At 43.3% G+C, this 133,902-nt stretch overlaps 1 protein-coding gene across 4 annotated transcripts; it reads left to right on the forward strand.

Moving 5' to 3' along the window:
• The first annotated feature begins 3,439 nt into the window (after positions 1 to 3,439).
• On the forward strand, positions 3,440 to 110,969 carry LOC106585847 (semaphorin-6A). 4 transcript variants are annotated; one of them, XM_014172532.2, is made up of 20 exons: positions 3,440 to 3,834; positions 52,783 to 52,926; positions 53,365 to 53,482; positions 65,347 to 65,407; positions 65,971 to 66,033; positions 66,510 to 66,611; positions 76,361 to 76,451; positions 77,683 to 77,802; positions 78,166 to 78,254; positions 79,187 to 79,404; positions 80,117 to 80,248; positions 81,152 to 81,307; positions 82,696 to 82,869; positions 84,268 to 84,408; positions 84,562 to 84,639; positions 86,331 to 86,389; positions 89,207 to 89,227; positions 89,421 to 89,462; positions 91,570 to 91,725; positions 107,409 to 110,969. In XM_014172532.2, exons 2-20 carry the CDS (start codon positions 52,827 to 52,829, stop codon positions 108,524 to 108,526), a joined length of 3,039 nt encoding a protein of 1,012 aa, XP_014028007.1. In that variant the 5' UTR covers positions 3,440 to 3,834; positions 52,783 to 52,826; the 3' UTR covers positions 108,527 to 110,969. The 4 variants fall into 4 exon arrangements, with proteins under 4 accessions (XP_014028007.1, XP_014028009.1, XP_014028008.1 ...); XM_014172534.2 differs by lacking the exon at positions 91,570 to 91,725; XM_014172533.2 differs by lacking the exon at positions 89,421 to 89,462.
• The last annotated feature ends 22,933 nt before the right edge of the window (positions 110,970 to 133,902 follow it).

The following is a 133,902-nucleotide window of genomic DNA, read 5'->3' on the forward strand; positions in this document are numbered from 1 at the left end:
CGGTTAGTCGAGGTAATTGAGGCAATATGTACATGTAGGTAGAGTTATTAAAGCGACTATGCATAGATAATAACAGAGAGCAGCAGCAGCGTAAAAAGGGGGGGCAATAGTCTGGGTAGCCATTTGATTAGATGTACAGGAGTCTTATTGTCAGGGCTTTCAGAAGGATCGGACAAATACGCAGCGTGATCGTAGTTCCACATCTTTTATTCAATCGTAAACCTAATACAATATACAATAAACTTGAAATACAAAACAAGAAAGTCGTGACGCAGAGCAGGCATACACTACTCACAAAATGAACAACCCACGGCATACAATTGGAAAACCCCCTACATAAATATGATCTCCAATCAGAGGCAACAAGAAGCAGCTGCCTCCAATTGGAGATCAACCCAAACAAAACCCAACATAGAAACATAAAACCTAGAACTCAAAACATAGAAATAACAACCCAGACTGTCAACCAAACACCCCCTGTCACGCCCTGACCATCTACTATAGAAAATGACCTCTTACACTGGTCAGGAGGTGACACTTATGGCATGGGGGTAGAAGCTGTTTGGAAGCCTCTTGGACCTAGACTTGACGCTCCGGAACTGCTTGCCGTGCGGTAGCAGAGAGAACAGTCTATGAGTAGGGTGGCTGGAGTCTTTGACAATTTTTAGGGCCTTCCTCTGACACCGCCTGGTATAGAGGTCCTGGATGGCAGAAAGCTTGGCCCCAGTGATGTACTGGGCCATTCGCACTACCCTCTGTAGTGCCTTGCGTTCGGAGGCCGAGCAGTTGCCATACCAGGCAGTGATACAACCAGTCAGGATGCTCTCGATGGTGCAGCTGTAGAACCTTTTGAGGATCTGAGGACCCATGCCAAATCTTTTCAGTCTTCATGACTGTCTTGGTGTGCTTGGGCCATGTTAGTTTGTTCGTGATGTGGACACCAAGGAACTTGAAGCTCTCGACCTGCTCCACTACAGCCCCGTCGATGAGAATGGGGGCGTGCTTGATCCTCCTTTTCCTGCAATCAACAATCATCTCCTTTGTCTTGATCACGTTGAGGGAGAGGTTGTTGTCCTGGCACCACAGGTCTCTGACCTCCTGCCTATAGGCTGTCTCGTCGATCAGGCCTACCACTGTTGTGTCATCGGACGAGCGTCGGAGCCGGTGTAGTACGATCCAATGTTAGTCCTGTATTGACACTTTGCCTGTTTGATGGTTCGTCAGAGGGCATAGCGGGATTTCTTATAAGCTTCAAGGGTTAGAGTCCTGCTCCTTGAAGCAGCAGCTCTAGCCTTTAGCTCAGTGTGGATGTTGCCTGTAATCCATGGCTTCCGGTTGGGGTATGTACGTACAGTCACTGTGGGGATGACGTCATCGATGCACTTGTTGATGAAGCCAATGACTGATGTGGTGTACTCCTCAATGCCATAGGAAGAATCCCGGAACATATTCCAGTCTGTGCTTGCAAAACAGTCCTGTAGCTTAGTATCTGCTTCATCTAACCACTTTTTTATTGACCAAGTTACTGGTGCTTCCTGCTTACAGCAGGAATCAGGAGGATAGAATTATGGTCAGATTTGCCAAATGGAGGGTGAGGGAGAGCTTTGTACGCGTCTCTGTGTGTGGAGTAAAGGTGGTCTTGAGTTTTTTTCCCTCTGGTTGCACATTTAACATGCTGATAGAAATTTGGTAAAACAGATTTAAGTTTCCCTGCATTAAAGTCCCCGGCCACTAGGAGCGCCACCTCTGGATAAGTGTTTTGCTGTTTGCTTATGGCGGTGTACAGCTCATTGAGTGCGGTCTTAGTGCCAGCATCGGTCTATGGTGGTATGTAGACAGCAATGAAAAATACAGATGAAAACTCTCTAGGTAGATAGTGTGGTCTACAGCTTATCATGAGCTACTCTACCTCAGGTGAGCAAACCCTTGAGACTTCCTTAGATATCGTGCACCAACTGTTGTTTACATATATGCATAGTCCGACACCCCTTGTCTTACCAGACTCTGCTGTTCTATCCTGCCGATACAGCATATAACCAGCCAGCTGTATGTTGATAATGTCGTTGTTCAGCCACGACTTCATGAAGCATAAGATATTACAGTTTTTAATGTCCCGTTGTTAGTTTAATCTTCCTCATAGGTTGTCAATTTTATTTTCCAATGATTGCACCTTAGCTAGTAGAACGGCGGGCGGGGGGGTTTATTTGATAGAAGGCAGCCCGGCCTCCGTCCTCTTTTTCTCCGTCGTCTCTTCGCGCAAATGACGGGGATTTGGGCCTGTTCCCGGGAAAGCAGTATGTCCTTCACGTCAGGCTCGTCGGACTCGTTAAAGGAAAGAAAAACAGCTTCTGCCAGTTCGTGGTGAGTAATCACTGTTCTGATGTCCAGAAGTTATTTTCTGTCATAAGAGACGGTAGCAGCAACATTATGTACAAAATAGTTTACAAATATTGGCCATACCACAAACCCCTCAGGTGGCTTATTGCTATTGTAAACTGGTTACCGACGTAATTAAAACAGTAAAAACTGATGTTTTGTCATACGATATATCACGGCAGTCAGCATTCAGGGTTCAAAGCACCCAGTTTATGAATTATAATAGCACGCCTATAATACAATTTGTTGCAGCAAGCATCTGGACTAGTGGCTTTCTGGGACACAATTAACATTGCCATCACAGGTGGTCTGTTATTAGCCTACATAAAGCAAACACTCCCAAGCTGAGCATGAGCCATTATGAATCCTTGGCCTTCTTAGAGTGTAAGCCCCTGGTTACAGATTGTCAGCCTGATTTCAAAGTGCCTTGCTTCCATCCAGAGTATTACATGTTTTTTTTAGGTGTAGAAAACCACAAACAAAAGTAGCTGCAACTTCAGCAGGATTTGCTGTTATTCTGATAAGGGGCCAAAAAACTGATCGGCTTCTATGTTATGTGGAACCGACTGAAGGGCGATTATGAACACTGTGCAGTGGCTGGAGAGGATGGGACCACCGGAGTGGGGTCTCCCATTGATGAAGACAAGAGAGGCTTTGAACCTGGTTGCATTCATTCCCTTTCGCATTGGCTGGCCACAGAAATCTCAAAGCAATAGGGGTACCAATGCGTAACTGTGGGCATCATCATTGTCACCCCAATATTGTTTCTGACACTTTGTGTGCGAGCCAGAAAGGGTTCACTTTTCCATATGGAATAAATACAGTTTGTTGTAATATTGTTGTTTCTCTTTTAAACTAATAGTACAGCCCACACAATCATTATATTTTGTCATTTAGCCTATAGTGGTTTATTTTTTGAATTGTGTATTTTCGTTGAATACCAATGTAAATTCTAAAAATACAGTCGTCCATAAAGTGGCACCCATGAAACAAAAGATCCTGTTTCACTAGCACACTCCAGTCTAGGGCGTATAGCTCCTCCCTGTGTGTAGCGGGTGACAGCTGGGATCGCTGTGCACTAGTAAGAAGGCTTCATCTCGAAATAGGATGACCTGCAGCTTTTGTAGCGGGACTGAGTTCGCTTTCCACGAACGGTTCGGAATCCTCAATTGTTAGTTATTGGATGCCAGGTTGGTCCTGCTCAGTTTTCTCAAAGGAGTTTTTAAAACCGCTGGGTTTCAAGTGGATTTCCGATGGATATTCCGACTTGAAGAGTTGTGTAGGCTACAAGCGCGGCATGTAACAAAAAAAATCTCAAGAGGTTTAGAAAAGTAGCGTTTCGCATTGTTTTTTCGAAATGATCATTGTCTGAGCTGCTTTATGAACATTATTTTGAATGGATTAATAAAAGGACGAACGATACATTTACCTCAAGGCATTTCCATTCATGAGCTGAAGGTATTGTATTTTTATTCTCTAACTTTGTATGTGCATAATAGTAGCCTATTTATTTGGAACCTATGGCTATAATGTTTTCCCAATCACTACTAGGACAAGTGCACAACTAGGCGCCTGCAACAAGGTAACTAACTATACGTCACTTCAGTAACTTTATAATTCTTTATTTCTGTTGCAGTTAATGAATAACAATTCATTGGGGAAATGTATAATTATTTCGTAAAGATAATAGTTATTTTGCCAATTTAAATATGTGATGTTTGTGCGTAAATACGTATTTACGCGTATTTATCCAAGCTGTTTCAGGTCCATTCCATTGCATTTAGAATTACTGCGTGCTTGCAAAGCTTCAGAAAATAGCCTATATGTTATTATAGACAACTCTGCGACAATTTCCCCAGGTGATGAAAGCGTTTATAATTTCAACGCCTGTCATTTATGGGGACAAACTCTCCATTGCTTTTAGTGTGCTGTGAACTGATAGGCTACAGGACTCAGCATTATAAACTACTTGGATAATTTCTCTGCCCTTCGTTGTTGGCCCCTCCATGGTAGCGTAATGTAGAGATGCAATTCTCATGTGTGAGAAGACAGACAGGCATTTCAATGTTCAGTGTTGGCAAAACGAATATATCACCTGTGTCTTTCCGGTATAATACGGTATTTCAATGTATAGGCCTTTATCTGTCTTCAACACGAATCATACATTATTTATGGTTGTGGAGTTAATTGTAGCTATTTCATTAATTTCGTTTCATTTTTATCTACCCACAATTCAGACTGAAATGTCTTAACTGGTGTAATATGGTTGTAGTTACATCACTTCTCTCCCACACACACACACACACACACACACACACACACACACACACACACACACACACACACACACACACACACACACACACACAGAGAGAGGAGTGAAGCATTGTCCACACAGGGTTTGTTGAGTGACTCCAGGCTTTAAAGGCCATTTCAGGGCGGGTCACTGTTGTAATTGCTCCATTGGACACATGTGTTATCAAATATGTTTTACATGTAATGTATTTCCTTTAGAAAGGGATATGGCTGGTGCAACATATGTCACGGGTCACTACTTCAACGTAGTACATAACATAAATATAACAGAATATTTCATGTTCATATAACCATTTTTTGGTCATTTTGCTCCATGTTGAAATTTCTCTTTGACTTTTCCAAAATTCTTAAATTGGGTTACAAGCAAATAAATAAATTCCCTGTAAATCAAAAAAGTTTGTTCATTAACATTAAATACCTCCAAACACAATTTTTACAAAAAACATTCACATTTGTGACCCATTTCAGGAAACTAGGCATATGTCACGGGTCACTACTTCACATAAAATACAAGCTTAGTCATTTCAAATTTCGCTATATAAGACCAATTTGAGCCAGTCAGTCACATTTATTGACCACAATATTGTAACCAAATGACGATCATTGTATCAATGGAAACCTTAAGTTTAATCTTGTATAATGAATACAACAGAACACATTAACTGGAATGACATTCACTCTCACGGATGGCCAAAAAGAACAAACTGAAAGCCACGCCCCCAATAAGCTATGCCTCTAACTCTTCTGATTGCCCCCAATGTTACATTGCCCCAACCGCTATACAATGAGCATGCGCATGAGGTGTCGAAAGCAATTTAGAAGCATTCATTAAATTTAATGAACCAAAACATAACGTTAGAACACACCATTCAATTAAAGCACTTCAGATGAACAACAGCGCCATCTCACTTTTTACAGTGATATCCTGGAAGCTGTGTTTAGGTGCAGTACAGAGGCCCCATGCAACACCCAGGGCTGCTAACACCTCGGCTCTCTCAGCCATTTCTCCCTCTCCTCAACCAGTTTGAAGACGTCTGGCTTGCTGTATTTGCAAAGGGACTCTAGTCAAGGGATGTTTCTCAGTGTGTATAGATGCTTCATGGCCTGTGTGTTGATAACATCAAAACAATGAGGAATAGCCTGTGAACAAAAATATATATATATATATTTTTTTTACAGTAATATGTGATATTTGAGGGAATTACTTTTAAGATGAGAGGGTCTTGTAAAAACACATTGATAGGAAAAAAGTATATAATCCATTATTTCATGAAATCACAAAAAAATATTTGATGCGTTTCCATCCTCTTCACTAGCCCATGGAGATAAGGTCTAACAGTTAAGTTGAGATACTAGAGAAGATATGTACTGTAGGTAGGCTATCCGTGTGTGGAATACAATCCAGTATTGCTACAGTGGTGCGCAATAATCCTGGAGCCATTTTGAAACACCTGCCATAAATGCTAGACTGTTTACAAGATATACATGAAAAGCGGATCATGCTGCCATTGATGTATGTGTACATGTGTGCCTGTCACTGTGTGACTAACTACCTTTGGAGAAAGCATCGTTTTTTTTGTCACACAGAAAAAAGGGGAAACACAAAACATCAGCATGCATTGTGGGTAACCACTGTTTGGAGCAATGCTCTGTGGAGCATTTGATCTGCAGCTTCCTAACAATAGCAATGAGGTTGGCATTGTGTGTGACTGATGTGGATTTGTCACACTGGTGTGCTTGTATACGCTGTGCAGGGGTGTAAGTTGGTATTTACATTTGTCAGTCAAGGACAGATGGACGTGCTCGGTATTGAATAATTGATAAATGGCATGCCTATGTGAAATGAATTGCACTCAATTACGCAAAGCGAGGCCATGTTAATCATTGATTCAAATTCAGTGTCAATACGGTAGGTCGAGTAGAATTGTGTATTTATGCATTTTTTATGATTGCATGTTTAATTCATGTTCATCCAGTGTGATTTAGAATTTATTGTAATCAATTAGAGTGTATGAGAGCATTACAATCCTCACACTCATCAAAATGTGATTTATTTATGATATATATATATATATATATATATATATATATATTGTGTGTGTGTGTGTACACACAGTATATTAGAGCATTGAAAATTGTAGTTGTAAATTATGCTTCAATCATTTAAAAAAACAGCTTTCATTGCATTTTATTCGACCTCCATTAGTAGTCCACTGATAGCAGAATCATATACATTTTAATACCATAATCCTGTGGGGAAATTACATCTCAGATATGGGATATAGGCTATGTTTCAATGTGAACATTAACCGGTCTTCGCTCTAGCGCCTTTCACCTTTTTGCTAAATGGAAAATTCAAATTTTGTGTGTCTATGGGGATATTTTCTTCAAAAACTCATTTTCCATGAGCATCTCTCTGTGTGCCTCCTGCTGATAGAAAATGATAAACACCTAGCATCCTCCAACCACCCCCACAATAGAATGGTGTCATACTCAGGTGAAACCAATAGCGTGCTGGTGTTCAGAAGCTGCATGGCATTTAGAGAAGGTTTTCTTCCGCTCATCAGTCCCCTTATTGCAAATATCATGACATCATGTTTTGTGGGAATGCTCCACTCTAAGGTGAAATCGCATCCCGTTATATTAAAAACCTGACCATTGATCTGACAATAATGAATTAAATGAAATGTATTTGGTTGTGGGAGATATGGTTCATTCTGTTCTGTACATTACGCCTCATTTCAAGTGTACTGATTTGTTAACATCGTTGCTGTTGTAGCTTAGCCTCTGTTTCTCACCTTGCGTTAACTCCCCAGGCACTCAATACACTATATATTTTTTTTAATTAGTAGGCCTTGTGTAAAATTCCCTTCCCTTAGACTCATTAAATTAACATAATTGAGGGCATTTTTAGTGCCAGAAAAGCCAAAGGCATACAATATGAAGCTTTTGGACAGAACCTCTTAAGTCAATGGCTGAATTGGCAGACTGTCTGTTGGCATGTTCACTGTTGCTCTTTGGCAAGACTTTGTTTATGGAAATGTATTAAATGAAATTGTGATGAGAGGAGAGTTGACGTAGCCAAACTGCTTGTATCATAGACGTTATCAGAGATGATCCACCTGTCTCTGCAATGGGGTTTTATTGTCTGCAAACAAACTAGAAACTGTCGTAGATAGACAAGTGTTGATAAGGGTCTAATGTGATGCCAGACATCCCATAGCCTTTGGTATGTAAATAGTTAAATGTCCTGAATGTGTACTGTACTTATACAGGTATGTGGCCATGAGTCACAAACGCTGCTCGCTGTGAACACTCATTATGAACAACTGTGGCTTCCGGTTATGGTTAGCTCATTGGCTGCTTCCTGTTATGGTTAGCTCATTGGCTGCTTCCTGTTGTGGTTAGCTCATTGGCTGCTTCCGGTTGTGGTTAGCTCATTGGCTGCCCATGAAGTATGCATTGATGCTCATGTAGGACTACATGGTTCTACAGCAGCCTGTCCTGTGGGTGTTCAATGCCTCTTTGTTGAGGGGGTGTTCAATGCCTCTTTGTTGAGGGGGTGTTCAATGCCTCTTTGTTGAGGGGGTGTTCCATGACTCTTTGTTGAGGGGGTGTTCAATGCCTCTTTGTTGAGGGGGTGTTCCATGACTCTTTGTTGAGGGGGTGTTCCATGACTCTTTGTTGAGGGGGTGTTCCATGACTCTTTGTTGAGGGGGTGTTCCTTGATCCTGTGTTGAGGGGGTGTTCCATGACTCTTTGTTGAGGGGGTGTTCCTTGACTCTGTGTTGAGGGGGTGTTCCATGACTCTTTGTTGAGGGGGTGTTCCATGACTCTTTGTTGAGGGGGTGTTCCATGACTCTTTGTTGAGGGGGTGTTCCATGACTCTTTGTTGAGGGGGTGTTCCTTGATTCTGTGTTGAGGGGGTGTTCCATGACCCTGTGTTGAGGGGGTGTTCCATGACCCTGTGTTGCGGGGGTGTTCCATGACCCTGTGTTGAGGGGGTGTTCCATGACCCTGTGTTGCGGGGGTGCATGTTGCCTGCGTCGCAAGGCCCTCTTTCCTCCTTCCGTGCCGCGGTGTGTGGCGGTGAATCACAGAGAGGGGCGTACATCTGTCCCCCTCCCCAGGCCCACCGCGATTGGCACAGCATTTCTCATCTATTAATCATGGAGGCTGCTCTCTTGTTCGGTTGCCATAGTTTCAGGGTCTGAGATGGTGTTGGGGTGCCTGGAGAAGGCCAGGAGAGATTGCAGGGCAGCACTCGGAGCAGCCTCTCTACCTGGGTGTGTGCTTGAAGAGGCAAAATGGTTTACAATTTCATCTCAAAGCAGTATGCTCCCTCTATAGAAGGAGGAATAAAATGTAAGGAGGGTTTCACAGTAGAGCTCATACCTGGAATCATGTGTCCTTCACTGAAGAGGCTGAAGCTATGTCTACTGTAAACCAAACAAGCCTTATTGTCCTTTGTTTACGATGGGTGACTCAGAGATAGAATTGGCTTCCACTATTACACAGAATGTGTTCGGAGAGATTGTTGTTGTCTGGTTATTTTTTTTAAAGTGGATGTTGGGGAGTTTCGAGGAGACCACTTTCCAAAATAAAATGTATTTTTTCTATCAGTATGTTGAGATGATCAGTGTTGAACATTTATTTTTGAATTCCTCTAAGATGGTCTTTCTTGGTCATGTTGTACCTCCCAAAGGAGTCTGTAAACTCTGCTGCCTTGTAATGATTTAATGTGGCCATATTGTTGCTGTGCTTCATCACATTACACCTTGCCAGTGGGTATTTTCAGCGGAACTAGTGCCTAGTGGCAAAATCAGTCTCTAATCATGGGACTTTCTTCATGGCCTTTCATGTGGGCCACATTAAGAAGAAAGAACCTTGTCATTGTAAGTGCCATTGGGCTGAAATCCAAGCCTAGTGGGATTTAGACGCTGCAATTCTCTCATCTGAGTGACCTTTCTGGAGGGAGTCATACCATGGGTTTACAATGGAGAAATGGGCTGTTTGCTCAACTTACCCATTTAGATGTTTTATGGCTTTGAAGTGATATGATTGTAGACTCAGTGACATCATCTTGTTATCATTCCCCAGTGCAGGTGACTGGTGTGGGTGCAGGGCTGCTGGACTCTAGAAGGGTTAGCTGACAACATAATGAAAAGGATGTTCGCGCATCGATGGGGCAGAAGTGTGTTCTCATTCTGGACGATCACATAGGTACCAACAATGACAAGAAGCTGCCATGTTGGGAATCGCAGGTGGCTCATTTCAGCTCATTGGATCTTGTTATTGATATCATGTCTTGTTTTGAGGTGTTTTGACTGATGTCATGTCAGTGCTAATATTGCAAAACATTTGCTAGCTAGCTAACCAACAACTGTAACAATGTATTTAAGAGTCAACAAGTGCTCATTGTGCAAATGTATTTGTTTTCAATACAGTTTGGAAAGGAAATATAGTTTATATGTTGACATTAATCCTTTGATTCTAAGCCAAACCGCCAGTTCTGCTCCACGGTTAAATAACCCCACCCGTCTATTGTAGGTATTGATATTTGTGTGGAGAAATGCACCTTGTGTAAAGTGATATGTGATTGATGTTACTCCCAAAGGTCAGGTCTATCTCAAAAGCTTATCAAAGCACACCCGTGGTTAGTAAGTGTTATTTAATACATCAGATGTCATTTGTAATGCCCTCCCAAGTCATGTCAACTTTCAGACGATGACAGAGTATTTGCAATAGTGCTTTATGAGGTATTTCCACATTTCTAAGTTTACCCATATGAAAGCAATCTCAGCAATTTACCAGTTGTACAATTGGACTACATGGTTCTACAGCAGCCTGTCCTTATGTAAAGATACATTTGTAAACCTAATTGACAAATAGATTTTTCATTAACTCTAAAGAATGTTACTAAAGACATACAATAAAAAATATTCACCACAAAGAAATGTATTCACCATCCCTCAAATCTGGGGGAAAAACGGGTCTTACTACTAGGGCACAGTTGTTGGTAGACTACATTAAGAGAACCACCTGAACCCCCCTCCAATCAGGACAAAAAAGTGAACAGTAATACCTCTGTCTGTACATTTATGACATATCTAGTGAACAAATTGCAGCCATGTGGCGTGGTCATGTGACTGATAGTAGAAGCACACGACCACAAGGCCCCCAGTGTTTCAGCACTAGTTCCTGCCTGTCCGTCATCTCATGTGGAGCGGTGGGCTGGGAACACTTATCATCACTCTCACAGAGGCCACACAATGCCCTCGCTCACGTTTCACTCATCCAAGAGAGGAACAGCTAGGTTCCGTGGCCAGCCCTGATTAAATGTATGGCAGCGGATGCTGTATTGCTTCATACATAGTGATGTGTTCATTGTCTCAATTCTGATTTTATTAGTCGCGCTGCACGTTTCATTCATGTCTTTACAGCCTGTGTACAACTGACAAATCTGCTCTTTATTGATAATGCTGCTAAGACAATTCAACGCTAGCTGATTTAATTGGGTTTGGAGACAGTATTAAGATGCATGGCCCTGTGGGTAGTCTACTGATGTAGCAGTCAGAGGGAATATGGTTTGACTTCAGAAACAGTTGGATAATCTGGTAGACCGAGCATTCTGTCATTTGTTTTCTTCCCCATGCTGTTCATATAACAGTTCAAACACGTTCCTCAACGACAGTCCATTTTAAGTAGCTAGTGAATTAGGAAAAATTACCATCAGCAATTCATTAGTCACCCTCTCTTAGGTTACGGCGGGCTCCCCTGTCAGCTGATTATTGCATGTTGAGCTAATTCAAGGTAACCAGAGAGGAAGGGAGGAGATGATCTCCAGGCACCGCAGCACAGCTCCCGTTCATCATCTGACCTACATAAGAGAAGAATCCTCTTGTATTGTTGTTTCTGGAGAACAGTACCTCTCTCTACCACTCCCTTCAGGGTGCTGTGAGGGTTTATGTCCCTCTGAGGTGCAGCCTGCCTGCGTCCATACTGGGTTTGTGTCCCAGTGCCAGCTAGCTAGCTAGCTAAATTCCCCTGCATGGTTCATATAGGGAGATGTTATCTAAAGCAAACACCATTTCATGCAGCCTCTGCAGATAAGGTGGGTTGTTGCTGTTAAATAGTGGTGTCGTTGTGCAGTCACTAATTTCTCACGCTAACAGGTGAATGGCTTAATGTGGCCTTGTGTTCCACAGGCTGGCTGCTCATGACTGTGGCTGAGACATTGGTAAGTGAATGGTCAAAGATAACGGACACTGTATTTAAGGTGACGTGATGTTGAATCAAGGTTTTCACTTCCAAAATATTGTTTTGATCATTGAAGTAATTAGCCAATGATTGGTGTAAGAGTTGGCCATATTGTCACGCCATGTCATTCCATGAAAGTGGAGATTAATTGAGTTACTGATTTCCAATAGTTTGATGCTCCTTCTCATTATTTTCTGGAAGTCATCTGCTTTATAACTAGTATCATCCTAGAAGTCTCACCTAGATGTAGCTACTGTATCTCAGGAAAATCAGATACAGTATCTCTCAGGAAAATCAGATACAGTATCTCTCAGGAAAATCAGATACAGTATCTCTCAGGAAAATCAGATACAGTATCTCTCAGGAAAATCAGATACAGTATCTCTCAGGAAAATCAGATACAGTATCTCTTAGGAAAATCAGATACAGTATCTCTCAGGAAAATCAGATACAGTATCTCTCAGGAAAATCAGATACAGTATCTCTCAGGAAAATCAGATACAGTATCTCTTAGGAAAATCAGATACAGTATCTCTCAGGAAAATCAGATACAGTATCTCTCAGGAAAATCAGATACAGTATCTCTCAGGAAAATCAGATACAGTATCTCTCAGGAAAATCAGATACAGTATCTCTTAGGAAAATCAGATACAGTATCTCTTAGGAAAATCAGATACAGTATCTCTCAGGAAAATCAGATACAGTATCTCTTAGGAAAATCAGATACAGTATCTCTCAGGAAAATCAGATACAGTATCTCTCAGGAAAATCAGATACAGTATCTCTTAGGAAAATCAGATACAGTATCTCTCAGGAAAATCAGATACAGTATCTCTCAGGAAAATCAGATACAGTATCTCTCAGGAAAATCAGATACAGTATCTCTCAGGAAAATCAGATACAGTATCTCTCAGGAAAATCAGATACAGTATCTCTCAGGAAAATCAGATACAGTATCTCTTAGGAAAATCAGATACAGTATCTCTTAGGAAAATCAGATACAGTATCTCTCAGGAAAATCAGATACAGTATCTCTCAGGAAAATCAGATACAGTATCTCTCAGGAAAATCAGATACAGTATCTCTCAGGAAAATCAGATACAGTATCTCTCAGGAAAATCAGATACAGTATCTCTCAGGAAAATCAGATACAGTATCTCTTAGGAAAATCAGATACAGTATCTCTCAGGAAAATCAGATACAGTATCTCTCAGGAAAATCAGATACAGTATCTCTCAGGAAAATCAGATACAGTATCTCTCAGGAAAATCAGATACAGTATCTCTCAGGAAAATCAGATACAGTATCTCTTAGGAATGGTTGTGTTTGTTGGAGAGTAACAACCAGTCTAATTACAGGACCCCATATGTCTCACCTCCACCATGAGTATAATAAGACGTGACTTTCTATTTGAGTGCTCATTGCTTTCCCCTAAGGCAGTGTAGACAGTTATTACTGCATCACGGTAATTTCCATGGCTGTAATGCTGGACTAATTGCTAGAGTAAATACTACCTCTGCATCGGTCTACAATATTTCCTGAATGGAAGTGTGAACGACGCGTGCCTCTAGTATTTCCACACAGTTTTAGTCTCTAACTCTCCTTGCCACTATATTGAAATTGAAAAGAGCTTGTTTAAGTTTCATTTAGTTTTGTTTAGTTACATTTATTTGCACCAAAGAAAACAAGTGATAAACAACAATACAGATTTAAAAAAATGAGGTTGTAAGCCCAAGGGCTGGCTTTACAATCAGTACAAAAATAAAAAAGGTTTGTTAAAACAGATAACAAAACCTACAAATTATAAATGTATAAATGAATTGATCAGTAATCACAAAGTATTTGTTTTGTTTAAATGTTTGTGTGCATATGTGTGTGGGAGAGTTAGTCTCCATGGAGGAGATTATTGACAGTCTGACCCTCAGTCTTCGCTTGAAGTTATTTAGGGATGATGAAGTTTTGGCAATGTGAAGATAAGAATTCCAGAGTATGGTACCTCTGTATCTGATAGAGACTATGTGAGATGCAGCAGTGGGGAGGGTGAAGGTTATCACAGTGTCTTGTGTTATTGTAATGAGGTCTGTGTGTAGCTTGTGTAGAGGAGTCAGGCGCAGGACAGCAGATATGAATAAATAAACGTAATTTACTCAAAATAGACAAATATAATACAATAAAGCGTCCCACATAACGGACCGTCTTACATACAAACAATTACTCACAAACAAACATGGGGAACAGAGGGTTAAATAATGAACAAGTAATTGGGGAATTGAAACCAGGTGTGTAAGACAAAGACAAAACAAATGGAAAATGAAAAGTGGATCGGCGATGGCTAGAAGGCCGGTGACGTCGATCGCCGCCCGAACAAGGAGAGGAACCGACTTCGGCGGAAGTCGTGACAGTTATATACACTACCGGTGAAAAGGTTTAGAACACCTACTCATTCCAGGGTTTTTCTTTATTTTTACTATTTTATACATTGTAGAAAAATAGTGAAGACATCAAAACGATAAAATAACACATATGGAATCATGTAGTAACCAAAAAAAGTGTTAAACAAATCAAAATATATTTGAGATTCTTCAAAGTAGCCACCCTTTGCCTTGATGACAGCTTTGCACACTCTTGGCATTCTCTCAACCAGCTTCATGAGGTAGTCACCTGAATTGCATTTCAATTAACAGGTGTGCCTTCTTAAAAGTTAATTTGTGGAATTTCTTTCCTTAATGCGTTTGAGCCAATCAGTTGTGTTGTGACAAGGTAGGGGTGGTATACAGAAGATAGCCCTATTTGGTAAAAGACCAAGTCCATATTATGGCAAGAACAGCTCAAATAAGCAAAGAGAAACGACAGTCCATCATTACTTTAAGACATGAAGGTCAGTCAATACGGAAAATTCCAATAACTTTTTAAGTTTCTTCAAGTGCAGTCGCAAAAACCATCAAGCGCTATGATGAAACTGGCTCTCATGAGGACCGCCACAGGAATGGAAGACCCAGAGTTACCTCTGCTGCAGAAGATAAGTTCATTAGAGTTACCAGCCTCAAAAATTGCAGCCCAAATAAATGCTTCACAGAGTTCAAGTAACAGACATATCTCAACATCAACTGTTCAGAGGAGACTGTGTGAATCAGGCCTTCATGGTCAAATTGCTGCAAAGAAACCACTAATAAAGGACACCAATAAGAAGAAGAGTGCATGAAATGAAATGAAATGTATGCATTCACTACTGTAAGTCGCTCTGGATAAGAGTGTCTGCTAAATTACTAAAATGTAAATGTAAATGTAAGAGACCTGCTTAGGCCAAGAAACACGAGCAATTAACATTAGACCGGTGGAAATTTGTTCTTTAGTCTGGAGTCCAAATTGGAGATTTTTGGTTCCAACCGGCGTGTCTTTGTGAGACGCCGTATGGGTGCACGGATGTCCGCATGTGTATTTCCCATTGTAAAGCATGGAGGAGGAGGTGTGATGGTGTGGGGGTGCTTTGCTGGTGATACTGTCTGTGATTTATTTAGAATTCAAGACACACTTAACCAGCATGGCTACTGTACCACAGCATTCTGCAGCCATACGCCGTGGAACTATAATTTGTTTTTCAACAGGACAATTACCCAACACACCTCCAGGCTGTGTAAGGGCTATTTTACCAAGAAGGAGAGTGATGGAGTGTTGTATCAGGGGTCCTGGCCTCCACAATCCCCCGACCTCAACCAAATTGAGATGGTTTGGGATGAGTTGGACCGCAGAGTGAAGGAAAAGAAGCCAACAAGTGCTCAGCATATGTGGGAACTCCTTCAAGATGGTCGGAAAAGCATTCCAGGTGAAGCTGGTTGAGAGAATGTCAAGAGTGTTCTAAGCTGTCCTTAAGGCAAAGGGTGGAAAGCCAGGAAGAATCTCAAATATAAAATATATTTAACACTTTTTTGGTTACTACATGATTCCATATGTGATATTTCATAGTTTTGATGTTTCTCTAATATCCTTCAATGTAGAAAATAAAGAAAAACCCTTGAGTGAGTAGGTGTTCTAAAACTTTTGACCAGTAGTGTAGATGGATTTCAGAATTAAGCTGGAAGAATCCATTGAAGGGTTTAAGTAAACCATCTGGGAGGAAGGAGTATTTGTAGATGAAAATGCATAATTGCTGTACATTAACGTCGTAAATAGACAAGATATTGAGTTTCTTAAACAAAGGTGCAGATGGAGCCAGGTAATTAGAGGAGGTGGCTAGTCTTGCACATTTCTTTTGTATGATGAGTAATTTGTGTAGGTAGGAGGCATATGTACTGCGGTTGGAGGAATATTGATTGTTCCCAATAGAATGTTAGTAGAATCCAGGGTGCTTTTTATAGCCATTAGTAATGATTATTTATTCACTTGGATGCATTGTATTACATCTGGGAGGTTATTGAGCCGACACTGAGACACTAATCAATGAAAGCATTAATAGCCCTGTTTGTCCTGTGCCTTCTCACTCTCCCAGAGCCAAAAGCTTTGACCTAGGAACTCATGAGTTGTTCAAATGGACAATTATGTTTTTTTCATCGTCGTGTGGGTTGTCATGAGAACGGCCTTGCCCAAGAAGACTATAACATTGAAATAGGCCCAAGAGCAGATCATTATACAGAAGACTTGAGTTAGGAAAAGAAAGCCTAACATACAATTGAAAAGCAACCTCAAGTTTTACTTGAAAATACTAATCAAAAAATAAATGTACCTGTATCTTTGTATTGGATTACATGGATATAGAACTCCATCCTTAGTTTCTAGAGTTGGGCTCTCAAGTTCAACTAGATGCCAAATAAAGCCAGTGACAACACAAGGCTTTTATGGCATTGTGATGGTTGAAACTTAAGATAACGAACCCAGTTATAAAACAGTTGTTGCTGTTGTGTTAAAGTGCCCTCTGGGTGGTGTAGGGCATGGGCTGGGTTTGTGAGCCAGGGCTCTGGTATCTAATGGGTAGGGTATGGGCTGGGTTTGTGATCCAGGGCTCTGGTATCTAATGGGTAGGGTATGGGCTGGGTTTGTGAGCCAGGGTTCTGGTATCTAATGTGTAGGGTATGGGCTGGGTTTGTGAGCCAGGGCTCTGGTATCTAATGGGTAGGGTATGGGCTGGGTTTGTGAGCCAGGGCTCTGGTATCTAATGGGTAGGGTATGGGCTGGGTTTGTGAGCCAGGGCTCTGGTATCTAATGGGTAGGGTATGGGCTGGGTTTGTGAGCCAGGGTTCTGGTATCTAATGGGTAGGGTATGGGCTGGGTTTGTGAGCCAGGGCTCTGGTATCTAATGGGTAGGGTATGGGCTGGGTTTGTGATCCAGGGCTCTGGTATCTAATGGGTAGGGTATGGGCTGGGTTTGTGAGCCAGGGTTCTGGTATCTAATGGGTAGGGTATGGGCTGGGTTTGTGAGCCAGGGCTCTGGTATCTAATGGGTAGGGTATGGGCTGGGTTTGTGATCCAGGGCTCTGGTATCTAATGGGTAGGGCATGGGCTGGGTTTGTGAGCCAGGGCTCTGGTATCTAATGGGTAGGGTATAGGCTGGGTTTGTGAGCCAGGGCTCTGGTATCTAATGGGTAGGGTATGGGCTGGGTTTGTGATCCAGGGTTCTGGTATCTAATGGGTAGGGTATGGGCTGGGTTTGTGAGCCAGGGCTCTGGTATCTAATGGGTAGGGTATGGGCTGGGTTTGTGAGCCAGGGTTCTGGTATCTAATGGGTAGGGTATGGGCTGGGCTGGGTTTGTGAGCCAGGGCTCTGGTATCTAATGGGTAGGGTATGGGCTGGGTTTGTGAGCCAGGGTTCTGGTATCTAATGGGTAGGGTATGGGCTGGGTTTGTGATCCAGGGTTCTGGTATCTAATGTGTAGGGTATGGGCTGGGTTTGTGATCCAGGGCTCTGGTATCTAATGGGTAGGGTATGGGCTGGGTTTGTGAGCCAGGGCTCTGGTATCTAATGGGTAGGGTATGGGCTGGGTTTGTGATCCAGGGCTCTGGTATCTAATGGGTAGGGCATGGGCTGGGTTTGTGAGCCAGGGCTCTGGTATCTAATGGGTAGGGTATGGGCTGGGTTTGTGAGCCAGGGCTCTGGTATCTAATGGGTAGGGTATGGGCTGGGTTTGTGAGCCAGGGCTCTGGTATCTAATGGGTAGGGCATGGGCTGGGTTTGTGATCCAGGGCTCTGGTATCTAATGTGTAGGGTATGGGCTGGGTTTGTGAGCCAGGGTTCTGGTATCTAATGGGTAGGGTATGGGCTGGGCTGGGTTTGTGAGCCAGGGCTCTGGTATCTAATGGGTAGGGTATGGGCTGGGCTGGGTTTGTGAGCCAGGGCTCTGGTATCTAATGGGTAGGGTATGGGCTGGGTTTGTGATCCAGGGCTCTGGTATCTAATGGGTAGGGTATGGGCTGGGTTTGTGATCCAGGGCTCTGGTATCTAATGGGTAGGGTATGGGCTGGGTTTGTGATCCAGGGCTCTGGTATCTAATGGGTAGGGCATGGGCTGGGTTTGTGAGCCAGGGCTCTGGTATCTAATGGGTAGGGTATGGGCTGGGTTTGTGATCCAGGGTTCTGGTATCTAATGGGTAGGGTATGGGCTGGGTTTGTGATCCAGGGCTCTGGTATCTAATGGGTAGGGTATGGGCTGGGTTTGTGAGCCAGGGCTCTGGTATCTAATGGGTATGGGCTGGGCTGGGTTTGTGAGCCAGGGCTCTGGTATCTAATGGGTAGGGTATGGGCTGGGTTTGTGATCCAGGGCTCTGGTATCTAATGGGTATGGGCTGGGCTGGGTTTGTGAGCCAGGGCTCTGGTATCTAATGGGTAGGGCATGGGCTGGGTTTGTGAGCCAGGGCTCTGGTATCTAATGGGTAGGGCATGGGCTGGGTTTGTGAGCCAGGGCTCTGGTATCTAATGGGTAGGGTATGGGCTGGGTTTGTGAGCAAGGGCTCTGGTATCTAATGGGTAGGGAATGGGGTATAAATTATCTGCTGGGACATGTGCTGGGGGCCAGATATCCTAGTGGTCAGAAAAGTGTCTGATCCTGTGGAAGACAGTGGTCATGTTTCCTTTGTGTTGTTGGAGTCATATGTCTGCTAGACCTCAGGCCTCATGACGTCCATAAACGCTGCTGGACTATCACATGCATGCAGTATTGGAAATGGTGTATCCATATATGGGACATGATGAACATGTTTTTGCCAATGGGACTAGAACTGATTACAGTTGTCAACAGATTGTGTTTCCACCTGCCCCATAGGGTTAGGGTTAGAGTTAGGGTTAGAGTTAGGGTTAGAGTTAGGGTTAGGGTTAGAGTTAGGGTTTCATAGGCCGGGATGTAAACTAGAAGTTGATCACAATAACCTTCAGCAAACTTCTGCCCAAAACAGATGAAATGAATAGATAAGACAAATAGACCTGTGTTATGTATAGGGCCAACCACATGATATTTCCTGTGTTCAGTTTCAGTCAATATGGATGCTGTTTGGTGTAATGTGGTGGATCATTGTGTCAGAGAACTGATATGATAGAGAATCTGAACTAGGTCGTGGTATTGCATTCACCTGTATGTCTTCTAGTGAGGAAAAGGAATGGCATTGTTACATAAAGAGACATTTATCTCTTTGCTGTTGCCTGGCCTCTCAGTGTGCTGTATGGTAGGTAGTTAATTCTGTGTGTGTGTGTGTGTATGAGGCTCCTGAGTGTACGTATGCGCGTGTGCATATCTCTGTGTGTGTGTCTGTGTGTGTGCCCCCTGTGAAGTAATTGTGCTTGCATCCTGCTCATACAGAGGCAGGGCACTCATTGTACACTTCAAATAACAGGGCTTGAGTACTGACAGTTTTGGCCCAGTGGAGATTTGTCAAGGTTATACATTATTCTGCAGTTTTCATATGGTAATCGTTTCCGAACTTGTTTCTCAAACAGAGTTGTTTTAATGAATAAAGTAGTCATTCATTGTATGCTTCTGGATGGAATGTGACAGCCTGTACTGTTTACGGATGTAGGATCTTAATTTGAGCCAGTTTGCTTCAGCAGGAAAATAATAATTAATGGACATTTTGTAGGGGTTGATACATTTTTCATAAGGGAAAATCAAGTCTGAAAATTTCAAATTGGAAATTACAAACTTCAGAAGCATTTTTTAAACTTTCAAATACACTACAAGTTTTAAATGTCCTGCATTGCAGGAAAGTTATCCTGCAACAGGGTGGTCAAATTAAGATCCTACATCTGTAGGTGGCTTAATTGACCATAGAGGTTGAAGGGTAGAGAGGAGAAAGGACGAGGATACTTCATTATAGCCCACGCTTCACTGACATTTCTAGTTCATATAAAACCCATTATTTTATTGGTAAACACAGAACAAGAGATGGCTTCCACTGAACTTCCCTCTTTTAATGAGGAACGTGTCAAGAATTATCATCATTATAATTACATTTCTGTTGAGTTCCTATTTACTGTACACAGTAGCCATTACAATGACGGGATTGAGGAACATTTGAGAATGCCTTTTTTTGTGCCTTTATAAAAGCGTTGTAAATGAGTGTGTGTTCCTCATCAAGGGAGACATCAGCTGTTTATGTGAGATTTCCTAATCAATGTTATTAAGTCATATTTTCCTGAAACCGAGAACACTGAGTAACCCCATTAGGTTTTGTTTATAACACTGAGTCCAAAGTGGATGGTTGTCGTAGTTGTATATGTCTATGGGAGATGTCTATGTCAGATTAAAGCTATTCTGTAATGGCTGCAGAGACCAACTAAAATGCAAGGTGGAAGGCCACAGGAAGACTGGCAGTCCTCCTCCTTCCATCTGTCTCAACCAGGAGGTGGCCTGTAATCAAAGATGGCGACCGGTGATACCAGGTTTTCCATTATTTGGTTTAGCGGCACCCAATCTCTGTAGCTATTTTAAGGCACCCATGAACTTCCTATGTTGTGGGAACATTGAGTCATTGATGTATGGCAGCCAGCTCTGACTGTGGGGACCCACAAAGTAGCGGTTTCACCTTCATATTACATGTGAATCATGGCCAAAACGTTTAAATTACACCCTCAACTTCATGTGGCCTTCTCAACTTTTTTACTCAAGAACTCTGTTGAGTTTGATCATTTGATAATGTTGAATTGTATGCACTCTGAATCTGCATAACTCTCTCTCTTTATATTCTGGATGGTATTTCTCTGGCGTGTTGACTAAAACTAGGATAAAATGCTCACTGACTGACCAATGGTGCATTAAATAGCCTGCCTGAGCACTGTTGATTATGAATAACTAAACCGTATGTGCATCACTTACCGTGAAGAAAACACTTTCTCACCGAGTGTTTTTACTTGTTAGTGATTTGGAAGGGAGAGGAGAATGTTTCTGTAATGACTTTTACAGAGGTTTATTTCCCTCAGAGTGGTACACAAAGGCCTGGAGTGTGGCATCGTTTTAGGTGATTCCACTGGCAGGAGAGTTAGCCTAGCGACAGTACCAGCGACATTTCCACAGTGCGAAGCCAGCTCTGGTGGAAGAGACCTCATGTCCAGATTTGGCCTGCATTCCAGACCCTAGTTTAAGCCAATGGTCAGTCTGAACTATCTGGCCAGAGGTTAAAGAAGCGAGGGAAAGAATCGGCAAACACTCGTGACGTCGGGAAACACTCGTGACTTGAATGAGGCAATTCATGTTCCACATTTAAATAATAAAATAAGCATGACACTGAAATGAACAAATTCCCCCTGTCCTTTTACAAGATAGAAGCCTCAGTAACAGTTAAACATTTAATTTGGGAGGTATTCCATTTGTTACATGTGTCCAACCTCAAAATCAGACATGCACGTGTCATATAATTAGGCACACCTCCCCATTCTTTTTCTATTAAATTGCGCAAACTCCAAACATATCACGGTGCGTGTTGTGATAGCACTTCTCCCTGGAGCCTGCAGCCTTGATGGCCTGGTCGAAGTGGCTATCAGAGGGTCTAGGTTTGACGTCAAATGGCCATAAAAGCTGTTGATGAAAGACCACATCAGTTTTACTGACTCTACACATCACATTATTTGTCTCGTCCATGTTGTCCATCTGCAGGTTACGTCCACCAACACTTGTGGCTTTGCTTATTCAGATCATGATTTTAAGACAGTGTTGTTGTTGTTAGTGTGACTTGGTGATTGGTGGGGAAATCCTCTTTAACGGACCTGGAAAGCCAACATCCTGTGAGACATGGCAGCACAAACAAGGTATAGCATTTCATAACCAAGTGTAACTATGGTAACCAGACATGCTGACCATGTCGTAGACTAGAAAACCTCAGGATGGACTGTTTGATATCACTAGCAGATGACAGTTAGGCTCCATAGGCATGACGGAGGTTATATGCGTGGACTGTTTGGGGGTCCCTCTATTCATTGGCCATGTCACCCCATGGGGGTTGGCTAATTGGTCGCCCCGGCTAGCTCTTTTTTGTTCACAAAGGCGTCGGGCCCCATCCGTGGCGGTGGAGGGAGTTAGAGAAGGGCCACATGGGGGAAGAGGGAAGCAGGTTTCCCATACAAAGCTCTGCTGGGAATAGCCCGAGCCGAAGTGGGTCTTGCCGGTTTGGGGGAACAGATCCTGACAGTTGTTGGCCTCCACAAGTTATCCCTGACCCACATAGCCACCCATGTGTGAGCCGTTTCTTTACAGAGCTCCTCTCTCTTGAAACATTGAATTATGGGTGTTCCTGAATCTCCCTCCTTGTTTCTCCACTGGGAGCCAGAGGAGGCCCCATGTAGGCTGACATTGTTCCCCCCGACCCATGGACAATGAACTAGTTGGCTCCGCCAAGCAGAAGAGTGCTTCACTCAGGGAGAGAGTATTGATTATTCTATACGCTGAATGTCTTCAGCTGCACTAGGATACAGGGAGAAGTCGTTATTGCTCCTGAATCATGGAATCATAGACGTTAGTGGGTCTTTAACATACTCTATATTGATTACGCTGGGAGAAGAATGGCATGTTGTCTGAGGATAATGTGTTAATTAGCCCCTGGTGTCTGAAAGCACAGTTAGAGACATTGCGCTGCTGGGTATTGCAATGCTAGCAGCTCCAAGAAGGGAAAGAAACATTGAATGAGAAAAAGGTTAATGTTACTACTGCTGATTTTATGCCTTATGCTTTTTCATCCGTTTAGGAGTCATTGCTTTTTTTGTGTGAAGAAGCTGATGACCTAGTCTTGATACTTTATCTTAAAGGCATATAGACTATGAATGAGTGAAATGTGAGCAATGAGTAGGTCATGGATCATTTAGAATTTCCCTCTTCTCCATTTGGCCATGATTAGTGTTCAATCTGAACGGTCTGAAAACATTTCATTTGTGAACGACTCTAGTAAATCAAGTGTCAACACATACCCCCTCAACCGCCTCAGCACACGCAAACGCACACGCACACGCACGCACTGGACAACGCTGCAAGAAAATGTACGGGTTCCACTCTGGCTGTACATCTGTGGACTGACTCCTTGAAGAAGTCAGTCACTCTTTTGATGTTGCAAAACATTGACAGACAGATAAAAGTGTAAATTGAATGATAAAAGCTGTTTGATTTCTACAATAGTCTAAATGTTTTTTGGGGGGTTATGTTTTGGGGGGTTATGTTTTGGGGGGTTATGTTTTGGGGGGTTATGTTTTGGGGGTTATGTTTTTGGGGTTATGTTTTGGGCGTTATGTTTTTGGGGGTTATGTTTTTGGGCGTTATGTTTTTGGGGGTTATGTTTTGGGGGTTATGTTTTGGGGGTTATGTTTTGGGGGGTTATGTTTTTGGGCGTTATGTTTTGGGGGGTTATGTTTTTGGGGGGTTATGTTTTTGGGCGTTATGTTTTGGGGGGTTATGTTTTTGGGGGGTTATGTTTTTGGAGGTGATGGGAAGATACAATCTCTTTACTGTCCTTTATAAATGATTTTATCACTCTTATCAAAAAGAAGCATAGAAGGGCCTTTTTGCTTTTTAAAAGACATTTGTTTTCAGTGAAAATAGGAGGTATAACAAAAAACTGGCAATCATCACAAACACTTTTTCACCTAGGAGGATCTGGCCCTACTGTTCCTTTCCCAGAATACACTCACATACAGCGCACACATATTCAAACACTCGCCTGTGCAGTCACGCACGCACGCACGCACACACACACACACACACACACACACACACACACACAGTAGCATGTCATCAAAGGCTTAGAATTAAGCTGTGTGTATGCTGCTTCCCCTTCACTGGAGCCCATTTTAGGGGAGGAAACCACATGAAACAGCCTGAGCCCTCCCACTCCTACTCGGCAGCCATTATAAGATTAGACAACTTTACTGGATCTTATAATCAGTGATGTCAGGCCCAGATGAAATGCCCAACAAAATGCTTTTTGATATCGCACAAGAAGCCAGAGCCATATGCAGGTCATTACAGACCCTCAAAACCAGCTGCCGTTTCCAGACCTGACTGAAACTCAAGCATAAATTACCATATCATTACCATATCAGAGATCAAGACTGGTCTGACATCACTTTTTCAAATTACTCCGAAAGGTTGTTAAAATGCTAATTCAACAAAATGGCTAAACCCTCCGAGAGGGATACAGTTTCTAACATTTGCTAACAATTCCTTACCTCGTCTTCAGGGTGAGGGATGTAAACTAGAGGAATTGACTGTGCTATTCCTCTTTACCCTGTACGAAAAGCTGGCTAAGCTTCATAATCTTGTAATTACAAGGTTGCTACTGGAAATAAGCCATTGAAGGTTCATGTCCTTCCTAACACAATTAAGTGAATATTCTGAAGTCTGTCCTTTTTGTGGAGAAGGAGCTTATAGATGAATGTTGTGTTTTTATCATCAATTACCTTCTTCATGGCGAGCTAACTGAGCTGTTTGTTCACTCAAAAGTTTGTTTTCCGTGTTCTAATATTTGATTTATTCTGATGATGTTTTGTAATGTCTATGAATTATGCAACATTCTCTATATCGCTTGGCAAATTCATATTATGTCATTTTGTTATTGCCTTGAGCACTTGCTATACAAGTTAGTCAGTTCTATACTGAACAGTGTAAGGGAAAAAATATAGTATTTCTCAAGCTCTGACACTCAGACGTTGCCGCTAAAGTGTCACCACAGTGGCAAGCGTTAGAATGACATCATCAGAAGTGGACAGATCCTGGGAAGGTCCACTGGCAGGGCTGTTCAGAGCTACTGTATATCGTGGCAGGATAAAGGCAAGTGGGAATCCAGCAGGGAGGCGGGGGAGGGAGGCGGCGCTGACTGGAGCAGGGAGTGCTCTGAGGTCATGCCATAGGGGCCAACCCGTGGGGCCCACCCTGAATGCACTGGCAGCCGTCCTCACCACTGTGGGGGGAATGCCAGATAGCTGGGTCCTGGAGACGCCGCAAGCCTTGTCCAATGAATGGCTGCATGTTAATTATTTCCACTCTCTCTCCACAGCCTGATTTTGAACAGGTTGACGGGGGTAGTGGAGCTCTCAGGGAGTTCCTGTGAAGTGTGGTAGAGGGTAGCAGGATGTAAGGAATGTGTCCTCTCAATAGGGCATTTAGAAGGGTTGTCTTTACAGGTTAGGGTAACACTTTCTATGAGCCTCCTGTGTGAGATGCATTGTGAATGCGTTTATAATGTATTCTATTACAGACATTAAACCAAGATATTGAACCAAATCTGGATTGGAATATGATTCTCCTTTCCTCTGAGTAGATGACAGTAATATGCACAGCGTTGTACGTAGTTGTGTTAATTGAACTCAGACTTTTCTGGTATTTATTTATTTGCACTTCCACGCTTTCATGTTTCAGTGTGTCTCTTTGTTTGGCATTAAGTAAACATGAGTGTATAGACTGTATGTCCCATGTGTCCCGTGCCCCTCCTTCTCCCAGTGATAGAAACACATTCCCAGTGATCTCGGTCGTTCATGCCATTGGAGCAGTGTAATGAGTTGTAAACAGCAGCAGCCCCGCTGGCTGTATTTCATTACACTTTTGGCATGGTTGTGCGGGCGTTTTGATTGGAGCTGCTCTCAATGAGCTTATGTCAGACCTTGATTAGATGGCGAGCTTGCCGGGCAGCTAAAATAGTTAATCTGTTTCCCGCCCACCCTTCCGCAGTAGCTTACTGCTGAGGCCCGCCCGCTAGATTAGTTTCTGTTGTCCACTCCTTGCTGCCTCTCATCACAGTGGCTACTGTTTCCATTTCCTTTGATATAGCCATCTAATAGGGCCATAAGACATAACCATATGTTGCAAATCCACTCCTAGACTGGAGGACTTCTCCACTGTAGTTATTTTCTCTGAGTCGCTACACCACGCCATTAGAATGCATCACGTCAGTGTGCCACGACAGACTTTACAGAGGCATCATTTCGAAAGCCTTTCTTCATGAAGGTAGGAAATGTTCGAGAATGCCGCTGTGAATGAGTTTGTATAAAACTCACAATTATCACCTAGAGAGTGGCAGAGTGTTAGTTCTAAATGGGAAATGTTAATTAATTCTGACTTTACGGAGGTGACCTAATCTTGTATAGTTGAATAAAGAGCAGCTGCTTTGATTTTCAGTGCTGGCTAGAGGGGGGGTTCTGTTCCCACCAGATAGAGACACATCTAGAGTAAAGCTTTCACTAATCCCCTCAATGAGCCACTCCAAGGAGGATTCACCTGAAATGCTCAATACTGAACTGTGGTCCTGCATTGCTTAACATTTTCATGCAGTGACTTCTTATTGGAAATAGTTTTCACTGTGTCCCAAATTGTTGTCTGCCTCCCTTTCTTTCAACATCACCCTCTTCAATAGGAAAGTAATTCCCGTCAGTCAAAGTGGAGTAGGATATGTCCTACATTAAATCAAATGAAGTGTATTTAGTTTGGCCTTAAAGCAGTCATAATATTTGGATAGTAAAGGAATAATGTGTTTCTAAAGCTGACAAGTAAAATAAGTCATGTTGACAAAAGATATGCATTGCTATGCAAATACCCCTTGACTATTGCTCAGTATGTTCAAAGCCCCAGAAAGAAAGTAGCCTGATAACTTCAGAGGGGTACTCAAAGCCAGCGTGAGTAAAAGACTTGGGCAGGGTATTAGGCCTTAGTATTGTCTGCCATGGGGGCTGATTGTCTCCAGTATTAAATGCAGAAACAGTTAAATGGTTTAAGGCAGAGGATGAGCAGGCTTATGGTCTTAAGTCTTAGTGCCTGACACCGCCAGTAAAGCAGACAGATGTCATTGTTAATGCAAGTAATTGCTATCTGAACTCCTGGATACGAGACTTGTCCTTGGAATAAGCATGATGGTGGTATGGTGGGGGTGGTGGTTGTGTAGGTGGTGGTTGTGTAGGTGGTGGTTGTAAAGTTGGTGGTTGTAAAGTTGGTGGTTGTATAGTGTAGGTAGTGGTTATATAGGTGGTGGTTGTATAGGTGGTGGTTGTATAGGTTGTTGTTGTATACAGTAGGTGGTGGTTGTGTAGGTGGTTGTATAGGTTGTTGTTGTATACTGTAGGTAGTGGTTGTATAGGTGGTGGTTGTATACAGTAGGTGATGGTTGTATACAGTAGGTGATGGTTGTATAGGAGGTGTCTGTATAAGTGGTGGTTGTGTAAGTGGTGGTTGTATAGGTGGTGTTTATATAGGTGGTGGTTGTATAGGTTGTTGTTGTATACAGTAGGTGGTGGTTGTATAGGTGGTGGTTGTATACAGTAGGTGGTGGTTGTATACAGTAGGTGGTGGTTGTATACAGTAGGTGGTGGTTGTATACAGTAGGTGGTGGTTGTATAGGTGGTGGTTGTATACAGTAGGTGGTGGTTGTATAGGTGGTGGTTGTATAGGTGGTGGTTGTATACAGTAGGTGGTGGTTGTATACAGTAGGTGGTGGTTGTATAGGTGGTGGTTGTATACAGTAGGTAGTGGTTGTATACAGTAGGTGGTGGTTGTATACAGTAGGTGGTGGTTGTATACAGTAGGTGGTGGTTGTATACAGTAGGTGGTGGTTGTATACAGTAGGTGGTGGTTGTATAGGTGGTGGTTGTATACAGTAGGTGGTGGTTGTATAGGTGGTGGTTGTATAGGTGGTGGTTGTATACAGTAGGTAGTGGTTGTATACAGTAGGTGGTGGTTGTATAGGTGGTGGTTGTATACAGTAGGTGGTGGTTGTATAGGTGGTGTCTGTACAACACAATTCTGTTACGATGGGAAAACATTCTGACATTGTTGACAGAGGGCATCCAACTGCAATACTTGTATAGTATGTTTATCCTGTCATCTGTACTGTGAGGATTATGACACTGAAGCACCAATTTATTGACAAGCTGTATAGTAGGTAATGGTTGTATAGGTGGTGGTTGTATACAGTAGGTAGTGGTTGTATAGGTGGTTGAATAGGTGGTGGTTGTGTAGGTAGTGGTTGTATACTGTAGGTGGTTGTATAGGTAGTAATTGTATAGGTGGTGGTTATATCGGTCATGGCTGTATAGGTGGTGGCTGTGTAGGTGGTGGTTGTATAGGATCTGGTTGTATAGGTGGTTGTATAGGTAGTAATTGTATAGGTGGTGGTTGTATCGGTCGTGGCTGTATAGGTAATGGTTGTATAGGTTGTTGTTGTGTAGGTAGTGGTTGCATAGGTGGTTGTATAGGTAGTGGTTGTATACTGTAGGTGGTTATATAGGTGGAGGTTGTGTAGGTAGTGGTTGTATAGGTAGTCATTTTATAGGTGGTGTTTGTATCGGTAGTGGCTGTATAGGTGGTGGCTTTGTAGGTGATGGTTGTATAGGTAGTGGTTGTATACTGTAGGTGGTTGTGTCGGTAGTGGTTGTATACTGTAGATGGTTGTATAGGTGGTGGTTGTATCGGTGGTGGCTGTGTAGGTGGTGGCTGTATAGGTGGTTGTTATATAGGTGGTTGTTATATAGGTGGTTGTTATATAGGTGGTTGTTATATAGGTGGTTGTATAGGTGGTTGTTATATAGGTGGTTGTTATATAGGTGGTTGTTATATAGGTGGTTGTATAGGTGGTTGTTATATAGGTGGTTGTTATATAGGTGGTTGTTATATAGGTGGTTGTTATATAGGTGGTTGTTATATAGGTGGTTGTTATATAGGTGGTTGTTATATAGGTGGTTGTATTGGTGGTTGTATAGGTGGTTGTTATATAGGTGGTTGTTATATAGGTGGTTATATAGGTGGTTGTTATATAGGTGGTTGTTATATAGGTGGTTGTTATATAGGTGGTTGTATTGGTGGTTGTATAGGTGGTTGTTATATAGGTGGTTGTTATATAGGTGGTTATATAGGTGGTTGTTATATAGGTGGTTGTTATATAGGTGGTTGTTATATAGGTGGTTGTTATATAGGTGGTTGTTATATAGGTGGTTGTATTGGTGGTTGTTGTATAGGTGGTTGTTGTATAGGTGGTTGTTATATAGGTGGTTGTATAGGTGGTTGTATTGGTGGTTGTTATATAGGTGGTTGTTATATAGGTGGTTGTTATATAGGTGGTTGTATTGGTGGTTGTTGTATAGGTGGTTGTTATATAGGTGGTTGTTATATAGGTGGTTGTTATATTGGTGGTTGTTATATAGGTGGTTGTATTGGTGGTTGTATTGGTGGTTGTTGTATAGGTGGTTGTTATATAGGTGGTTGTTATATAGGTGGTTGTTATATTGGTGGTTGTTATATAGGTGGTTGTTATATAGGTGGTTGTTATATAGGTGGTTGTATAGGTGGTTGTATAGGTGGTTGTTATATAGGTGGTTGTATAGGTGGTTATATTGGTGGTTGTTATATAGGTGGTTGTATTGGTGGTTGTTATATAGGTGGTTGTTATATAGGTGGTTGTTATATAGGTGGTTGTTATATAGGTGGTTGTATAGGTGGTTGTATTGGTGGTTGTTATATAGGTGGTTATATAGGTGGTTGTTATATAGGTGGTTGTTATATAGGTGGTTGTATAGGTGGTTGTTATATAGGTGGTTGTATAGGTGGTTGTTATATAGGTGGTTGTTATATTGGTGGTTGTTATATAGGTGGTTGTATAGGTGGTTGTATTGGTGGTTGTTATATAGGTGGTTGTTATATAGGTGGTTGTATTGGTGGTTGTTATATAGGTGGTTTTATTGGTGGTTGTTATATAGGTGGTTGTTATATAGGTGGTTGTTATATAGGTGGTTGTTATATAGGTGGTTGTTATATAGGTGGTTGTTATATAGGTGGTTGTTATATTGGTGGTTGTATAGGTGGTTGTTATATAGGTGGTTGTTATATAGGTGGTTGTTATATAGGTGGTTGTTATATAGGTGGTTGTTATATAGGTGGTTGTATTGGTGGTTGTTATATTGGTGGTTGTTATATAGGTGGTTGTTATATAGGTGGTTGTATTGGTGGTTGTTATATAGGTGGTTGTATAGGTGGTTGTTGTATAGGTGGTTGTTATATAGGTGGTTGTTATATAGGTGGTTGTTATATAGGTGGTTGTATTGGTGGTTGTTGTATAGGTGGTTGTTATATAGGTGGTTGTTATATAGGTGGTTGTTATATAGGTGGTTGTTATATAGGTGGTTGTTATATAGGTGGTTGTATAGGTGGTTGTATAGGTGGTTGTATTGGTGGTTGTTATATAGGTGGTTGTATAGGTGGTTGTTATATAGGTGGTTGTTATATAGGTGGTTGTTATATAGGTGGTTGTTATATAGGTGGTTGTTATATAGGTGGTTGTTATATAGGTGGTTGTATTGGTGGTTATATAGGTGGTTGTTATATAGGTGGTTGTTATATAGGTGGTTGTTATATAGGTGGCTGTATAGGTGGTTGTTATATAGGTGGTTGTTATATAGGTGGTTGTTATATAGGTGGTTGTTATATAGGTGGTTGTATAGGTGGTTGTATTGGTGGTTGTTATATAGGTGGTTGTTATATAGGTGGTTGTATTGGTGGTTGTATAGGTGGTTGTTATATAGGTGGTTGTTATATAGGTGGTTGTTATATAGGTGGTTGTTATATAGGTGGTTGTATTGGTGGTTGTATAGGTGGTTGTTATATAGGTGGTTGTATTGGTGGTTGTATAGGTGGTTGTTATATAGGTGGTTGTTATATAGGTGGTTGTTATATAGGTGGTTGTATTGGTGGTTGTTATATAGGTGGTTGTATATGTGGTTGTATAGGTGGTTGTTATATAGGTGGTTATATAGGTGGTTGTATAGGTGGTTGTTATATAGGTGGTTGTATTGGTGGTTGTTATATAGGTGGTTGTATAGGTGGTTGTTATATAGGTGGTTGTTATATAGGTGGTTGTATCGGTGGTTGTTATATAGGTGGTTGTATTGGTGGTGGCTGTTTAGGTGGTGTCACGTGTGTGTGTAGGTGGCAGGGAAGTCAGGCGCAGGAGAAACAAACTTGGTGTAACTGGAGTAGTTTAATAAAGTTAAAAACAAACTCCAAAATCAAAGTACATAATAAAATAAACATGGGTATAATAACCCGTCGCGCACCAATCCAACAACACGAGCACATAACATCAAACAATCTCTGACAAGGACATGAGGGGAAACAGAGGGTTAAATACACAACATGTAATTGATGGGATTGGAACCAGGTGTGTAGGAAGACAAGACAAAACCAATGGAAAATGAAAAATGGATCAATGATGGCTAGAAGACCGGTGACGTCGACCGTCGAGCACCGCCCGAACAAGGAGAGGCATCGACTTCGGCAGAAGTCGTGACAGGTGATGGCTGTTTAGGTGGTGGCTGTAAGGTGGTGGTTATGTAGGTGGTGATTGTATAGGTGGTGGTTGTATAGGTGGTTGTTGTATAGGTGGTTGTTGTATAGGTGGTGGTTGTATAGGTGGTTGTTGTATAGGTGGTGGCTGTATAGGTGGTGGCTGTATAGGTGGTGGCTGTATAGGTGGTGGCTGTATAGGTGGTGGCTGTATAGGTGGTGGCTGTATAGGTGGTGGTTGTATAGGTGGTGGCTGTATAGGTGGTTGTTATATAGGTGATGGTTGTATACTGTAGGTGGTGATTGTATAGTTGGTGGCTGTAAAAGTAGTGGTTTTATAGGTGGTGGTTGTATAGGTGGTTGTATAGGTGGTGGTTATATTGGTGGTGGTTGTATAGGTAGTGGTTGTATAAGTGGTGGCTATATAGGTGGTGGTTGTATATGTGGTGGTTTTGTAGGTGGTGGTTGTATAGGTGGTTGTATAGGTGGTGGTTATATTGGTGGTGGTTGTATAGGTAGTGGTTGTATAAGTGGTGGCTATATAGGTGGTGGTTGTATATGTGGTGGTTTTGTAGGTGGTGGTTGTATAGGTGGTGGCCATTTTCTGTTATAATCTCCACCCGGCACAGCCAGAAGAGGACTTGCCACCCCTCATAGCCTGGTTCCTTTCTAGGTTTCTTCCTAGGTTCTGGCCTTTCTGGGGAGTTTTTCCTAGCCACTGTGCTTCTACACCTGCAATTTTTTTTAGGCTGGGTTTCTGTACAGCACTTTGTGATATCGGCTGATGTAAGAAGGGATTTATAAATGAATTTGATTGATTGATTGATTGATTGATTGATTGATTGATTGATTGATTGGTTATATAGGTGGTGGTTGAATAAGTAGTGGTTGTGTAGGTGGTGGCTGTTTTACCCACAGACTCATTGGGGGAAAGAAAGGATGTCATCTTTCCAAAGCCAGCATTGCAGCAGATAGCAGCAGATATCAATGATAGCAGGGGCATGGTTGGTATTGCCATTAGTTGAGTGGATATTTGAACCTAATCAGTCTCAAAGGGATATGCACTGTGTGTCTTCAATTCCATTAAGTTGATTTACATTATTCAGCTAACTCATTAATCAACATTTCCCCTGGATTTAAGCTGCCCGTCAACCTGAAACATGCAAAAAGAAAGGGAGAGAGAGAGAGAGAGAGAGACAGATGGAAACTCTTCCGTCAGAGAGCCTTAGACAAAATAGCTGGGCCGGGTGTAGTTTACTCAGATTGTGCTCATCTTTGTGGATATTTTATCTGCATGAACAAACCCAGGGCCCAAGCCAGTGTGTTTATCTCAAGGCCCAGATAGGTTAGCCAGCAGTCAGCCAGTGATGATGAATCACATTGACAGAAGGAATCAGGATTAAATGTTAATGGAAGTCTGCTAGTGGATTTAGCTCCCTATGGAATAAGATGAGGATGCATTCCACAGGGAAAACAATTTATACAGAAATTGGAATTTGCATTTTGTTTGTTGGCTGTCGGTTCATGGTGGAGATTTATCGGTTAATGATATACACTGAGTATACACTGAGTATACACTGAGTATACACTGAGTATACACTGAGGATACACTGAGTATACACTGAGTATACACTGAGGATACACTGAGGATACACTGAGGATACACTGAGGATACACTGAGTATACACTGAGTATACACTGAGGATACACTGAGGATACACTGAGGATACACTGAGGATACACTGAGGATACACTGAGTATACACTGAGTATACACTGAGGATACACTGAGGATACACTGAGTATACACTGAGTATACACTGAGGATACACTGAGTATACACTGAGTATACACTGAGGATACACTGAGGATACACTGAGGATACACTGAGTATACACTGAGTATACACTGAGGATACACTGAGTATACACTGAGGATACACTGAGTATACACTGAGGATACACTGAGTATACACTGAGGATACACTGAGGATACACTGAGTATACACTGAGTATACACTGAGGATACACTGAGGATACACTGAGGATACACTGAGGATACACTGAGTATACACTGAGTATACACTGAGTATTTACAATGCTTCCCACAGTTGTCAAGATGGCTGGATGTCCTTTGGGTGGTGGACGGTTCTTGATACACACAGGAAACTGTTGAGCATGAAATACCCAGCAGCGTTGCAGTTCTTGACATAAACCGGTGCACCTGGCACCTACTACCATACCCCGTTCAAAGGCACTTAAATATTTTGTCTTGCCAATTCACCGTCTGAATGGCACACATACACAATCCATGTCTCAATTGTCTCAAGGCATTAAAATCCTTCTTTAATTAACCTGTCTCCCCCCCTTCATCTATACTGATTGAAGTGGATTTAACAAGTCACATCAATAAGGAATCATACTGTAGCTTTCACCTGGATTCACCTGGTCAGTCTATGTCATGGAAAGAGCAGGTGTTCTTAAGGTTTTATACACTCAGTGTACACCAGTGAGGTGTGAAGTGTAATATACTGTACCTGTTACCAAGGAAACAGCTATTTGTTAACACCTATTTACAACATTATTGACATGATACTACACAGCAGTTCCATTGTCTGTATCCTTGAGCTGAATGAGCTGAATGCTGGTATGATTACCTACACAGGGCAACATCATATTCATTCACCACTGAGGTCATTTAATCACTGAGCTTTCCCGTATGTGTCTAATGATTGAACAAACTCTTGAGAAAATTGCTGGACCACAGTATCTGTCTATATCTACTAAGTAAGCATGTTTGATGTCCAGTATGTGTCTGGTTTCCATAGGGGAATACTTTTGAAGCTTCTCTCCCTCTTTCTCTGTTTACGATCTCAGAGTACAGTTTACAGAAGTTGGTTTAAGCTGCTCCATGCCTGGTGTTTATTTGCTAGCAGGCTGGGTTTCCGGCTGAAAGGAGCGCTAATCCTGGTATTAGGCAAACATCATAGAGTGGGGCTGACAGGTTCAGAGTCTCCTCCGCGTCTTCAGACTTAAGGCTGGAAGCTGCAGGTAGAACGCTGACAATCCCCACCTGCAGGAATAGTCTCTTTATCCAAGGAGGATCTCCATCTTTCATCCTCACTCACGTAGACTGGTGTGAACCCACAGCACAGAACCTCTCTCTCTCTCTCTCTCTCTCTCTCTCTCTCTCTCTCTCTCTCTCTCTCTCTCTCTCTCTCTCTTTCTCTCTCTGTCTCTCTGTCTCTCTCTCTCTTCTCTCTTTTCTCTCTCTCCCTTCACTCCCTACCATACAGTCTGAGCAGGCAGGAACTCGTAAAAGGGATGTTTAGATCTATCGGGAGAGGGAGGGAATGGTAAAGGTTAAAAAGTCAACCTGAAAGCATCAGGAAGCTGTTGAATTTAGAGTGGGAGCCTGTAGGTTTAATCATGCAGGATATTGGCAGTTAAAATACGTTGTTTTTAAAAAATATATAAATAATCAGGTTTTTAATAAACGTAACTGTAAAAAGTGATGCTGTTCCTGTAAAACTTCTCACATGAAGGCAATATGTTAAATGATACGACGAGAGCAAAAAGTGTTGCGTATGGTGTTATGAAGATGTCGTGACTGCCAATTATACGGAGTGATTGTAAACTACAACCAATCGTTTTTCTGTCAGTTTACCGATCTTCCCCCCATGCACATTATTTCTGTACTGTTCCAGTCATTACTTGCTCCCTTGTGTGTTCCTTGAATGTAAAGCCATCAGACACACCCTTTTCAGCCCCTGTAGGTGGGATACTGTATATAGCCATGATCTATTGTTGTGGTGACTGAATTAATGAAACATTTCCATTGGAAAAATTGCATGACACAGCTGATATAGGAAGTTAGCAATCAAAAATGTCCTGTGACACAGCAAGGAAAATTACTTATTGAAGAAATGTCATCCGTCCTTTGGTTGAATCTGTGATGGGAGGGAGATATAGTGTATTGGTTCATCCCACTAAACCATCCGTGTGATTGAGATGATGTGAGGGGAGCTCGTATGCCTTGCAGTATTCACTGGTCCAAACCACTGCTTTCTCTGGTTGCTCGGTGCTGTTTAGTTCATGTGATGAAACGGTTCACATCTTAAGAATTGAGATTCAAGCCAGAGGCTGATGTCCGATATGGGCTGCTGAAGTGTCATGTCAGTCAACAACATGTATTATTAGTGTCACACACTGTTAACTTTACAACTAGCTGGTGTAGTTAGTAGTGGGCTACCAAGCATGCAATTAGGCTATGTGCCTGTGGACTTGCACTTGCGTTGCATCAGTTTGTCTACAATCCTGTAGAATGTCTGAACGGTTTTCTGTTTTTGAAATCTTTACGTTGTCTGCTTTTCTCCTCTGGCTGTTTTGCAGTGTAGCATACACTTTGCCAGCAGCATACCACCCTGGGGCGGCAGGTAGCCTAGTGGTTAGAGCGTTGGGCCTGTAACCGAAAGGTTGCTAGATTGAATCCCCGAGCTGACGAGGTAAAAATCTGTTGTTCTGCCCTGAACAAGGCAGTTAACCCACTGTTCCTAGGCCGTCATTGTAAATAAGAATTTGTTCTTAACTGACTTGCCTAGTTAAATACATTTTTTTTTAAATCCACTGCTGTCTTGCCTCTGAACCTAAGCAGGGTTGGTCCCTGGATGGGAAACCAGATGGTGTTGGAAGGCCAGTAGGTGGCACTCTTTCCCTCTGGTCTAAAAAAATATCCCAATTCCCCATGGCAGTGATTGGGGACATTGCCCTGTGTAAGGGTGCTGTCTTTCGGATGGAATATTAAACGGGTATCCTGACTCTCTGTAGTCACTGATGATCCCATGGCACTTATTGTAAGAGTAGCGGTGTTAACCCTGGTGTCATGGCTAAATTCCCAATCTGATCTTCATAACATCATGGCCACCTAATCATCCCTTAGTTCCAATTGGCTCAATCGGTGGAGCATGCTCTCGCATGCCATGGGCTCTCCAACCTTGTTCATGGAACTACCCAGTGCTTACGTTGGGAAACCAAGTGAAATATGTTCGGGAACATTGATAGTAACATGTTTTCGTAAACAAAACATATTTCACTAAACTGCTGACAGCCCCTCTGCCGCTGTAAAAATGAATAAAGGAAAGAGGAGGAGATGGAAACGCACGGTGGTGAGATATTCTGTATCACTAAAGGTAATGTGTCACCCAATTCATTATGAACATATAAAAACATGCCCTCTTACTAGGTTATTCAAACTCAAATACAAATTAAATATAATTGTAGGCTAACTCTGTAAACCGCCCTGCACAATCATGAACCAACAGCATTGCCTAGGGCTATACTTTCTCTCCCAGACAAATTGTGGAGCATAGCACAAGGTAACCAGTCCATTCAGTATGAATAATAATGCAGACCACACTCAAAGGTGGTTACTGGAATTTGTTTCATTTTGGAGTATAGGCTAGACCAATCATGTACCAAATATATCTTCAATCAGTTTTGTTTTATGTTTTTCTGCCAATGCTTAATATGCGGTAGACTATGTATTGTATAATGACACAATCATAATATAGACTATGTATATAGACTATGTATTGTATAATGGGGGGGGTTTCGGGCTTGGGCTCATAAACTCTATGGGTGTTTTGAATTAATCGTCACGCTGTCCATTTTGTTGTGTTAGGCTTTGAAACAACATCCACAACAACCATGTTTTACTTTGTTTCAAACTACTGTTGAACTTCTTTCTTCAAGTTGATCAAAACAGTGAGGTGAGTTTTAAAAGTACTACTGTTTTGATGATAAGTGTTTTTGATGTGATTTGATTGCATTTGCATTGATGTTAGAGTGGTTAGAGGGACAATGGAGACCTGAGTACCAGGCCATTAGGACCTGATGGAGTGACAATAGAGCACTGAGTACCAGGCCAATAGGACCCTATGGAGGGACAATAGAGCCCTGAGTACCAGACCATTAGGATCTGATGGAGGAACAATAGAGCCCTGAGTACCAGGCCGTTAGGACCTGACGGAGGGACAATAGAGCCCTGAGTACCAGACCATTAGGACCTGATGGAGGAACAATAGAGCCCTGAGTACCAGACCATTATGACCTGATGGAGGGACAATAGAGCCCTGAGTACCAGACCATTAGGACCTGATGGAGGGACAATAGAGCCCTGAGTACCAGGCCATTAGGACCTGATGGAGGGTTAATAGAGCCCTGAGTACCAGGCCATTAGGACCTGATGGAGGGACAATAGAGCCCTGAGTACCAGGCCATTAGGACCTGATGGAGGGACAATAGAGCCCTGAGTACCAGGCCATCAGGACCTGATGGAGGGACAATAGAGCCCTGAGCACCAGGCCATCAGGACCTGATGGAGGGACAATAGAGCTCTGAGTACCAGGCCATCAGGGCCTGATGGAGGGACAATAGAGCCCTGAGTACCAGGCCATTAGGACCTGATGGAGGAACAATAGAGCCCTGAGTACCAGGCCATCAGGACCTGATGGAGGGACAATAGAGCCCTGAGTACCAGGCCATTAGGATCTAATGGTAGTTAGTGAGTTGGGTACTAACAAAGCATGTCCAGAGTGTATAAAAGGACCTTAACTTGACTCAAGCGTCACGTGGAATTTTACTGTGATCATGACGCATGACTGTCGGTGTAGCGGTAATATGGTCGCTGCAACAGCCCTAACTGTAACCTTCAAATGGTCTTAACCAATAGGAACCAATAAGTTCAGCCCCATATACGGAATCTTAAATGGCTTTTCGCTGTATTGCTAATGGCTAATGGTACACTACGGTTGCGTCTGAGGATGTTGACATGACCAGTGAGCTCTGTGCTGTGATTGGCTTGGCTTGGGTCTAATCAGTTCTAAAGGTGTCTAAAGTATGATATCCAATTAGGTGGAGCATGGCTAAGTCACAGAGCAGGTGAGGATCAGGGCAACCTGAACCAGTACAACAGGCTCGGCTGCACAATTCCCTCTGTACTGTAGGGTTTTCTCAGATATAGACACACCAATATTTAACTTTGCACAAGGGTCGGGCAACCCTGATTCTCTATGAAACCATTTTGGTGGTGATGACTGGACAGGGCATGTTGGCATTCAACATGTTACCTGTTGCCTTATGTAGTAAATTATGATTCATAATGGAATTGGATAAAGGCACGTAGGTAACAGACAACAGAATTCCATTAGGTTCTGTTGTTTTTATTGTGAGGATTGGATGTCCAGTAGTCCAGAGTGACTTTTAGCCGCCATGCTATCTCATTTCCCCTGGCCAGCCTGTTAGCTTGAGGAGATTAGCATCATGCTTGTTCAGATCAGATTGGCGCTGCGTGAGCAAGCCAGCCATTTACCCTGGTCTGTGGGAGTGCTCATGTAGAAAGGGAATAATCCAAGGTTGAGAATCACAGACAAAAGCCAATATAACACCTATTATAAACAAGAGGGAGTGTGCTAAATGTGTGGTCTCCAGTTTCTCCTCACACACAGATGGATGGAACAACTGCTCCCTCACACATCCATACTGTGTAGTGTAGCAACCAGTTTGTTAGCAAGACAAGTGAATGGAACCTTGTGCACAAAATGACATTGAGCATGTGGATGTGGAAGTGTACTTGTAAACATGGTCATATGACAGGGTTAAGGACAGGTGAAGGGTTAAGGACACGTAGAGGGTTAAGGACACGTAGAGGGTTAAGGACAGGTAAAAAGGGTTAAGGACATCTGGAAGGGTTAAGGACATGTTGAAGGGGTTAAGGACATGTGGAAGGGTTAAGGGCATGTGGAAGGGTTAAGGACATGTTGAAGGGGTTAACCTCTTGGGGCTAGGTGGGACGCTAGCGTGCCACCCGTGGTGCACTCCATCAACAGCAGGTGCATTTCAAGAGCGGCAAATTTGAATCCAAATAAATGTCAAAATTCAAATTTTTCAAAAATACAACTATGTTACACCATTTGAAAGATAAACATCTCCTTAATCTAACCACGTTTTACGATTTCAAAAAGGTTTTACGGCGAAAGCATAAATTTAGAGTATGTTAGGACAGTACATTTACAAGAGTTGTGTGTAATGTTTTGTCAAGTCAAAGACAGGGTCACCAAAACCATAAAACCAGCTAAAATGATACACTAACCTTTTACAATCTCCATCAGATGACACTCCTAGGACATTATGTTAGACAATGCATGCATTTTTAGTTCTATCAAGTTCATATTTATATACAAAAACAGCGTTTTACTATGGCATTGATGTTGAGGAAATCGTTTCCCTCCAATAACCGGCAGTCAAGTCAGCGTCACAAATTAAATAATTAAAATTAGAAAACATTGGTAAAATATTATATTGTCATTTAAAGAATTATAGATTTACATCTTTTGAACGCAATCAACTTGCCAGATTTAAAAATAACCTTACTGGGAAATCACACTTTGCAATAATCTGAGCACTGTGCCCAGAAAAATACGCGTTGCGATACAGACTAGACGTCATGTTGGGGAGATCTAAAATCGAAAATACTATGTAAATAATCCATTACCTTTGATTCTCTTCATCAGATGTCACTTCCAGGTATCACAGGTCCATAACGAATGTAGTTTTGTTCAAAAAAGCTCATCATTTATGTCCAAAAATCTCCGTCTCGTTAGCACATGATGTAAGCCAGCCGGACTTCTCGTCATGAACGAGGGGAAAAAATATATTTCCGTTCGTTCAAACATGTCAAACGTTGTATAGCATAAATCATTAGGGCCTTTTTTAACCAGAACATGAATAATATTCAAGGTGGACGAATGCATAGCCTTTTATAACGTATTGGAACGAGGGTACCCAACATGAAGTAGCGCGCCAGGTGTCTAATGGGACATCACCGTTCCATGGCTCTTGTTCGGTCAGATCTCCCTCCAGAAGACTCAAAACACTTTGTAAAGGCTGGTGACATCTAGTGGAAGCAATAGGAAGTGCCAAAATATTCCTAAACCCCTGTGTTTTTCAATGGGATAGGTTTAAAGTCAATACAACACATCAGGTATCCACTTCCTGTCAGAAAATGTCTCAGGGTTTTGCCTGCCAAATGAGTTCTGTTATACTCACAGACACCATTCAAACAGTTTTGGAAACTTTAGAGTGTTTTCTATCCATATATAATAAGTATATGCATATTCTAGTTACTGGGTAGGATTAGTAACCAGATTAAATCGGGTACATTTTTTTTATCCAGACGTGCAAATGCTGCCCCCTAGACCCAACAGGTTAAGGACATGTGGAAGGGTTAAGGGCATGTGGAAGGGTTAAGGGCATGTGGAAGGGTTAAGGGCATGTGGAAGGGTTAAGGACATGTGGAAGGGTTAACCTGTTAGGGCTAGGGGGCAGCATTGACACGGCTGGATAAAAAACATACCCGATTTAATCTGGTTACCACTCCTACTCAGTAACTAGAATATGCATATACTTATTACATATGGATAGAAAACACCCTAAATTTTCTAAAACTGTTTGAATGGTGTCTGTGAGTATAACAGAACTCAAATGGCAGGTCAAAACCTGAGAGATTCCTTTACAGGAAGTGGCCTGTCTGACCATTTCTGGAACTTCTTTGCCATCTCTATCATTTACTAAGGATCTCTGCTCTAACGTGACACTTCCCACGTCGTCCATAGGCGCTCAGAGCCCGGGAAAAAACAGAATGTCGTCATTCCAGCCCCAGGCTGAAACACATTATCGCCTTTCTCAAGTGGCCCATCAAGAGACACTAGCTTATGCGCGTGACCCCGACCGCCCCCGCCTTTGGGATTTTTTCCTCTGTTTGCCGAAAAGGAGATTCCCTGTCGGAATTTTACCGCTTTTCTACGAGAAAAATGACGTAAAAATTGATTTTAAACAGCGGTTGACATGCTTCGACGTACGGCAATTGAATACTTTGAATTTTATTGTCAGGAATTGCGCCAAGCGCGCGACACTTCTTTAGTATTTCGGATAGTGTCTGGAACGCACGAACAAAACGCCGCTATTCGGATATAACGATGGATTATTTTGGACCAAACCAACATTTGTTATTGAAGTAGACGTCCTGGGTGTGCATTCTGACGAAGACAACAAAAGGTAATGACATTTTTATAATAGTAAATATGATTATGGTGAGTGCTAAACTTGCCGGATGTCTAAATAGCGAGCCCGTGATGCCTGGGCTATATACTTAGAATATTGCAAAATGTGCTTTCACCAAAAAGCTATTTTAAAATCGGACATATCGAGTGCATAGAGGAGGTCTGTATCTATAATTCTTAAAATAATTGTTATGCTTTTTGTGAACGTTTATCGTGAGTAATTTAGTAAAATGTTAGCGAATTCCCCGTAAGTTTGCGGGGGTATGCTAGTTCTGAACGTCACATGCTAATGTAAAAAGCTGGTTTTTGATATAAATATGAACTTGATTGAACAAAACATGCATGTATTGTATAACATAATGTCCTAGGGTTGTCATCTGATGAAGATCATCAAAGGTGAGTGCTGCATTTAGCTGTCTTCTGGGTTTTGGTGACATTATATGCTGGCTTGAAAAATGGGTGTCTGATTATTTCTGGCTTGGTACTCTGCTGACATAATCTAATGTTTTGCTTTCGTTGTAAAGCCTTTTTGAAATCGGACAGTGTGGTTAGATTAACGAGAGTCTTATCTTTAAATGGCTGTAAAATAGTCATATGTTTGAGAAATTGAAGTAATAGGATTTTGAAGATTTTGAAAATCGCGCCACAGGCTGGCAGTGGATGTTACGTAGGTGGGACGAATTCGTCCCGCCGGTCCCATAGAGGTTAAGGGCATGTGGAAGGGTTAAGGGCATGTGGAAGGGTTAAGGACACGTGGAAGGGTTAAGGGCATGTGGAAGGGTTAAGGACATGTGGAAGGGTTAAGGGCATGTGAAGGGTTAAGGACATGTTGAAGGGGTTAAGGGCATGTGGAAGGGTTAAGGGCATGTGGAAGGGTTAAGGGCATGTGGAAGGGTTAAGGGCATGTGGAAGGGTTAAGGACAGGCTGGAGGGTTAAGGACATGTGGAAGGGTTAAGGACATGTGGAGGGGTTAAGGACACGTGGAAGTGGTTAAGGACACGTGGAAGGGTTAAGGGCACGTGGAGGGGTTAAGGGCACGTGGAAGGGTTAAGGGCACGTGGAAGGGTTAAGGACACGTGGAAGGGTTAAGGACACGTGGAAGGGTTAAGGACACGTGGAAGGGTTAAGGACACGTGGAAGGGTTAAGGGCATGTGGAAGGGTTAAGGGCATGTGGAAGGGTTAAGGGCATGTGGAAGGGTTAAGGACATGTGGAAGGGTTAAGGACACGTGGAAGGGTTAAGGGCACGTGGAGGGGTTAAGGGCACGTGGAAGGGTTAAGGGCACGTGGAAGGGTTAAGGGCACGTGGAAGGGTTAAGGACACGTGGAAGGGTTAAGGACACGTGGAAGGGTTAAGGGCATGTGGAAGGGTTAAGGGCACGTGGAAGGGTTAAGGGCACGTGGAAGGGTTAAGGACATGTGGAAGGGTTAAGGACATGTGGAAGGGTTAAGGACATGTGGAAGGGTTAAGGACATGTAGAAGGGTTAAGGACATGTGGAGGTGGTTAAGGACATGTGGAAGGGTTAAGGGCATGTGGAAGGGTTAAGGGCATGTGGAAGGGTTAAGGGCATGTGGAAGGGTTAAGGGCATGTGGAAGGGTTAAGGACATGTGTAAGGGTTAAGGGCATGTGGAAGGGTTAAGGACATGTGGAAGGGTTAAGGACATGTGGAAGGGTTAAGGACATGTGGAAGGGTTAAGGGCATGTGGAAGGGTTAAGGGCATGTGGAAGGGTTAAGGACATGTGGAAGTGGTTAAGGGCATGTGGAAGGGTTAAGGGCATGTGGAAGGGTTAAGGGCATGTGGAAGGGTTAAGGGCATGTGGAAGGGTTAAGGGCATGTGGAAGGGTTAAGGGCATGTGGAAGGGTTAAGGGCATGTGGAAGGGTTAAGGGCATGTGGAAGGGTTAAGGGCATGTGGAAGGGTTAAGGGCACGTGGAAGGGTTAAGGGCACGTGGAAGGGTTAAGGGCACGTGGAGGTGGTTAAGGACATGTGGAAGGGTTAAGGGCATGTGGAAGGGTTAAGGGCATGTGGAAGGGTTAAGGGCATGTGGAAGGGTTAAGGGCATGTGGAAGGGTTAAGGGCATGTGGAAGGGTTAAGGACATATGGAAGTGGTTAAGGGCATGTGGAAGGGTTAAGGGCACGTGGAAGGGTTAAGGACACGTGGAAGGGTTAAGGACACGTGGAAGTGGTTAAGGGCACGTGGAAGGGTTAAGGGCACGTGGAAGGGTTAAGGGCACGTGGAAGGGTTAAGGACACGTGGAAGTGGTTAAGGGCATGTGGAAGGGTTAAGGGCATGTGGAAGGGTTAAGGACATCTGGAAGGGTTAAGGGCATGTGGAAGGGTTAAGGGCACGTGGAAGGGTTAAGGACACGTGGAAGGGTTAAGGGCACGTGGAAGGGTTAAGGGCACGTGGAAGGGTTAAGGGCATGTGGAAGGGTTAAGGACATGTGGCGGTGGTTAAGGGCATGTGGAAGGGTTAAGGACACGTGGAAGGGTTAAGGACACGTGGAAGTGGTTAAGGACACGTGGAAGGGTTAAGGGCACGTGGAAGGGTTAAGGGCACGTGGAAGGGTTAAGGGCACGTGGAAGTGGTTAAGGACACGTGGAAGGGTTAAGGACACGTGGAAGTGGTTAAGGACACGTGGAAGGGTTAAGGGCACGTGGAAGGGTTAAGGGCACGTGGAAGGGTTGAGGACAGGCGGGAGGGTTGAGGGCAGGCGGGAGGGTTAAGGGCATGTGGAAGGGTTAAGGTCATTTGCTTGAATCACTCTGAAGATTTTTTGTCATCAAGGTTTTTCTTGCAGGAGTTGTACATGTAGATGAAGAGGTATTTCCTCTCTAACTGTATTACTTTGTGGTCGAGGGCTGAAGGGGATGGCATAAAATCACTCCTTTCGACTCTACAAATCCTTCATGCATTTATACCAGTCAAATGGATACATGTGATCCTGCAACTTTATTGATGTGAACACTTTTCTCATTTAGACTTTTGCCTTTGAGGAAAAAAAGGCCTGTGAATATCTAATTCCCACTGAAAATGCCATTGTTTTATTGATTACTCATTACAATGTATCTACTGCGAGAGCTCCCTACAGCACTATTCCATCCCTCAGATACTCTCCATACCTAAACTCGTTTTGGATTTCATACTTCGTAGACCCAACACTTTCAATGAGACCCACAGCAGTGCTTATTTAATTTGCACTCAACCAAATAGCTTGTCTGAACCAAATAGCTTGTCTCAACCACACAGCTTGTCTCGACCACACAGCTTGTCTCGACCACACAGCTTGTCTCAACCACACAGCTTGTCTCAACCACACAGCTTGTCTCAACCACACAGATTGTCTCAACCTCACAGATCGTCTCAACCTCACAGTTTGTCTGAACAACACACCTTGTCTAAACTACACAGCTTGTCTCAACCACACAGCTTGTCTCAGTTGCTCTATTGATTCCTGTTGCATGTTTACTCCGATGAAAGCTTTCAAAAGCAGCCGTTCAAATGATGTGCTGTGCTTGATATTTTTGAGTGATGTCTTAGCCTATTTTGATATAGTTGAGTGATGTCGTAACCTACAGTGATTTGATATTGTTGAGTGATGTCGTAACCTAGTTTGATATTGTTGAGTGATGTCGTAACATAGTTTGATATTGTTGAGTGATGTTGTAACCTAGTTTGATATTGTTGAGTGATGTCGTAACATAGTTTGATATTGTTGAGTGATGTCGTAACCTAGTTTGATATTGCTGAGTGATGTCGTAACATAGTTTGATATTGTTGAGTGATGTCGTAACCTACAGTGATTTGATATTGTTGAGTGATGTCGTAACCTAGTTTGATATTGTTGAGTGATGTCGTAACCTAGTTTGATATTGTTGAGTGATGTCGTAACATAGTTTGATATTGTTGAGTGATGTCGTAACCTAGTTTGATATTGTTGAGTGATGTCGTAACATAGTTTGATATTATTGAGTGATGTCGTAACCTAGTTTGATATTGTTGAGTGATGTCGTAACATAGTTTGATATAGTTGAGTGATGTCGTAACCTAGTTTGATATTGTTGAGTGATGTCGTAACATAGTTTGATATTGTTGAGTGATGTCGTAACCTAGTTTGATATTGTTGAGTGATGTCGTAACATAGTTTGATATTATTGAGTGATGTCGTAACCTAGTTTGATATTGTTGAGTGATGTCGTAACATAGTTTGATATAGTTGAGTGATGTCGTAACCTAGTTTGATATTGTTGAGTGATGTCGTAACCTAGTTTGATATTGTTGAGTGATGTCGTAGCCTAGTTTGATATTGTTGAGTGATGTCGTAACATAGTTTGATATTGTTGAGTGATGTCGTAACCTAGTTTGATATTGTTGAGTGATGTCGTAACCTAGTTTGATATTGTTGAGTGATGTCGTAACCTAGTTTGATATTGTTGAGTGATGTCGTAGCCTAGTTTGATATTGTTGAGCGATGTCGTAACCTAGTTTGATATTGTTGAGCGATGTCGTAACATAGTTTGATATTGTTGAGTGATGTCGTAACCTAGTTTGATATTGTTGAGTGATTTCGTAGCCTAGTTTGTTCCCGGGCCATTGTATTGTTTTTGGACGTACGTTTGAGTGTGATGTGAAAAACTCACAGAAGTGCTCAGGTTTAGCCACAGGCACACAGCAGTAATAGTTAGCAGCAAATAGTTTACCAGCAAATCGTCATTATACAATGTGACAATTCAGAGCCCTATCGCATTTACACACTATGTGCAATCCTGTCATGGTGGCATCTTGTTTTCCTCAGGTAATTTGACATTTAGCTTTTGTGACATTTTGCCGTTGTGTTGCGGCTCAGTAGGGGGCTATATTTTCACCCTGCCCTTCTGACTGGTGCATTCGTTCAGATCCTTCGGTTAAACGAAATATCAGAGAGGGCTGATGATCCTGGTTGTGCCAACACACTCACTGTCCAGTGCCGTAAAAAGACAGATTGGAAATAAATGGGTAAACAGCACGGTTTCAAGAATGGAATGCAGAAGAAGACAGAGCTCCATCAGAGGAGGGTATAGTAGATAATACTGTCTCAAAAGGGACAAGGCATCTAAAGCCAAGCCTGCCTTATCTGTAATAATATTCCCTTCTGCCAGCCGTCTCAGCCTGCTCCAGATTGATTAAGTTGCATGGCCTGTATCATCTTGCATGATTGGCAGCACTGGGAAAGGTTCTGATATTTAAATGTGTAACCTCATTCTTTTTGGGGTCAACCTGTTAAGCACCAGTCGGGGGCCTTCATAAATGGTTTTCCAGACAAAACGAAGAAGCAGCTTGCACCACAGACTTTCTGCCGCTCAGCATGGGGAGATGAAGAGAGCAGGAGACACGAGAGTAGTGGGTTATATGGCACATGGCATTTAATGATGTTTGCTGTGCTGCTGTGGAGGGCAGTGCTGAAGCCGTCTCAGCCTCTCAGCCTCCGTCTCAGCCTCCTTGGACTCTAGCTGTCCCTGTGTTGTCAGTGATCGTCTTGGCTCTGTTTACTTAGGTGATGCTCCTGTGGAAGACACCCAGCCTGCTTTGTTCAGTTCAAGACATCCACGCCAGGATGTGTTGAAAGGCCTCATTGGTACAACTGTCAGATCAGGAAAATTTGTTTCAGTTTGCACACAGTAGGCTGTCTCTAAATTCTCCTCATCTGTAAATATTCAGATAAGTGCTATTGGACATGAAAGAGAGCCTACAAAGTGTTTACTCAGCAAAGGATTGCATAATTGTTGTTTTTGATCATCTTCAGAGTTAATTTACCCTCTGTGGGCAACAGTAAGCAGCTGTCGAGGCAAACCGCGCTCTGCTACTTACTCAGGTTTGTATCACCAGTTTTTCCTTTCATCTGTGGCGCTCCATTCCTGTGGTGCTAGTCTACAAGTGCTGTGCTATATATGGGCTGCTTAATTAGCCATATATACTGTAAGCCAAACATCTGTACAGATTTCCTATCTTTTCATTCAAAATCTCAGTTCTGATTAGACCGCGCGTACACGAACCCATAGAGATGTATAGAGTGAACACTTGCCACTAGATGGAAGTGCAAACCCTCTATGGGCTTTGCTATCAAAGAAGCGATCAATGGCAAAGATCAGAAGTACGCCCTCTATACATTTTTATGGACAGCAGCTGTCATGACATTTCTCCAAACAGCCTTTCTCCTCTTGATCAAGAACTAAATGAGGAAACAAGTCGAGATTGGATCATGGAAACATGCCCCGGCAGAGATTCTCGCCTTACTTGACAAAGTAACTAAATAACCGACGCGTTACATTACTAGTTACTCATAAAAAGTAATCCGATTACGTAATGCGTTTCTCCTGGTCTGATCTTCTTCAGAAACAGGCCTCTCCTTCTCCTATCAGGCTCCGTGGGTTCAACCAAACATCTCATTTATTCTTCACTGATCTATCTGTGTGCTTTGATATGTGAAAACAAGTGATGTGGCAGCCATCCTGTGAAGTTTTCTTGCATGGGAAATCAGAACACAGACCTATTATTTCAAATCAATGGGTTCTCACCCGGAGTGGAGCTGTTCAGTCTTTTTTTCTTTTTCTCTCTCTTGCTCTCTCTCTCTCTCTCTCTCTCTCTCTCTCTCGCTCTCTCGCTCTCTCGCTCTCTCGCTCTCTCGCTCTCTCGCTCGTCCTACTTAGGCCAGGGTGTTGTTAGTGTGGTTTGTTCCTGTGTTCACACCCCTGTGAAAGGGGTCCATGTCTGATCCTGCCAGGCTGATGTCAGAGCTATTCCCACACTGCGGGAGCTGCAGAGGCTTGTGTAAATGAACTAACTGTCAGTCAGTCAGTCAGTCACCGCTGAGCTGTTTATCTGTTGGACTCTCATGGGAGCTTCAAATACCCCCATAAAGACTACTGCACATATGGACCTATTTCATTAAATCCCAGCCCATTACACAACTTAATGGGTAACATAGGGTATGTTGATGGGTAGCGTAAGGTATGCTGATGGGTAGTTTAGGGTATGCTGATGGGTAGGGTGTGCTGATGGGTAGCGAAGGGTATGCTGATTGGTAGCGTAGGGTATGCTGATTGGTAGCGCAGGGTATGCTGATTGGTAGCGTAGGGTATGCTGATTGGTAGCGTAGGGTATGCTGATTGGTAGCGTAGGGTATGCTGATTGGTAGCGTAGGATATGCTGATGGGTAGCGTAGGGTATGCTGATTGGTAGCGTAGGGTATGCTGATTGGTTGCATAGGACATGCTGATGGGCAGCGTAGGGTATGCTGATTGGTAGTGTAGGATATGATGATAGTAAGGGTAGGGTATGCTGATTGGTAGTGTAGGGTATGCTGATGGGTAGAGTAGGGTATGCTGATTGGTAGCGTAGGGTATGCTGATTGGTAGCGTAGGGTATACTGATGGGTAGCGTAGGGTATGTTGATTGGTAGCGTAGGATATGCTGATGGGTAGCGTAGGGTATGCTGATTGGTAGCGTAGGGTATGCTGATTGGTTGCGTAGGATATGCTGATGGGTAGCGTAGGGTATGCTGATTGGTAGCGTAGGGTATGCTGATTGGTTGCGTAGGATATGCTGATGGGTAGCGTAGGGTATGCTGATTGGTAGCGTAGGGTATGCTGATTGGTTGCGTAGGATATGCTGATGGGTAGCGTAGGGTATGCTGATGATGACTGGGTAGACGTCTAATGACACTGATCAAGATGAACATCGACACAGGAGTTGTGTTGTATTTTCATGGTATCCCTTCTGAACTAGCCCACTGGGCTTCACCTTGTGAATGAAATATGTCTTAAAGTGTGTGGTGGCCACATGTCCCCTAGATAACAGAATGAAATATGTACATTTGTGTGTGTTGTGGCCACATGTCCTCAGATTACAGAATGAAATATGTCTTATAGTGTGTGGTGGCCACATGTCCTCAGATTACAGAATGAAATATGTCTTATAGTGTGTGGTGGCCACATGTCCTCAGATTACAGAATTAAATATATCTTATAGTGTGTGGTGGCCACATGTCCTCAGATTACAGAATGAAATATGTACATTACTGTGTGTGGTGGCCACATGTCCTCAGATTACAGAATGAAATATGTCTTATAGTGTGTGGTGGCCACATGTCCTCAGATTACAGAATGAAATATGTACATTACTGTGTGTGGTGGCCACATGTCCTCAGATTACAGAATGAAATATGTCTTATAGTGTGTGGTGGCCACATGTCCTCAGATTACAGAATGAAATATGTACATTACTTTGTGTGGTGGCCACATGTCCTCAGATTACAGAATGAAATATGTACATTACTGTGTGTGGTGGCCACATGTCCTCAGATTACAGAATGAAAGATGTACATTACTGTGTGTGGTGGCCACATGTCCTCAGATTACAGAATGAAAGATGTACATTACTGTGTGTGGTGGCCATATGTCCTCAGATTACAGAATGAAATATGTCTTATTGTGTGTGGTGGCCACATGTCCTCAGATTACAGAATGAAATATGTACATTACTGTGTGTGGTGGCCACATGTCCTCAGATTACAGAATGAAATATGTTTTATAGTGTGTGGTGGCCACATGCCCTCAGATTACATGTTGATGCAACAGCAAAGATAATATTGTTAGGCTGGTAATGTGTTTATGAATAAAGTTAATGGGGTTTAGGACTGTGGGAGCTGCAGTGATTCCCACTGGGCAAAAACTGGTTGAATCAATGTTGTCTCTTCTCCATTTCAACCCAAAAAATTCAAGGTGATGACATTGAATCAATGTGGAAAACTGATTGGATTCGCAAAAAGTCATCAACGTAAAGGAATTTAGAATTTTTTTCACCCAACTTTTAACCTAAATCCAATGACATGGTGACATTTTCTGTTGATTTCGCGTTGATTTGGAAATGATGAAGAGATCAATTGTGAATTGAGTTCCTCTGTACTGTTGCATGAGTTTTGAAAACTGAGGTTAACTATTAAACATACATTTGTTAAAAATAACTGTCTGCAGTTAGAAGGTACAATAATGCTGCATTGTGGCCTGTAGTGTCTAAATTAGAAATTATAAAGCTATATTTTGGATCATCATTATCGATTCCGCTCCCATGGATAATTTTGTGATACAGTATTGAGTTAGCAATTCTGTGTTACTTTTCTGTGTTTGTTGCCTCTCTCCCTAGCTCCATTTGTCATTTACAATAGACAGTCCCACATGAACACTGGTATGTCTCCGCCCCATCCTGCTCATCAATCCATCAATTACTGCATGACTTCCTGGTCAAGGTTCATGAATCAAAACAGCCCCCATAGTGGTGTATATGCAGAATCTTATTTTGGCTTGGAAAATGAAAATGCACAGGGCTAACAGAGATTCTGAGGACCTATACCCAGGTCTCCTGTCTGTTATTGTGCCAGTATGTGTATAAAACAGGTGAAGTGAGGGAGAAAATAACCCCCGCGAGGAGGAAATTCAACGACCAAGGTCGTTCCCCAGTTTTATTTCTATTCTCCTCACTGTTAAAGTGAATCTCCCAGTGAATAGTGTTTTCATTCTCTTTCTGAATAAGATTCATGGGAGCATGGAGAGAGACCCCCTTCTATCTCCCTCTCTCGCATTCCACCCTCTCTCTTTCTCTCTCTCTCTTTCTCGCTCTCTCTTTCTCGCTCTCTCTTTCTCTCTCTTTCTCGCTCTCTCTTTCTCGCTCTCTCTTTCTCGCTCTCTCTTTCTCTCTCTTTCTCGCTCTCTCTTTCTCGCTCTCTCTTTCTCTCTCTTTCTCGCTCTCTCTTTCTCGCTCTCTCGCTCTCTCCCTCTCTCTTTCTCGCTCTCGCTCTCTCGCTCTCTCCCTCTCTCTTTCTTGCTCTCTCTCTCTCTCTCTCTCTCTCTTTCTCTCTCTCTCGTTCTTCTCCGAGACACAATACAGAGCCAGTGAACAAAAGTGCTGGGTTTAAACAACTGTTAACATACCATAGAAATGTAATTCACCCCCCCCAAACTGTCTACCCATTGGGCACACATTGGTTGAATCAAATCAAATTGTATTTGTCACGTGCCGAATACAAGTGTCGACCTTACCATGAAATGCTTACTTACAAGGCCTTAAACAACAATGCAGAGTAAAACATTTGTAAAATATAAAAGAGCAACAATAAAATAACAATAACGAGGCTATGTACATCAACGTTGTTTCCACGTCATTTTAATGAAATGACTCCGTACCAACATGGAATAGACGGTGAATTGACGTCTGTGCCCAGTGGTTACCGTTTGGCCCAGGATAAAAGGTCTGTGAATTAAATGCTAATACTTGATTAGATTATGGCTGCAATGATTGTCTGGATGATTTATAGAAGTAATTTGTTTCCACAACGCACAAGAAGGAGAATAGAAACATCAGCATGGTCACGGGCTGCTGTAAATCCAGTCAGCAATCAGGCGCCAACTCTTAGATGTTGATTATTATGTACAGAGAAAAGTGCTGGCCTATTAACTCTGCCCAGACACCAGGATCATATCATGGAAGCTCTCCTATTAATTCAACTGATTGGCCAGGATGCAGTCCAGTAGACCTCCCACTCCTGATGCTGCCCGGTTAATCACAACATGCCTACTTCAACAAGACCTGGCCTGCCATCGATCTATGACTCATATTACCTCGCTAACCCAATTCATTTGTTTTGCTTGCAATACAGCTATTGAGTCATCACAATATATATATATATATATATATATATTGTAATCTGTCAGATATGTATGCATGCATGCATGCATACATACATACATACATACATACATACATACATACATACATACATACATACATACATACATACATACATGCATGCATGCATGCATGCATGCATGCATGCATGCATACATGCATGCATACATGCATATCTGACAGATTGCATCGGCTATGAAAAACAGAAACAGCTAATTCAGATGGACTTTATTTGTTTAATACATGTTTTTCTTCTTGGTCTTCTCCTCACAGGCTAAAGTAAATAAGTAACCGAGGAAGGAACCAGCAGAGCTACAATGAGGTCTGAGGCCTTGTTGCTGTATTTCACGCTACTGCAGATTGCCGGGGCTGGCTTCCCAGAAGACTCGGAGCCAATCAGTATTTCACATGGCAACTGTGAGTACACCCAGCTATTTCCTACTCCCCCAACACCCTGTTCTCCAACCACCACCTCCCACTACCTTCTCCTCATCTCTCCCCTCTCCCCTCTGAGTGCTTTTGGAAGGTAGAATGTAATTTGGTGCCCAGGGAAACATAAAAAATGGAGGAGTTAAAGCTGCATTTGAAATGGAGCCCACCCTACATCAAAGGGTAATCCTGTATTTTCCTGTTGGGCTTTAATGCAGTGTGTGATAGTGTAAATACCACGTGAGGCTCATTGTTCCTTCTCTCTGTATGGGTAGACCCTATATTCCTCCCAGCCATATAGTGTTGGCGCATCCTCCAGCAACCTCAGAGACCTTTCTCTCTGTCAGGCTTTTAAAAAAACACATTGCCTTGCTAGAGGGGGGATTGCTTCCTATATTTATTGTTTTTGTTCCCCCCTCTCCACAGATACAAAGCAGTATCCGGCTTTTGTTGGACACAAACCTGGAAGAAACAATACACAACGGCACAAACTGGACATCCAGCTGGTCATGATTATGAACCGAACGTTGTATATCGCTGCCAGGTCAGTTCCCACCCCTTTTCTCTCAGGTCACTAGCTCTCATATCAGTTCCAGTTTTGGATAGTCCACATAGTCATGTCAGATGATACCCCACAGAGTCATGTCAGATGATACCCCATAGAGTCATGTCAGATGATACCCCATAGAGTCATGTCAGATGATACCCCACAGAGTCATGTCAGATGATACCCAACAGAGTCATGTCAGATGATACCCCACAGAGTCATGTCAGATGATACCCCATAGAGTCATGTCAGATGATACCCCACAGAGTCATGTCAGATGATACCCAACAGAGTCATGTCAGGTGATACCCAATAGAGTCATGTCAGATGATACCCAATAGAGTCATGTCAGATGATACCCCATAGAGTCATGTCAGATGATACCCAATAGAGTCATGTCAGATGATACCCAATAGAGTCATGTCAGGTGATACCCAATAGAGTCATGTCAGATGATACCCCATAGTCATGTCAGATGATACCCCATAGAGTCATGTCAGATGATACCCCATAGAGTCATGTCAGATGATACCCCACAGAGTCATGTCAGATGATACCCCACAGAGTCATGTCAGATGATACCCCACAGAGTCATGTCAGATGATACCCCACAGAGTCATGTCAGATGATACCCCACAGAGTCATGTCAGATGATACCCCACAGAGTCATGTCAGATGATACCCCACAGAGTCATGTCAGATGATACCCCATAGAGTCATGTCAGATGATACCCCATAGAGTCATGTCAGATGATACCCCATAGAGTCATGTCAGATGATACCCCATAGAGTCATGTCAGATGATACCCCACAGAGTCATGTCAGATGATACCCCACAGAGTCATGTCAGATGATACCCCACAGAGTCATGTCAGATGATACCCCCTAGAGTCATGTCAGGTGATACCCCACAGAGTCATGTCAGATGATACCCCACAGAGTCATGTCAGGTGATACCCCACAGAGTCATGTCAGGTGATACCCCACAGAGTCATGTCAGATGATACCCCACAGAGTCATGTCAGATGATACCCCACAGAGTCATGTCAGATGATACCCCACAGAGTCATGTCAGATGATACCCCACAGAGTCATGTCAGGTGATACCCCACAGAGTCATGTCAGGTGATACCCCACAGAGTCATGTCAGGTGATACCCCACAGAGTCATGTCAGGTGATACCCCACAGAATCATGTCAGGTGATACCCCACAGAGTCATGTCAGGTGATACCCCACAGAGTCATGTCAGATGATACCCCACAGAGTCATGTCAGATGATACCCCACAGAGTCATGTCAGATGATACCCCACAGAGTCATGTCAGATGATACCCCACAGAGTCATGTCAGATGATACCCCACAGAGTCATGTCAGGTGATACCCCACAGAGTCATGTCAGGTGATACCCCATAGAGTCCTGTCAGATACTTATAACTTTTTTTGTATATCTCACGTTTCAGTTCAAAGTTCATATACACAAACACACTCGCAAAGAATAAAAACAGGACAATATCAACATTTACAATAGACGCTAGAGAAGCAGACAGTAAAACTACCAATGGTGAAAGATTAAACCAAACCAGGTAATCAATCAGTTCAGTTCAATTAAAATCAATTCAGAAAAGAAGGCTCTTCTCCTTCAGGGTAGCTCACTGCCCAAGCAAAGCGTCAATATCGATATATAAAATGACCAACAAGTAGTGAGCGCGGTATGCTGTACCAATCCCCCATCAGTAACGCAGAACCTAACAGGTGGAGGTGGGGTGGTGGTGGGAGCAATAGAAGAAACGCAGACTAGCGATAGCAGCAAGCGGCAGCAGGATGTGTGAGCAGAACCGGTCAGTTTAAATGGACCGCCAAATAATGTAGGCGTGATTGTTGCTAGCATCTAATTGGTGCAATCTCAGCTGATGCGTCAGCTGATGCAGGTACTCGGGTTTCCTTTCTGAACTGGCTTCCCTTTATCTAGATTCAAATCCACTGAATACATGTATAAATCAAATACAATCAATAAATTATAACTAATAAAAAAAAACATATTAAGAGACTTAAAAGAAGACATTGGATGTGTCTGAATATCCATACTAGTGTACTAAATAATATGCGAAAAAATGTAGTATGTGAAAGAATGAAAATAGTACTCTGAATGCGTCATCGAATGCGCTATTGTTGACGCCCACCATTCGTTCATTTTGGTACAACGCATCAATTTATCTGATTATCAGCCGTTGTCAAACACATGAGTTGGAAAAGAGGAGTGAATTCTACTAGATCAAATGCCGTAAGGAGTATGGGGTTTAAGTATGTAGAACGCTAGAATGGGTATTCGGACACAACCGCTGACTTGGACAGACTAATATCTCAGAGCAGACACTGTATAAACTAGATGCTTGGTTCTGGACTGGAACTGAGGCTGTCTAACGGAAACGGGGGAGTCTGCATCAATAGTTTTCTCCATGGGGAAGCATATTGATTTCATTTCATTTTCTATCATCGTTTTTTTTACTTACCTAGCTTGCTTGAAAAAATAGAGGTTACAAATTTAACAAAGCCACAGCATGGGGAATTCAGATCAAATGGCTCTGTATCTGTGTCGGCTTCTGTATTGGCCTAATTACATAGTAGGTTGATTGGATGCTGTTGAAAGTGGCCATTGAAGCCTGGTTCCTAAGTAGCAGGCCTGTTTAACACATCTGTGGTCATTAAGGAGGTGTTGGGAGCTTTGGAGTCCCAGCCTTTGGTCTGACTGCTACCTGCTCCTGGTCGGGCCTGGGGGAAATGGGAAAGGGAGGGATTTATTAGTGGGGTGTGGTGTAAAGACAACACGGTGTGTTTCACTCCAGCATATTTAAAGCAGACGCGAATGCCGACGGACAGATGGTGAGGAGGGAATGTGACGCAGGAATTGTTGGAATTGCGAAGAGTAGAATGATTTTAACTGGATAGAAATGTTTGAATAGATGGAATGCTGCCACCAAAGCCAAGCGGACACCGAGATTTCTGAATACAAATAGATACATACAACTAGATGACTAACAGTATAACGCAAATAGTTGAATGGTCATTTAGACTAAGTAAAATCAAATCATAATCAAATCAAATCACATTTTATTTGTCACATGCACCGAATACTGGTGTAGACTTTACCGTGAAAGGCTTGCATTCGAGCCCTTTCCAACGATGCAGTTTAATAATAATAAAATAGTAACACAAGAGGAATAAAATAAAATACACAAGAATGGAGCGATATACAGGTCAATGTGCAGAGGTACCAGGTATTTGAGGTAGATATGTACATGAAGGCAGGGTAAAGTGACTAGGCATCAGGATATATAATAATAAGATATTTGAGGTAGATATGAACATGAAGGCAGGGTAAAGTGACTAGGCATCAGGATATATAATAATAAGATATTTGAGGTAGATATGTACATGAAGGCAGGGTAAAGTGACTAGGCATCAGGATATATAATAATAAGATATTTGAGGTAGATATGAACATGAAGGCAGGGTAAAGTGACTAGGCATCAGGATATATAATAATAAGATATTTGAGGTAGATATGAACATGAAGGCAGGGTAAAGTGACTAGGCATCAGGATATATAATAATAAGGTATTTGAGGTAGATATGTACATGAAGGCAGGGTAAAGTGACTAGGCATCAGGATATATAATAATAAGATATTTGAGGTAGATATGTACATGAAGGCAGGGTAAAGTGACTAGGCATCAGGATATATAATAATAAGATATTTGAGGTAGATATGTACATGAAGGCAGGGTAAAGTGACTAGGCATCAAGATATATAATAATAAGATATTTGAGGTAGATATGAACATGAAGGCAGGGTAAAGTGACTAGGCATCAGGATATATAATAATAAGGTATTTGAGGTAGATATGTACATGAAGGCAGGGTAAAGTGACTAGGCATCAGGATATATAATAATAAGATATTTGAGGTAGATATGAACATGAAGGCAGGGTAAAGTGACTAGGCATCAGGATAGATAATAATAAGGTATTTGAGGTAGATATGTACATGAAGGCAGGGTAAAGTGACTAGACATCAGGATAGATAATAAGGTATTTGAGGTAGATATGTACATGAAGGCAGGGTAAAGTGACTAGGCATCAGGATAGATAATAATAAGGTATTTGAGGTAGATATGTACATGAAGGCAGGGTAAAGTGACTAGACATCAGGATAGATAATAAGGTATTTGAGGTAGATATGTACATGAAGGCAGGGTAAAGTGACTAGGCATCAGGATATATAATAATAAGATATTTGAGGTAGATATGAACATGAAGGCAGGGTAAAGTGACTAGGCATCAGGATAGATAATAATAAGGTATTTGAGGTAGATATGTACATGAAGACAGGGTAAAGTGACTAGGCATCAGGATAGATAATAATAAGGTATTTGAGGTAGATATGTACATGAAGGCAGGGTAAAGTGACTAGGCATCAGGATAGATAATAATAAGATATTTGAGGTAGATATGTACATGAAGGCAGGGTAAAGTGACTAGGCATCAGGATAGATAATAATAAGGTATTTGAGGTAGATATGTACATGAAGGCAGGGTAAAGTGACTAGGCATCAGGATATATAATAATAAGATATTTGAGGTAGATATGAACATGAAGGCAGGGTAAAGTGACTAGGCATCAGGATAGATAATAATAAGGTATTTGAGGTAGATATGTACCTGAAGGCAGGGTAAAGTGACTAGGCATCAGGATATATAATAATAAGGTATTTGAGGTAGATATGTACATGAAGGCAGGGTAAAGTGACTAGGCATCAGGATAGATAATAATAAGGTATTTGAGGTAGATATGTACATGAAGACAGGGTAAAGTGACTAGGCATCAGGATAGATAATAATAAGGTATTTGAGGTAGATATGTACATGAAGGCAGGGTAAAGTGACTAGGCATCAGGATAGATAATAATAAGGTATTTGAGGTAGATATGTACATGAAGGCAGGGTAAAGTGACTAGGCATCAGGATAGATAATAATAAGGTATTTGAGGTAGATATGTACATGAAGACAGGGTAAAGTGACTAGGCATCAGGATAGATAATGATAAGGTATTTTAGGTAGATATGTACATGAAGACAGGGTAAAGTGACTAGGCATCAGGATAGATAATAATACGAGTAAAAACAGTCCATGGGCCAACAGCTCAATACACACAATATAATTCAATATTGGGCTGAATATTGTCCAATCAGACCTCCACAGAGCATCTTAAAGTCAAAACCCAATGAAATGTGTTGTCAGTGTTGTGGTGCCAGTGTTGAGGGCCCAGTGTTTTGGGGCCAGTCGTAGGTAGGGTCATGATTCCATGCCTGATGACCAATCATCTCCAAGTGTGCTGCCTGCAGATGGTCAGTAGAAATTGTTTCCAAAATCAAATGCCATTTTGTGAATGGTATAAATCATTTTGGCTCCTGTTTTACACTGGCAATAACACCACACAATCTTTTAGCAGCAGGACAAAGAAACATATTGTCACGGTTGTCGTAGGATGAAGGAGTGGACCAAAGCGCAGCGTGTGTATCGTTCCAGATTTTCTTTAATAAACTGTGAAACTATGCAATACATACAAATAAACTGAATGACCAAAAACAACAAACCGTGACGAAGCGTAACAAACATGCACTGACTGAAAATCAATCTCCCACAAACCCAGGTGGGAAAAACACCTACTTAAGTATGATCTCCAATTAGAGACAACGATGACCAGCTGCCTCTAATTGGAGATCATCCCAAACAAAAACCCAACATAGAAATACAAAACTAGAACATAACAACATAGAAAATCTAAACTAGAAAAAAAAAACTGTCACGCCCTGACCTACTATACCATAGAAAATAACAGCTTTCTATGGTCAGGACGTGACACATATTCACTGACAAAATTGTAAATAAGTGGCTTAATACATTTTTTTAAACGTAATCTTTGGCAATGGTGGCGCTTCAGCAGATGCCGTAAATGCCGTTACTTGTGGGAGTAAAACAGTTACCTTGATTAAGTAATTCTCTTCTGTTATTTGCGGCTTCTAACATATTAATTCTTCCACAAAGATTTCATATTTAATTTTAATTATGCATTCAGTTCATGTCTGTTGTGGATTGTTTTAATATTCTGTACATTGTTCTCTGCTCTTTTTTTTATTAAGGACATTATTCATATGCCAGGATATTACACTTTCATCTCCTAAGAGTCAGTGATTTTCTTTGACTAGCTGTTGAGCAATTCTTAATCTAATCCCACATGAAAAAATACTACAGGTTTACTATAGAACAGTGGTGTATAAATACTTCAAAGTACTACTTAAGTATCTGTATGATGTACTTTTTACTCCATACATTTTCCCTGACACCGAAAAGTACTCATTACATTTTTAATGCTTAGCAGGAAAGGAAAATGGTCCAATGCATGCACTTACCAAGAGAATATCCGTGGCACACTCACTAAATGCAAATGCTTCATTTGTAAATTATGTCGGAGTGTTGGAGTGTGCCCCTGGCTATCCGTAAATTTAAAAAAGAAATTTGCTTAATTTTGCCTAATATAGACAATTTTGAAATGATTTATGCTTTTACTTTTGATACTTAAGTATATTTTTGTAATTACATTTACTTTTGATATTTAAGTATATTTAAAACCAAATACTTTTAGACTTTTACTCAAGTAGTATTTTACTGGGTTACTTTAACTTGAGTCATTTTCTGTTGAGGTATCTTTACTTTTACTCAAGTATGACAATTGGGTACTTTTTCCACCACTGCTATAGAATACTACAGTACTTACTATGGGATACTACAGTACTTACTATAGAATTCTGTAGTAAACTGTAGTATACTGTAGAATTCTATACTACACACTGTAGTATCCCGCTAACTTAGTACTTAGTATAGAATGGTGTAGTATACTGTATAATACTATAGTACTACATTATTATCTACACAAAAAAACACTGTAATAAATACTACAGTAATGCCTGCAAAAACACTACAGTCCACAAAAACATGAAACTTTTTAAACTATAGTATATACTGCAGTATTGAATTTGCATATACTCTGACCATTCCCCTCCCCCATATCCCAATTTGTGCCATCCATAAGTGAGAAACCTACATGCCAAGTATACACCATATATTGTGTGCCCTTCAGGTGATAAGAAAGATCAGAAGCTCTGAACTGTCTGTTCAGACCCCAGTCCTACCTGCCTACAGATCATAGAAGGAGAAAGACCATACTAAATACTACAGTAATGTCTGCGTAAATATTACAGTATACAACAATCCACAAAAACACTACATTAATTACTATAGTATTTACTACTGTTTTCTTTTACTATGGTATTTATACTATAATTAACTGTAAATACTACAGTATACTACAGTAAACTGTAGTGTTTTTGCGGAATATAAATATGCTATAGTATTTTTTCATGTGGGATAAGAAAATCTAATCGTTTTCTATTAAGTAATATATGGTCTATGGTTATGAACAATGAGATTATGAGATGGCTGTAATATTCTGTAGGTTTGTCTGCTGTACCATATTTCTGACTTAATGTTGGAATACAACAATAGTGTCATGAATTCTAATGGGAATCAGTGTCAACACCCAGTGAGCACAAGACATTGAAAATATGTAGTTTTAATCCAAACGTCTTTTCAACTTATTTTCAACGTATTTGCAACATCTTGTGCTCATAGGGCAGTCAGGCCCCTTCTGTGCCCTGCCCATACTCAGCCTGGCAGGGGTTGTCAGAGGCCTACTCCCTGCTGTATGTTGAGTGTGTTCTTGCAGTGCTGCTGTGTGTGGGAGTGTGTTTGCTCGGCCTGTCCAGGGCCGACTCTGTGATCAGATGTAGAGCAGACACTGAGGCTTAGCCCGTACTTAAGCTCTGTCCTGGTGTCTGCCCGCTGGGATAATCAGCCGACCACTGCCAGCCTGCCAATAGGTAGCAGCCATCGGGTAGTGGGTAGTGGATACCCCCAGGTCACTCCGCATGCAGGGCATTGTCGCCATTCCCTGTCCTCAACTCCGGCTAACCATGACAACGGCACCCACCCACTGCTTACACCCCTCAATAAGGGTGGGAATGGGAAAGTCTGCCATTAGGAGAGTAGCCCACGTGCACGTGAACACGCCTCCCCGGTCTTCCTGAAAACCTTGTGTCTCTTTGGGCCGCGCCACTGGAGGTCACGTTGGTCTAAATTATTCTAGTCGCCATTAAATCCTGTTAAAGACATCTAATGACGTGGATTACACTTCCTCTGCCTCTCAAAACCAGGCGGTCATTTTTGTCCTCTGCAGTGTTTCGCCTGTACAAAAAAGTCAATGAGACTCGGCCAAAAGGACAGTCAGAGAACAGTCAGCGAGGCTCCTCTTTGATCCACTCCTCAGTGTAATGGTGGCCATTTTGCCTATCTACCCTCCCATTCACTTGTGTGGGGATGTGAGTGAAACAATATACAATGCCCCCCTACCACAGATGATCTAGTTATGAAGAGGGTGGAATATGGGGATGGTGGTGTCCCATTTCTGAGACGATAGGTGTGGGATGCATACTAATCATGGCCCCCTTTCTGCCATCCGAGCGCGAGATTGTTTGACAAAGGGCCACCAGATGTCCCCCACTGGCCCGCAGTTCCCCCAGAAGAAATGGGGTGTTATGAAAACGACATTCCCCAGCACAAAGGCCCACTGTTCTCATGGTTGGATGTCCAAGGGCTCTATTCAGTGTGTATCGCTGAAGCGTTACAGATTGTGTGATGGAAATGTAAAGGTAATTTCTGATTGAACCGACATATGCAGCGTTTACCGTGAATGTAGTCTCCTCTGGCGCGGGAACATTGCCTTTAAATTTCAATCACGTTGCAACGCTGAACTTCCGCCATACAGATTGAATAGAGCCCATAGTCTTCCTCTTTCCCCTTGACCCACCAAAGCACACTTTCAACGCCCATGTTTAGAGCCATACCTTCCATCCCACTCATATTCTTAACCAGTTGTTTTCAACGTGGATAGAGGTTGAATTGACGTCTGTAGCCCAGTGGGTCAGGCCCACAGTACTGAACCACTGGGCACAAACTGGTTGAATCAGCGTTGTTTCAAAGTAATTGGACAACGTATTGTGATGTGCAATCTACATGTAAAATACATTTCATTTTTTAAAAAGTCATCAATGTAAACTGTTGTTTTGAGGTGAAATTTCAACCACAGGATTATGCCATCATGGTAACCAAATTTCAACATAGACAAACCTTGTATAAAATATGTTGAATTTGTACCTTTAAAACAACGTCAGATTTTCAATGTTATATCCACTATCAGAAAACAAAACTTTAGGCTGGGCAGCACCTCCTACTGGAGAATTGATCTATCTACAGCTACCCCTTTGTTTTAACCAAGCCCAGCCCTGCTCAGCTATGATATTTGTAATTGACTATTACCAGTGTGCTATCTTGTGAGAATGATTGGTGAGAGATTTACACTTAAAAACGAAATAGATTCACTGTTGCTATCGAAAACATTCCAAGGGTAGGTTTAACAGAGCAAAGGAAATGTGACCATACTTTATCAATCATCAATAATGCTATTTAGGCCTATATAGCATTTGCAAAGTCATCAACAGAAATTGTTTGAATTCAATCCAGATGTCAACTATAAATAGGCAATACAATAGGCCTAGGGTTTCAAGCTCTAGTTGATTTCAAATGTAATGATATTTAGTGATATTGAATTAGGGTTGGTTGTCAACGCAACCAAATATCAACATTTGAAGGAGATGTATCTTCTGCTTGGATAGTTCCATCTGTGCCACTGAGTTGGTCTGGCTTTAATTCCAGTTTGTCTACCAATAAAAACATAATATGTTGGATTCACTTCTCCATCTCAACCAAAAATCTAAGTTAAAGAATAAGACTAAATCAAACTTTATTAGTACCATTCACATTCAATATAATGTTATCCAGGTCATTTGGTTCTGCTATTAGACGAAGCACAGTGATATCACATTAATCTGTTGTTTAAATAAATAAAATATCTGACACTGTATTCCCATTTCAACTGTGCTGTTTTAAATGGTTGAAAGCGCAGTGATAGACATTTGGGTGACAACTAAACCAAAATTCAGACATTGTTTTTCCATTGGAATTTGGTTGTGCTTTTAGATGGTTGAAAGCATAGTGATAACACATTGGAAATGTAACTAACTTTTGGCTGTCTTTTGGAGTGTGTGAATATAGGATGTAATCGCATTGATCAACATCTCAACCAAATATTACCAATTATCCACGTTGAAATGACATGGTGTGCCCAGTGGGGAGTGTGTTTGCTCTCACCTTGGACTCCATGTTTGTTCATGGCAGTGTGAGGGTTCTCTCTGTGGGGAGTTTCAATATGTTTTTTAGAAGTTGCAGTGCCAGATAGAGTGCAGTGAAGATGAGAGTCGGCCTGCTGTATATTTAAGAGCTCTCCCACATCTGATGGGACTAGTGTGGCTCTCTTTTAATGGGGAAATGGAGGTAGGCCAGCAGGAAACTAATGGGGACTTGCTCTGACATGAGCCCAGGTGCAGACAGTGTTTGACTGCTGGTGTTGACACAGAGACAGCTCCAGCATTGTCCTGCCAGGATGTCTGCATGACGCATGGCTTGGCTCTGTCTTATCTCAGCTGGAGCTCTTCTGGCTCTGCTGGCACTCTGCTGGAATCACTTCCCAGTTAGCACATAATGTTCTGAGAACCATGTTTCTTCGAACTTGGTGAGAGCGTGGTTGTCCTATGGTTATTTTTGCGTACAACCTCCCCACAACATTCTGGGAATGGTGCTTTGGAATGTTCTCAGCACATTTAAGGAACTTGAGAAAAAACATTGTTTTATCTGTATTTCATTACTTTAACAGAATGTTTCCTAAAAGTTCAAACATGGTTACATTTAATTTCAATTTTGGTCACGTTCTAGGAAAGTTCAACTGGTTTGACATTGGGAATGTTCTCGGAGAAAAGGAGATTAGCACCGAGAGAGGGTGGAGCTTCTCCAAATGTTACGCTCTCTAGATGAATTATTCAATTTAGGCTGCAGCACTGATAACATAACTTAGGTTTCCTCCTCTAGGAGATGTGCGGAGCCCCAGGAAACCTATATAAGTGGATTCATTTCTGAAATTCTGTTCCTTCAGACTTTATTCAGTTTCGTTAATGAGAGAGGAAGCTACTGTGCAGGTTGGTAGTTATAATTAAATCCAGACAGCGGCTGTTGTTTCACACTGTGATTAAAACCACATTCACACAGTCATCTCTAACAAATGAATGCCAAAAGTGGTTACAGTGTTGAGCACGGTCACCTTTCCCTTCTCAAACGAGCGTGTCAGTCTCTCAGAGCCACGGTCAGTCAAACACAGTCTGGCTGAAAGGCAGTTAACCCTTGAGTTTATGGGTTCCATATGTGAGAAGGAAAGCCTCTTTTCCCACATAGGTCTTGTCTGTGCTTTAATGAGTGTTAGTATAGATTTCCTGTGGCTGAACACTATGCTTAATTGACCTGAACAGCAGAGTAACTTTGCACTCCCTTTCCCAGGAACAAAAAGGTTTTTGTCTGGGCGGCAGAAGCAGCACTCTCAACCATTGTTGACTGTTTCTGTCTGACAGAGCAAATAGCCCCTTTGTATATTGTTATATTCTTCCAGTTTGAACAAAGTTTAGACAAAGACGCCTGCGGTTTCAGATTCGCTGGGGGGTGTGCGGGGTGGGGCTGGGGGTGAAGGGGTGGGGCGGTTGAATGGTTGTTGATGAGAGCCTGTCTATCTCGTCTGTTTCAGGGATCACATATACACGGTGGATACAGACACCGCCAACTCTGAGGAGATCTTTTTCAGCAAGGTGAGTGTTCTTTTTGAGGATGTGTTGTTCTGCACCGTTCTGCGGGTGGCTGTCCCGTACGCTGGCATAATCACCTGCCAGGTCATCCTGTCCAGCCCCAATCCAGCGGCCGTCTAGCGTGAGACACTGCAGCGCCATGACCCCACTAAGCACATTATCCCATCAGGCATCAAACCGCATGCGTCATCTCTGCTCAGAGGGATGGGGCCAAGGGAGAAACCGGAGATTTATGTACATATGTAACAACCCCCAACCCCCGCCTCCACCTCCTCCGCAGTATCTGTTTGTTCCACCTAGTGTAATCAGAGCAAGCTGGATCAAAGAGACTGAGACAGAGAGATTGATCACTGAGACCCTGTTTAGTCTTTAATCACTGGCCAGGCGCCAAACATGCTGTAGTGTAGTATAGAGGCTGACCTATAGGACAGAGGCAGAGTTGAGCCAATCAAGCGAGCTAACTGGTGCTCCAGGCTCTCTCTCTCTCTCTCTCTCTCTCTTGAGGAATGATCGCCAGGGTAACTAAACAGATCTCCATTGATTCCCCATCAATTTCCTCTCCACAGAAACTGACATGGAAGTCCAGACAGGCAGACGTGGACACCTGCCGAATGAAGGGGAAGCACAAGGTAGAGAGACTATTCTTTCCTCCTCCTCACCGTACGTACCGCAGGTCATACCACACATAATAATAAACTGAAGCTAGGAGGTTTTCCTGACCACGGGGACCTCACCAGTTAAGTGTATGTCCATATTCATATTACTTGAAATATTGTCATCTTTGAATGCCTTGCTGTCTCACATTCTTCTGAATGAATATGTGAAATTAATATTTCAATGTATTTTATTTTATAATGGATTGGGAAAAAATACACCAGTTGTCTTTATTGTATAATTAATGTTATTGTGCGTGTTTTTGTTTTCTGTGCATTCGACATTCTGTTCAAAGAAAACACTGTACAGGTAGTAGCATTCCAGGAACATGGACTAGTCAGTCGCCATCATTCATTCCTTTGTACGTGGCTGTCCATGTGGTTTTGCTCTAGTTCCAGCACAACAATGAATCATTCACAATATACATTTCCCCCCCTCTTCTCTTCCTAAGGATGAATGTCACAATTTCATCAAGGTCCTCCTGCAGCAAAACGATGACTCCTTGTTTGTGTGTGGAACAAATGCTTTCAACCCCTCCTGTCGAACTTACAAGGTACAGCTCACATTGCTCTCTATCCATGCTCTGACTTCACCTGCTAAGAATTTGCTGCAAACACAGTGCTGTATTTCAACCATATGGGGACGACATAAGGAAGAAGAGGTGTGGAGAGATGAACATTGATGGATTACTTTCAAAAGCCCATGGTCAGATGTGTCCTTTTTTCCAGGTGTAGTTTGACACATTTCATTTTAAATCAGGGAAATCTACACTGACAGAGAGTGTAGGCACAGCAGTTCTGTTGAAATAGGATCAAGGCAGACGGCCGCCTCGGTTGCCAAGGCATTTTTGGAATAGATTCAAGATATCCTGGCTTTGGCAGAGTTATTAAGCGTCTTTAAACATGAACACCATCTTATTAAGATATCTACTGTCATCCTTAGGAAAGAAAACTCTAGAAGGCTGGCTTTGTTGACATGTTAGGAAATGAATTGACGCCACAGTGAACTTGATTTGAAGGTGCTGTTGTGAGACATCAGGGGGTTGTTGTTTATCGCGAGGTATGTTTACTGCCGAACAAGAGTCTTTGCTTCATTGACTTTTTGGTTCAGCGAAGCACAGAAAAGGGCTTGTGTTCTCACTCAAGTATTCTTTAAAGAAAACAGAATTTATGCCCACATTTTGTAGGCATGGTTAGTTTTACAGTTTCTCTGCTCCCATTTCAGGTGCTTCTCATTGTTATTAGTGTTATACTGTCTGCGGAAAGCTGACATCCTCACTGACATACCGTAACACGTAACGAGAGGTGCTGTAAAATGTGTAAACGTTATGGCGAAGAGGTGAAATAAACAGGCTGTTGGCCATTGGCAGGCTCTCCCAAACAACCGATTTCAGGCTTTTGAGGTGCCCGCTGGGTGCATCCAGTCAGCCTGGTTCTGGTCGAGGGGGAGGGAGTATGTGTGCGCATGCATCCACCTTGGCCACAGTTTGCCTTTCCATCTCGCCGGCCTGACAGGCCTGAAAAGAGCTTCTGTTTTTGGGCCAAACTCATCCCACATTAATCAGAGCCATGAGGAGGGGGGAAGATATACAAATGTTACTGTCAACAGCAGCTACACAACCCCCCCCCCCACTCCCTCGCTTCTCTCCCCTCCCAAGGGTCCATCTGCAAGCCAGCTCCTCTGTCGGCGCCGACACTTGTGTACCCGGACCGTTCAGACAGACACCTTGGCAGCCGTGGGCCGCTCCCCAGAGCCGAAGCACAGCTCGCTTTGTGTAATAAAGCCTCCCTCCCCAGCTGCCTGATGTACGACTTGTGTCCATTACATCACCTGTTGCCGGGCGGAGCAGGGGAGTGCTGCTGAGAGGCCCTGTTGATATTGATCAGCCGTGGTGTATAGCCCCCCCACCTCCTGTATAGCCCCAGCCCCAGTCCCTGCCTCAGCTCCTGCCTCATCCCCTGCCTCAGCCTGACCCCTGCCTCACCCCTGCATCAGCCCCTGCATCAGCCCCTGCCTCAGCCTCACCCCCGCCTCAGCTCCTGCCTCTGCATTAGCTTCGCCTTAGCCTCACCCCTTGCCTCAGCCCCTGCCTCAGCCCCTGCCTCAATCTCACCCCCTGCCTCACCCCTAGCCTCAGCCCCTGCCTCAGCCCCTGCCTCAATCTCACCCCCTGCCTCACCCCCTGACTCAGTCTCATCCCCTGCCTCAGTCCCAACCCCTGCCCCAGCCTGAGCCTGACAGGTAGCTGAGAGATGGAGCATGGCTGTCTCAGTGGGAGAGTCAGTGCACTGAATATGTGCACACTCTGATTTACCATAGCAGTGATAAACCCTGTACGATAACAACATAGACATGCAATGACAAGGCCCCTTTCCAGTGTGGAAGCAACCAATTAAAATGCATTTGAGGGCCATGCTAGAGATATGTTTATTTTCTATTTGTATTATTAATTTGCACACAGGGCCTTAATCCTTGAGTTAATTAATTCATTTACATCCTCAAGGATAGGTCTAGCTTCCCATGTGTTTAATTGTTTATGGAAAAATACAATTGTTTTTTCAGGAGCGACAACATAACTGCGTATCCCTTTCCTCTTTGCTGCTTGATAGAGGATTGACTACAAAAAAATCTCACGATTGCCTGGGAGTCTCTTCCTTCTGTTCAAATGGCAGGAATAGATCACTGACAGAGAGCCAAGCACACAGTAGACAGAGGTCATTGCCATGGTGAAATTAAACAGGCAAGAGTGGGGCCTCCCTCCCTCCCCCTCCCTCCCTCCACCCCCCCCCTCAGTGATAGTGCTTCAACCCCCACAGTGATAGCATAGTGCCTCAACCCCCACAGTGATAGCATAGTGCCTCAACAACCACAGTGATAGCATAGTGCCTCAACCCCCCACAGTGATAGCATAGTGCCTCAACAACCACAGTGATAGCATAGTGCCTCAACCCCCCACAGTGATAGCATAGTGCCTCAACAACCACAGTGATAGCATAATGCCTCAACAACCACAGTGATAGCATAGTGCCTCAACAACCACAGTGATAGCATAGTGCCTCAACCCCCCACAGTGATAGCATAGTGCCTAAACCCCCCCACAGTGATAGCATAGTGCCTCAACAACCACAGTGATAGCATAGTGCCTCAACAACCACAGTGATAGCATAATGCCTCAACCCCCCCACAATGATAGCATAGTGCCTCAACAACCACAGTGATAGCATAGTGCCTCAACAACCATAGTGATAGCATAGTGCCTCAACAACCACAGTGATAGCATAGTGCCTCAACCCCCACAGTGATAGCATAGTGCCTCAACCCCCCACAATGATAGCATAGTGCCTCAACCCCCCCACAGTGATAGCATAGTGCCTCAACAACCACAGTGATAGCATAGTGCCTCAACCCCCCACAGTGATAGCATAGTGCCTCAACAACCACAGTGATAGCATAATGCCTCAACAACCACAGTGATAGCATAGTGCCTCAACAACCACAGTGATAGCATAGTGCCTCAACCCCCCCACAGTGATAGCATAGTGCCTAAACCCCCCCACAGTGATAGCATAGTGCCTCAACAACCACAGTGATAGCATAGTGCCTCAACAACCACAGTGATAGCATAATGCCTCAACCCCCCCACAATGATAGCATAGTGCCTCAACAACCACAGTGATAGCATAGTGCCTCAACAACCATAGTGATAGCATAGTGCCTCAACAACCACAGTGATAGCATAGTGCCTCAACCCCCACAGTGATAGCATAGTGCCTCAACCCCCCACAATGATAGCATAGTGCCTCAACCCCCCACAGTGATAGCATAGTGCCTCAACAACCACAGTGATAGCATAGTGCCTCAACAACCACAGTGATAGCATAGTGCCTCAACAACCACAGTGATAGCATAGTGCCTCAACAACCACAGTGATAGCATAGTGCCTCAACAACCACAGTGATAGCATAGTGCCTCAACCCCCCACAGTGATAGCATAGTGCCTCAACCCCCCACAGTGATAGCATAGTGCCTCAACCCCCACAGTGATAGCATAGTGCCTCAACCCCCCCACAGTGATAGCATAGTGCCTCAACAACCACAGTGATAGCATAGTGCCTCAACAACCACAGTGATAGCGTAGTGCCTCAACCCCCACAGTGATAGCATAGTGCTTCAACAACCACAGTGATAGCATAGTGCCTCAACCCCCCTACAGTGATAGCATAGTGCCTCAACCCCCCACAGTGATAGCATAGTGCCTCAACAACCACAGTGATAGCATAATGCCTCAACCCCCCCACAGTGATAGCATAGTGCCTCAATCCCCCACAATGATAGCATAGTGCCTCAACAACCACAGTGATAGCATAGTGCCTCAACAACCACAGTGATAGCGTAGTGCCTCAACAACCACAGTGATAGCATAGTGCCTCAACAACCACAGTGATAGCGTAGTGCCTCAACCCCCACAGTGATAGCATAGTGCTTCAACAACCACAGTGATAGCATAGTGCCTCAACCCCCCCACAGTGATAGCATAGTGCCTCAACCCCCCACAGTGATAGCATAGTGCCTCAACAACCACAGTGATAGCATAATGCCTCAACCCCCCCACAGTGATAGCATAGTGCCTCAATCCCCCACAATGATAGCATAGTGCCTCAACAACCACAGTGATAGCATAGTGCCTCAACAACCACAGTGATAGCGTAGTGCCTCAACCCCCACAGTGATAGCATAGTGCTTCAACAACCACAGTGATAGCATAGTGCCTCAACCCCCCCACAGTGATAGCATAGTGCCTCAACCCCCCACAGTGATAGCATAGTGCCTCAACAACCACAGTGATAGCATAATGCCTCAACCCCCCCACAGTGATAGCATAGTGCCTCAATCCCCCACAATGATAGCATAGTGCCTCAACAACCACAGTGATAGCATAGTGCCTCAACCCCCCACAGTGATAGCATAGTGCCTCAACCCCCCACAGTGATAGCATAGTGCCTCAACCCCCACAGTGATAGCATAGTGCCTCAACCCCCCCACAGTGATAGCATAGTGCCTCAACAACCACAGTGATAGCATAGTGCCTCAACAACCACAGTGATAGCGTAGTGCCTCAACCCCCACAGTGATAGCATAGTGCTTCAACAACCACAGTGATAGCATAGTGCCTCAACCCCCCACAGTGATAGCATAGTGCCTCAACCCCCCACAGTGATAGCATAGTGCCTCAACAACCACAGTGATAGCATAATGCCTCAACCCCCCACAGTGATAGCATAGTGCCTCAATCCCCCACAATGATAGCATAGTGCCTCAACAACCACAGTGATAGCATAGTGCCTCAACAACCACAGTGATAGCGTAGTGCCTCAACAACCACAGTGATAGCATAGTGCCTCAACCCCCACAGTGATAGCATAGTGCCTCTACCCCCACAGTGATAGCATAGTGCCTCAACCCCCCACAATGATAGCATAGTGCCTCAACCCCCCACAGTGATGGCATAATGCCTCAACAACCACAGTGATAGCATAATGCCTCAACAACCACAGTGATAGCATAGTGCCTCAACCCCCCACAGTGATAGCATAGTGCCTCAACAACCACAGTGATAGCATAGTGCCTCAACAACCACAGTGATAGCATAGTGCCTCAACAACCACAGTGATAGCATAGTGCCTCAACAACCACAGTGATAGCATAGTGCCTCAACCCCCCTCAGTGATAGCATAGTGCCTCAACAACCACAGTGATAGCATAGTGCCTCAACAACCACAGTGATAGCATAGTGCCTCAACAACCACAGTGATAGCATAGTGCCTCAACAACCACAGTGATAGCATAGTGCCTCAACAACCACAGTGATAGCATAGTGCCTCAACCCCCCACAGTGATAGCATAGTGCCTCAACCCCCACAGTCATAGCATAGTGCCTCAACCCCCCACAGTGATAGCATAGTGCCTCAACAACCACAGTGATAGCATAGTGCCTCAACAACCACAGTGATAGCATAGTGCCTCAACAACCACAGTGATAGCATAGTGCCTCAACAACCACAGTGATAGCATAGTGATAGCATAGTGCCTCAACCCCCCACAGTGATAGCATAGTGATAGCATAGTGCCTCAACCCCCCACAGTGATAGCATAGTGCCTCAACAACCACAGTGATAGCATAGTGCCTCAACCCCCACAGTGATAGCATAGTGCCTCAACCCCCACAGTGATAGCATAGTGCCTCAACCCCCCACAGTGATAGCATAGTGCCTCAACAACCACAGTGATAGCATAGTGGCTCAACCCCCCACAGTGATAACATAGTGCCTCAACAACCACAGTGATAGCATAGTGCCTCAACAACCACAGTGATAGCATAGTGCCTCAACCCCCCACAGTGATAGCATAGTGCCTCAACCACCCATACTGATAGCATAGTGCCTCAACAACCACAGTGATAGCGTAGTGCCTCAACAACCACAGTGATAGCATAGTGCCTCAACAACCACAGTGATAGCATAGTGCCTCAACAACCACAGTGATAGCATAGTGCCTCAACAACCACAGTGATAGCATAGTGCCTCAACAACCACAGTGATAGCATAGTGCCTCAACCCCCCACAGTGATAGCATAGTGCCTCCACAACCACAGTGATAGCATAGTGATAGCATAGTGCCTCAACCCCCCACAGTGATAGCATAGTGCCTCAACAACCACAGTGATAGCATAGTGCCTCAACAACCACAGTGATAGCATAGTGCCTCAACAACCACAGTGATAGCGTAGTGCCTCAACAACCACAGTGATAGCGTAGTGCCTCAACCCCCCACAGTGATAGCATAGTGCCTCAACAACCACAGTGATAGCATAGTGCCTCAACAACCACAGTGATAGCATAGTGCCTCAACAACCACAGTGATAGCATAGTGCCTCAACAACCACAGTGATAGCATAGTGCCTCAACCCCCCACAGTGATAGCATAGTGCCTCAACAACCACAGTGATAGCATAGTGATAGCATAGTGCCTCAACAACCACAGTGATAGCATAGTGCCTCAACCCCCACAGTGATAGCATAGTGCCTCAACCCCCACAGTGATAGCATAGTGCCTCAACCCCCACAGTGATAGCATAGTGCCTCAACCCCCCACAGTGATAGCATAGTGCCTCAACAACCACAGTGATAGCATAGTGCCTCAACCCCCCCACAGTGATAGCATAGTGCCTCAACCCCCCCACAGTGATAGCATAGTGCCTCAACCCCCCCACAGTGATAGCATAGTGCCTCAACAACCACAGTGATAGCATAGTGCCTCAACAACCACAGTGATAGCATAGTGCCTCAACCCCCCACAGTGATAGCATAGTGCCTCAACCCCCCACAGTGATAGCATAGTGCCTCAACAACCCACAGTGATAGCATAGTGCCTCAACAACCACAGTGATAGCGTAGTGCCTCAACAACCACAGTGATAACATAGTGCCTCAACAACCACAGTGATAGCATAGTGCCTCAACAACCACAGTGATAGCATAGTGCCTCAACAACCACAGTGATAGCATAGTGCCTCAACCCCCCACAGTGATAGCATAGTGCCTCCACAACCACAGTGATAGCATAGTGATAGCATAGTGCCTCAACCCCCCACAGTGATAGCATAGTGATAGCATAGTGCCTCAACCCCCCACAGTGATAGCATAGTGCCTCAACAACCACAGTGATAGCATAGTGCCTCAACAACCACAGTGATAGCATAGTGCCTCAACAACCACAGTGATAGCGTAGTGCCTCAACAACCACAGTGATAGCATAGTGCCTCAACCCCCCACAGTGATAGCATAGTGCCTCAACCCCCCCACAGTGATAGCATAGTGCCTCAACAACCACAGTGATAGCATAGTGCCTCAACAACCACAGTGATAGCATAGTGCCTCAACAACCACAGTGATAGCATAGTGCCTCAACAACCACAGTGATAGCATAGTGCCTCAACAACCACAGTGATAGCATAGTGCTTCAACAACCCACAGTGATAGCATAGTGCCTCAACAACCCACAGTGATAGCATAGTGCCTCAACCCCCACAGTGATAGCATAGTGCCTCAACCCCCCACAGTGATAGCATAGTGCCTCAACAACCACAGTGATAGCATAGTGCCTCAACAACCACAGTGATAGCATAGTGCTTCAACAACCACAGTGATAGCGTAGTGCCTCAACAACCCACAGTGATAGCATAGTGCCTCAACCCCCACAGTGATAGCATAGTGCCTCAACCCCCCACAGTGATAGCATAGTGCCTCAACAACCACAGTGATAGCATAGTGCCTCAACAACCACAGTGATAGCATAGTGCCTCAACCCCCCACAGTGATAGCATAGTGCCTCAACCCCCACAGTGATAGCATAGTGCCTCAACCCCCCACAGTGATAGCATAGTGCCTCAACCCCCCACAGTGATAGCATAGTGCCTCAACCCCCCACAGTGATAGCATAGTGCCTCAACCCCCCACAGTGATAGCATAGTGCCTCAACCCCCCACAGTGATAGCATAATGCCTCAACCCCCCCACAGTGATAGCATAGTGCCTCAACCCCCCACAGTGATAGCATAGTGCCTCAACCCCCCACAGTGATAGCATAGTGCCTCAACAACCACAGTGATAGCATAGTGCCTCAACCCCCCACAGTGATAGCATAGTGCCTCAACAACCACATTGATAGCATAGTGCCTCAACAACCACAGTGATAGCATAGTGCCTCAACAACCACAGTGATAGCATAGTGCCTCAACAACCACAGTGATAGCATAGTGCCTCAACAACCACAGTGATAGCATAGTGCCTCAACAACCACAGTGATAGCATAGTGCCTCAACAACCACAGTGAAACAGTTGAAATTACTGCCCTCAGACTAGTGACATCATATCAGTAATAGAACAACTTTCCCTGTCTCGAAAATGTGTATCTTTTAAAAGGGCCTCTGTTTATACAATTACTCATATCTTGATAGCTGAGAGAAAAATCCAATGCTGGTGCTGGTTGTCGTAATGTAAGGTCAAAAGTAATTTTCCCTGCCACATCAGCTTCAACTATTTCTCTGGCAGCGCTCTCAGCACTCAGTGAGAGTGTGTGACCGTTTTAGTGGGCAGATGATAGGTGTTTCCACAGAGACAGGAATAGAAAACAAAATGGCCTCTTTAGAGACCAAAAAGTGCGGTGTAAGCGCGTCACCTTTCTTAGAAAACTGCAGTCTTTGTGAGAGAAAACGCCTCTTTGTAACTCTGTTAGTGACCTTGACTTCAGCCCAGTGACCTTGACTTCAGCCCAGTGACCTTGACCTCAGCGCAGTGATCTTGACCTCAGCGCAGTGACCTTGACCTCAGACCAGTGACCTTGACCTCATCCCAGTGATCTTGACCTCAGCCCGTACTTTGTATGAAAGACTGTAGTCGTGCCCACTGGGGATGACACGGCACCCATGGGGGAGGTAACTGACCTTTCACCCGGATATGATCCTCAGCCACTACCACTCCACTGTTGTGTTAAATATGATGCCATGGAAAATGCTTTATTTTCAATGAGGATAGGGTTGGGTTGGGATTTCAATGGTTTGGGTTGGGATTTCAATGGGTTTGGTTGGGATTTCAATGGGTTGGTTTGGGATTTCAATGGGTAGGTTTGGGATTTCAATGGATTGGGTTGGGATTTCAATGGGTTGGGTTGGGATTTCTCTGGGTTGGGTTGGGATTTCTTTGGGGTTGGGTTGGGATCTCAATGGATTGGTTTGGGATTTCAATGGATTGGTTTGTGATTTCAATGGGTTGTGGGATGGGGTGGGGTGGGATGGGGTGGGGTGGGGATGGGGTGGGGTGGGGGTGGGATGGGGTGGGGTGGGGTGGGGGTGGGATGGGGATGGGGTGGGGATGGGATGGGGTGGGGTGGGGGTGGGATGGGGTGGGGTGGGGTTGGGATGGGGTGGGGTGGGGGTGGGATGGGGATGGGGATGGGGTGGGGATGGGGTGGGGTGGGATGGGGTGGGGTGGGGTTGGGATGGGGTGGGGTTGTGGATGGGGTGGGGTTGGGAGGGGGTGGGATGGGGTGGGGTGGGGTTGGGATGGGGTGGGGTGGGGTGGGATGGGGTGGGGTGGGGTGGGGTGGGGTGGGATGGGGTGGGGTGGGGTTGGGATGGGGTGGGGTGGGGTGGGATGGGGTGGGATGGGGTGGGGTGGGGTTGGGATGGGGTGACTGCTAGCTTTTGGGTGGATTTTCCTCTGACCCTTTTTCTCTCTCCACTGTAGATGGACACCATGGATGCTGTAGGGGAGGACATCAGTGGGATGGCGCGGTGCCCATATGATGCCAAGCACTCCAACGTCGCCCTGTTCGCTGGTGAGAGACCTTAACTAATGTGTTACTGGAATGTGGATGTGGTCTGGGAAAATGTAGGTTACCTTTTTAGTCTAAAGAAGTAACCTAAAGAATCTTGCATTACCACATCAACATGAGTGAAATGTATGCATTACGTTAAGTGTTTAATGTACAGTGTCTATTTTATGTACAGCAGTACTGTGTGTCTAAGACAATATCTCCCTCTGGGAAATGACAGTTAATCTTATCATATTCAACCAAGGACATTAAACTAGTTGTATGAATGATATGTCAAGATCATTTTAAATTCCACTGTATCTCTCAGTAATCATGTCATTATACAAGGCATATCACTTCAAAGATGAGCCTTTTCCTTTAGTCATTAAACATTAGCTGGATAGGGAAGTCTTTCTCTTTTTGAGCGTAACGTTGCATTAGAAACACTAGGGTGCATTTAATACTCTGTGGCCTATTTTAATAGTAATACACTAGCAGTAGGTCAGTAATAAGGGGCAGTCTGTTACATGCTGTTGAACAAATTGTTGAACTCTGGGCCAATTTGTTCTGTGTTTCTGGGAGGAATCTGCTGCTTGGCAGATGTAAGTTTGTGGGCAGCTTGGAAACACATGAAGCTATTGTGGTTTTACACCCCCCCCAAAAAACTGGAATATTCTCCCGAATCTGGGGATTAAAAATCAATAGAAAAGCCGAAACCCCGAATGAGTCAGCTTTCCGTTCGTGGGTTACAGCTCCTCCAGCCGAGGAGCCATAATAGTGATTCACTCTTACTGATATTCAGTGTGAACTGATTTATGGGATGTGAGTTTCTCTGTGTAAAGCCAACGCAGAGTAAATGCCTTTAGATGACCAGTTAATTTGTAGCAGCGGAATTGGAATGGGAATCTCTGAGTAATCAAGAGGGTTCTTTGCTATCCTTTCAATTATGTAGTTAAAGTTTCCAATGCAGCCATCCAATTGAAGCTGAGGGGCTGAGGTCATTCTCATTGTAGATACTGTTTGCATTGAGGTGTGTGTGTGTGTGTGTGTGTGTGTGTGTGTGTGTGTGTGTGTGTGTGTGTGTGTGTGTGTGTGTGTGTGTGTGTGTGTGTGTGTGTGTGTGTGTGTGTGTGTGTGTTAAATGAGGATAGTTTTTGTGCGTTGCCATTCCTCTTGTCGTGTTTGTGTTTGTTCTGCCCATGACTGGTACAGTGGCCGACTTCTTATCCCTTATCCCTCTCTCTTCTCTCTCCAGATGGAAAGCTCTACTCCGCAACAGTAACAGATTTCCTAGCGATCGATGCAGTCATTTATCGTAGCCTTGGAGACAGCCCAACTTTGCGCACTGTCAAACACGACTCCAAATGTCTCAAAGGTGAGGAGAGTCATCGGATACAAAGGCCTGATGGTTGAAAGACAGAGACACAGACTCACCACAATGAGTGACGGGTTGGAAAACAAATCAGAGTTGATGCTGTCACTCTCATAACCAGTCCCATAGCAGTTATGTACTAAGTAAATAGGCCTCCTCTAGGAATGCCAACATGACCAGGTTGTCAAAGCTGAATGAATAGATCCCACATGTAAATAGCCCCTTAATAGAGATGATGGATTGAGCTACTGCCAGTGCTGTGCTTGGGCTGGGCCTCACTGTATGCTGTGATTGATACTTCAGGTATTGGATGTAAAATGGGTGTTGATCTGTTTTGTGATGATATGTCTGCTTTTTGTTTTTCAGAGCCGTATTTCGTACAGGCAGTTAACTACGGTGACTTCATCTACTTCTTCTATCGAGAAATTGGCATGGAGTACAACACAATGGGAAAGGTAAGCTGTCTGGGGCTGAGGGCTACATCCTCCTGAACAGGAGAGACAGGATGTGCTTTGTGAAGTAAACAGGAAGTGGGTGTATCAAGTATCTGGAAAGGCGGTCAGTATGACCAAAATGGTGAAACCTTTTTGATTTGCAGGATGTAGGCCTAAAAATAGTTGCAAATGCATGTCAGTGATGCCTGGAAAGCCATTTTGAAGTCTAAATATATTCTCTGACTCGCACTGCGTGCTACTGGTTAACCTGTTGCTTACTCTGGCTGTTTCCTCAAAGGATTTTGAAGTTTTTCTCCAAAATGAGACAGACAGGAATGGGAGGAAAGGAAAATGAGCTGATTCTTCATTCAAGGTTTTAGACTAAAGGGATATGAGACGTTTTGATTCATCCTTTCATTTCAGTTTGCATGGAGAAGGTTACATTGTATCCTATAAGGAAAATACGACATGGAAATGAATTACATAAACATTATATTATTTAGAATAATCGTGGAGCGGGGGAAAAAATATTTACACCCAATTCCGTCTGACGTGTTATACTGCACATGAATACAAAGTGAAATTCTCTGGTTATTTTGAAAGGAATATCACTATATAAGAAAGAATGCAGAGTGGTGTGACGTATGGTTTGGTGGGTGATGTGGGGTAGAGGAATGGTACTCCCTGATTCATTTATTTGACAATCTGAAACATAAGTTCCACAGTCATTAATAATGTGGGCTGTTGTATATTTATGCATGGTGAATATTTTTAAGACCATGGCTCTGGTCTGCGAGACCTGCTTAGTTACAGAGACCTAATAATCATAAGCTTTACCTTCTGTGAGTGTGCTGGTTGGCGCATAAGGAAACCAGCCAGACAACAGGTGTGTGTGTGTGTGTGTGTGTGTGTGTGTGTGTGTGTGTGTGTGTGTGTGTGTGTGTGTTGTCCAGGTGGTGTTCCCCCGGGTGGCCAGGGTGTGTAAGAATGACAAGGGCGGCTCCCAGAGAGTTCTGGAGAAACAGTGGACCTCCTTCCTGAAGACCCGTCTCAACTGCTCCATCCCGGGAGACTCCCACTTCTATTTCAACATCCTGCAGGCCGTCACCGACGTCATCCACATCAACGGTCGCGATGTCGTCATGGCAACCTTCTCCACACCTCACAACAGGTACGATTGTCCGGCGGCCACGCAAAAGGAAATCAATTTCCCAGGGTACCGCAGCGCGTAATTCACTGTCACAAGAGTTTTGGCACTTTTGTCAGGTGCATAATGTTATTCCTGCATAATGCATATTGAGAATGGAGAATCATTTAAGCAGGGAGTTTATATCTAAATATAAATTATAAAGGAGCTGTAGTACTGCAACATATTGTAAATCCCATTTTATGGCGTTTCTTAGGCAATAAGACAATTGCTTGTGACAATGCAATTGAGCATGGTTAATGGGCATTAAAAGTCAATGAAGCGGCTTGGAATTCCTATAAGCGCATTTGATCCGGGCATGAATTGCAGTTAGTGAGTGAAATGAGAGGGAACACATTTTGACTGGAGGTAGCATTCTGAATTTATTAGCTATTAATTTAACCAAGTGCTTTGGCAGCATGGCGTGCCTCTCGCTCTGAACATAGCCAACGCTGGCTGATTACTGAGATTTACAGTCTGGGCCACAAGGTTAGCAGAATAACAGCTCTGTAACCGTCACAATCCTGCCCTTGTACATGATGTCTTTCAATGCCAAGGCAGCTGAAATGCCCCTTTCGAAACGTCCAGGAAATAGACAAGTGATTCAGAGCTATGCTATGCACAGTTTGCACACAGTGGAATCATATCAATTGGACTGAGAAAAGTTCTTTTTTTGTGGGGGGTGATGTTTCTACAGCATTCCTGGGTCAGCTGTCTGTGCCTATGACATGGCTGATGTGGCCAACGCGTTCACGGGACGTTTTAAAGAGCAGAAGTCCCCGGATTCAACCTGGACACCTGTTCCTGAGGAGAAGGTTCCAAAACCAAGGTATGCCCCCCCAACCCCACCCCCACCCACCCACCCACCCAACCACACGCACGCACGCACGCACACACACACACACACCAGCAACAAACACACATTCAAAAACACACACACACCGGCAGCATGAAAGAAGTTCGATATCAGCAAATGAAGCATGAGATCATTTTCCAGATGGCTGCCTACTTCTACAAATGCACCAGCCTGATCAATCTCCATCTCTGCGTTCCTAATTACCCGGCAAAGAGCAGCTCCTTTTCTCTTGTGAAATGTACGTTTAAAAACCGTGATCTGTGGAGGGGGATGGTACTGTAATTGGTGTCTCTCCCCATATGGCTGGCGATAATGTGGAGCGCAACAGGATACCACCCCTGGTGATTAGCATAACATTATGTGTTTGTGTGAAACAAGGTCAGGTGTTAATGTGATCTGAAATCTACGTCTCGTTTATTCAATTTATTTTCTGTCGACGTTATCAGCAGACAAACAGAAGGGAGTTTTCACAACGTTGCCCAGGTTTTTATCCCCCACCCTCTTCTGCAGCAGCAGACATGTGATGTGTCTTCATCTCTGATCTGTCTCTGTTGCTTTTCATGTACTGTAGACCTTACTACATTGTGCACTGTCTACCATGGAAAATAATTGAATCACGGCCGGTTTCCATGCCAGGCCACAGAATCCACCCAAGTTATCCATCAAGAAAAGAAAGGTACCGCTCTACCGTAACAGTGCAGCAAAACCTTTTCAATAAAGCTATCAAGAGGTGAGATGTCTTCGAACGGATCTCCTATCAAAGGCAGCTTCACTTTTACAGGGCCTCCTCCTCTGCTACTCTGTCCTTGTAAAGAGATCAAATGGCTGCTCTCTGACTCCCACTGTCTGATTCCCTGATACTTTCATCCACTTCAGGCCCGGGTGTTGTGCTGGCACTCCGTCCGTAGAGAAGTACAAGGTGTCCAACGAGTTCCCTGATGACACCCTCAACTTCATCAAGCAGCACCCTCTCATGGATGAAGCTGTGCCCTCTATCACTAACAGGCCCTGGTTTCTCAAGACCATGGTGCGGTGAGTAAAGCCTCAATAGCTAGGATGTTACTGTAGTTAGCGCGCTAGCTAGGTCTGGGTTATAGGTGGTGTTTATCAAGGTTATACGTGCATTATGCATTACTATATTTGTAATTACCAGTGGTATCATTAAATACATAAATCTTAGCTACAATTTCTATAAAAATGTCATGGCACATAGCAAAGCGTTACGTTACATGTTGTTAAGAGGGTTATATACGTCAAAAGCAGGTACTTTTATAAGGCCATATGGTGGAAGGTGGTTTTATTATCTATGTCACAGCCTCTGTGTGTAGTACGACTCTAACACAGGAAGTCAGCTGCAAACTGAATCTGTAATAGGACCTTATCTCATATATACCCCAAAGGGACATTATAGAATTGTAGCTTTTGTTACAAATTTGACTATCAAAATCCTAGCAACTATGAAAACCTATTCCATTATATGTTCTAGTGGCTAGCCAGGCACAATCTGTATGGAGGTAGACTGGATTCAAGGATATCCCTCTTGAGATTTCCTATTATTCTGGACATTGTCCTTGAGGTTCTTGTTATTCTTAACGGGACAGAATCATCGACATACTGTAATACTTGAGATTACTGTTATTGTTGAAAAACCATGGGCTTAGTGAATAAAGACATTCAATGTCATTTCAAACCAGACAGTCTGAGTGGGAGAGAAGAAGGCCTTATCTTACTGATTTGATTGTGATGTGAGCATTTACTCAGATAATGTAAACGATTAAGTCGGTGCTTTCATTCCAGCGAAGGCATACACATGTTTTATATCTCATGACCTTGTGTGAAGAGATCTAGTCTTTCAATGGCAGAATGGAAAAGGATGTGTGGTCCACTAAATTGCTGAAAAATATATTTGTAATATATTTGTCTTTAATCCTTTCCATCTCACTGAATTAATAGCCGTGCAAATGTATTTGCATACGGATCTGCAGATTATACATGGTTTTGATAACAGTAGGAGCTCCATGATACAAATCTAATTGGAGATACTTAAGCAATAAGGCCCGAGGGGGTGTGGTATATGGCCAATATACAACGGCTAAGGGCTGTTCTTAAGCACGGCGCAACGCGGAGTGGCTGGATACAGTCCTTAGCCATGGTATATTGGCCATATACCACAAACCCCCGAGAAGCCTTATTGCTATTATAAACTGGTTACCAACGTCATTAGAGCAGTACAAATAAATGTTTTGTCATACCCGTGGTATACGGTATGATATAGCATGGCTGTTAGCCAATCAGCATTCAGGGCTCGAACCACCCAGTTTATAATACTAGATAACACACAGTGGAGTTCCGTCTTAAAATTAAGAAATTAGGTATAAATCCATAAACGTGTTCTTCCCGGTGTTCCATATCTGTTCTAGATACCGGCTGACCCGGATCGCTGTAGACAATGCAGCGGGACCCTATCAGAATCACACCGTCGTTTTCCTGGGATCAGAGAAGGGGATCATTCTTAAATTCCTGGCCAAGATGAACAGTGGTTTCCTGAATGACAGTCTCTTCCTTGAGGAGCTTAACGTGTATAACCCAGAGAAGTATGTATTCCATAAATTAGACACGCTACCCACCACAGCACCACGAACCCAGCACTACTAACCCAGCACTACTAACCCAGCACCACTACACCAGCACCACTACACCAGCACCACTACACCAGCACCACTCTCCCAGCACCACTCTACCAGCACCACTCTACCAGCACCACTCTCCCAGCACCACTACACCAGCACCACTACACCAGCACCACTACACCAGCACCACTACACCAGCACCACTACAACAGCATCACTACACCAGCACCACTAACCCAGCACCACTAACCCAGCACCACTAACCCAGCACCACTCTACCAGCACCACTAACCCAGCACCACTATCCCAGCACCACTATCCCAGCACCACTAACTCAGCACCACTAACCCAGCACCACTAACCCAGCACCACTAACCCAGCACCACTAACCCAGCACCACTATCCCAGCACCACTACACCAGCACCACCTTCCCAGGAACACAACACAAGCACCGCTATCCCAGCACCCCTACTCCAGCTCCCCTACTCCAGTTCCCCTACTCCAGCACCACTATTCCAGCACCACTATTCCAGCACCACAGCACCACTAACCCAGCCCCACTACACCAGCCCACCAGATGGCTACTCTATCATTTAAAGAGTTTCATCAGGTTACACTCTGCACTGACCACAGCTACTAAATTAAAGAGGCCGGTCCCGGATCTTCAGTAACACGGACTCAGACCACACAACTCTACTCTTACAAATGCAGTACGATTAAAGGAAACAGAGAGGGACTGCTAGTCATTCAATCCAGCCTGAGATCTCATCCTAATACATTATAAAGGGGCTTTTGGAATATTTGGAAAGGAAGTAAATGAGGGGAAAATGTGCCTGGGCCTTGCCAAAGCAAATAGATGAGAGGCTTGATGATAGGGTAGAGTCAATGAGAAGGGGATGAGAGGCAGGGCTTTTAAGGTGACAGGCGTTTGTGTTTGTTATCCAACGACGTAGAGTCATGTGACATGGGTGGGTGTGGGGTGAACGACAAGCCCCTTTTCTTCCTGGCGTGGGCAGAGCAGTCTCTGGCCCTCAGCCATCTGGACGGAGCGGATAGCGTAGGTGACTTTTCTGGGTGGGATCAGGATCTGGGTTTGGCCACCGCGCATTACATAGTGTAGATGGACTGTAAACCCTAATTGAGGGCTGTAATCCCGGGCTGGAGATAAATCCCTCCTCTAGGGTAGATGGATGCTCTGCACGGTGGGATTAGCGTGGACTCTCTTATGCCCTGCAGACAAAGATGCTATGGTGGGGCTTTGAGTGCCTATCAACAGAGAGAGACTGGGGCTGTTTGAAGTGTTCTGTTAGTGCTGACAAGTCCTGCTGTCTGTCTGTCTCTCTGCCCTGCCCCCAATCCAGGTGCAGCATCGACGGTGTGGATGACAAGCGGATTGTCAGCATGCAGATGGACAGCCAGGGACACTCTCTGTTTGTGGCCTTTTCCTCCTGTGTAGTCAAGGTGCCGCTCTCTCGCTGCGAGAAACATGGCAAATGCAAAAAGTAGGTTTATAAATTAAACCCTCCATCCATCCATTCTCTTAGAGTCAGGACTTTATTTGTGCGTTTGTAATGTCCTAACCAATCAGTCTTCAGGAAAATAAAACGCTATGAAGGTACACGTTGTGATGAGAGTGCTGTGTGCGTTTCTTCCAGATCATGTATTGCCTCCAGGGATCCCTACTGCGGCTGGGTGTCCGAGGGAGCATGCAGACAGGTGGTGCTCGACCCAAAGTAAGTTACTGCTCACTCCACTATCATACTATCTATTTCACGTACGGTAATCATAACATCATTTGTGCTGTATGATGACTGGTGTCCTCAATGACGTCAATCCAGCTACTGTATACATTTTTAGTTTCTATGATTAGTCAAATTTTTGTGGTGCTCTGTATTTTCTTCCAACTGAAAGGGCCATTGAAAAGGCTGATGGAAGGAAAGGGATATTGCCCTGGGGCTGGGGCTTGGCAGGAGGGGGACTTGGCAGTCACCATCATTTGTGGCTATATTTATGAAGCAGAACTAGATGTGTTTTGAAAAAAACAGCATATGGAGTTTCGGTGGGCGAAACCCATTTAAGAGATGAAGTCATAATAAAAGGAACAGCTTTTGATGTTAAATTAATTTGATCCCAGCCAAATGATTGGTCTCGCATGCTACAGTACTATATCCTATTATAATTTCTAAAGCCCTGGCCTCTCGACTGTTCTGATTGAGTTTCCACTTTGGAAATTGAGTAGACAGAGGTGAGATGACCTCAGTTGTACTGTATTTCTAAGTGAGTGAGGATCTGAGCGCTATGATCAGTAGGCTCTGTGGCGAGCGATTGAAAGCATTTGGCCGGACGTGTCTCAGTGTTTAAAGGCCCAATGCAGCCATTTGTATCTCAATATCAAATAATTTTTTAACAATTAAGTACCTGTTTTCAATTAAAATGGTCAAAAATAAACTAATATAGCTTCCTAGCAAAGAGCAATTTCTCAAGCAAGAATTTAGCTAGGATTGTCTGGGAGTGGTCTGAGTGGGGAGGGGAAAACAGGCCCTTGAGAGTCTCTCTCTCCTCTCTCTCCTCTCTCCCCTCTCCTCTCTCCTCTCTCCTCTCTTTCTCCTCTGACCAACTTGTGTATGATGTGGGTCTGCTGTATATTACCAGGTGACATCTTGCACCACCCTCCAAGGCTAGATAAGTCAACATCCGATTAAAAACTACATAGCATGTGTGTTTCCTCTTACTGCATTTCAGCAAAAAGTATTCAATCAATACTCTACTTGTGATTTGAAGCCTGGTAAACCAGGCTGTGAAGAGCATGATCCATGCTCTGATTGTAAGCAGTGGTCCAGGCAGTAAAGGCTGTCATCCTTGACTGTAATCTCCCTGACAGTTGGCGCTCTGTTTCACTGCATGGTTGGTGGTCCTTCAGGAAAGTTGGGTGTGGGCTGCTGGGAGAAAATAGTGTCCACCTTCCTACCGCTTCATTGGCCTGGTCCCTGGCCCTGATGCGTGTGATTGGACCATGGACCCATATCGGTCCTGTGGTGCCTGATCTGTCCAGGCCTGTGCTCATCATGATCTGTCCAGGCCTGTGCTCATCCTGATCTGTCCAGGCCTGTGCTCATCCTGATCTGTCCAGGCCTGTGCTCATCCTGATCTGTCCAGGCCTGTGCTCATCCTGATCTGTCCAGGCCTGTATGAGTTCTGATCTGTCCAGGCCTGTGTGAGTTCTGATCTGTCCAGGCCTGTGTGAGTTCTGATCTGTCCAGGCCTGTGTGAGTTCTGATCTGTCCAGGCCTGTATGAGTTCTGATCTGTCCAGGCCTGTGTGAGTTCTGATCTGTCCAGGCCTGTGTGAGTTCTGATCTGTCCAGGCCTGTATGAGTCCTGTGTGAGTCCAGTCGTTCACTATGATGTCTCTGTTCATTATGCAGATCGGCCTTCGAGCAGGACGTGGAGCATGGCAACACAGATGGACTGGGAGACTGCCAAAGTAAGCAGGCCTCTTCCCTCTGTTGATCTGGGCTCAATGTGCCTCTGTCCTGCAGGACAGGGACGTGTCTCTCACCCCACCATACACAACAGCACACACAAACATTGTACACACACACGCACATACACACGCACACACACACAGCACATACTCCCCTAAAGAGTCCACAACCACTCTGTATAGACTAGAGTACATAGCTCTGTGTTGCTTTGTGGTTAATACCGATTAGGGGAATACCAATGAATCAGAAGAAAACAAGAATGGAAAGCCTGTTCACATTCCTTTAGAGAAACACAATAGACCAGAATAGACTGTTCACATTCCTTTAGAGAAACACAATAGACCAGAATAGACTGTTCACATTCCTTTAGAGAAACACAATAGACCAGAATAGACTGTTCACATTCCTTTAGAGAAGCACCATAGACCAGAATAGACTGTTCACATTCCTTTAGAGAAACACCATAGACCAGAATAGACTGTTCACATTCCTTTAGAGAAACACCATAGACCAGAATAGACTGTTCACATTCCTTTAGAGAAACACCATAGACCAGAATAGACTGTTCACATTCCTTTAGAGAAACACCATAGACCAGAATAGACTGTTCACATTCCTTTAGAGAAACACCATAGACCAGAATAGACTGTTCACATTCCTTTAGAGAAACACCATAGACCAGAATAGACTGTTCACATTCCTTTAGAGAAACACCATAGACCAGAATAGACTGTTCACATTCCTTTAGAGAAACACCATAGACCAGAATAGACTGTTCACATTCCTTTAGAGAAGCACCGTAGACCAGAATAGACTGTTCACATTCCTTTAGAGAAACACTGTAGACCAGAATAGACTGTTCACATTCCTTTAGAGAAACACCGTAGACCAGAATAGACTGTTCACATTCCTTTAGAGAAACACCATAGACCAGAATAGACTGTTCACATTCCTTTAGAGAAACACAATAGACCAGAATAGACTGTTCACATTCCTTTAGAGAAGCACCGTAGACCACAATAGACTGTTCACATTCCTTTAGAGAAGCACCGTAGACCAGAATAGACTGTTCACATTCCTTTAGAGAAGCACCGTAGACCAGAATAGATGAGAATGTCGATAAGTATTGAACAGGCAGTCGATTCTCAATTACTTTAGGCCTTTTCACATTGCATTATTCTTAGCCCTGTAATATCTTGCTTATAGCCTAGCATTTGATTTCCAACAGTGATGGTTTGTATAAACCTTGCTCTCTGCCTATCTAACCTCGGAAACAATGTTACACTTTTGAAATTCGATCTCGCCCCTGTACAGAGAATGCTGTGCATGAACGAGACCTCAACTTTTCTGATCCAGGCGAAATCATGCAACAGTATTATTATCATGGATATATCCAATTAATAGTCAATGGAAAAGCTATGAAAACACAGCCGTGCTAAAAAAGTTGTTTTGTAATTAACTTGAGTGTACAGTTGCTTTTCTACAACGGGTTAGCTAACCAACTAAGGCTAACACAGTCACAACAAACCGCGCAACTAGAATAACAGAAAAGTAGCTGCATTTGTGTTTGTTTTACCTGTTTTTCTATTTACCTTTCTTTGTAAAAATGATCTTATTCATGATTTTGACTGGCTGAGAAAAGATGTCCTGACACGTTAATTCTTAATAGGACAGTGGAGATGTTGAGACAGACAGAAACGTTTGTACAAACCCCCGTTGTTGGAAACCAAATGTTAGGCTAGAAGCAAGGGGAAACAATGTCTACATGCTTTTTACAGTGGAGATCAAGTTAATGAATTGGCTGTCTGGGGCCTCCAGAGTGGAGCAGCAGTCTAAGGCATTGCATCGCAGTGCTTGAGGCTTCACTACAGCCCCGGGTTTGATCCCAGGCTGTGCCACAACCAGCCGTGACCAGGAGACCCATGAGGCGGTGCACAATTGGCCCAGCGTCGTCTGGGTTAGGGGAGGGTTTGGCCGGCTGGGATTTCCTTGTCCCATCACGCTCTAGCGACTCCTTGTGGCGGGCCGGGCACCAGCAAGCTGACAACGGTTGCCAGCTGGACGGTGTTTCCTTCGACACATTGGTGCGGCTGGTTTCCAGGTTAAGCGAGCAGTGTGTCAAGAAGCAGTGTGACTTGGCAGGGCCGTGTTTCGGAGGACGCATGGCTCTCGACCTTCGCCTCTCCCGAGTCCGTAGGAGAGTTCCAGCGATGGAACAAGACAGGGAACTTCGAATTGGATATCACGAAAAAGGGGTAAAAAACTAAAACAAACAATTGGCTGGCTGGGCTGATGGGCACTGGATGAGTAGGGATTTCTCAGATGGAGCAGAAAACAAAATGTCCATTTTTGCTTCATAGGCTTACCCGTGCAAAACATATTTTTTTTTTTATATTGCTTAGAACACGTCTCAATCAATCATAATGCTTGTTTTAACCAACCCATTGTAGAATATTAATTTACTGCATTACAGGCATCACAAGCATTTGTAAATTAAGTGAGAGTGCGGCTTTTGTGATTGGACAGTGAGCATTCTAGGCGTTGTTCTTGACCCTGATTCACACTGGCTATTTTGGCACAGTGTTTCTGGGGCTAACCCTGAAAAGTTGATGCTAACCCTGCTCCTGAGCAGAGCCAGCTAGCCCTGGCCTAAGGTGAACATTCGCTTAGCCCAGGGCAAAAATGTCCTTCAGCCCTTGGCTAAGGTGCATTGTGAACGTGCCTTTTGAAGAGATGGTTTAGATCATGCCAATGTATTTTTTGCTTTTGCTCTTTGAAAAAAACGAATTAACACATTTTTCCTTTGATTTTTTTAGATGCGTTTGTGGCCCTCAACGGTAAGTACCAAACCTGAGGTAACGAGATGATACCTCCCCTCACACGTATTTATTTTCAGCTCTTCCGTTCAATCAATTCTTTGCTCTCACCATAATGAAACCCCGCCCACTATTTCACGAGAAGCTAAACGAGCTGAGCTTTAATTGAAATGTTTCATTTTCTTTATTTTCTTCATTCCTTTTCTTGTTGTAGACGTTCAGTCCAGTCCTCACAGTCATGAAAGGCCTCGTCATGGTCAGTTTACTTTTGTTTTCCCCCAGTTTGTCATATATAGTGTAATTCTCTAGCATCTAGAACCTTTCCTAATCTACTCCTCAGTGTTCCGAGTCCAGATCTTCCCTCTCCTCCACCCCTCCTCCTGCCCTGTTCTGCTCTGCTGTGATGGACCTCTAGACTGTGATGCAATAGCATTGATTTGTCCTAACCTTTGTTTCCCTAATTGGATGGATCTTGTTGTTAATAGAAAAGGCCTCCATGGTTCACTGTGGTTCACCAGACTCATCAAGGTGCATGAAAACGATGGAGGTTGTTGACAGAGGCTAAACACAAGCTCACTGCTGTAGAAGCTCCAACATTTTCCATACAAACCCACAGCACTGCTGCACGGTACCACTAGCTTACAGCAAGAATACTCACGCAGACACACGCAGACAGACAGCACAATTCAATTCCACACTTACATCTATTGAATGTGTTTATGCTCGATTCTTGGTGCTGGTTGATTAAACAATTTTCCCTCCAGGCTTATGAAGAAGAATGATAAACAGTCTTGATTAGCCTGCAACGATGTCACAGTCCTCCATAGCAACTCACACTTCATCTATACAAAACCAAGCATTCACACTCCCATATGGAATGACAAGAATAGCAATTTTTTGGGGGTGATAACATTCCAGATATAATCCCTTTTCTTCCCTACTGTGTTCCCCCATTTCTTCCTGTCAGATTTCAGGTGAAATACAAAGCGTTTGTATTTAAATGCAGCCCTGCAGTTGTGAGTGTTTGTTTCTCCCTGTAGGTATGACTGTGTATTTCAGGCAGTCAAACCCAAGCGTTTCAAACACAGACTGTTGATATAGTGCTGAAGACGAATGCCCTTTCTTTCCCCCCAGACGAGCCCTCTCCTCCTCTCCTCCTCTGTTAAACTTTTTAAAAAAGGAATCTGCACAAGTCGGCAGTTTAGGATTTTCTTTTCCAAGGAGCTGGTGCTGTGCCTCTGTATGTGTGTCATCTGACTGAAATGCACTTCCCTTGGCCGAAGAAAATGAATTATAAAAAAGTCCTGTCACACTAATCTCTCAGCCCACGGTGCATTGTTAAATAAATCATTTTAATGATTACCACGCGGAGGCTTGGGGGCTGTTGTGCATGGTAGACAAACGGCAACAATCCCAGCCCCCTACCACCTCCCTTCCTCTCCCTACCCCCACCACCAGCCTCTCAGCAACCATCACCCCCTCATGGGAAAGCGTGTTAAAATGGTTTACTGGGAGCTGGCCTGATTAACATACGAGCTGTTGATTACAGTATGGCTGCTGGTCTCCTGAAAGGAGAATCAAGTTATTGCTCTAAACAGGAGAGACGTGAGGATGGACACTGATAATGGGATTTATATGGACATTCTTGATAGAGGAGCCACAAAAAGATACAGGCTGGAACCAAATGAAGGAGAATGAATGTGGATATTGATACAACATAGAAAAATAACAGAGTATGGGATGGACTCGTTTTGTTTTAGTCCAGCTGTAACTGTGGCCAGCAGTGCACTGTCATTGATGAGTGTAATCAGTAGGGCAATTTAGGTTAAAGGACATTAATATCTTAATTATCCTTCATGATTAATTTGGTCATGTTGTTGGGCTTTTTCAAAGCACTCTGCTAAATATAGCTGATGGATTGACATTGAAACGTAGTGGGTAGAGAAGAGCAGAGAACGAAAACAGAAGACAGGTTTGTTAGGGAGCGATGAGGACTTTTTCTTGCTCTTCATATAAAGGTAAGCCTCCCTGAGGTGATTCTGTGAGAGGCTTTTTAGTCTGAGCCAGCGGCAGCGTGACATGTAAGTGAGAACAGGAGAGGTTCTCCTCTCCTGAGCCACATACCCTCTCTCTCTCTCTCTCTCCTCTCTCTCTCAAGTCACAGCTCTCTGGAGATACAGGGCCCAGTAATGAGCTGCCCAGGATCACCTCACCAGGGAGGCAGGAAGGCAGGAAGGGACACACACACTGCTTTGTGACTTCGCACAGCCCATCTGCCCCCCGAAAGAGTGTGTTTGTGTGCATGCGTATATGTGTGTGTAAGAGAGAGTGTGAGGAGAGTTAACCTGTGTTGTGTCCGGCAGGCCATCCCACCCTCCCATTCCCCACCACGGCCCACCCCCAAGCAGGAGGACCCCTGGGTCGGGGCGGCATGGTGGAGCAGGCGGACCCCCCCATGCCCTCAGATAAGAGGGACCCCTATATGGCGGTGCCCTCTCAGACCCAGCAGGACGCCACTGGTAAGCCTTGGAATAGAAGAGTCCATTTCTCCTGTGGCAGGGATGAAGTTTACCGTGTCTGCTTCCAACTGACCAGCCCAGAACTGTAACAGTGTCAGGAGAGAACAAATTGCCTCACCCCGTAGAGAGATTTATTAAACAAAGAGTTTAATGTCCCTGAGGAGATGTAATATACACACCATTACACTTCAGGAAGAAGAAAAAAATTAAGATTGCTATGTATTTATTTCCACAAGAAGATGGCCCCAGCTTTATCTTGTGCAGGAGCATGATATGGACGGCCCTTTTTGCCGTGTTAACATCCCAGCTGGCTCAAGGTCACTTTAAGCCCAGACACATAAAGACAACCAGAGAAAACACAGCTGTGATTACACTGATCAATGCCCTGTCCTGTAATAAAGGATAAACCATTAGAAGTTCCATTACATCAAATGTAATGTCTCCCTGGTACATTACTGAAGTCATCTTATTAGATGACTGGCTGCCTGAGTAGATATTGATAATCAATAAGGATGATTAGAGGTGACCGTAGACATCCACAGAACACACGCTCGCACACACGTACGCACACACACTTACACACTCACACACACACCAACGAGGAGTGCAGCTCTGTGTGTGTGTGTTAGGGTGAGGTCATCATATCTCTCTGGGGCGTGGCAGTGTGTGTAGTCTCCTGGGTGGTACTCTATGGCTGCGTCCCAATTCTCTGCCATTCCCTTCTCCAGAAGTGAGCACTTCCCGTTGTGGATTTTAAAAGCATTGGATTGGTGAAAACATTGACTGGAAGGAGTTTCTAGCTTTGTTAAATCTATGATAGGAAGTTTAATGTGGGAGAAAGGTGGAGAATGGGGATGCAGTCTAGATGAATCTCAGTGAGCTATCTGTTGCTCTCCTCTCGCTCTTTCCTCTCTGGGAGCTGGAACCAGACAACTGTAGCCAGACCAGACAGACACAATGGTGGCAGAGACTACAGCATGCTTAGACAGTATCACTGTGGTGTTGCTACCCTCGTTGCTGTTACCTGGGACCTGACTGGCCCCGTCCATCATGGCAACCGTCATGGCAACCCAGTTCACAGCAACAAGGGCTCACATTCAAACCAAGCTTCTCAGTGTTTTTCTTTTCAACAACAATTTTGCAGCTTGTCTCAGTATTATCAGTTCAATTTCAGCTCAAGTTGCTTTTTTGTGTTTAAAGTGAGCTCTGACATTGCCTGTTTTGGTTCTGTGAGTGACTGTATTTGCATGGCTTGTTTTTCAACTCTTGCTTGACAATTTATTTCCCTGCTTTGATTGTATTAAAGCACCATTTTGCCTACATGCAGCTTAAAGTGTCCCTGCATGGCAAGTTGAGCACCACTGTCTGCAGTACTCATCTCCTGATGTCCTTATCCTAGAGGTCTTCAAGGGTCCAGAAAGTTGGATCCATTCCAAAATGGATCCGTGGCTTTTCCACCCGACTCGCGATATGCATAAATATATATATTTTTAAACGGAGAACCGTTCCGAATGGACCCGAGGACAGTCAGGCTGTGGAAAACAGACCAATACAGACCCGTGTTGGTTCGGATCCGAGAGACCCGTTCAGACCCGAGAGAAAGAAAGCTCCTACTGGGCGCAGACCAGCGCCATCAATAAACAAGCCATATTGGCCAAATGATCCACAGTTACGTGTCCTTAAAAACTGACTAGAACAAATTACAGAAAACCTTTTCATTGTGTTTGGATGTGTAGCATATTCCAAACATAGTCTATTGGTTTTTGCTTGTCCATTTCACTGTTCAGTTGTCGGAGATCTGAGCAATAAATGTATCAGGGCATTGCATGCATATAGGCCTAGTCATCCACTGTATGACATGAATATTAAAACAATATATACTGCTCCAAAAAATAAAAGGAACACTTAAACAACACAATGTAACTCCAAGTCAATCACACTTCTGTGAAATCAAACTGTCCACTTAGGAAGCAACACTGATTGACAATAAATTTCACATGCTGTTGTGCAAATGGAATAGACAACAGGTGGAAATTATAGGCAACAAGCAAGACACCCCCAATAAAGGAGTGGTTCTGCAGGTAGTAACCACAGACCACTTTTCAGTTCCTATGCTTCCTGGCTGATGTTTTGGTCACTTTTGAATGCTGGCGGTGCTTTCACTCTAGTGGTAGCATGAGACGGAGTCTACAACCCACACAAGTGGCTCAGGTAGTGCAGCTCATCCAGGATGGCACATCAATGCGAGCTGTGGCAAGAAGGTTTGCTGTGTCTGTCAGCGTAGTGTCCAGAGCATGGAGGCGCTACCAGGAGACAGGCCAGTACATCAGGAGACGTGGAGGAGGCCGTAGGAGGGCAACAACCCAGTAGCAGGACCGCTACCTCCGCCTTTGTGCAAGGAGGAGCAGGAGGAGCACTACCAGAGCCCTGCAAAATGACCTCCAGCAGGCCACAAATGTGCATGTGTCTGCTCAAACGGTCAGAAACAGACTCCATGAGGGTGGTATGAGGGCCCGACGTCCACAGGTGGGGGTTGTGCTTACAGCCCAACACCGTGCAGGACGTTTGGCATTTGCCAGAGAACACCAAGATTGGCAAATTCGCCACTGGCGCCCTGTGCTCTTCACAGATGAAAGCAGGTTCACACTGAGCACATGTGACAGACGTGACAGTCTGGAGACGCCGTGGAGAACGTTCTGCTGCCTGCAACATCCTCCAGCATGACCGGTTTGGCGGTGGGTCAGTCATGGTGTAGGGTGGCATTTCTTTGGGGGGCCGCACAGCCCTCCATGTGCTCGCCAGAGGTAGCCTGACTGCCATTAGGTACCGAGAGGAGATCCTCAGACCCCTTGTAAGACCATATGCTGGTGCGGTTGGCCCTGGGTTCCTCCTAATGCAAGTCAATGCTAGACATCATGTGGCTGGAGTGTGTCAGCAGTTCCTGCAAGAGGAAGGCATTGATGCAATGGACTGGCCCGCCCGTTCCCCAGACCTGAATCCAATTGAGCACATCTGGGTCATCATGTCTCGCTCCATCCACCAACGCCACGTTGCACCACAGACTGTCCAGGAGTTGGCGGATGCTTTAGTCCAGGTCTGGGAGGAGATCCCTCAGGAGACCATCCGTCACCTCATCAGGAGCATGCCCAGGCGTTGTAGGGAGGTCATACAGGCACGTGGAGGCCACACACACTACTGAGCCTCATTTTGACTTGTTTTAAGGACATAACATCAAAGTTGGATCAGCCTGTAGTGTGGTTTTCCACTTTAATTTTGAGTGTGACTCCAAATCCAGACCTCCATGGGTTGATAAATTGGATTTCCATTGATTATTTTTGTGTGATTTTGTTGTCAGCACATTCAACTATGTAAAGAAAAAAGTATTTAATAAGATTATTTCTTTCATTCAGATCTAGGATGTGTTGTTTAAGTGTTCCCTTTATTTTTTTGAGCAGTGTATATTAAAGAAGACAAGCTAGCCATGTTCCCGACATCAACATGTATTTCTTAGAGGCTACTACTGCAATACAGATATAGGCATACAGAAGGAGGCTAATTTGTACATTTTCTATCAGAATATATTTGATAAAGATAAGGATTATATTGTTAGATTAAAGTAGTAACTCTGGTAGGGCTGAAACATTCTTTCCCACCTCTAGCTCAACTGTCGGAGTCAGTTGGAGCGCTGGTGAGTACTGCCTTCATAGGCCTGCAGTAGCTGAGCCTGATAATAGCCAGCTGGTGAGTACTGCCTTCATAGGCCTGCAGTAGCTAAGACAAATAATAGCCAGCTGGTGCGTACTGCCTTCATAGGCCTGCAGTAGCTGAGCCTGATAATAGCCAGCTGGTGCGTACTGCCTTCATAGGCCTGCAGTAGCTAAGCCTAATAATAGCCAGCTGGTGAGTACTGCCTTCATAGGCCTGCAGTAGCTAAGACTAATAATAGCCAGCTGGTGTGTACTGCCTTCATAGGCCTGCAGTAGCTAAGCCTGATAATAGCCAGCTGGTGCGTACTGCCTTCATAGGCCTGCAGTAGCTAAGCCTGATAATAGTCAGCTGGTGCGTACTGCCTTCATAGGCCTGCAGTAGCTAAGACAAATAATAGCCAGCTGGTGCGTACTGCCTTCATAGGCCTGCAGTAGCTAAGCCTGATAATAGCCAGCTGGTGCGTACTGCCTTCATAGGCCTGCAGTAGCTAAGCCTGATAATAGCCAGCTGGTGCGTACTGCCTTCATAGGCCTGCAGTAGCTAAGCCTGATAATAGTCAGCTGGTGCGTACTGCCTTCATAGGCCTGCAGTAGCTAAGACAAATAATAGCCAGCTGGTGCGTACTGCCTTCATAGGCCTGCAGTAGCTAAGCCTAATAATAGTCAGCTGGTGCGTACTGCCTTCATAGGCCTGCAGTAGCTAAGACAAATAATAGCCAGCTGGTGCGTACTGCCTTCATAGGCCTGCAGTAGCTAAGCCTGATAATAGCCAGCTTGTGCGTACTGCCTTCATAGGCCTGCAGTAGCTAAGACCGATAATAGCCAGCTGGTGCTTACTGCCTTCATAGGCCTGCAGTAGCTAAGACTGATAATAGCCAGCTTGTGCGTACTGCCTTCATAGGCCTGCAGTAGCTAAGACAAATAATAGCCAGCTGGTGCGTACTGCCTTCATAGGCCTGCAGTAGCTAAGACTGATAATAGCCAGCTGGTGAGTACTGCCTTCACAGGCCTGCAGTAGCTAAGCCTAATAATAGCCAGCTGGTGAGTACTGCCTTCATAGGCCTGCAGTAGCTAAGCCTAATAATAGCCAGCTGGTGCGTACTGCCTTCATAGGCCTGCAGTAGTTAAGCCTAATAATAGCCAGCTGGTGCGTACTGCCTTCATAGGCCTGCAGTAGCTAAGCCTGATAATAGCCAGCTGGTGCGTACTGCCTTCATAGGCCTGCAGTAGCTAAGCCTAATAATAGCCAGCTGGTGCGTACTGCCTTCACAGGCCTGCAGTAGCTAAGCCTAATAATAGCCAGCTGGTGAGTACTGCCTTCATAGGCCTGCAGTAGCTAAGACAAATAATAGCCATGCTACACCAAACCTTCACAAAAGTTGCTTAACTTTAAAAATGTATTAAAGTAATTGCTTGTATGGAAAATATGAACAGGTTATTATATTGCGTCATTAAATTAATTACGAACAAAGGTGATTGCCTACCGTACCCAACAAATGACAGCGATAGGCTAATGCTATTTATTTTACAACAGACCTAATTTTAACCTTAAAATACACTGAACAAAAATATAAACGCAACATGTAAAGTGTTGGTCCCATGTTTCATGAGCTGAAATAAAAGATCTCAGAAATGTTCCATATACACAAAAAACATATTTATCTCAAATGTTGTGCACAAATTTGTTTACATCCCTTTTAGTGGACATTTCTCCTTTGCCAAGATAATCCTGACAGGTGTGGCATATCAAGAAGATGATTAAACAGCATGATCATTACACAGGTGCACCTTGGGCTGGGGACAATAAAAGGCCACTAAAATGTGCAGTTTTGTCACACAACGTAATGCCACAATGTCTCAAGTTTTGAGGGAGCATGTAATTGGCATGCTGACTGCAGGAATGCCCACCAGAGCTGATGCCAGATAATTTAATGTTCATTTCTCTACCATAAGCCTCCTCCAACGTCATTTTAGAGAATTTGGCAGTACGTCCAACCGGCCTCACAAGCTGTTCTTGTCTATTAATGTTCTGTATTATGTTATGTTTCATGTTTTGTGTGGACCCCAGGAAGAGTAGCTGCTGCTTTTGCAACAGCTAATGGGGATCCTAATAAAATACCAAATGCCAATCGCAGACCACGTGTATGGCATTGTGTGGGCGAGTGGTTTGCTGATGCCAACGCTGTGAACAGATTGGCCCATGGTGGAGGTGGGCTTATGGTATGGGCAGACATAAGCTACGAACACAATTGCATTTTATCGATGGCAATTTGAATGCACAAAAATACCATGATGAGATCCTGAGGGCCATTTTTGTAAGGTATCTGTGACCAACAGATGCATACCTGTATTTCCAGTCATGTGAAATCCATAGATTAGGGCCTAATACATTTATTTAAATTGACTGATTTCCTTATATGAACTGTAACTCAGTAAAATCTTTGACATTTTTGCATGTTGTGTTTATATTTTTGTTCAATATAAATATGGAGCACAACATTAAAGACAGAACTTAATTTAGCCAACAAAAATATCTCAACAAAATTAAACAAAACACTTTTTGCATAGGCTATTTAAATAACTTGTTTAGATGATTAAATTGCCCTACAATAATAATAATAATTTACAATAATAATAATAATGACTAAACAATCGATAATAAATACAAAAATAAATCAAAGGTAGAAAATTGCATCAAACCTCAATAGCGAGTTGCACACAGTCCATTTGGCTGCACCAATGTTCTTCTAATCTTTGTCCACTACAATATTAAAACTTGTCCCCGAGGATATTCTCCTTGTCGGCTCCTATTCACTATACTCTTTCTCCTCTAACTTTCATTTTACTTCAATGAAAAAAGACTCCAACTTCACAGTCAACAGTAGCCTAGGCCAAGGCTCCAGTTTCAGCCGGATATTAGCTTTATTAGTTTTATTGAGTTGCAATTGGCTGACCCAGATAACAAGCTCGCACAGTTCTCATTACACAAACACTAAATTAACAGAGGACAGGTCCAATCGGGTCCATTCGGTAAATACATTTTAATTGCACATACCCGAGACCCGTTGCAATTATATCAGACCCGTCCCAGATCCGAGACAAAAGTCAGAATTTAGGACCAGGATCCGCTCGTGTCCCGGGTCGGATCTCTGAATGTTGTGTCTGTTCAAACCACGAAGACCTCTACTTTATCCCTCTTTCACCTGCGCAAGTGCACCTCTCTTCTCATTCCTAGCTCCAGGTGCCGAATGTACTGTGAAAACACAACAGGAGAGCCAATCTAATACATCAAGGTTATAGGTCCTGACAGCCTCTATCTCTTAGCATAACCATAGACATCAAACCTCCCTCTTAGCCAAATCAATAAGAATACTGTACATACAGTACAGGGAAATCTGAATTCATCATCACCAGAAGATGTTTTGAAATAAATGAAGCTTTAAATATCAAAGACTTATAACTCCCCAAATTCTTAGCCCCCAGATTCATCCCTGCTAGCAATTAAAATTACATGACATTCCAACTTCCTGTTCGCAGCTCACTCATTTTGGGATCCTTATCTGTTAATGAATATGACAGTATCAATATGTATTAGGGCAACACATTGGAATAATTAGAATGGTAAAACAGTGGATATTTAGTAACTCCCCATCTACCAGATGAGAGCACCACTGTTGCTTGGTGACCATTTCTGGCTTTCACAGTACATTTGAGCACAGTTGTGTCTGGGCTCATCTATCTGTGTGATATCCCACCTCTCCCCCACGACCCTCCCTCCCTCCCTGCACACCACTGTCCGTTACCATTGTGAACAGTCTCCCTTCCACAGGACCTTTCATCTGTCCAGATGGAATGTTCCAAGGCTGTACCTTATTGTAGTGCAAATGAATTACTAACCGTATTTATGGAGCATCCTACCCCCTACCAACTGGAGTTATACCTATCTATCTGTCCCCTGCCCTGTCTGAGGGAATGAGTCCTGTACTCCCCCTCTCTCCCTCCTCCACCCCGCCGACCTGTGGCCATCTCTGTGTGTCTCTTCAATTTATGGGTTCATTACAAAAGCTATCCAGATGGAGGGAGGGAGGGAAGGAAGGAAGGAAAGGGAGGCTTTCTCTCCCGTTGCTCTGTGGCCTATGTCGTCTGTTCCACGTAGAGTCACTTTTCTAATGCCTGAACGGTATGTGTCCACAACTAACTCTCACTTTAACTCCCTGGCTCAGGTTGGAATGGCATCTGTGTTTATGAAAATAAATCATCTGGTTGTGTACCATGAAGGGTAGATGTGTATAGGACATGGGAACATATTTTGTTATGCTGGAAACCATTCTCAGTGTGTTTCTTCTAATGGTTCACTATTAATGAAATGGGCATAAATCAACAAACGTGTCTGTTTTCCCCGGACAGTTTCGCTTTTCAATATTGCATGTTTACATGTGCATTCTATATGTATATTTCATCATTGTTTTAGACATAGGCCTTTTTTATTCAATTAACAATATTATTCACATGGTGGTGATTTGCACCCTGGTTGTCATAGCATACACTCTACCTTCTGGTTGTCATAGCATACACTCTACCTTCTGGTTGTCATAGCATACACTCTACCTTCTGGTTGTCATAGCAAACACTCTACCTTCTGGTTGTCATAGCAAACACTCTACCTTCTGGTTGTCATAGCAAACACTCTACCTTCTGGTTGTCATAGCAAACACTCTACCTTCTGGTTGTCATAGCAAACACTCTACCTTCTGGTTGTCATAGCAAACACTCTACCTTCTGGTTGTCATAGCATACACTCTACCTTCTGGTTGTCATAGCAAACACTCTACCTTCTGGTTGTCATAGCATACACTCTACCTTCTGGTTGTCATAGCAAACACTCTACCTTCTGGTTGTCATAGCAAACACTCTACCTTCTGGTTGTCATAGCAAACACTCTACCTTCTGGTTGTCATAGCATACACTCTACCTTCTGGTTGTCATAGCAAACACTCTACCTTCTGGTTGTCATAGCAAACACTCTACCTTCTGGTTGTCATAGCAAACACTCTACCTTCTGGTTGTCATAGCATACACTCTACCTTCTGGTTGTCATAGCAAACACTCTACCTTCTGGTTGTCATAGCAAACACTACCTTCTGGTTGTCATAGCAAACACTCTACCTTCTGGTTGTCATAGCAAACACTACCTTCTGGTTGTTTGGGGCGGCAGGTAGCCTAGTGGTTAGAGCGTTGGACTAGTAAGCGAAAGGTTGTAAGATTGAATCCCCAAGCTGACAAGGTAAAAATCTTTCATTCTGCTGCTGAACAAGGCAGTTAACCCACTGTTCCTAGGCATTAAGAATTTGTTCTTAACTGACTTGCCTAGTTAAATAAATAATTACCTTCTGGTTATCATAGAAAACACTACCTTCTGGTTGTCAAAGCAAATACTCAACCTCCTGGCTTGAACACACCACTATCAGGCTGAAAAGTTTGTAGGGGAGTCTGAATAAAGGGAAAAATAGAAATGAGGTCCTCAATGATCTGATTACTCAGGAAGCCTCTGATTACATACCCTGTAATGTTAAGGTGAACCTAGGGAGACGATGTTATGTCATCTCCTATGGATTCTAAGTATGTTTGATCTATTTAGACTGTTTAGTAATAATGTTTGCAGAGGTCAGAAAAATAATCAGACCTGTTACTTTTTCTATTGTGTACTTCCGCCATTTATATCGAGCTTCAAGCAACAGGCTTCCTTCCTCCCCATTAGCTTGCATTGTGTTGCCCTGCTAGGTTGTCTTTTTCCTCCGCCTCAGAGAACATATACAGTGCAGTACGTCTGCATTTCACAGGATCCACATGGGTCTTTCCTCTTTGTGTCTTTCAGAGGTGTTCTTACATTATAAACCCGAGGCGCTCTATTTAATCCATTCACCGTAAAATGCATCGCAATTCAAATAAGTGATTTTCATTTCCACAGTTTGATCTGAGTAGATCTCCACATGCTTAGCTTGAGCACAGTGTTCTCCATCTTAAATAGGTGGGGCTTTAAGCGATAATTGTAAATAATGAAAAATAAAAATAGAGTCCTAAAAGGTTCTTATGTACCCATGACTCAAACAGAGTACAAAAAACAGAGTGGACAAAACATTAAGAACACCTTCCTATCATTGAGTTGCACCCCCTTTTGTCCTCAGAACAGCCTCAATTTGTCAAGGCATGGACTACAAGGTGTCCAAAGCGTTCCACAGGGATCCTGGCCCATGTTGACTCCAATGCTTCCCACAGTTGTCTCAAATTGCCTGGATGTCCTTTGGGTGATGAACCATCCATGATAAACACGGGAAACTGTTGAGCGTGAAAAACCCAGCAGCGTTGCAGTTCTTCACACACTCAAACCGCTTAAAGACATATTCAATGTCTGATTTGTTATTGTTACCCATCTACCAATCACTGCCCTTCTTTATGAGGCTTTTGAAAAGCTCCCTGGTGTTTGTAGTTGAATCTGTGCTTGAAATTCAATACTTGACTGAGGGACCTTACATATCAACATATGTCCCTCAGTCAAGTATTGAATGTATGGGGGACAGAGGAAGGGGTAGTCAATAAAAAATTGCGTCAACCCCTATTATTTCACACAGCGTGAGTCCATGTAACTTATTATGTGATTTGTTAAGCCAAATGTTACTCCTGAACTAATTTAGGCTTGCCTAAACAAAGGGGGGTGAATATTATGCAACAACTATATTATAGTTATTACATTTGTCAAAATACTTTCACGTTTACATTATGAAGTATTTTGTCTAGATCAATGACAAACAATCACAGTTAAATCTATTTCAATCCTATTGTGTAAATGAACAAAATGTGATCAAATCCAAGGTGGGTAAATACTTCTGATACCCGCTGTTGCTATAGCTACATTTAACGATGGTCTGCCTCTTCCTCTCAGTTGAAAAGACGACCATGACCACAACCATGATCTTTGAACACAGAGATGGCTTTTCTCTGAGGCACATAGCTTCCTCTAAGTGATGGTCTACTTCGTCCTCCAAGTTGAAAAGACGACCACAATCTTTGAACACAAAAATGGGGTTCTCTCCAAGGCACGGTAGATGTAACCTCAAGGCATTTCCATTCATCCTCCCTTCCAGTCAGCTGGGTCCATATTGTGTTTTGTGTTAGCACCATTTAGGGCTTTATTCAAACTGTATCGTGGAAATTCGGCGCAAAAAGCCCAATTGAAATTTAAGGCAACGTTCCCACGTTGGTAGAGACGGCATTCACTGTGAACGCTGCATATGTCGACTCAATTCAAAATGACCATAACATTTCTATCACAAAATCTGTAACGCTTCGACGATACAGACTGAATAGACCCCTTAGTCTTTCAGCATGTGGTAGGGACACATCACTGAACGCATTTCAATGTGATTGAGATATTATCATTTTCAGACAATGCCTGTGTATGCTATAGCCCCAGTCAGAGGTTATCACCCCACTCAGAGGCTAAAGCCCCACTCAGAGGCTAAAGCCCCACTCAGAGGTTATAGCCCTAGTCAGAGGTTATAGCCCTAGTCAGAGGTTATAGCCCCACTCAGAGGTTATAGCTCCAGTCAGAAGTTATAGCCCCAGTCAGAGGTTATAGCCCCATTGAGAGGTTATAGCCCCATTGAGAGGTTATAGCCCCAGTCAGAGGTTATAGCCCCAGTCAGAGGTTATAGCCCCAGTCAGAGGTTATAGCCCCAGTCAGAGGTTATAGCCACATTGAGAGGTTATAGCCCCATTGAGAGGTTATAGCCCCATTGAGAGGTTATAGCCCCATTGAGAGGTTATAGCCCCATTGAGAGGTTATAGCCCCATTGAGAGGTTATAGCCCCATTGAGAGGTTATAGCCCCAGTCAGAGGTTATAGCCCCAGTCAGAGGTTATAGCCCCAGTCAGAGGTTATAGCCCTAGTCAGAGGTTATAGCCCTAGTCAGAGGTTATCGCCCCAGTCAGAGGTTATCGCCCCAGTCAGAGGTTATCGCCCCAGTCAGAGGTTATAGCCCCAGTCAGAGGTTATAGCCCCAGTCAGAGGTTATAGCCCCAGTCAGACGTTATAGCCCCAGTCAGACGTTATAGCCCTAGTCAGAGGTTATAGCCCCATTGAGAGGTTATAGCCCCATTGAGAGGTTATAGCCCCATTGAGAGGTTATAGCCCCAGTCAGACGTTATAGCACCAGTCCGAGGTTATAGCACCAGTCCGAGGTTATAGCACCAGTCCGAGGTTAAAGCCCCAGTCAGAGGTTAAAGCCCCAGTCAGAGGTTATAGCCCCAGTCAGAGGTTATAGCCCCAGTCAGAGGTTATAGCACCAGAGGTTATAGCTCCACTCAGAGGTTATAGCTCCACTCAGAGGTTATAGCCACAGTCAGAGCTTATAGCCCTAGAAAACCTCACTGTGATGTAAACGGGTCTTTAAAGTCTTTCCAGACCAAGCAGGCAGTATAAGCAACAACTAGGATCCACTAACTTCACAGATTAAAGACTGTCTGTGAGAATGTTCACACATCTCTGTCACTCTAGATGACAGTGTTTCTCATTTACAAGGAAGTGCTGGGTTGTTTTGACACGTAGGAAGAATATATGAAATCTGGATTAAATATCGGTGTGACAAGGCTTTTGGAGGTTTTGACAAGGCTTTTGGAGGCTTTTGAAATTCAAATTAGATTGTTGGCTATTAAATGTATTCTGGTGGCCTTTCACTCTGCAGTCTTAGAAGAGTCAAAACTGGACGATATAAATCACTGTTTATTACCTCACACAAGATAACATCGTTATGAGGCAACAAATAATTAAAATTACTTTCTTTAAATGTTAAGCCTCAACACGCTGTCCTAGATACTCTGGGATTCTCAATGTCAACCAAGAACATCCAAGTATTAAAAAGGTGAACATCAGTTTACTTGGTGAATGAGCCCTTCAAATGAGGGAAGCCACCTTGATTTAAAAGCCTGCTGTCTTTGGATTTGTCTGAGGCCTGCTGTCCTTTTGTTGCACCCTCTTTGAAGTTAATTTCAGAAACAATTGACTTCATACATGAAAGGTTTGGGTAGGCTTTTGGGTTTGTTTTGAACCCCCAGTCCCCCCGTTGCTTGAGGCAGGGGAGCTATGTTTGAGGGAGACCCAGTCACTGTTGGTTCAGAGAGGCATTAACCTTCCTCTTACTCTGGGAGAAGACAAACGGCCAGCTCCATAGCTCTCTTTTCTCCACAATGGACACTTAGCTCTGACATGCTCAACACCTCTGACTGTGTTGTTCTCAACTCAAATCCACCTGCCAGTATTTGAACTGCACCGTTGTGGACGATTAATATGCTTAAATTCGATGTCACAAAGATTTTGTACTAAAGTTGTCCATGATCTCCCATAATAAAACAAGCGAGACAGAGACCGATGTATTTATGTTTTAGAATGTTTGAAATGGAATGGACCAGTACTGCCAGAAAACATTTAAATGTACGGCACACAATTCTTTCGACAACATTTTTTAGAGCTGCTAACCTCAAGTGCTGTTTGGTTATACATTCGTTCCTTTTTATTTATGTATAAAGTCAAACGTTTCAGTCCAACACTTTTTAAATAAAACCTATAGCTGGATGTAATTTCAGTCACAAGACAATAACTGACAGAAAACACAGGCCTGAATTACAGTGTGCCATGCTGGCATAGAAGGGAAAGCTGAAAACGTACGCGCAGCTGGAGGCGTGTGAAACAAGAAGAAAGTGGAAGAAATGAAAGACTCTCTGATGTTACCAACATCAGATGGGAAACAGATGTTTCACATGGAGGCAGGTCATTTAGTCATCAGAGGCCTTCGCATAACACGTCATCAATTAATACCACACACTAGATAAAACTTGTTACTCCTCACAGAAACCATTCAGTGAGACAACTCCGCTGATAAGCACTTCATTTGGGCGGAATGAGGAAAAAATGCTGTTTCTTTTATATTCCAGTTTTAGGACGACCGAAGCAGGATTCTAGATGTTAGTTTTACAGACACTCAACAGGCTCGCCTTTTCATTCCACGAAAGATCAGTGTCTATCTGTGTTATGGGAACCGTGATTATCCATCCAGCACCACAGTGACGTGGCCAAGCTGGAAACATAAACTGGGACTGTATCCCGAATGGCACCCTATTACCTACAGAGTGCCCCAAGGGCCATAGATAAATGTAGCACACTAAATAGGGAATAGGGTGCCTTTTGGGATACAGATTTTACATTATTCAGATCTTTATAGTACTGCTAATGACGTATGACATACTGTGTATGTATAGTATACTGTAGTACGGCACACCCGATGGAAACCAACTGCCTAATCCTCCCCTTTAAAGTAGCTCATCACCACCTCTGCATAGGTCTGATGGAAACCAACTCCTAATCCTCCCCTTTAAAGTAGCTCATCACCACCTCTGCATAGGTCTGATGGAAACCAACTGCCTAATCCTCCCCTTTAAAGTAGCTCATCACCACCTCTGCATAGGTCTGATGGAAACCAACTGCCTAATCCTCCCCTTTAAAGTAGCTCATCACCACCTCTGCATAGGTCTGATGGAAACCAACTGCCTAATCCTCCCCTTTAAAGTAGCTCATCACCACCTCTGCATAGGTCTGATGGAAACCAACTGCCTAATCCTCCCCTTTAAAGTAGCTCATCACCACCTCTGCATAGGTCTGATGGAAACCAACTGCCTAATCCTCCCCTTTAAAGTAGCTCATCACCACCTCTGCATAGGTCTGATGGAAACCAACTGCCTAATCCTCCCCTTTAAAGTAGCTCATCACCACCTCTGCATAGGTCTGATGGAAACCAACTGCCTAATCCTCCCCTTTAAAGTAGCTCATCACCACCTCTGCATAGGTCTGATGGAAACCAACTGCCTAATCCTCCCCTTTAAAGTAGCTCATCACCACCTCTGCATAGGTCTGATGGAAACCAACTGCCTAATCCTCCCCTTTAAAGTAGCTCATCACCACCTCTGCATAGGTCTGATGGAAACCAACTGCCTAATCCTCCCCTTTAAAGTAGCTCATCACCACCTCTGCATAGGTCTTGTGTGATACATGCATAATACATCTGTACCTGGTGAGGACTGTATTTTTCTATGTTACTCTAGGAACATGGATGGGCATTAGATAACACATTTATCAAGGAGCTGGAGGTTATCACTTCTGTCTGTGTGTTTATTGTGATGAGGACTCCTAATGCCAGAGCTGTGCCCATTTAATTAAAAACAACCTACTGTTGTTTCATTCCATCCAATATCTTCTCTCTCTCCCTTCCTTTGCCAAGATGCTCATCATCATTTTTTGCTGCACTTTTATTGAATCATCACTTTAGTTGCCCGGAAACCAACCACCTGTCTTTTATTTGCCCGGGAACCAACCACCTGTCTTTTATTTGCCCGGGAACCAACCACCTGTCTTTTATTTGCCCGGGAACCAACCACCTGTCTTTTATTTGCCCGGGAACCAACCACCTGTCTTTCTTCTTCTTTACAGCTGGCCCTGGAAAGTGGCCTCTAAGAAATGTATGACACAACTCCTTTGATTTGGAGGTCTAATCAGATATTTTTACTGTTATTCCCTGATATGAGATTGTATCGTAGCCATATGAAACGAGTCCCATTTGCATCGAGGGAAAAAGCTTTCCTTTTGAACGTTCATTTATCTAATATATCTTTTTCATTTCAACTGCCAAGGTTTAATCTTTGAATTCATTGTAGGAACCATGAGCTCATTTTTACCAAGTGTAAGGCTGGATTTAAACTGATAACATTTCCTGACAGTAGGCTACAGTATTGCTGCAAATAGGACAAATTGGATACGACAAATGTTTCCTTATTATTTGTGCTTTATTTGTCAGTTAATTTAACCATTAGATTTTCAGCTAAGTCATTGATCACTCATACATTTGAAATAATTGAATCCTTGTCTTTGCAGGGGTTATTCGTGAGAGTTACCAGAAGGGGCGTGACCAGCTGGTCCCTGTCACACTGCTGGCCATCGCTGTCATCTTGGCCTTCGCCATGGGCGCCATCTTATCTGGTATCCTCGTGTACTGTGTGTGTGACCACCGGCGGCGAGATGTTGAGCTGACCAGGCGTAAAGACAAGGACCACGTTCACGATAGGAGGGGATCCATGAACAGCGTGACCAAGCTGACGGGTCTGTTTGAGACCGGGGTCAAGGACGGTCACCCAGAGGCCATCCTCACCCCGCTCATGCACAACGGCCGCCTCACCAATGGCAAGATGCTGATCAAAGCCGACCAGCACCACCTGGACCTTGCCGGCATGCCCACTCCAGAGTCCACCCCCATGCAGCCTAGGCGCAAGCCCAGCTGGGGAAGCCGCGAGTGGGAGAGGAACCAGAACCTGATCAACGCCTGCACCAAGGACCTGCCGCCCATGGGCTCCCCAGTCATCTCCCCTGACCTGGCTCTGAGGGCCTCCCCGGGCCACATCCCCAGTGTGGTGGTGCTGCCTCAGCACCAGCACCAGAAGGCCTACCAGCATGAGTACGTGGAGCAGCCCCACCGCAGTGACCTCAGTCAGATGAGCCTGGACGACCAGGGGGCCACGCTGGAGTACAAGGCCCTGAAGAGCCCCTGCCATGGCCTTAACCTGGTGGAGAGCGACGGGCTGCCGCCTCGCGTGCCCCAGAGGGAGGCCTCCCTCACCATCCCCCCCGCCGTGCCACAGATGGGCAAGCGGCTGGAGGTCCACTCCTCTGTCTACGGCCACGAGTTCAAGCGAGGCTACCCGATGAGCGCCCAGAAAGGATCTGCCCTCAAAAAGCACAACACCAACTCGTCCAACTCCTCCCACATGTCCAGAAACCCCAGTTTTAACCGCGTGGAGATGCCGCCCCCAGCCCCACAGAGGGTGGACTCCATGCACATGACTTCCCAGGGGATGTCCCTCTCCCGACAACCCAGCATAAGCTCTTACGGTTCGTTGCCCCGGACCGGGGTCAAACACCTCAAGCCCGACGTCCCGCCTAAACCCTCTTTAGTGTCCCTCTCGACGAAAGTCAAGTCCAATGACTCCTGCACATAATCAGCACGCTCAGAAAACAAAACAGGGAACACGATTGCATCTCCTTTAGTCTTTGGTCTATGTACAGCAAATGCAACACACTTTTAAAAGATCTTTCTTTTATATATATATATGTAAATATTCTACAAATGGTTGTTGTTGTTGTTGTTGAGCTCAGGCTGTTGACTCCCAGTTTCTTAGGAACACTTGCTACTGAGAAGAAAATTACTTTCATGAACATTTCATTGACGAGCAACATGTCACCGTTGTAGCATTCAAGACGTGGTTGTGTTGGACATTTGAACACCATGACTTGACTGATGTTTTGTTTTCTTAACCGACTGCCAAAAGCAGACAGTGGGAGAAAAGTGGATCAATTGTATAGTGAGGACTGGAGGGTTCTCCCAGCAAGCACTTGGGCACAGTGAGCTCCGACTGGAACGACAGCTTGAGTTTACGTGGAAAACTGTGAAACGCCTCTCAGTGTTACAGCAACTGGACACAGCAATCAAGTTCTGGTTAAAAAAGCCTTGGTCTGAGAATCTCCTGCACTGGTTACTGAATAACACATGACTGTTAATACTAATAGCTTGTTGTATTTATTTTTAATAAGTGCTTTTGAAAATACTGACTTTTTAGGCTCAGAGAGAAAATCTTTTAATATGAATTAATCAAGTGTGAAATTATTTTAAGTCATTCAACTGGAGCCAGTACCACTTTCTTGACACAAAAGGTCCACTAGGTCCTTTGGTTTTTGAAGCTTGAGTTATATGTGACCTCTGTCTGAGGAGGAGATATTTATTTAACTGTGCTAGATGGAACCTACATGTTGGAGCAGAACCTCCCATGTTAAAGCAGTCAGAAAAAGATAAAACACACAACTCCTGGAACTCACTCCCTAAATCACTCCTACATGGGCATCTATCTACGTACGTTCTGCACTGTGGCTTTGCAGTCAGTAACTTCTCTCTCTCCCGGGTTGGCTGCTGGCTCACTGCGTGCCAACAAGCCTCATTCTTGCATGTAAAGTGCAAAGGCGGAAAAAAACATGGAAGTCCACACATGGAAAAGAGAAGTGTGTGGATGTTGGGCCCTCTGCCAGGTGTGGAGAGTGGCCATTTTGGCAGGTTCTGAAACGTCCCATTTTCTCTAGGCGCGTCATGCAGGCCTCTGACTGGATTACATCTGTTGATAGCCTGCTTCTCTTCCACATGTACATTTGTGCCTTACACCCTGAGTAGTGACAATTTCTTTAGCTGTTAACTATGTTTCTTTGTGGTATTTTTCTAATGTCATCTTTTCCCTGGTTTGATAAAGGCAAATATAGAATGTAGGTGTCCTTGTTGTAATTCTGGTCCCTAGAAATATACCGGGGGTGGAGACCCCCACATTCTTATTTGTGGTTCATTTCTGATTGTGCCAATGATGCGCTTAAAGCAACCCTTTTGTTGTGCTGCCAGTGTCAACGATGTTGTGTGTGTGTGATGTTTTTTTTCTTCTTCATACAATAAGTCCTGGTATTGTCTTTTATTTTGCTGTTTGATTGGAGTGATTCATGTTTGTTCTTGAGAGGGCCACTTTGGGTCTTGCTGGTGCACAGCAATAATCTAACACTAACGAACGAGAAACACAACAACATACTGTGCTGACATGACACCTGGTTCCTAGTGTACACTCTAGACAGTGAAAAGCAGGCTGGTTCCTAGTGTACACTCTAGACAGGCTGGTTCCTGTGATAGAGAAGAGTTTCATAACTATTAGGAGATGTATTTAACCTGTTTTTTAAAAACACATGTTCCAGGAGGATTCAAGTCATTTAATTTGTACTAACTCCCTTTATCAAGGTGAATGAGAGTTTAACTGAACAATCTGATGTTTGACACTTATTTTTTTATTTTTTTGCTTGATATCAATTTTTATTGACCACGTCTCCCCAAATGACCACTCCCTTGGTATATTATGTAGATAGGGGAGTTTCTTGATCTCGAGCAGATTTTGATTTACAATGGAGAAAAGCCAACTATTTATCATCCACAGCCAATGCAGGAAGAACGTGTAGAACATTCCCACGTCTGAGGCATATATAGTATGTGTTAATTGAACTGACATGTACACAGATGCACGTAGGGTTCGATTGCAATGAGTGCATCATCATGAGATTAGGCTTAGTAAAGGGGAGGTCATTTGAACCCCGATAGGGCAGACTGCATCTCTGGCCGCGGTATCCATGGTTACTGTGGACAGTGAGTCTCTGTGGTGTGTGCCTTTGTCTTTCACCCTTGCTCTATATATACACACACTGACAGATGCATCAGAGACACTCTCTCAACTCCTTTTGAACTGTAAGATATTGTGATGTCACACTGCTTCCTTCCTTAACATCTGATTCACAGCTTAATGTATGTTGTCGAGAAAAATTCTCTTTAATAAATGCAAAATGTAATAAAAAAATACATTCATGTCATGAAGGTGGTTGCGTTTCCTTGATTTAAGAGCAAAACATGCTTGAAAAAAAGATGATCGCTCTGATATTAGTATACCTGAACAGATAAAAATGATTTTAACTTATGGGCAAACGCTGCTAACATCCTCAATATGGTTAGAAGATTAAGAGATTTATGGCTTTATATCTTATTTAGGCTAAGAGTAGGCCTTTAAGAGTAGTCCTTTAAGACGAAGCCTTTAAGAGTAGTCCTTTAAGAGTAGTCCTTTAAGAGTAGGCCTTTAAGAGTAGTCCTTTAAGAGTAGTCCTTTAAGACTTGGCCTTTAAGAGTTGGCCTTTAAGAGGCTTTAAAACAACTTTTCTGTTCCAAGATCTTTTGGTGAAATGTTGGCGGTATTTCAACGTGAATAAACAACAGGCTGATAGGCATCAGTCTGGAACCGTTGTCTGGTTTACAGGTTGGAGTGGTTAATCATCCCCTTTATGATATGTGTGGAGATTAGGTTACAAGGATATGAATGGTCCTTGTCCTCTCACAATCATGTATTGTTTGTTCACCTTTGTGGTACTTCTGAGTCACATTTTCACAGCTCCTATAGTAACACAGGCAGTGTTAGAGGGCAGAATAAGTCCGCAATCATGATATAGCTAGTTCTACATTGACCACTGACTAAGCTCATTTCCGTAGTAGGTTAAAAAAGAGACAGGAAAAGCTCCATATCGTCACAGCAAACAGTAATTTGTGCATGTACTACATGTCTTTGTTAAACCAGTTAAGCAGATACATGTTGGTTGAGGGACAACAAAGCTTTCTGGGAACCAGACACCGTGAGAGAGAGAGAACGTTGTCAGTATTAGTGGGACCTCGTAAACAACACAAAGTGCTCACAGCCCATTGCTGGATACAAAATGACAATGTATCCAAATATAATGTAAGATAATGTATATTCCTCTGATAATGGACAAACAAAAATAGGCACAGTAATGACATTCGCCGCGTATTATAAAAAAATCGATGGGAATTCTGTTTGGATAGTGATCTACTGTAACATAGCAACGGGACTTCTCGATAGCTCCGGTGTTTGCCAGTAAACGTACCAGCACAGCTAGACCAGCACCCTCCCCATCACATCTCTCTCTAATCCCTACTGGCAAGGCTCTGTGCTCTTTTTGATTGCTGCTGCCCCACAATCTGTGGTCACAACAAGCTTAGTGGAGTAATCCTTGACCCCTCATCCAGCGATCAGTTCTCACTGCTGATACATGTCGTATAATGAGCCACATCCTCTTACTATGTGTGACACTCCCTGCCACTTGTCCACCGTTTCAGCCAGAAGACTGTACAGTACAATAACGTCTCTCTGACTGTCCTTCCAAATCAGCACAGTTCATCAAGTCATTAACAACCATTGGCCCCTTTGATGGTCATGACCATTGGTTTGTTGTCGTTTATGTATCATATTGGTATTGTGTGTTGAGAGAATGCCAAGAGTGTGCAAAGCTGTCATCAAGGCAAAGGGTGGCTACTTTGAAGAATCTCAAATATGATATATATTTTGATTTGTTCAACACTTTTTTGGTTACTACATGATTCCATATGTGTTATTTCATAGTTTTGATGGCTTCACTATTGTTCTACAATGTAGAAAATAGTAAAAATAAAGAAAAACCCTGGAATGAGTAGGTGTGCCCAAAGGTTTGACTGGTACTGTACATACAAATAACTTTATTACTCCTGTATGAGCGGAGAACCCCCCCCCCCATTTACTCGACAGCACCCCCACCCAAAGACATCGTTCCGCGGTCATGGTAGTGGGAAGAGGGGAATGTGCTGTGTGAATGAGGAGAGGAGAGGAGAGGAGAGGAGAGGAGAGGAGAGGAGAGGGAAGATCTTGAGGACACAGAGGGCTTAAGAGGTGACTGAGCAAAATGGATGGCAGTGGGATCAAAACAAAGCCCATGGGTGACATGAGGGAGCAGAGTGGAGCAGAGCAGGGGGACTTGGACATGGTCCTCCCCCTCACTCAAAAGCCAGTGCCTGGAACTGGGTGTAACTGACTGACTGAATCTAAGAGAGCAGGGGTAATCCTCTGGGAATGGAAACCCTAACAGGGAGCAGAACAACACAGTCATGATTAAATGAAGATCCTTTTTCTGTAGTATACAGTGCATTCGGAAAGTATTCAGACCCCTTGACTTTTTCTACATTTTGTTACGTTACAGCCTTATTCTAAAATGGATGAAATTGTTTTTTTCCCCTTGCCAATCTACATACAATACCCAGTAATGACAAAGTCCATGTTTTATTTTTTTTGTTGCAAATGTATTAAGTACTCAGACCCTTTACTCAGTACTTTGTTGAAGCATCTTTGGCAGCGATTACAGCCTCGAGTCTTCTTGGGTATGACGCTACAAGCTTGATACACCTGTATCTGGGGAGTTGGGTTAAGGTTAGGGTTAGGTGAATGGTTAGCTAACATGCTATGTAGTTGCAAAGTATCTAAAAAGTAGTAAGTAGTTGACAAGTTGCTAATTATCTGAAATGCTAAAGTTCTCCGTAATGAGATTCGAACTTGCAGCCTTTGGATTGCTCAACCCACCCATCCACCCTGATCAACCACCCTCCTTCCGTTTCTGTCTTATGTAACCATACCAAACTTAACATATCAGAATAAATGGATTATCTCGGATTTACGTACAGAATAATATGAAATGTTCTGAGACCAGGTTGGTGTAACAGATCAACTGTTAAATTTGACCGTATACTGGTATTATTAACCCCACTGCCTATGATATTGCAAAACTTGAAATACATAGCCTATCTATTTAGTAGGCTACTAGGTTCCATTAAATGATTGATGTGCATGGTAATGACTCCTTGGGGAGTATTAATGGTAGAACATACAGTTCACCCCTATTAGACAGGCTATTATCATTTTTACTTTTTGCTCTCCTTGCTCCCCGAAAGGAAGCGTGGTTTATAACATACAGTAGAACTTAACATGTGAACAGACAGCTGATATTTGCATAGCCTTATGTAGTAAAACAAAACAAAACATTTAGAATGTTTCAGAATTTGCGTGCAGTGGAGCATATTTTGGTCCCCCCCTCAAAAGCAAAACATTATTGAATTCAAACGAGCTGTTTACAGGTCCACAACAATTTGCAATTGTTTTTGTCTTTCAGAAACGGTCAGTTAGGCTATAGCAAATGTCACTGAAAAAATTCTGCCAACACCTCTAAACACATTTAGATCAAGTTTGCCATTGCTATTTCCTTTAGATACTGTCATGGCCTAATTCCAATATTTCCCAAGTATACAGCAAATAAGGGCGTTAATGTCACCATAAAAGGTGAATGATGGGTGTTTTTTCAGGCGGAGTTATAATGCTAGTTCAAGCATGCACAGTTTTGTGATAGGTCTTTTTAACGGGAAACATGGGTATGGTGTGCGCCAAGTTTATAAATCTCATTATAAACTGGGTGGTTCGAGCCCTGAGTGTTGATTGGCTGACACCTGTGGTATATCAGACTACAGTACAAAACATGTATTTTTACTGTTCTAATTACTTTGGTAACCAGGTTATAATACCAATAAGGCACCTCTGGGGTTTGTGGTATATACCACAAACCATAAGAACAGCCCTTAGCCGTCAAGCCATGGTATATTGGCCATATATCACACTTCCTCGGTCCTTATTGCTTAAATTTGTTTGTGCATGCGATGTCTTTTCAGAAATAGTGCACGCAGATATTTAGCAACATTTATAAATGAGGCCCCTGCAACTTACCACAGGTGAGATAAATTAGGGTGAGTATTGGTTAAGTGGGGCACCTGGCAAAGTGGGATGCTTATGTTTTCTAACGGATATCTTTAAATGTGTACAATAACATAACCAAAAATCAATGCCTGTGTGTTAGTGAGCAAGTATGTGATAATAAAAAATGGGTTCGATGGGTATGACATCATCATTGTGGGCGTGGCCTCCCGTGTATAGACAGGTGTCTCTAGAGGCATAATGGTAAGCAAAATGACATAGGGTTCTGAGGTAAATAATGTTAAGGTTATAAAAAAAAACATTAAAACATCATTTTGTAATAGGATGTAATTGTAAATCCAAATGACTGTAAATGGTTTTCTTACTACTCTGACCTTTTTAGAATAATGACATTTTTGGGGATTATGAAATACATGTTTTCTTAACAGAAATACATTTTCTAAATAGGATCAAATGTTCAATTTCATTTTCCTCAAATCTGCTATGAGCTAGCTTGCTAGAAAAAGCTAGCATAGCTGCATTTTTCTACCTTACCAACATAAAAAAATCAGGTACAGGTATATGATCACTAAAAAAGTATTTATTTATTTAGCTTTATTTGACCTATGGTGACAATAAGACAGTCAGGAAAATTGTGTAAGGGTGAGAGGGTCTTTCTGGTTTCATTCTACAAAATGTCAGTTAGAGTGTAGTGTTGAGAACATTGAGCTGATAAGCCTGGATAAAGTTCATTTTATTTTATTTATAGGCTGTACAATTACATATAGGCTACATCATATAATTATAATGAAGTATGATGATAATAATAATGATAATAGTAAATTATAATTCTTAATATTCCACAAAAATACATAAATAACGTTTTAATACATTTCATTTGCATGAATGACTGCAGTTTAAAATAAAAATATTGAAATTATTCTCTAATTAAGTGTCCCACTTTGCCAATCAAGGTATCCCAATATGCCAGTATCGACTTAAAAAATGTGGTCTCAGCACAATTTGTGTTTAAAGAAGAGTCATCCATTCTGTGTTTAATATTTATTTATTTTTTCTTTTGTATAGTGTAGTAGAATTCTTAAGCTATTTAGATTGGTATCATTTTGGGGATTCTTACAATGAGATAATTCTGGAAGGTATTCTGGAAAACACATTTTAAGAAAGTGTCTCACTTTACCAATACTCACCCTACCAGTAAACAATAATCACTTGACTCCGATTACATCAGGCTATTTACAATTTTGAATAATTTAGTCAAGACCATTTTTGACTTTGAAGTGAAAAATATACATTTCAGTTTAGATTTGTTTCCTTTCCTTGGTCCTGTGCTGTTGTAAATCAAACAAATACACACATGAACACCTAACGTTCTTTCAATGTTAACTTATTTTAGAAGAAATAGTGAAACGTGCAAGGGTGCAAAAACACCTTCATAATATTGAGTTGCACCCACTTTTGCCCTCAGAACTGCCTCAATTCGTCTGGGCATGGACTCTACAAGGTGTCGAAAGCGTTCCACAGGGACGCTGGCCCATGTTGACTCCAAAGCTCCCACAGCTGTGTCAAGTTGGCTGGATATCCTTTGGGCACCTACTACCATACTGTAAGGTTCTGGGTGTAGCTGGTGCAGAGGAGTCAGGCGAAGGACAGCAGAGATGAGTAACACAATGAACTTTACTCAAAATTTCCAAATACATGAAGTAATACCAAGCCCACAAACATCGGACCGAATTTACAATAAAACAATCAATCACAAAAACCATGGGGAAAACAGAGGGTTAAATAATGAACATGTAATTGGGGAATTGAAACCAGGTGTGTAAAACAAAGACAAAACAAATGGAAAATGAAAAGTGGATCGGCGATGGCTAGAAGGCCGGTGACGTCGACCGCCAAACGCCGCCCGAACAAGAAGAGGGACCGACTTCGGTGGAAGTCGTGACACATACCCCATTCAAAGACATCTTTTGTCTTACCTATTCACCCCGTGAATGGCACACAGAAACAATCCATGTATCAATTGTCTCAAGGCTTTAAAATCCTTCTTTAACCTGTCTCCTCCCCTTTATCTACACTGATTGAAGTAGGTTTAACAAGTGACATCAATAAGGGATCATAGGATTGTAGTTTGCAGAATGGCGCCGGAGAGGATGGCTGATGTTTTACCTGCTCCTAACCAACTGTGTTATTTTGTTGCTTTTTTTTGCATTGTTTGTAACTTTTTTTTCAATGTTTTACTTATTTTGTACATAATGTTGCTGCTACTGTCTCTTATGACCAAAAATAACATCTGGACATCAGAACAGCAATTAGTCACCAATAACTGGTAGAAGCTTTTTCCTTTAACGAGTCCGACGTGAAGGTAATACTGCTTTCCCGGGAACAAGCCCAAATCCCAGTCATTTACGTGAAGAGAAGATGGCGAAAAAGGGGTCGGAGGTCGGGCTGCCTTCTGAGAATTCGTAGGTCAGTGAGTAAACCCCCACTGCCATCTGTTCTATTGGCCAACGTGCAATCATTGGAAAATAAATCCATGACCTAAGATTAAACTACCAATGGGACATTAACAACTGTAATATCTTATGTTTCACCAAGTCGTGGCTGAACGACGACATGAACATCATACAGCTGGTGGGTTTTACACTGTATCGGCAGGATAGAACAGCAGAATCTGGTAAGACAAGGGTTGGCGGTCTATACATATTTGTAAACAATAGCTGGTGCACGATATCTAACAAAGTCTCTAGGTTTTGCTCGCCTGAGGTAAAGTATCTCATGATAAGCTGTAGACCACATTATCTACCTAGAGAGTTTTCATCTGTATTTTTCATAGCTGTCTACATACCACCACAGACCGATGCTGGCACTAAGACCGCATTCAATGAGCTGTATACAGCCATAAGCAAACAAGAAAACACTCATCCAGAGGTAGCGCTCCTAGTGGCCGAGGACTTTAATGCAGGGAGACTTAAATCTGATTTACCAAAATAATACCAGCATGTTAAATGTGCAACCAGAGGGGAAAAACTCTAGACCACCTTTACGCCAAACACAGAGATGCGTACAAAGCTTTCCTTCGCCCTCCATTTGGCAAATCTGACCATAATTCTATCCTCCTGATTCCTGCTTACAAGCAAAAATTTAAGCAGGAAGCACCGGTAACTCGGTCAATAAAAAAGTGGTCAGATGAAGCAGAGCTACAGGACTATTTTGCTAGCACAGACTGGAATATGTTCCGGGATTCCTCCGATGGCATTGAGGAGTAGACCACATCAGTCACTGGCTTCATCAACAAGTGTATCGATGACGTCGTCCCACAGTGACTGCACGTACATACCCCAACCAGAAGCCATGGAATACAGGCAACATCCGCACTGAGCTAAAGGGTAGAGCTGCTGCTTTCATGGAGCGGGATTCTAACCAGAAAGCTTATAAGAAATCCCTCTATGCCCACCCGACGAACCATCAAACAGGGAAAGCGTCAATACAGTACTAAGATTGAATCATACTACACCGGCTCTGATACTCGTCGGATGTGGCAGGGCTTGCAAACTATTACAGACTACAAAGGAAAGCACAGCCGAGAGCTGCCCGGTGACACGAGCCTACCAGACGAGCTAAATTACTTCTATGCTCGTTTTGAGGCAAGTAACACTGAAACGCGCATGAGAGCATCAGCTGTTCCGGACGACTGTGTGATCACGCTCTCTGCAGCCGATGTGAGTAAGACCTTTAATAAACGTGTCAACATTCACAAGGCCGCAGGGCCAGACGAATTACCAGGACATGTACTCCGAGCATGCGCTGACCAACTGGTAAGTGTCTTCACTGATATTTTCAACCTCTCCCTGTCTGAGTCTGTAATACCAACATGTTTCAAGCAGACCACCATTGTCCCTGTGCCCAAGAACATTAAGGTAACCTGCCTAAATGACTACTAACCCGTAGCACTCACGTCTGTAGCCATGAAGTGCTTTGAAAGGCTAGTCATGGCTCACATCAACATCATTATCGCAGAAACCTTAGACCCACTCCAATTTGCATACCACCCTAACAGATCCACAGATGATGCAATCTCTATTGCACTCCACACTGCCCTTTCCCACCTGGACAAAAGCAACACCTATGTGAGAATGCTATTCATTGACTACAGCTCACCGTTCAACACCATAGTGCCCTCAAAGCTCATCACTAAGCTAAGGACCCTGGGACTAAACACCTCCCTCTACAACTGGATCCTGGACTTCCTGACGGGCCGCCCCCAGGTGGGGGCCCCTCAGGGGTGCGTGCTCAGTCCCCTCCTGTACTCCCTGTTCACTCATGACTGCACGGCCAGGCACAACTCTAACACCATCATTAAGTTTGCCAATGACACAACAGTAGTAGGCCTGATCACCGACAATGACGAGACAGCCTATAGGGAGGAGGTCAGAGACCTGGCCGTGTGGTGCCAGGACAACAACCTCTCCCTCAATGTGATCAAGACAAAGGAGATGATTGTGGACCACAGGAAAAGAAGGACCGAGCACGCCCCCATTCTCACCGATGGGGCTATAGTGGTGCAGGTTGAGAGCTTCAAGTTCCTTGATGTCCACATCACCAACAAACTATTATGGTCCAAGTTCACCAAGACAGTCGTGAAAAGGGCACGACAAAACCTATTCTCCCTCAGGAGACTGAAAAGATTTGGCATGGGTCCTCAGATCCTCAAAAGGTTCTACAGCTGCACCATCGAGAGCATCCTGACTGGTTGCATCACCCCCTTTGGCAACTTCTCGGACTCCGACCGCAAGGCACTACAGAAGGTAGTGCGTACAGCCCAGTACATCACTGGGGCCAAGCTTCCTGCCATCCAGGACCTATATACCAGGCGGTGTCAGAGGAAGGCCCTAAAAATTGTCAAAGACTCCAGCCACCCTAGTCATAGACTGTTCTCTGTTGTTATCTATGCATAGTCACTTTAATAACTCTATCTACTGTACATGTACATATTACCTCGACTAACTGGTGCCCCCGCACATTGACTCTGTACCAGTACCCCCTGTATATAGCCCCGCTATTGTTATTTTACTGCTGCTCTTTTTTTAGGTATATTTTATAAACTGCATTGCTGGTTAAGGGCTTGTACGTAAGCATTTCACTGTAAGGTCTACACCTGTTGTATTCGGCACATGTGACAAATACAATTTGATTTGATTAACCTGGTCAGTCTATGTCATGGAAAGAGCAGGTGTTCTTAATGTTTTGTGCACAGTGTATTTGAGCGTATCTGTAGTCAGATATAAATATCCCTTCTGTCATCATCTGGCGTGACTGGGACTATTGTCAGTCATCTCAATGTCAGTTGGCATTATGATGACTACTCAGATAAAGTGTGACTGAATGTTGTTAGGTGTTGTTAGGCGTTTGTATAGTTTGGCTAGAAGAAGCAGTTTGGCCACTGACTCCTTTCCTGTTGTATAGAAGAGGGAGAGTGAGAGATCAAATAAGCGATGCGGAGAAACTCTCACCTCATGTTACTCCATGGAACAACTAACACAAGACTAAAGTGACACATTTAAGTGTGAAAGTTATCACATAACTGCCTATTGGTTGCCAAAGTTTCATTTCCTACAGACACATCTCTGATTTCCAGATATATTTTTGTCTTCGTTGTTCTATGGTTTATTTTTTATTATATGAAGTATCACTACATATTAATTTGGTACAATGTGTTGCCCTGCTCTTGCACTTTCACAGAGTTGCATCAGATAGAAGGGTAAGGTACACTGACAAACACCCATGGAAATTATTAATGAACGTGTCACCAGCATGGTACCTTCAAGGCTACGGTAGCACAAGGTGAAATGGAAGGTGTGACAAAGGACTATTAAAATCAGCTGGCATGCTATTAAAGTCAAGGAGAATCGGTCATTCATCCACCTGTCTTGTCCGAAAGCCTACCAACAAGGCCGGTCATTGATGCCATTTGAGATTCAGACACGTAGTTGGAGCTGGTCTGATTGATTTGGCACAAACACAGATAAACATCTTGCCTTGAATCAGACGGAGCCATAAAAATATTCACAACTGCCTACTGCAAACCTTAGATCGTTAGATAGAAAAATGTTGTCTGCAAACAAATTTGGCACAAACTCCCCAATTTACACAAGACCCAATAGGGAACATGGCCAATGGTCAGACATTTGTGGTTTGCACTTACATAAAGTGTAATTATGTCAAACTGACAGACATTTCAACACAACGAACTGCAGTCATAAATAACTAGTTGTAAAACTGAATCTGTCCAGGTCTCTCAGTCGCAGAGCCCTGTATAAACAGATCCACATGAATGGGAATCACTCGTTGCATCTTCACACATGACATCCCCTCTGCTATCAGGCCTTGTCTGATGTCTCTGTCCCCAGACTTGCTGTGGGTGTGTGGTGTTTGACTCCTGGCTGTCAGATGGGCCGGTGTGGGCTGTCCCCAGTCCTGCTCCAGCGACTTCTAACTGGGCTCCAGACATTATCACTGAGCTGGGTCGGAGAGTCTCCTCGTTCAAGGTCATCATACACCTTCTCTGGGGAAACGATGAAGAAAGCTTGTTTTTAGCCAGAATCCGCATGTTTTCATAGGCTAGAGTGATTCACCAGCTTAGCAGCTGTGTGCTCTGACATAACACGTTGTAAATTGATTCTGCAGTCTCTTCATGGCCAAAGGTTTCCATGTTTACTGCGTTTATTTCATAGGCGTATTGTGAAAAGATACTGTATCCTTGACCTTGGATTCAATCACCTTGTGGTGGAAGAAAGAAGAAAGTGAAATGAAACATTGGTATGAAGATTTTCATCAACATCAAGTTACAAAAACCTTATTTGTCAAGACGTATTGTTTTTCAATGTTGGGAAATGATTTTGAACTTGGCATCAATTCCAAGGCTGATATTTTCCTGGCTAGCTATACCGGGTACCTGCCTTACTTTGCCTGGTGCTGTTGTGCAATATTTACTACGCATTACAACTCATTATTAATCATCATTCCAAATTCCAGGGATTACCTGGAGGTAATCACATATTGTGTGTGACGAGCAAAAACTAAAGCCAAGCCATCTGGCCCCTGTCCTCTGTTGGAATACAGCCCCTCTGGACACCCAGAGAGACAAGGCTCCTTGCTCATCACCCCGCCTCCTTCCCTGCCTACCACCACCCCTGTCACCTGATCCTGAGGGTATGGGTCACAACTGTCCTATCTGTCCCCTCCCCGCACACCCACACAGATACAAGCACGCTCTCTCGCTGGGCTATAATCAGGGGGGCCCAGCTGTGGTGAGGCTCACCAAGGGCTGAAAATGGATCACAGACCACTGAGGAGCTGTGGCCAAGCTCACCCAGGGCTGAAGAGAGGATCACACAGCACTGAGGAGCTGTGGTGAGGCTCACCCAGGGCAGAGTAGATCACTCATGGAGGATGACAGCGCTCTGAGGAGCTGAAGGTCACCCGTGTCGTGATTATGTGCCAGAGGTTGCCAAGCATGATTTTTATTTCACACAGGATAGCAAGTCATGGATGAAATGTGTTTGTTTCCGGAACGATGAAAGACTTCTCAGTCACCTGTTATAAGATTAGGGATCATCATTATGATTTTGGAAGGATTTTGATTCCTGAATATGGAGACATGACTGAATGTCAAATCATCACATGGCAGAAATTCAAGAGCTCAATGAAAACGATAATGTGGAAAAATCTGCTGTAGCACATGCATGAATAAAGGATTTCATTAATAAAATCAACCTCTTAAGCCTAACTTGGGATTCTCGGACCGTTTATATACCGTATATATATTAAGGAGTGTTAATTTACCGTAACCGGTCTTTAACGTAATTTCTGTGCCAAATCTATTTCACGTCACTACAGGCGAGGTCAAGGGGCCAGACAGCGCTTCAGTCACTCTTTTTACATTTAATATTGACCCCTTTAAAGAGACCTGTAACCTATTGACCCATTTAAAGAGACCTATAACCTATTGACCCCTTTAAATAGACCTGGTCTGCATCCCAAATGGAACCCTATCCTACTACTTTTGACAAGAGTCTATGGGCCCTATGTAGTGCACTACTTTTGACCAGAGTCTATGGGCCCTATGTAGTGCAGTACTTTTGACCAGAGTCTATGGGCCTATGTCAAAAGTAGTGCCCTACATAGAGAAAAGGGTGACATTTGGGACACAGCCCTGGTCTGAGGCACATTACAAAGAAGAGAGTGGGTGCCTGTGAGATATCATCCTCATGATAATATGGCAACCAAACTCATTGGAGATGTTTATCTATGAAGGAAACCAACCCTATTGGAGATGTTTATCTATGATGATAACCAAACCCATTGGAGATGTTTATCTATGAAGGAAACCAACCCCATTGGAGATGTTTATCTATGAAGGAAACCAACCCCATTGGAGATGTTTATCTATGAAGGAAACCAACCCCATTGGAGATGTTTATCTATGAAGGAAACCAACCCCATTGGAGACGTTTATCTATGAAGGAAACCAAACCCATTGGAGACATTTATCTATGATGAGAACCAAACCCATTGGAGATGTTTATCTATGAAGGAAACCAACCCCATTGGAGATGTTTATCTATGAAGGAAACCAAACCCATTGGAGATGTTTATCTATGATGAGAACCAAACCCATTGGAGATGTTTATCTATGAAGGAAACCAAACCCATTGGAGACGTTTATCTATGAAGGAAACCAAACCCATTGGAGATGTTTATCTATGAAGGAAACCAACCCCATTGGAGACGTTTATCTATGAAGGAAACCAAACCCATTGGAGATGTTTATCTATGAAGGAAACCAACCCCATTGGAGACGTTTATCTATGAAGGAAACCAACCCCATTGGAGACGTTTATCTATGAAGGAAACCAAACCCATTGGAGACGTTTATCTATGAAGGAAACCAACCCCATTGGAGATGTTTATCTATGAAGGAAACCAACCCCATTGGAGATGTTTATCTATGATGAGAACCAAACCCATTGGAGATGTTTATCTATGATGAGAACCAAACCCATTGGAGATGTTTATCTATGAAGGAAACCAAACCCATTGGAGACGTTTATCTATGAAGGAAACCAAACCCATTGGAGATGTTTATCTATGAAGGAAACCAACCCCATTGGAGACGTTTATCTATGAAGGAAACCAAACCCATTGGAGATGTTTATCTATGAAGGAAACCAACCCCATTGGAGATGTTTATCTATGAAGGAAACCAACCCCATTGGAGACGTTTATCTATGAAGGAAACCAACCCCATTGGAGATGTTTATCTATGAAGGAAACCAACCCCATTGGAGATGTTTATCTATGAAGGAAACCAAACCCATTGGAGATGTTTATCTATGAAGGAAACCAAACCCATTGGAGATGTTTATCTATGAAGGAAACCAACCCCATTGGAGACGTTTATCTATGAAGGAAACCAAACCCATTGGAGATGTTTATCTATGAAGGAAACCAACCCCATTGGAGATGTTTATCTATGAAGGAAACCAACCCCATTGGAGATGTTTATCTATGATGATAACCAAACCCATTGGAGATGTTTATCTATGAAGGAAACCAAACCCATTGGAGATGTTTATCTATGAAGGAAACCAAACCCATTGGAGATGTTTATCTATGAAGGAAACCAACCCCATTGGAGATGTTTATCTATGATGATAACCAAACCCATTGGAGATGTTTATCTATGAAGGAAACCAACCCCATTGGAGATGTTTATCTATGAAGGAAACCAACCCCATTGGAGATGTTTATCTATGAAGGAAACCAAACCCATTGGAGATGTTTATCTATGAAGGAAACCAACCCCATTGGAGACGTTTATCTATGAAGGAAACCAAACCCATTGGAGATGTTTATCTATGAAGGAAACCAAACCCATTGGAGATGTTTATCTATTAAGGAAACCAACCCCATTGGAGACGTTTATCTATGAAGGAAACCAAACCCATTGGAGATGTTTATCTATGATGAGAACCAAACCCATTGGAGATGTTTATCTATGAAGGAAACCAACCCCATTGGAGATGTTTATCTATTAAGGAAACCAACCCCATTGGAGACGTTTATCTATGAAGGAAACCAACCCCATTGGAGACGTTTATCTATGAAGGAAACCAAACCCATTGGAGATGTTTATCTATGATGAGAACCAAACCCATTGGAGACGTTTATCTCATCACTGTTTTCTCTTGTAACTATTATAGAGATTACTGTTAAGGGTTGTTCATTGTTTAATTACAACCCATTAAAGTGACACCTCTCAGATTAATTGCAGAAGACACATTTCAGTTGTACAACTGACTAGGTATCCCCCTTTCCCCTCCCCATCTGTCCTCAGCCAGGGCCACCATTTGCATGCCATTCACTATTCTGACAACACAAGCCACTCCCACCACTGAAAAGCACACATCACAGCTTCTATCACTGGGCTTTTATGGTACGAGGCCTGAACTGACTCCTATCAGGAAGTGAAGAAGTGTACCTGAAAAATGGCACAGCACCGGAAAGATCATCTCGTAATGGGCCGTCTCTGACTGCCTCCGGAGATCAGGTGCTATCCACAAACATCTACAGATACATGATGAGGTAAGGCAGGCAGGGAGGTTGGCAGTAAATCTCCTACTACGCCCAGACAATGTTGTCTTTCCTCCGCATTAACTAGATGGGGCCGACAGAGGGGTGCTTTTTAATGGGGCTATCTGGTGAGGTTTACAGCCTTGGAGGCAGCCCTGCAGCCCAGCCTGGATCAACGCTCCCTGCGGTCAATCTGCCCCTCCTTCCCCTTGCAGATGCAGAAGCACTGAAGCTTTTTCCCCTGAAAACAACTAAATACATGAAAACTTCACTACACAATATGAATGAATGAAACATGAACAACGTGACTCCTGGTTGTTTCCATGTTGATGTGCATTGGAAAAACATGTAAAAGGGCTTTTATAAATACATTTGATTGATTGATTGATTGATTGATGTCTTCATCCATGGAATCAACTTCTCTAAGCAGTCCGAGAATATCAACGGTATTTCTGAAGTGTCTCCGCTTTCTTATTTTTATAATGCACGTCGATACAATGAACATGTCAGCACAGTGAATTACTGGTGTTAAACGTGATCATAATCAGTAAATTAATACCGGTATCATCTATTTAAGGGTTAAGGGTTGTTCATTTTTTGCTTACAACCCATTCAAGTGACAGATCATTGATAGATACAGGGAGAGGGATTTATCACCGCAATTCCATTGATTTATACGGAATCTATTGTTGAAAATAATGATATGGTATCGTGCAATATAATAACATGATGAGTTCCTATCTCACACTGAAATATCAAGTGAGCAAAAATCAACAATTATTTATAACATATAGATGTTGCATATATAAACAACTTTTTTTTCATAAATAATATCAGATTTTTTTATAAACATGTCAGACGAAAACACGTTCCTCTCCATGCACTACCGTGGGTCCAGGTGAACCATCATGTGTGAGTGTTCAGATTGTTTACTGTGCTGATGATGGGGGTGGCAGGAAGCCTAGTGGTTAGAGCGTTGGGCCACTAACCGAAAGGTTGCTAGATCGAATCCCCGAGCTGACAAGGTAAAAATCTGTCGTTCTGCCCCTGAACATTGTAAATAAGAATTTGTTCTTAACTGACTTGCCTAGTTAAAAAAAAAAAAAGAAGGTGTACTTATGAATACTTCTGTGATAGAAAATGATGTACGACTATCATCTTTGTCACATTACGCAGTAGTGGGAAAAGTACCCAATTGTCATACTTGAGTAAAAGTAAAGACACGTTCATAGAAAATGACTCAAGTAAAAGTGAAAGTCACCCAGTCAAAAACTACTTGAGTAAAAGTCTAAAAGTATTTGGTTTTAAATATACTTCAGTTTCAAAAGTAAATGGAATTGCTAAAATGTACTTAAGTATCAAAAGTAAAAGTACAGGTATAAATCATTTCAAATTCCTTATATTAGGCAAAGCAGACGGCCACATTTTCTAGTTTTTATTTATTTACGAATGGCCAGGGGCACGCTCCAACTCTCAGACATCATTCACATATGAAGCATGTGTTTAGTGAGTCTGCCAGATCAGACTCAGTAGGGATGACCAGGGTTGTTCTCTTGATAAATGTGAATTAGACCATTTTCTGTCCTGCTAAGCATTCACAATGTAACGAGCACTTTGGGTGTCAGGGAAAATGTATGGAGTAAAAAGTACATAATTTACTATAGGAATGTAGTGAAGTAAAATTAAAAGTTGTCAAAAATGTAAAGTACAAATACCCCAAAAATCTACTTAAGTAGTACTTTAAAGTAAGTACTTTACACCACTGCCATTATATTTCTCAATATCTCTATTTCAATTAGACAATTCTACATCAAAATGACCCATCTGTACCATGTAGACTAGGGCCATCTAGTCTACATGTGCATGCTACAGAATGTATCACTGGTAATTCATATTGGCTGAAGAAGATGTAATCTTGCGTGCTGAAAATGATTCTCCACCATTCACGTTAAGTTACTCCCACACCTCACACAGCTGCCGTGCCTCAGTTTATTTATTTTTTTATTTTTTATTTCACCTTTATTTAACCAGGTAGGCAAGTTGAGAACAAGTTCTCATTTACAATTGCGACCTGGCCAAGATAAAGAAAAGCAGTTCGACAACATATAAAAACACAGAGTTACACATGGAGTAAAACAACATACAATCAATGATACAGTAGACAAAAATAAGACTATATACAATGTGAGCAAATGATGTGAGATAAGGGAGGTAAAGGCAAAAAAAGGCCATGGTGGCAAAGTAAATAAAGTATAGCAAGTAAAACACGAATGGTAGAATTATAAATTGAAGAAAGTTCAAAGTTCAAATATAAATAATATGGTGCAAAGGAGCAAAATAATAAATTAAATAAATAAATACAGTAGGGGAAGAGGTAGTAGTTTGGGCTAAATTATAGATGGGCTATGTACAGGTGCAGTGATCTGGGAGCTGCTCTGATAGCTGGTGCTTAAAGCTAGTGAGGGAGATAAGTGTTTCCAGTTTTAGAGATTTTTGTAGTTCGTTCCAGTCATTGGCAGCAGAGAACTGGAAGGAGAGACGACCAAAGGAGGAGTTGGCTTTAGGGGTGACCAGAGAGATATACCTGCTGGAGCGCGTGCTACAGGTGGGTGCTGCTATGGTGACCAGTGAGCGGAGATAAGGGGGGACTTTACCTAGCAGGGTCTTGTAGATGACCTGGAGCCAATGTGTTTGGCGACGATTATGAAGCGAAGGCCAGCCAACGAGAGCGTACAGGTCGCAGTGGTGGGTAGTATATGGGGCTTTGGTGACAAAACTGATGGCACTGTGATAGACTGCATCCAGCTTGTTGAGTAGGGTATTGGAGGCTATTTTGTAAATGACATCGCCGAAGTCGAGGATTGGTAGGATGGTCAGTTTTACGAGGGTATGTTTGGCAGCATGAGTGAAGGATGCTTTGTTGCGAAATAGGAAGCCAATTCTAGATTTAACTTTGGATTGGAGATGATTGATGTGAGTCTGGAAGGAGAGTTTACAGTCTAACCAGACACCTAGGTATTTGTAGTTATCCACAAATTCTAAGTCAGAACCGTCCAGAGAAGTGATGCTGGACAGGCAGGCAGGTGCAGGCAGCGATCGGTTGAAGAGCATGCATTTAGTTTTACTTGTATTTAGGAGCAGTTGGAGGCCACGGAAGGAGAGTTGTATGGCATTGAAGCTCGTCTGGAGGGTTGTTAACACAGTGTCCAAAGAAGGGCCCGAAGTATACAGAATGGTGTCGTCTGCGTAGAGGTGGATCAGAGATTCACCAGCAGCAAGAGCGACATCATTGATGTATACAGAGAAAAGAGTTGGCCCAAGAATTGAACCCTGTGGTACCCCCATAGAGACTGCCAGAGGTCCGGACAACAGGCCCTCCGATTTGACACACTGAACTCTATCAGAGAAGTAGTTGGTGAACCAGGCGACGCAATCGTTTGAGAAACCAGTCAAGCACATTATGGAATTATGTAAAAATAAACACTGCAGACTGTAAACACTGCAGACTGTAAACACTGTAGACTGTAAAAACTGCATACTGTAAGAACTGCAGACTGTGAGCACTGCAGACTGTATCATCAATCAATCAAATGTATTTATAAAGCCCTTCTATCATCAGCTGATATCTCAAAGTGCTGTACAGAAACCCAGCCTAAAACCCCAAACAGCAAGCAATGCAGATGTGTATGAATTGTATGAATTGTGTATGAATTGTCAGACTATGAATTGTCATACTATGAATTGTCAGACTTTCTGAAATGTCAGACTTTCTGAAATGTCAGACTGTATGAATTGTCAGACTGTATGAATTGTCAGACTGTATGAATTGTCAGACTGAATGAATTGTCAGACTGTATGTATTGCCAGACCTACTCATTTAGCAGAGAAGTGTGACTCTAGTCTCGCACTCATACTCCAAACCTGTAAATATTGTGACATGTCTATGAGGGGATCATATTGTGACATGTCTATAAGGTGATCATATTGTGACATGTCTATGAGGGGATCATATTGTGACACGTCTATGAGGGGATCATATTGTGACACATCTATGAGGGGATCATATTGTGACACATCTATGAAGGGATCATATTGTGACACGTCTATGAGGGGATCATATTGTGACACGTCTATGAGGGGATCATATTGTGACATGTGTATGAGTGGATCATAGCACAGTAGCACCATAGAAAGAACCATCAACTCTTCTGCGGTAAATGGATTATCCTTTTAGTGGTGCACAGCAAATATTTAATCATGATCGCCACCGCAGCACAGAGAGCAAGCTAAGCTATAACTAACTTACTGAAGCTCGACAGCAACAAAGCTCTTTTATCCACTAAGTCAACATGGTGCACAAAAATATTAATCAGACAATATAGCTTACCTTAGGAGCAATTTATTTATCATAATTCAGTCTATTATTAGTACTATAGGCTAAGCGTGAAATGTTCATTTTTCTTATGCTTAACTCTCAAAGATGAAGAGTACAACTGAAAACGTGTAACAGCTATAACCTCTGTGAAATACTGATACAAGACCATGACCGTAACACTTCAAGACCATGACACTTCAAGACCATGACCGTAACACTTCAAGACCATGACCGTAACACTTCAAGACCATGACCGTACCACTTCAAGACCATGACACTTCAAGAACATGACCGTAACACTTCAAGACCATGATACTTCAAGACCATGACCGTAACACTTCAAGACCATGACCGTAACACTTCAAGACCATGACCGTAACACTTCAAGACCATGACCGTAACACTTCGAGACCATGACACTTCAAGACCATGACCGTAACACTTCGAGACCATGACACTTCAAGAACATGACCGTAACACTTCAAGACCATGACACTTCAAGAACATGACCATAACACTTCAAGACCATGATATTTCAAGACCATGACCGTAACACTTCAAGACCATGACCGTAACACTTCAAGACCATGACCGTAACACTTCGAGACCATGACCGTAACACTTCAAGACCATGACCGTAACACTTCGAGACCATGACACTTCAAGACCATGACACTTCAAGAACATGACCGTAACACTTCAAGACCATGACACTTCAAGAACATGACCATAACACTTCAAGACTATGATACTTCAAGACCATGATACTTCAAGACCATGACCGTAACACTTCAAGACCATGACCGTAACACTTCAAGACCATGACTGTAACACTTCGAGACCATGACACTTCAAGACCATGACCGTAACACTTCAAGACCATGACACTTCAAGAACATGACCGTAACACTTCAAGACCATGACACTTCAAGAGCATGACCGTAACACTTCAAGACCATGACCGTAACACTTCAAGAACATGACCGTAACACTTCAAGACCATGACACTTCAAGACCATAACCGTAACACTTCAAGACCATGACCGTAACACTTCAAGACCATGACATAACACTTCAAGAACATGACCATAACACTTCAAGACCATGACACTTCAAGACCATGACACTTCAAGACCATGACACTTCAAGACCATGACACTTCAACACCATGCTTATTATAGACTATGCCAAAAACAGTCCTCAAGTTCTAGGAACAATTTTAAGATTGATATACTATATATTTTTGCATGGTCTAACGTTCAAGTCTACACAAGTGTAATGAGATGAATACAGTTGTAATTGCCTGTTTCAGAGAAGTCTTAGTAAAATGAGGTTAAGATGGATGAGGGCTAGTGAGGGGGAGGGCTGGGCTGAGAGAGGTAGTCTGTTGTGCGTGTGAGCCCAGCAAACGGCATGGCTCCTAAACAACATTGTCAATCTCATTAGCACACACATTCACACGCACACTTCCCTCCCTGCCTAGAAGCAATTGACACTGCTCCTCATCCACCAATGGCCTCCCTTCCACATACACAAACAAGGATGCATGCAAGTGCATGCCAGCTTAATGTACAGACACTTGTTCAAGCAAATACACACACACACACACACACACACACACACACACACACACACACACACACACACACACACACACACACACACACACACACACACACACACACACACACACACACACACACACACACACACACACACACACACACACAATGACTGGCGCACGCAGACACAATTACATGGTCACATGCCCACCCACACACACACTCTACTTAATCAATCGTGTTGGCACAGCAGTCCTTTCACAGCTGTTCTTCCACTTAGGCTGAAGACGGCATTATCTGGCTATTGAAAAATCTGTCCATTTCCAAATTAGGAGACGTGCTCATATTACACAGGTCGGAATAAAGACGCATAAATACTTAACTACCTGCATAAATAAATTAACAGAGAAATAAAAAAACAGGCAAGTTAGTTACAGCAAACACACAGACTCAAACAAAGCCTATGTGGGTGAGCAAGGCAGGCACTGAACAGCAGGACAAATAAGGTGTAGAGTTGGACAACATGGATGGAGTAGATTTCTGAGAGCATTAGGAAGCTGCAGAAAGACAGAGTGTCTGGAGTGGAGGACTGTTCTGTGGTAAACAGATGGAAAAATGTACAGAGGCAATAGGATTTTCTCTCTGGAACCTTAGGTATTTGGATTTGTGAAACAGGATTAGGTGATGTGTAATAATATGGATGCTGTAGGGGTAGACTTGCTATACTCTACTGTGTGTGTGTGTGTGTGTGTGTGTGTGTGTGTGTGTGTGTGTGTGTGTGTGTGTGTGTGTGTGTGTGTGTGTGTGTGTGTGTGTGTGTGTGTGTGTGTGTGTGAGTGAGTGAGTGAATGAGAGAAAATGGGGGTTGAGGAGGAAGTGGTAGGGATTAGAAGATCTCAAGGATGAAATGGGTTTTCTCAGAGGTTTAAGAATTTATGTGACTGTCCTAATTTTAGGACTTTGGCTGTGGTGAAATATGAATGAGCAGGTTTTGTTGGGATGGCCCTCAGTACTGAAAAACTGAACTCTACAATAAGTCCCCAGACAAAGACAGCTACTGCTACACATAACACAGGAGAATCATGGTTATCACTCTCATGTTTTCCAATCTCGCTCCTCTATTACTGCGGAAATGTCAGCTTCGCTCGTAACTCACAAGTGCTATCTAGAAAAACACAATTTCCCAGTAATATCGATAGTCTTGTTTTGTGGCATACGGACACAGCCTGGTATTAAGGCCCATTTATAAGCTACACTACATGGCCAAAAGACACCCTAACCTCTAACCCTTCAAATTAGTGGATTCAGCTATTTTAGCAACATCCCCGGCTGACAGGTGTATAAAATCGAGCACATGTTCATGCAATATCCATAGACAAACATTGGAAGTAGACTGGCCTGTACTGAAGAGCTCAGTGACTTTCAACGTGGCAACGTCATAGAACGCCACCTTTCCAATAAGTCCGTTTGTAAAATTTCTGCCCTGCTAGAGCCACCCCAGTATACTGTAAGTGTTGTTATTGTGAAGTGGAAATGTCTAGGAGCAACAACGGCTCAGCCACGAAGTGGTAGGCCACACAAGCTCACAGAACGGGGCCACTGTGTGCTGAAGCGCCTAAAAATCGCCTGTCCTCAGCAGTGGCAGGTGGGGCCCACCTGTTTTGAGCCCCACTTCTTCAGCTACAATTTTTTTTAAATTAATATATTGTATTTATACTTTTTTGGCCTGTTTTGCATGTTATTTTAGCATTAATACGTGTCACATAACCGTTTGTAAACAACGTCAAAAATATACAGTTGAAGTCAGAAGTTTACATACACCTTAGCCAAATACATTTAAACTCAGTTTTTCACAATTACAGACACTTAATCCTAGTAAGAATTCCCTGTTTTAGGTCAGTTAGGATCACCACTTTATTTTAAGAATGTGAAATGTCAGAATAATAGTAGAGAGAATGATTTATTTCAGCTTTTATTTCTTTCATCACATTCCCAGTGGGTCATAAGTTTACATACACTCAATTAGTATTTGGTAGCATTGCCTTTAAATTGTTTAACTTGGGGCAAACGTTTCTGGTAGCCTTCCACAAGCTTCCCACAATAAGTTGGGTGAATTTTGGCCCATTCCTCCTGACAGAGCTGGTGTAAATGAGTCAGGTTTGTAGGCCTCCTTGCTCGCACATGCTTTTTCAGTTCTGCCCACAAATTTTCTATAGGATTCATGTCAGGGCTTTGTGATGGCCACTCCAATACCTTAGATTTGTTGTCCTTAAGCCATTTTGCCACAACTTTGGAAGAATGCTTTGGGTCATTGTCCATTAAACAGTTCTATTTTCGTTTCATCAGACCAGAATACATTTCTCCAAAAAGTACAATCTTTGTCCCCATGTGCAGTTGCAAACCGTAGTTTGGCTTTTTTATGGCAGTTTTGGAGCAGTGGCTTCTTCCTTGCTGAGCGGCCTTTCAGGTTATGTTGATATAGGACTCGTTTTGCCGTGGATATAGATACTTTAGTACCTGTTTCCTCCAGCATCCTCACAAGGTCCTTTGCTGTTGTTCTGGGATTGATTTTCACTTTTCACACCAAAGTATTATCATCTCTAGGA

Source organism: Salmo salar, chromosome ssa24, assembly GCF_905237065.1.
Source record: "Salmo salar chromosome ssa24, Ssal_v3.1, whole genome shotgun sequence".
Classification (NCBI taxonomy): Eukaryota; Metazoa; Chordata; class Actinopteri; order Salmoniformes; family Salmonidae; genus Salmo; species Salmo salar.

Coding starts and splice junctions, on each gene's coding strand:
- LOC106585847 (XM_014172532.2), top strand. CDS start 52,827: ATGAGGTCTGAGGCCTTGTTGCTGTATTTCACGCTACTGCAGATTGCC. Junction 82,870..84,267: donor AACGTGTATAACCCAGAGAA/GTATGTATTCCA, acceptor CCCCCAATCCAG/GTGCAGCATCGACGGTGTGG. Junction 91,726..107,408: donor GACCCAGCAGGACGCCACTG/GTAAGCCTTGGA, acceptor TTGTCTTTGCAG/GGGTTATTCGTGAGAGTTAC.